The sequence below is a fragment of the Mustela erminea genome, chromosome 4 (assembly GCF_009829155.1).
Source record: "Mustela erminea isolate mMusErm1 chromosome 4, mMusErm1.Pri, whole genome shotgun sequence".
NCBI classification, from domain to species: Eukaryota; Metazoa; Chordata; class Mammalia; order Carnivora; family Mustelidae; genus Mustela; species Mustela erminea.
This window is the reverse complement of record NC_045617.1, coordinates 82,198,682-82,325,814: the sequence shown is the minus strand read 5'-3', so window position 1 is coordinate 82,325,814 and position 127,133 is coordinate 82,198,682. Positions and strand designations below refer to the sequence as shown.

The 127,133-nt window shown below is 40.2% G+C and overlaps 2 protein-coding genes across 3 annotated transcripts; one reads left to right on the top strand and one right to left on the bottom strand.

The window, feature by feature from the left end:
• The first annotated feature begins 6,449 nt into the window (after positions 1 to 6,449).
• DCBLD1 (discoidin, CUB and LCCL domain containing 1) lies at positions 6,450 to 73,464 on the top strand. The gene is given in 17 exon segments (XM_032339705.1): positions 6,450 to 6,758; positions 6,760 to 6,848; positions 6,850 to 7,127; positions 29,612 to 29,824; positions 45,647 to 45,781; positions 47,417 to 47,468; positions 50,825 to 50,897; positions 57,117 to 57,250; positions 62,308 to 62,348; positions 63,757 to 63,966; positions 64,518 to 64,642; positions 64,899 to 65,046; positions 65,135 to 65,242; positions 67,162 to 67,243; positions 67,541 to 67,590; positions 68,478 to 68,597; positions 71,460 to 73,464. Coding segments are annotated over 17 exon segments (2,670 nt in total). The 3' UTR covers positions 71,963 to 73,464.
• Positions 73,465 to 85,781: 12,317 nt separating this feature from the next.
• On the bottom strand, positions 85,782 to 125,375 carry GOPC (golgi associated PDZ and coiled-coil motif containing). Of its 2 annotated transcripts, XM_032339703.1 has the most exons (9): positions 124,868 to 125,375; positions 105,434 to 105,598; positions 103,874 to 103,897; positions 100,565 to 100,740; positions 99,376 to 99,541; positions 96,747 to 96,842; positions 95,131 to 95,295; positions 92,334 to 92,514; positions 85,782 to 88,814 (listed from the first exon to the last, which is right to left on the bottom strand). In XM_032339703.1, exons 1-9 carry the CDS (start codon positions 125,153 to 125,155, stop codon positions 88,684 to 88,686), a joined length of 1,392 nt encoding a protein of 463 aa, XP_032195594.1. In that variant the 5' UTR covers positions 125,156 to 125,375; the 3' UTR covers positions 85,782 to 88,683. The 2 variants fall into 2 exon arrangements, with proteins under 2 accessions (XP_032195594.1, XP_032195595.1); XM_032339704.1 differs by lacking the exon at positions 103,874 to 103,897.
• Between the last annotated feature and the right edge of the window lie 1,758 nt (positions 125,376 to 127,133).

Below are 127,133 nucleotides of genomic sequence, written 5' to 3'. Positions count from 1 at the left end.
AGGACCTAATCTCTTAGCAGAAGTTGAGATAAATGGCTCTGACTCTTGAATGGAGAGCCCTCATTTGTCCCAAGCTTCCTGATTTCCCTCCCGGTCCTCACTGTGAGGTGTTCGTGGATGCTCTACTCTCCCCCCATCCACAGCAGATGCCTGTTCTTTGTAACCCTCAGCCCTCGGGGCTGAGTACATGAGAGTCATGTGGGCATGCCGAAGCATGGGGCCAATTCTCCTTAAAAGTTGTTTTATGTTTTCAGCTTCCAAGAATACTTTCCAGAGATCCCAAGGGATCACCTCCACTTCCCCAAGAGCTCACATTAGCATCAAGACAGCATCCTGGATGTCCAAGCAGGAAATATCACAGACTGTCTAGTCTAGCCTGCTCCTTGTAGACAGGAGTAAACTAAAACCAAGGCGCGTGGGTGGGGGGTGACTTTTACCAGGTCACTAGACCCAGTTCTCCTTGATCCCTGGGCAGGGTCTCCCCCCCATCCCAATATCACAAGGGCATAAAACTTGAGGGCAGGGTTGGGCTGTGCTAAGGACTGGTCAGTTCTCCTTTCTCTTCCTCTCAGCTTTCCCAGCTCTGACCAATTGGTTTGAAGCTCTCAGTGGTCAAAGCCTAAAGGTCTAAAGGTTAGTTTCAGCCTCAGTATTGGGAGATCCTGCAGCCCGGTACTCTGGGCTCCCTCCACCTATAATGGCACCCTCTGATGCCTGTTGTCCTCTCCTTGTTAATTCTTTGCTCTCCAAGCAATCTCTCCAGCTCTTTCCCCTGGGTTCTAGGCTCAGATGGAGGATCCAGGGGGGGAAGGGAAGGCACTGGAGCATGTTAGCTGAGCCTGAAACTCAGCTGCCAGGTCGGATTTCAACACTCAAGTCAATAATTGTGTCTGTTACAAGTGAGTGGAGGGCCCTCCGCCCTTACCTTGGGGGCTCTGGATGATAGCTATTACAGACATGCATATCTCCAGGAGGATGTTCCCAGAGTACAGGGACTCTGGCTGGGCAGAAAGGAGCCTCCAAGTTTCCCTCCCTCCCCTCCTCACTCAGGCAAATGGCCCAAGGTTCTGGGCTGCAGGTGGGACTGTGATGACAGCAAAGCTTGGAACTCTCCTCTAGTGCCTGCATTTGACTGTTGCCTCCATCTCCGATGCACACCAAGTTAGAGAGCGTGGAAATGAGCAACTGGTCAGCAATGGGCTCTTTTTTTTTTTTAAGATACTATTTATTTGAGAGAGAGCACGCTAGAGAGACAGAGCATGCACGAGGGCAAGCATGCACAAGCATGGGGTGGGGTGGGGGGTGAGGGGGGAAGCAGAGGGAAAGGGAGAAGCAGACTCCGGAAGGGCAGAGAGCCCAGAGCAGGACTCTGGCTCCATTCCAGGACTCTTCGATTCTGACCTGAGCTGAAGGCAGACAATTAACTGACTTAGTCACTCAGGCTCCCCTCAATGATGGGTTGATGGGTTCTTTAAAGCCTGGGGATGAAGGAGACCCACCATACCTCTTCTCTCTACACTGAATGTGTTTGGTAAAAACAAAATAAAAACTATGCAGTTACCTACCTTGTGCCCTACACCACACACAACATAGGAAACAAAAATGGGATTTCAAGTGTGTTGGGAACCAAGGCTCAAATAAATACATTTCTTTGCTTCACAGCTTAGTGGGCTCTGTAAATCTCCCAGTGGAGTAAGCATGTTTCCTGGGGACACGATTAGGAAACAGCTGTCCTAAAGCTGTCTTAAGAACTGATTCGAGGAAGTATGCAAACGTTCTTCAAGGACTACTTTTTTAAAACTATGCATGTGTATTGCAGGCAACTAGAACTTGAAAATAAGGTTGCCCCTTGAATCTTACACTATATCAAGAAATAGGGAATTGGAAGCAGAATTAGGGAACGTGGAGAAGGTCTGATTAAAACATTGGCATATCTAAAGAAGAAATGGAAATTAGAGCAAGGCCAATTTAGCAGGCAAGTGTGACCATAATCACACTTTATGTGGGATTATCAACTAATAATCTCTGCCAGTGGAGGAGGGTGTTGCCTGCATAGTCCAGTTGTTTGGTGCTGGTGGCAGAAATACCCACATGAGGTGACAAAGTCTCTCTCCTTGACCCAACCGAAGTCAGGTCCTCCTTTTCCAAGGAGGTCTCATCCTCGGGCTCTCTACTGCCTGCTAAGTCAGTTTAGAGAGAACCCTGTACCATACTGGAACACCATTTGATATGTGATCAAGTTTCTCATGCTCCACCTTTGATGTGCCAGTCTTGACCTGTATTTAGCAGGAATCCTGTGGAGTGAACTTAGCAAGAATCCCCCTATCCTTGATGTCTCCTCTTAACAATTTTCCATCTGTTTGTTGACTGGAAATCCCCAGGTATCTTCGCTGTATTCAGTGAAGCCCGATCTCTCTCCCCAGTTGCCGTAGTCTTAACCCCTGTCGCAATATTCCCAAATAAAGTCTTCCTTACTGTTCAAATAAGTGTCAGAATATTTTTTTTGTTTTGTTTTGTTTTTACTTTAACAGGGGTGAAGGATGGGAAGGATCCAGTACTCCTACTTGCTGCCTTCAAACATTAGAACCAGTAAAAGGATCAATCAGCCTTGTTTTTCTTTCATGCTTGTCTAACTACCTCGGGTGGTCCCTACCTTCCAAAGTTGCTCTCAGGATGAAGAAAATTCCCATCACCATTTTATAGTTCTTGGTATTAATAAATGGGCATTGATGCTGGTTTATATATTTCTGTGATTAATTTAAGTGCAGAGCGGTATTTCCAAGTTCAAGCATATTGACAAAAGTCAAGTTTCTAGGGCTGCAAAAGAGACAACCAGAAAGAGAGATCTGGCCACAGTGAGCTACAGCAGGAATCCATGCTAGAGCTGAGATGGCACAGCTACCTAATGAACACCATCCACCAGAAGTCAATAGGGAGTTAGACAGGAAATAATGTGTGTGATACCAACTATTTGGGCTGCTGCACTCAGAATTGAATCCTCCTTCTCACTCACCGCCTACATGCCAAGACTCCATTATATCTTGTGTTTCTAACCTCTATCTCTCAGATCTACCAATGGTTTTATCCTGACTTGGAAATCTTACTAAAATGCAGATTCTGTTCAGAGGTCCAAGCAGGGTTGGGGACAGGAGTCTCCATTTCTAGCAAGTTCGCAGGTGTTTTGATGCTGCTGGTCCACTGATTCCCCCGCCCCTTTGAGCACAAGAGACAGGTGCCATCATCTTTAGTCTTGGAGTATTGCCACAAAATGCTAATTGGTTTTTCTGCCTCTTTCTAATCCATTCCCCACCCCACAGCCAGTGTGGTCTTCCAAAAATCAAATCTGAACAAGTTCCTCCACTTTTCCTTGTTTCCCATTGCCCTGGGCGCCCTCAGATCCTGCTTTCGCCTCCCACTGTACCTTCAGGCTCCCACTCCTATCTCACGCTCACTGTTCCAACCCTGGTGAATTAGGCTCAGTTCCTGAGAGCACCGTGTGATCTGTGTTTCTGAACTTTCTCAGAAGTTCTTCTCATTTTACAAACATTATTTTCCTTCTAACTCCCATCTTCATCCCTCCCAACTCCTCCAGGCTTTTGCAATCCAGTTATATACCCTTCTGTTGTGATTCTATAATACCCTGGACTTTCATCATTGTACTTATGAACCTATATAATTAAAGTTTCTATCATTAGATTATGAATGGAGGAAAGAAGTACCTGTATTTTTCCATTGTGTCTCCATCCCATTGTTTTGCAGTATAGACATGTTTAAAATATATTTATTAATTTGAGTTTATTGAATTGAACTGGGAAAAGGAGAGCATTCAGAAAATAGAAGCCTCCCTGGGTTTCACATTTATATCCCATTTGGTCTTCTTCATAGTCAGATCAAAGTTACTGCATGCTAAGGATCAAATTGATTAGGTTATCAAACTGAACCACAGTCTAAAGCTTTCTAACTACTTTAGAATAAAACCAGTCTTGCTGTTCTGTTTTAAGTTCTGTCTTACCTAAGCAATACAGAGTACATATTTTATATATAAAACAAGGCAGCTCTGGCCAGCTGTTCTTTACTTTTACAGAAGAGATAGCAAATGTAAACAAAAATGCAGTAAGATAGGCAAAGTAAGGAAAGACTGGATGGCAAGTGGGGAGACAGGTTAAATGTGAGGTTTCTCTGTGAGGGGCCCTTCCAGAGAGGTTTCACATGATAGCTAAGCAGTTCTTTATTCTTAGTATGTGAGATGCTGTAAATGAGTCTTACCTCATTTAATTATAATTCTTAACAAAATCTCCAAACTTTACATTATGTTCTGAAATCTCATCACGTATCATTTTAAAAATCATAATGGGGGGTGCCTGGGGACTCAGTCTTTAAGTGTCTGCCTTCGGCTCAAGTCATGATCCTAGGGTCCTGGGATCGAGCCCTGCATCGGGCCCCCTGCTCCACAGGAAGCCTGCTTCTCCCTCTCCCACTCCCCCTGCTTGTGTTCCCTCTCTCACTGTGTTTCTCTCTTTCAAATAAATAAATAAAATCTTTTTTAAAAAAATTTTAAATAAAAATTCATAATGGAATCTTCTCAGGAGTAAAACAGTAGCTCAGTTGGTTAAGCATCTGCCTTCTGCTCGGGTCATGATCCCAGGGTCATGGGATCTAACCCCCTGTCGGGCTCCCTGCTCATCGGGAGTCTGCTTCTCCCTCTTCTCCCTGCTCCTGCTCTCTCTCTCTCACTATCTCTGCCTCTCTCTCCAATAAATAAATAAAATTATTTTTAAAAAGAGTAAAACAGATACACATGCTTACCATAAAAGTCTATGTTGTTGGAGTATAGCAAGGCAATGAGGTTGATTTATATCATTATATACAAAAATGTAATTAGCAATCTGTTGTATTTTCATATTTTTTTCACTATGCTTTCCTTTTATTTTTTAAAGGAAGGAATAGCATAATGAAAGCACTAGGATATAGCTTGCCTTCTTGTTTTCCCATTGTTACCAGATCCTAAATCTCGTCTCTGATGTGGCTCGGGACTTTGGTGTAGAATATATTCATTCCCACGAAGGTATTACCTGACATGGAAAAGGTCACCTCTGGGAGCCCACCTGGCTCACTGGGTGAATTCCTCACTAGTAAACAATATGCTCATTGTCTTTCCTTGGTCCTTGTTCCAGAGCCATGCCTACTGGAGGCCAGCAGCAGCTGCCCAAACTCACCTTCTTGAAAGGAATGAAAAGAAAGAAGAAACAGAGAAAGCCAGAGTTAGGGACTAATTCAATGTATCAAAGTATCTTTCATGTTTTCTGTGTGAGAATATTGAACACTTTCACGGGTGTGAATTTCCTTTAACACAAATATGATAAACCTATTTATTGAGTACCTCGGACATGCCAAAATTTTAAATATGTATTTTATTTTGTCTCTGTGACAGTCAAGACGATTAGGTATTAAGACGGCCCAACAAAACTGAGGCCCAGAGAGAATCAGTCGTAGTCAGTGGCTGATCTGGGATTCAGCCTTGGATCAGCCTCATTTCTAAAGCCCTAGCTCTTTCCTCTAAGCTCTGCTGCTTTTGAGAAAGCAAATCACCAAAGACAAACGCATAGTTAAAAAATAAAGACAGAGCTAAAAACGAATACGCAGGCATAAACAGAGTCTATCTGAGTATCCAAAGAGCACGTGAACCCGGGCACTGGACCCCTGCAGGATTGCTGTCCTCGCCCCGGAGAGCTCCTCTCCGCACCTGCTGCTGTAACTGTGGCTGCGTGTTACTTACGAAAACTGCAGAGCGCCGAGCGGAGGGAGCGCGAGAGAACTGCAACCGGATTTAAGATGTCAAGAGTCTCTAAAATATGTATTTAGTTTGTCCAGTTCATTTCCACTGCCACTTCCCCCCCCCCCCTTGTAACTCTCCACTCTTCCAGCTTGCCCTCCCCGCAGCCCTTCTCTACACCCCCAGGAAATCAGATCCTTCGTCCCAATCTTCTGTGGCTGCTCGCTGGTTCAAGGATCAAGTTAAGCATCCTTTAACGCGGCGTCTCAGGCCCTCCACGTTCAGGCCCCTGCTCTGAGCACAGGCTTCCACTTCTTGCCATGTAACCACCTGTGCTGCGCGCTCTGGACGCCCCGGCCTCTTCCTCCCTCGGCGTCTTCGCACACCGAGGTTGTTCTCCTGTCCCCCGCCTTTAGCTTTCCCAAGTCCCACTCACTCTCCCAGTCTCGGCTTAGAAACCACTTCTTAAGGAAAGCCTTTCCTGGCTGATTCCTCCCCTGTGGTCTCCTCCCCCGCCATCTAATTAGATCTTCCAGACTGCTCCACCGGTACTTTTCATTGTCACCAACCGCAGTACGCATTATACACTTGCCTGATTATTTTTAACGTCTGCAAGTGTCACAAGGGCTTAGCACTGTGCTTGGCTGCCACATTGCTGGACCTTAGTAACTTTTGAATGAATGAATGGAGAGACTTGAACTGGATTTTTATTGTCACCATCATCAACCTATCAGGCAATATTTCGCGTCCCCCGCTGCTGCTATCACTGGCATGCCCGCCCCTGTGGGGTTGGCAAAGCCCTGGTGGAGAGCAGCCCCCCCTCCCCCACCTCGCGCTCAGGAGCTCGGGGGAGGACCTGGACACAGCGAGGCTCGGGGTAGGTCTCAAGGCCAGGTGTCCTCCTGGCTCCCAGGTTCACATGCATTGGGGGAGGAGCGGCGGAAGAAAAAAAAGAGACCGAAACAGGGAACGCCCAGTACCTAGAGGGGGACCGCGGGCGGCTCCTAGTGCGCCTCGGGCCTCAAGGCCAGCAGCCGCCGGGGACCTCGACTTCCTCCTTTGGGGGCCGGCGCGCGGGGCTGGGCTGGGCGGGGCGGGCGACGCCTCCGTCGGGCTGGGCTCCCGGCCGCCCCAATGGGATTCGGTGCGGGGCCGCGGCTGCGCCCAGACCCGGCGGCGCGCTCGGCCGCGGAGGAGGCTGCCCGGCCGGGGCAGCGGAGGCGCTGCGCTCCGCGAGGGGAGGCCGAGTGTGCCAAGCTGGCGCCCGGCGGGGCCATGGTGGCCGGCTCCCGAGGCCTCCTGGCGCTCCTGTTTGTGGTCTCCGCCCCGCGCCGGCTGCAGGCGGGCGAGCTGGGTGAGTGGAGGGCGGGCGGCGGGGCCGGGCGGGCTGGGCCTGGAGGGACCCGGCGCGGGAGGAAATGGGTCACCGCCTGCTCCCCGCGGGGTCCTGCTCTTTCAGGCGGACGGCGGCTCGAGTATAAAATAAGTTACGAAATTCCGATCGTTCCCCCACCCAACTCCTCCTTCCCCGCTCGACCAGAGAAGCAACTTGACACCTCCCGCGTCCCCTCTGCTTTCCCCGCAGCCGGGCTCACTCTGCTTCCAGACTTCCTGACTCCGCCGGCCCCGTGAGAAGTGACATGGCTCCGGGGGTCGCGCGCTGACGACCCCGGCCGCCTTAGGGGAGAATCGTGAGCGGGGACGGTGATCGCAAGCCTCCTTTGACGGGGCTGCTCAGCAGCTGGGCGTCTGGGCCCTCCCGGTCCCCTGTCCTCCCTGCGCGGCTGCGACCCGGGGGTGTGCGTTTGCCGCTCGTAGGAATGGGGGGCGGGGGGAGGGAAGAGGTTCCCCTGAAGTTGGGGAGGAGGGCCGCCTCACCTGTGTGCTGCTTGCGCCCCAAGTTGTCATGTGGCTCGGCTCTTTCCTGGGTGTTTGAGCGAGTCGATTCCCGACCAGGCTGGTCTTTCTGTGGACCTGGTCCTTGGTTTCAGGTGGGACGTGAATAGCCCACGACCGACTTTACTTCTGCATAGCCACTTGATTAAAGCAATAAACCGTTTTACCACCCCAGCAAATCCTTCTTAATTAGTTCTTACTGATAGGGCAGCTTTCTGCAATTTTTCAGTTCTTGTTTTTTTCCTTCCCTGCTTGTGCCCCTATACAACGGAGGGTATTGAATGGCACTATCCAGAGTATTTTGACAGGTCCCCCCACCCCTACCTTGTGTTTTCTAATGAATCCAAATGCTGGCATTTTCTTCACTGAACCAAGTACCCATTCCCAGTCCGAAACATGAATACTCAAGATGACAGTAGTGGTTCTAAGTTTGCTTACATACCAATTTGTTTGTTTGGTTGGTTGGGCTTTTTTTGTTTGTTTGTTTGTTTGTTTTTAAGCTCAAGTTTAGGCAAAATACGTCTTGGCACTAACAGAACGCTATGCATATCGTAAAATTTTAATAAATAATGTATGTTTTTATTAAATGTAGGATTTTGATTATAGGTGTTTTAAACATTTAAAAAATGTTTCTCACCTCACTTTTAGAAGATGGGACCTCTAAGAATGTGTCCAACAATGTGCCCCTTTCGTCGTCTTGCCACAACTGTCTTCTATTTTTCCAAACGAAGTTTCAGATGTTGGACCTTCATCTTGGCTGTTGAGTGGGTGCTTTGTGGAGAGAGCAGTTCTCTGGGAGCAAGTGTGATTGCTTAGATCTTACTGAGTTTCAAATTTGAGACTTGGTAGCAGCTGACTGGCAGAAGAAGATGTTGTCATTTGAGTTTCTACAAAACATCCTATGTGTTTAGGATGTTAAAAGAGCCAATGAAGTCATAAGTATTCAATCACACAAAAAGGCAAATCTTAGATTTGGGACATTTTACTGAAAAAAAAATTCTAGGAACTCTGGTCTGAAACCTCTGGAGTGATAGTCAGTGATTTTTTTTTTTTTTTAACTATTTCTCACATCTGTGGTTTTCTCAATCAGCCCTTGGTCACTTGTTTTGCAAGTTTCCATAAATTTAAACAGGCACTCCCATTTTAGGTCTTGAGATAGGCTACTGGCTACATAGTCGAAGGGTGGTCAGAAGTGATATCAGCAATCTTGATGCTTAGAAGAAGACAGCTCTAGAATAACTTTGGTGAGAAGTTGACCCCATTTATTACATTTTACCTTCATCATTCTCAGACTCAGCTTAGTCTGTTCTTGCGTCCCAACCTGCCTCATCACCACTATCTCCGGAAGCTTTGTAAAGCCCCAACCCCATGCTATGAATCAGAATTACAAGTGGGTTGGGCCTGGGAATAGGCACTTAAAAAAAAAATTCTCCCAGGTAATTCTGATTCTAATCAGCCTTGAAATGGCGGAAACATTTTATAATTTTAGGATTATAAAATGCTACCATCAAAGTCATAGACAATTTAATATTACACTTTTATTCACTGGACTGTGTTTCAGGAAACAAATGTGATAATTTAATCTAAGTATTTATAAGCCTAGTCAATGAAATTATTCCAGTTTTTTATGTCAGGGTCTGGGGAAGCTATACTGGTTCCTTTGTAAGGCTTCTGTTTACCTGAAGGTGCTTTTGCTCAGTTTATTTTTTAAAAAGGGGCCATCTCTTCTAGTATTTATAGCATGCCAGGCCCCAGGCCCCAGGACTAGATGAGCAGAATTTGGTCTGATTTCTTCTCCTTCTTATGCCCTTCCTCTGGACCGACTTAACTAAATTTAGATATGGTTTCACATGGTTTTTGATCTTATGTAACATTATGTATAAATTGATCTTTAGTGTTAATGCAATTAGTATAAATTCATAGGCTTGGACTTAGATCTTCATACCTTGTTTCTAAGTTTTGAGAACAAAATATCCTAATTTGTGTGATGAATTTGTGCTAACTAAAAATCCCTGATTCTCTCCTCAGGAAAATATTCGTAGATGTATATTAAAGATTTCCTCCATGTGATTTAAGTTTTAGTGAAGAATAAAAATAAGCATTCAGTCTCTAAGGAAACTTTAAGCATAGAATTGGATACTTTAAAATTGCCTTAAAAATTCTGCCCAACTCTCATTTGTTACTATCAGAAGGTCTTATATATAAGATATATATATTTGGTTAGACATGGGACAGTGGATGTCTGATGTTCTGGGTGAGTGACTTCTTAAAAAGTAAGCCCAAGCTTATTCTGGTACCTTCTGTATCAGTGTGTATACTTGCCCCAGCCTTTCCATCATCACCAGGGTCTGGGATTCTGTCTACCCCGTTGGACTGCCAGTTCCTGAGGGAGTGACTGGGATTGTCCTTATCCTAGCGCCTGACAAATGTGCTTAATAAATGTTTGTTGGGTTAAACTGAACAATCTTTTCATGTTTAGATGATATCTTCAAGTTATTTTCTAATTAGTAGAAACTAAGTAATAGAGGTGCCTGGGTGGCTCAGTCACTTAAGTGTCTGCCTTCAGTTCAGGTCATGATCCTGGGGTCCTGGCATCGAGTCCTGCATCAGGCTCCCTGCTCAGCAGAGTCTGCTTCTACCTCTTCCTCTGCCTCTCAATCACTTGTGCTCTCTCTGTCTCTCTCTCAAATGAATAAATAAAATCTTAAATAAAAAAAAAAACAGAAACTAAGTAACAAAGAGTCTATTGAAGGTCTTTATGAAGTTTCCTCTGGTGCTTCCCTTAATTAATTGTGTTTAGCAAGCCTGCTCTCTTGGCATACTTATTTCTACATGTCTATATATATTTCAAATAAAAGAACAGCAAAAAGAAGGTAACGTGCCAGCAGACCAGAATATACCATATCTTTTGGCTGTAGTAGATGTAACACTCAGAAACACTAAGTTGTATCATACAGTTCAGGAAAAAAAAAGATGTTAAAATGCTAAAGGCTTCATTAAACAAACCAAAGGATGCATTAGGATTCGAACTCTGAATAGTGTCTGAACTGAAGTTATTAACTTTTTACTTTATAAGTTGAACTCTTTAACCTTGTGGCATTAAAATAGACCTGAACAATCACATAGAGAACATAAATTGGAAATAACTTAGACATCTGACATTTACAAGGAATTATGGCTTTATTTTTAAGATGCATGGAGAGGTAAAATTAATTGCAGCATTTAACAAAGGTTTTAGTCATGTTAAGGCAGAAAAACAAAACAAAACAAAACTTGTTCAGGGAAATATTTCGTGTTGAGTTCTGGGTTACTGCTATGTGTCCTGAAGCACAGAGTCAGCACTATACATGTTAGAGTAACCAGTTGTTTTGCATTTTTTAAGGAGATAATACACATAACCTATCTGGAATTGCACCTAACCTGTAGGAAAACCTCAATAAATGCCAGTCATCTTCCTGTTCATTACTGTTTATTACGATTTATTTGACAAGTATGGGGGCCCCTTGTTTCTGCCTTCCCCACTTCCTCTAGGACCTTGTTTTCTACCATGCTTCCCCATACTCCCAGCCATTCTGGCTTTCTTACTCTTTTTCAAAGATATCAGACACTCTTTTTACCTCAGAGCCTTTGCATGTGTTGTTCCCTCTGCCTGGAATATGCTTGTCTCAAATATCTACATGACTCCCTCCCCCTTCAATCTTCTTGGGGAAAATGGCCCTAACCACCTATAACCCTCCTGCTACCCCCCAGGACTCCTTAATCCCCTTCCCTGCCTTCGGTTTTCTCTGGAGCACTACCATCTTCCACCAGAGTGTATCAGTTACACTTTTATTTCATATGTCTGTCTTCCCCCTACAAGAATGTAAGGTCCAGGAGGAGCTTTGTGCTTTGAACAGTGGCCAGCCCATGGTGGGTGCTCAGTTGGGAATGTGTGCTCAGTGAGGATGGGGGAGAAGGCAGTGGAGACCTAGTTCCTGCCCTGTTGAAGACTCAGAGCTGACTCGAGCTGAGACTCAAAACCAGAACAAGACAAAGTAATAAAATAGTATGTCTAGTCTGACTGTAATTTATAGACAAAAAGTCTGAAAAGATGGATTTAAACTAGAGCGATTCATTCTGATATATTTAAAGCTTGGTTTTGAAGATAAATGCAAAAATATTGCCAGACTCTCAAGTTTTTATTTTTCATTAGATTATGGTGTAATTTTGCCTTTTTGCAACTGGAGAGTCATGTTGGTGTCGTTTTCCAGATGTTTATTCTCTGCTTTGTATATAGTTGTTTGCCTAGAAGGTGGGGGAGTGGGAGAGACTTAACTGATGGAAAAAAAAAAAAAAACCCACATGGTGATTTCCAGCCCAGTGTAGAAATAAGTTCTCTCTGTGAGCCCTTGCATGCTGAATGCAGACCAGCTGTCAAACTTGACTTCCGGTGACAGCGAAGAAGAGAGGGTTTTTTTTGTTTTCATTCTTTTTTGTTGTTGTTGTTTTTTTTGCGGGGGAAAGGGAAGAAAATGAGGGAAAGTAGAGATGAAATGAAGCCTTTTAGAGTCTCCACCAGCACCTGGTATAGTGTCTGGTAGAGAAAGAGCTCCAGATAACTCTTTTCCTGCGTCCGCACATGAGTGGTGTGGCTGAGGTTTGAGAGAATGAGGTGAAGGGTAATGCTCACTAAGTTATTTTAAACAGAATTGTGTGCATGACTACCATGATGCCTTAGGAAACATTCTCTGTGTGTTTAAGAAAATAGCTAAATCCAGCTGTGAGAAGTTTGGGAATCTCTGAGACTCCTTTGCAGGCAACACCAGGAAAGCTGCCAGGAGTCAGGAGCTGGCATTCTGGGGAGTAATAGAGCAAGTGGTATCCTGATTTGGATCAGGTGAGTCAGTGTCCCCCAAGATCTCCAGCTGCTTGTACATTGAGTGTGTCAGGGACCCCAAAATCACTGGGGATAGTGCTCATCCATTTGTGACATTAGCATTGTATTAAGCCATATTGTCATCTATGCCTTGACTGTTCACTGACATTTCAATTTGATCTATTAGTCTGGTTTTTATGAACTGTCTTTCTGGGAGTTTTATGTTATATGAAATTATACCCAATACTTACAGAAATGTCTTATGTCTTCTCTGTGGTAATTTTAGCTTAGGTGGATTTTTTTTTTGGGTAGGAAAAGCTGCAAAGAAGAACATTGAAACAAGGTAATAGCTAAGTCATTTTGTTTTATCCATTTTCCCCTAATTTTTTATAAAGTTATACTGGAGTTTTTTGTTTTTTGTTTTTGTTTGTTTGTTTGTTTGTTTTTTTAAAGCTAAATTTCACTTAGGGCTTTCTTTTCTGACTGCTTTCACAAACATATTTCCTAATGCTTACAAGGCAGAACAGTTGTGGAACAAAGCAGAATATTGATAAACAATGTTGTACTGACATAGCATAATCCTGAAAGGAAGATGTTACATGGAGAACCACTAAGGACAAACTTATGACACTCACACACACACACACACACACACACAAATACAAGTATATATCCCTACAGCTAATGTACGTATACACATACACTAACATACTGTCTACTATTCGCTTTTACTAAATATCAAGTAGACAAAATTCCATATGTAAAATATATATAAAGGAGTAAAGAAAAATAAAACTGATACCTGGATACTCCCTCTATGACCTAATCTCTATATGCTTTGATATTCTGCTTTTTTTTCAACTTAACATTTTATTAAAAGCTTTCACCATACTAATTGGGGAAAAAATTCTAAGTTTATATTTATTTTTAGAATTAGCCTTCAGGTTTTAAACTGAAAACTCATTTTTTAGTCATTTATTGGTACTGAAGAATATCTACTAGGAAAATGGAATTTTGTCTTGGCCAGTCAGCTCTGGGTCTTGTCGAGATTTTTGTCTTCTGTGTGATTCAGATAACCCTTGGAGTCAGAAGTAAGTTGCTTGTCCATACCGTATTTAGAAACAGTATTACTTTAAATGTACTAAGTGTCAGATCGTAAGGTAATTCCATCTTAACAAGGATGGTAAGTACATCTTATAAAGATAAAATGTATTTCTTGGTCCTTCTTGGATGAGATTCTTTTTTTTTTTTTTTAAGGTTTTTTTTGTTTTGTTTTGTTTTTTAATTTCTTTGACAGACAGAGATCACAAGAAGGCAGAGAGGCAGGCAGAGAGGGGCAGGGTAGTGGGGCAGCAGGCTTGCCGCCAAGCAGAGAGCCCGATGGAGGGCTCGATCCCAGGACCCTGGGATCATGATCTGAGTGGAAGGCGGAGGCTTTAACTCAATGAGCCACTCAGGTGCCCCTTTGGATGAGATTCTTAATTTATACATACGAGTGTCTACCTTGTCCATGATTAGACTACTTGGAGTTTATGTTTATTGATAACTGCATTTGTTTTATATGCTTTTATAGTCATCATTTTCCAACTCAAATCATTGTAGCCTTTTAATGCAATGTCCAAAATATTTACATTTTACCAGAAGGGAAAGGAACCGTCTTTCTTTTGTTACAAAATTAAAATCCTTGGAAATTAGAACTAATCTGGCTCCATTTCATGATTGAGTGTGTTTAGTGGATGCGCCCAAAAGTTGTATATAAATGATTTTTCTCTCCTTTTCTTCTTCTTCTTCTTCTTCTTCTTCTTCTTCTTCTTCTTCTTCTTCTTCTTCTTTTTAGAGAGGGAGGGAGGAGGGGGAGTGGCAGAAGGAGAGGGAGAGAGACTCTAGCAGGATTCCCCGCCCCCCCCCACCCCTCCCTCCTCGCCCAAGCACAGAGTCCAACTCAGGACTCGATCTCACAACCTTGAGATCATGACCAAAGCTGAAATCAGGAATTGGACACTCAACTGAATGAGCCACTCAGGTGCTCCCAAATGATTGTTTATAGAACACTGTATTCTTGAAAAAAGGGAAAAAAACTAAAACTTTATTTCACTATTATATCTGACAAAGAACAAGGCCAATGGGTATTAAAAGTTAAGAAGTCCAGTAAGTTTGAATTACCAGTGCATAAAACTTCCCACAGGGAATATAGGTAAACATCTCTATGGGTCTCACTTAATTTTTTAAATGGCTAAGTGGATTTAATTCAGTCTTTTTATGGCTTTTCACAAAAGCAAGCTTACCTCATATTGAAATGTAGTTGATTAAAGTCTAAAGGAGGAAAACTTTGAGACTTGCTAGTCCATAGGACCACTGAAACATGAAATCTGCTTATTGAATTGCTCCCACCCTGAAGAGTTTAGAACAGAAGCTCCTTATTCTGAGAATTACATGTACCGTGACTTGCCTTTTTTCCCCCCTCAAAAAGCCCCTGCTTTACCAACAGATTAAAATTGAATAGAGTCCACAGATAGAGAAATGGGCCTGTACTGGCTGTTTCTGTGAGCTCCAAAGGGCCTAAAAATTTTGAAATCATCTTGCCTTGTAGGTAGGAAATTCTTTTTTCTTTCTGTTTTTCATCTTCTTTTTTCTTTTCCCTTTTTATCTTTTTCCTACAGTTGCTGTGCTATGTGACCAAGATATTTTTATTTATTTATGTATTTATTTTATTATGTTATGTTAGTCATCATACAGTACATCATTAGTTTTTGATGTCGTGTTCCATGATTCATTGTTTGCGTGTAACACCCAGTGCTCCGTGCAGTACATACCCTCCTTAATGCCCATCACCGAGCTAACCCATCCTCCCACCCCTCCCTTCTAAAACCCTCAGATTGTTTCCCAGAGTCCATAGTCTCTCATGGTTTGTATCCCCCTGCGATTTCCTCCCCTTCATTTTTCCCTTCCTTCACCTAATGTCCTCCATGCTATTCCTTACGTTCCACAAATAAGTGAAACCATATGATAATTGACTTTCTCTGCTTGACTTATTTCTCTAAGTGTAATCTCCTGCAGTCCTGTCCATGTTGATACAAACTGGGTATTCATCCTTTCTGTTGGCTGAGTAATATATATGGACCACATCTTCTTCATCCATTCGACTAAGATCTTCACAGAAACACTGTTTTCCCCCTGAGGTATTTAAAAATCTATTAAAGACTTAATGGCATTTCTCTCCTAAATATTTCATTTGTGTCTCTAAATATTCTCTTGCATTACCATGCCATGAGCACACCTGAAAATATTACTAGAACCATCTTAATATCATCTAATACTCAATTCAAAATTCAAATTTCCCCAGTTGACCTAAACATATCTTTTTACTGCTGCTTTGTACAAAGAAAGATCCAAACAAGGTCCACATATTACAATTTGTTATTCTGTCTCTTAAGTCACCTGCAATGTACCATTAAGCCCTGCCCACATGGTTTTTATTTTTCCTGGAGGACATTAGTTATAGTGTGACACAGCTCACCCTTAAATTCGACTAACTGGCCTCTCCATTTCTTATCTTTTCCTTGGGGCACTATCCACTGTATTTCTCTATAAACTTGAACTTAGACCTAAAGACTTGATTAGATTCAAGCTGAATTTTTTTTTTTTAAAGTACCACAAAGGAGTCATATGCTGCTAACCGGATCTCAAGATGCATATATTATTGTTGCTATTTTTGGCCCACTTTTCACCACACTGAAAATGCTCAGTGAATTCAAGAAGTAACAACTCTACCTCTTCATTTTGAAGTTGCCTTTTTCCCTTATGACTTGAAAATAACCTATTAAATAGTAGCCGCTTACTCAGTAAAGCTACTCTTCCCAGTTAAGTTTTCATTCAGTGGTTTAAGCATCCATGGAGTGTTGCTTGTCCACCCAGGTTTTTTTTTTTTTTTTTATGTAAATAAAAATGGAAAACCCTACCCCTCATATGTATTTTGATTTAGCAAGTGTTTTTGCATCTAATTCAATCCCAAGGGTTCTGAGTGCTCTGAAGAGAACTGAGATTCAGAAAGAGCGGATCATTTACCCCAGGCGCACTCACCTTGAGTGTCCAGAGTCGAATACAGGCGCATGCATGTCTTAGAATCCTAGATGCCTTCTAGGATGGTCTCCTGCCCTTCATCTTAGACGGGTACTTGTGTCCAGGGGAGATCAAGTTAAAGAAAAAGAAGCCTTGGAGAAACATAATTTCAGGAGGTTATTTATGCAGTAAATTTTTAAATTAATAGCCTTTGATTTCTCTTAGAGGTTTTTCTCTTTTTCTCTCAGAGGTTTCTTTTTCAAATCCCGATTAGTAGATAACCATGTGCTTTTGTCGCACTGTGATAAACTCAGTGATACCCGATGTCCCATGTGCAAAGGCAGTGTAATTTTGGGGACTATACAGTGTGATAGGAGTTTTATAAGGTTTATTTCTTCCTCCATCAGCTCTTCTGTTTCATCCTTCAGTAGAAGCATGTTAAGATGCCATCTCTTTCCTAACTGAGATTTGCTTTTTTTCTGGTCAGTAAACATTGATTGCTTTTTCCTTGTATATGGGACATACATGTCTGCTCCCAGAAACTTTCTCCTCCTATTTCTTCATGTATTTTCCACCATATGCTCAAATAATTCCTAAATTGATACTTTTTTCCAAAGGTCAGAAATGTCACTCTGGCTTAAATGTAGGTCCTAAAATTTATTATTGCCTGTCCTAGACTTATAAATGAACTGTAGATGAAAATCAGTGTCAAAGATTTGAGAATATAGACTTGTTCTAGTTTTAGGATTAGATATTAAAATAAAACCATATAAAAGTGGTATCTCAAAGGTTTGTCTTTTTTTAATTTTTAAAAATTATTTATTTAAGTTCAATTTAGTTAACATGTGATGTATTGTTAGTTACCAGGGTAGAACTTAGTGATTCATCAGTTGTATGTAACACCCAGTGCTCATTACATCAAGTGCCCTCCTTAATGCCCATCACCCATCTAGCTCATTGCCCTCTCCTCTCTTCTCTCTCGCAACCCTCAGTTTGTTGCTTAGAGTTCAGCATCTCTTATGGTTTTTCTCCCTCTGTATTTTCATCTTATTTTATTTTCCTTTCCTTCCCCTCTGTTCATCTGTTTTGTTTCTTAAATTCCACATATGAGTGAAATCATATGGTATTTGTCTTTCTCTGACTGACTTTGTTCAGCATAATGCCCTCTAGTTCCATCCACATCATTGCAAATGGCAAGATTTCATTCTTTTTGATGGCTGAGTAATATTCCATATATAGCTGTCTGTGTGTGTGTGCACGCACACCACATCTTCCTTACCCATTCATCTGTCAGTGGATATCTGGGCTCTTTCTATATTTTGGCTATTGTGGATGTGCTGTTATAAACATTGGGGTGCATGTACCCCCTCAAATCACTATGTTTATATCCTTTTTGATAAATACCTAGAGTGTAATTCCTGGGTCCTAGGGGAGCTCTATTTTTAACTTTTTGAAGAACCTCCATACTGTTTCCCAGAGTGGCTGCAGCAGCTTGCATTCCCACCAACAATGTAAGAGAGTTCCCCTTTCTCTACATCTTCAACATCTGTTGTTTCCTGGGTTGTTAATTTTAGCTGTTCTGACTGGTGTAAGGTGGTATCTCCTTGCAGTTTGATTTGAATTTCCCTGATGGCAAGTGACGTTGAGCATTCTTCAGAATTTTAAAAAAGGATCTAATATTATCTGCCGAATATGATCATCTTAAGAAGATTAAATAAGATAACATAAAATCCCTTAGAATACACCTTTTACAATAAATGTTTAGTAAATGCTATGTGTTAGCATTTTCACATTTTCATTTTTTTTTAACATTTTGGTTCTTACTGAGTTTTTGAAAAATGTATCTGGGAAAGTGAAAAGGTATGTATGTGTCAATGAGAGGGAGAGAGAGAGAGAGAGAGTGAGGAGAGAGAAATGTTTTAATTTCTGAAACTCAGGTTAACTTTGTGTAAACTTGGTGATACTGGATTTTTTTTTTTTAATCCAGAGGGAAAAGTCAACATCCAGTTACACTTTATCTGAATATTGGCAATATGTTTATTTACTATGGAGCCGAGATTAGATAGTATAGCACATTGTAGAGACAGGAAAGATTTCTTGCGTTTGTCTTCACCTCTAGCAATGGCAGCCTGGACATTACATCAACATCCTGACATTATTAGTAAAGGTCAATGGCTGCTTTTCTCTGACTTCCTTATCCTGAGCATCTATTTGACAGAGATAAAATAGTCATCTTAGAGGAGTTTTGCTGCACAAACACGTTTTCCCCCCTTTCATCTGTGAAATTAAGAAACTTCTCTGAAACAATGCATCTGATTTGTTGCCAGTTCCCCCAAAGCACTTGTAACCAAACAACAGTGGGAAGAGTCTTCCTTCTGAATATCAGATTCACATAGTATAATTTTAGTATTGTTCTTAGAACTCTCAAGGCCAATATCCACTTCTCTGCATCTGAGCCTTAGTCCCAGAAGCCCCATCATGGGATCTCCCTAGCCTGGGAGTTGGCTGGCCCAGAACCCTATACCCAGGAAACACCCACTGAGGAAGGGGTTCCCTAGGAATATGTGTCTCCTGTGAGAGCTTCACTGTGCACTGCAAGGGCTTTGAGATGTCCAACAGTAAAGAAGAAGGTGAGATTCTGCGAGCTTATTTGGAGATGAGAGCTTGACTTCCTTTTAAGTCTCCCCAACACTCAAAAACACACAGTGCCCACTTTGGGAGATGCTGACTCAGCTGTTAGTGGGCCCTAGATACATACTGGGGGCCAGGGACGTGCTAGTTAGAGTTTTTGGCAGTTTAGACTTTCCAGCGCTTAATACAGCCTCATTCGTCTTTACCACATCCAGTTGTAGTTGAGATTTTTAAAGATGAGGAAAACTGATACACATAAAATAGGTAATTTCTTATGATCATAGAGCCAGTGAGTGGGAGAATTTGGACAAGGTCAGCAAATCCAAAACAATATTCTTGGTGCTTTAATATATATAATAGTTTTAAGTAAAAAAATGGCAGTTAAAATATTTTTAAATTTATTTTTATTTTTATTTATTTATTTGACAGAGAGAGAGAGATCACAAGTAGGCAGAGAGGCAGGCAGAGAGAGGGGGAAGCAGGCTCACTGCTGAGGAGAGAGCCCATGCGGGGCTCCATCCCAGGACCCTGAGACCATGACCTGAGCCAAAGGCAGAGGCCTAACCCACTGAACCACCCAGGCGCCCCAGTTAAAATATTTTTAATTCTTACTAGTCTCTATGCTTAATACTTTCCTAGCATTATCTCACTTAGTGCTCATGATAACACGTGAGTTGGGCACTACCGTTGTCTCTACATTATAGATGATGAATCGTAGCTTGGAGAGGTAAAGGGACTCACTCAAGGCTACACAGCCAGTTCTGGGCAGGAACTCAGTGTCATACCAGTGTGCTTTGTCACCTCCCAAGTATGTGGAAATAATTTATGAAATTAGAAAAGCAGTAAGTGTGCAAAGCCTCCTGTCAGTGATCCTAACCCAGCCTCATAGCCCTGTCAGTGATCTTTAACTTTACCTTAGGAGTCACAGGACTGGAGAGTGACCAAGAACCAAGAACCATGGTTTTACCTACAGCAGATTAAAGGGTAGCATTAAATTAGGCTTCAAGATTCTTTTTTTCTATTAGGTGTAAATGATGCTTCTTATGTGGACATTATAATTTTTTATGTCTTTTTAAAGATTTATGTTTATTTGAGAGAGAGGGAAAGAGAGAGAGTGAGAGAGCACAAGCAAGGGAGGAGGGGCAGAAGGAGAGGGAGAAGCAGACTCCCCATTGAGCAGGGAGCCAACACAGGGCTCGATCCCAGGGTCTGAGCCAAAGGTAGATGCCTAACCGACCAAGCTATTCAGGCGGCTGATTTTTGACATCTTTAAACCCTTATGGATACAGTCTCACATTACCTAAAGAGTCTTGGATAGGACCTCTTGAAATGACTTGTTTCGTTTTCATGCATTCAAATGGATTTATTTTAAGTGAATCTTTTAGTTGATAGGAAACACTATGTTGAGAGTTTACATGGAGAAACTTTTGACAATAAGTACCTTGTGTTTCCTTTTATTTTACTGCCAAATATCTTTCATCAGCTGTGCCAAAGGTATCATCTTCATTAGATTGTTAGTAATGTCATTAGCATCTATTTTATGCGTGGTGACAGGGTTTAAAGAGATTCTACGACAGTTTTGCCGAAAAATTGGTCCATGTGTTTTGAGTTTATCACTGTAATTTCTCTCAGCATAATATTATCCATTTTCCTTTTGAGAATACTAAAGATTTTGAATAATTGGAGTTTCATCATCATAACTTCCGTTTTACTGGTTTTCTTCTCACGTAACCACATAGACCCTACTGTCCTGGTTCTTCCATTCCTTTTCAGGCAACATACAGCATAAAAAAAATTAAGCACAATGGGAGAAAAGCAAAGTTTATGGGAGAGTATGACAGACAGTGAAATTAGTAATACCTTGAGAAATCTGTTCACATGAAACAGATTCATCAGACAAAGAAGTCTGTAATAATTGCAGGCTCTTCTTTGTGGCTGAAAAGATTGTAGTCATCAAGAGCTCACTTGATCTTAGACATGGGAATAAATTTTCTCACACCCACACGTGGATGATTGTATATGCGTTGAGACCTGTTGTAACTTGAATATTAGAAGAGCAAGGATCCAACTGTAATGAAATCATTCTTCAAGAAATGGTTTCACTCATGGGACATTTCAGAACACTGTTTCTCAAATTGCAGGTTGTGACCCATCAGTAGGCAGTAAAATCAATTCAGGTGACAAAACCAGCACGCTTTCAATTAAAAAGAAAAATGCAGTGGAATAGAAAATATCACAGCACATTACATACGATAGAAAGAATTTTAACATTAGACTTTTTTTTTTCTGTTCTGCATGTGTATGCACATGTGCTTACTTAGACTGCAATGAAAAACCCATGTTCTAACTATGGGTCATAATTTTTAAAAAAGTTTCCCATCTGTTGTTTTATTGTATGGATTAGTTAATAACTGAAGGAATTTTTGCATTATTTATTTCATGTCATCCAAACAGTTTTCCACAAGTGCAATTCAGTTGGAAGTGTTCTTTGGAAGCCTCAGTCATGCTTTGTAGTGTTACAGAACCTAGTTCCTCCCAGGTGTATCTTGATTTCACTTTTCTATTAGTGGAACATGATTTCTTATCAAAAGGGAAATAGTCTTTTAAGGAAGTTATTGTTTTCCTTTCGAAGTGGGTGGAATTAGAGTAGACTAAATAAACGGTTGATGTGTGTAAAAAGCATCTAGGATTTGTTTTAAGTTTATTTAGAAAATACTGTGGATATCCATACTTCCGGAACAGCTGACATTAAAAGCATCAAGACATATGCTTTCAGGCATTTGGAGAACAGAGACTGAGCCCATAGTCTGTTTTGGACCTGTCACTTTAGTCTCAAGAATTCCTTGTTAACATACCCCTCTCCTCTTCCCTGTGAGCTTCTTTAAGTGGGAACTACACTGTACTTAGTTTCCAGCTGTTTGTTGAGTATTTAATGACAGTTTGTGTTTACTGGCCCAAAGGGACTTTTTCCAGTCTATACCTTAAGGTTAATACTGAAAGTAAACTATGTTACCAAAACTATTAGGTAAATATGGTATTTTTAATTATATTGTTTTTCTGATTTATACATAATATTTTCATATTATAGAGAATTTAGAAAATAAATGTATAAATAAAATGAAAATCCCTTGTAATCCTGCATCATAGCACTTCAGACACTTTCCCTTTATATCTGTATGTGTACATCATTTCTGTTTTTAAATTAAATAGAACTCTAAAACATGACTTTAACTTTTCCTTAATAGCACATTGCTTAGAGATACTGTAGTTGGACCAGGCTTTTCTAATGTGGAGTGCTGGCAAATGTTCAGAGTTAAAATACTTAAATTTTGAGTAGAGATCACTTAAGGTGTAGTACCAAGTACCAAGTACTAAGTACCTATAGCTTTTTCCAAATTGTAACCTTCATCCAGTTTTGTTTGTGCAAGTTCTCTTGAGAAGGGGTTTGGTCAGTCTCACAAACCAGTTGGGGTTCCAAGAAGAGACCAGGATTTACGCCCATCATGGAGTGACCACCCTTCACATACTCTGCAGAGGAGAGGAGCTTTCAGCCCAAGGAGAGAGGAAATGACGCATAGTTTAGTCATCATGTGCTTTGATGCTTTGGCTATTAAATTACTGTTCAAAGGAAGAAAAAGATAAACATTGCAACTGTAGCCACTTTTGAGGAGTAGACAGGTTCCTTGTGGCAAAGCTTCCTCCTTCCCCCTTATATCCATGACCTCCGTAGGTAGGTGGCCGTTGAAACTCACTGTCTCACGCCACACCACTGTATCACTGTGGCTCACTGCCCATCAGGGCTCCCAACACCATGTGGAGCTTAATCCTCCAAACCAAGGTTGTATTGTTTGCCCTAAAGACTGACCTTCGTTTCTTTTCATTTTGGTTTAAAAAATAAAAACAAAAACAAAAACAAAAACAAAAAAACAAAACCTGTATGCCCTCGGGTAGCTCAATGGGTTAAGCGTCTCCCTTTGGCTCAGGTCCCCATCCCAGAGTCCTGGAATGGAGCCCCTCCTAGGGCTTCCTTCTCAGCTGGGAGTCTGCTTCTTCCTCTCCCTCTACTGCTCCCTCTGCTTGTGCTCTCTCTCTCCCTCTCTTCCTCTGTCAGTAAATAAATAAAATCTCTTAAAAATATATAAATAAAATAAAAATTTAAAAATGTGTACAGCCTCTTCAATCATAGTTTCAGTAACCATCAACCTCTCCCTGTCTCTTTTTTCTTATCTTGCTTCCTTCCTTTTCTTGCTCTCATATCTTAAGGCAAATCCCACACCTCATGTCATGTCATTTCAGCCCAAATATGTCATTAGGCCTCCCTAAAAAAAGACATTTCTTACATAACCTCAATACCATTATCATACCTAATAAAATGAATTAATACTTTCCTGATAGCAATAGCTCACTCACCTTCTTTAAGTGGTTTTGTAAGGTTGGTTTTTCAAATCAGGATCCAAACAAAATTTACTCGGTTGCTGTTTATTTAACTTTCCTTTAATTTGACATAAATACTTTCTTTTATGCCTCTATACAGTTCATTGTTGAAGAAACTCGGTAAGTTGCACCTAGAATGTCCCAGCCTAGATGCGGCTAATGGCTTCCTTGGTGTCAGTAAACTTGCGCATTTCCTATAGTGTCAGTAAACTTGTGCATTTCCTATAGTTGGGAAGTTAAACCTAAAGGCTTGATGAGATTTGGAGTTAATTATTGATTCACAATTTGCTCTTTGGCAAGAGCGTTCATGGGTGTTGGTGCCTAGAGAACATTTTATCCTACCTGGAGACACAGAGTATCTGACTACCTTACTCTTTGTCATGCTAGGATCCATTCATGTGTTGAGCTGGTAATACACCTGGTTCTTCAACTTTGAAGTTCTCCCTCAACCTTCTACCCAGTGGTTTTCCATCTGTGTATGACCATTTCAGGGGTCACTTACCTTTCATCAGGGAACTGTTCATTTTAATAGGAGAATGTCGTGAAGATATCCAAAGGAATGTCTGATAGGGCAGCAGTTCAGATGTTTTTTGTTTGTTTTTAAGATTAAATACAAATATTTGTCATGAAATCGAATAAAGAGAGACAAAAATGTTTTTAAAATCCTAGAGCCATTTCTAAATCCCCACCATCAGTAAAGTAACCTAAAAGAAAGCCGATATAAATTGTATTTTCTCATCTGTAAACTGGACCATGTATAAGAGCCCCCCTCAGACATGCTACTCCATGCTCCTCAGACACATATGAGAAATTTGGGTAATGATTTTGGTACAGAGAGATTTTTAGAATAAAAGTGGCCTCCTTTATTGATTGTCATTCAATATATACCTTTTCAATGCAAATGTGGATAATGTTTTATTTAAGCATAGTTTAAATAGTTTATACAGAATAACAAAATCCAGATAGTATAGAAAAGTATAAAACAGAAAATGAAAGCTTCTTCATTTTCACCCCCTGTCAGCCAAACTTAACCAGACGAACACTTTTTTTTAATTAGTCTTTTTCTGAGACAACTGTAGAATATATACAGTTGCAAGAAATAATAGAGAGGAAAGTTGTGTACCCTTTACTTGGTTATCCTCAATGATAACATCTTGCTAGTCATAACCAGGAAATTGACGTTGATATTCAAGAAATTGTACAGGAAGTGATAGATTTTTAAGCAACTTCTGTTGCCTTCCTTGTCAGTGATTCTTCACTAGAGCTAGGTGATGAGAGTAAGCTATCTAAGTGTTAGGGTAAGGTCCTGGGAATATTGCTTCCCTACTGTTGATCATTTGCATGCATCTGCCTTATACAGTCCATGGTATGGTGGGCATTATCTCTCCTTCCCAGTTCTCCATTTTCCCCTCTGGCATATTTCTAGTCCTTTTTTTCCTCCAGCTTTATTGAGGTATAACTGACATATGATGTGTTAATTTGTCTACAGTGTATTGATCTGATACACTTACATATTGTGAAATTATTACCTCCGTGATGTTAGCTAACCTCCCCATCACCTCCCGTAATCCCTGTTTCTTTTTTGTGGTGAGAACATTTGAGATCTACTGTCTTAGCAACTTTCAAGTATCTATTACAGTATTATTAGTATATCTAGTTTTTTTAATTCATCAAGACCATGGAAGGACAATAGGATGAAAATTCCTAATGTAGTTAATACCATGGAATAAATGTATTATATTAGTGCTTGCCACAGAAAACTCCCTAAATAGTCTCCTTGCACAGACAGGGGTGAAATTACAAACTTCTGATGACCGCTTGCTTTTTAATAAATTAGGACTCAGCAGTTCCTTTCAGGTTTTTTTGAAGAACAAAGACTCCTGGAGTATCATTCTGATAGTTAATGGAAAAGAGAAATTTTTCCAAGGAGGCACTGATCACCCAGGCAAAGTAATGATGGGAGAGTTGAAGCCAGACCTGCTTCCCTTCTGCTGATATCACTGGGTGAAATTAGTGTCCTCTAGGGCTTTAGGGTAAAAGTGATTGGAGAGAAGTATAATTACAGGATTGAATAAATGTGATATCCAGGGATTTTCCTTTGTCATGACATGTCACTTAAGAATATAGTGATCAAATGAAAGTTGATTCACATATAATTACGCCTCATTTAATATTTAGCTTTGCTTTCCAGAAAGAGTTCACTTTTATTAAAGGAGAGAATTTCCCCATAAGAAGAAAGGTGTTTAAATGTTTAAATGTTTGACCAGGTGATATCTTGGTGGGTTAGAGAGGGTAATGTGTATTAACACTCACGATTGTTTGTACGCTAGTTACCCTAGTGTTGCCCTGTAGGATGTTCAAAATCATGGCCTCCCAAGTTGGGGCACGTCCTAGAACAGCTAGGATGGGGTGGGGACCTAAGACACTTTTCTCCTTTAAGGGGCAGTGTCACTAGCAGGGTGAGATCACGTGCTGCCATTGTTTCCACGTCTTCCAGTTTTCAAGAGAAACTATAAATTGGACTTTTTAATGAAAGACTTTATAAGCAGGCAAATGATTCAAATTTTAAATCAAAGCCTTGTGCACTATGTACTTCTGCACCATATGCTTCCCTCTGCTATAATTTTCATTTAACTTTCAACAATTTTGTACTTACTGCCAAAGATGTCAGGAAAGATAGCTGTCACCTCAGCCTTAACCAGACTTACAACCTTTGCCCCAAACCTGCTCTCTCCCTGGGCTTCCAATTCTGTCTATATTAGCCTTAGTGTTGCAGTCATTTCTGGACTCAGAATTTCAGTGGGGTTTTGGTTTTTTTTTCTTCTCTCATCTTCCCCATTAAGCCAAAACCTAAGTCTGTTGATTTTTTTTTTTTTAGATTTTCTTTAAATTTGAGTTAGTTAACATACAGTATATTATTAGTTTCAGGGGGTAGAATTTAGTGATTCTTCAGTTGCATACATCATTCAGTGTTCATTATATCAAGTACCCTCCTTAATGCCCATCACCCAGTTACCCCATCCCCCCACCTGCCTCCCCTCCAGCAACCCTCAGTTTTGTTTCCTAGAGCTGAGTCTCTTATGGTTTGCCCACCTTTCTGTTTTTACCTTACTTTATTTTTCCTTCCCTTCCCCTATGTTCATCTGTTTTGTTTCTTAAACTCCACATATGAATGAAATGATATGGTATTTGCCTTTGACTGACTTATTTTGCTTAGCATAATACCCTCTAGTTCCATCCATGTCTTTGAAAATGGCAAGGTTTCGTTCTTTTTGATGGCTGAGTAATATTCCATTGTATATACATCTTTATCCATTTGTCAATCGATGGACATCTGGGCTCTTTCCCTATTTTGGCTGTGGTAGTCACTTCTGCTATAAACATTGGGGTTCGTGTACCCCTTCGAATCACTGTTTGTATCCTTCAGATAAATACCTATTAGTGCAATTGTTAGTTCATAGGATAGTTTCTGGGTTTTTTGTTTGTTTTTTGTTTAAGGGTTATTTATTTATTCAAGAGAGAAGGAAGTAGAGAGTGAGAGTGCAAGCTGGGAGATGGGCAGAGGGAGAGAGAGAATCCCAAGCAAGTGCCACGCCCATTGTGGAGCCCACCTTGGGGCTCAGTCCCAGGGCACCATGATTATGACCCCTGCTGAAATGAAGAGTCAGATGCTACCCAAGCACCCTAGGGTAGTTCTATTTTTAACTTTTTGAGAAACTTTAACTTTTTGAGAAACTTTCATACCATTTTCCAGAGTGGCTGCACCAGCTTGCATTCCCACCAACAGTGTAAGAGGGTTCCCTTTCTCCGCTTCCTCACCAACACCTGTTGTTTCCTGAGCCTTTGATTTTTTTTTTCTTGTGAATTTCCATGTTTGTTTTTTTTCCTTCCCCTTTCTAGCTGCTCCATTCCTAGCCCTTGTATGGCTCTTCTGATCCAGATTCTCCCCACATTCTAGGTCCTGTAGCATTGCCCTACCAGGTTGATCATCCTTTTTAAAACATTTCTTTCATTATCTCCCTTCTCAAAAACGTCTGTGGGTCTCTGTAGTCTTCCATGTAAATTCCAAAGCTTCTCCCAGATGTGCAGGTGTCCAGTGGTATCTTAATATCATCTACATTTCTGCTTGTGTTCTTGGTAAGTTAACTCTTATCCCCCATCCATCCATCTGGCCGGAAGGGTTGGGAATCTTGTGGCAGTTTCTGGATTATGGGTAGATTCTTCGTCTTAGACTTGTCTGCTGAGATGGGGTATTTCTGGAGTTCTATGCCCTGCCCATCTCCCCCCCCCCCTCCCGCACACCAGGTTTGTTTTTGTTTGTTTGTTTGTTTGTTTGTTTGTTTGTTTTAAGCCTCCATTATCATTTGGGCTATAAGCCTCAGGGCCAGAGAAGAGTGGGATAAAGGAAAGCCCCAGGCCAATCCTTCTCCAGCTCAGGAAGAGGTTGGAGGAGGAAGAAGGCTGCCTTGGGCTTTAGATTCCCACTATGCCCAAATTGGGGCTTCTTTGTGGGGGGCTTTGGGATGCAGAGGCCTTGTTTTATTACTGAGAGAATTCCTTCTCCAACCAATTTCTGCTTTGTCTCCCTCCAGTTAAGGACAGAAATTCTTGCTTTTATGTGAAGCCATACTGGCCACAAGAATTTTGTCATTTGAACGCAGTGCATGCTCATTTACCTTGCAACCCACCCAGCTGTGCATGCCATTAGATATTTGAGTGAGTGACTCAGTCACTTTAATCTACTGGGACAATGTGTCGGTCAATTGATGAACTTCTCTATTCAGAAAAGTCTTAAGGAAATGTCATTTTAGTGAAGTAGTGATAATTCACTGATATAGTTCTTTTCCTGCCTTCCTCTGTGCTTTAAGCTCCCGGGATGACACACAGCACCCAGTATTAGTTAGCTGAGCATATGACTGTATCCCAATTCACTCTGAGTTCTGCGAAGCTGCCATTGCTGCTTTTTTGTGTATCCATCTGTACCAGTTCTGGTATGCACCAAGCACTCCGTGCAGTAGACCCTTGACATTCCCTAATGACACGTCCTGGGGCTCTCAGGATCCTTCCAGTCTGTGACTGTCATTAACTGCGACATGAATGTCGAACAGTTGGAAACCTCCAGCTGTAACAGGCTCTACCCTCCTCTCAGCCTACATCTCAAATTCTGCCAGCAGCACGAGGCCCACGCTGACTTGTTTAACTTAATAGTGACCCTCTGGGAGTTAGACGATTCTTTTCTCCACCACAGATTATGGCACGGCATTGCCTTGCTAATAGATGAAACCACAAACGGCAAATCTGTGAATGCCAAGGGCCTACTGTGCAAGTTTCCATGGTAGATAGATAGATGATTAGAAAAAGTGGTATGATCCAATGATGTGTTTGCTGAGGGCTTTCCATTCTAATATGTGAAACACTTTGGTCCAAAATAGTCAGAAGATTAAACTGGGAGACAAGATGAAATAACCTGAAATAATACAAAATTTAACCTCCTCGTTCTGCTGCTTCTTTTCCTCCTCTTCCTCCTTCTTCTTCCTCTTCTTCCTTCCCCCTCTTCCTTCTTTCCTTTCCTCCTTCCTCTTCCTCCCTCCGCTCCTCCTCCCCCTCCTGCTCCTTCCCCTCCTCCTCCTCCTTCTTCACTTTTCCCTCTATGAAGAAGGAATAACATACATGACTTGCAGATTGTACTAGACTCTCTCAATCCTCAGTAAGAATTTTTTTTAAAGATTTTTATTTATTTATTTGATAGACAGAGAGAGATCACAAGTAGGCAGAGAGGCAGGCAGAGAAAGAGGGGGAAGCAGGCTCCCCGCTGAGCAGAGAGCCCGATGTGGGGCTCGATCCCAGGACCCCGAGATCATGACCTGAGCCGAAGGCAGAGGCTTAAACCACTGAGCCACCCAGGTGCCCCAATCCTCAGTAAGAATTAAAGTCACTCCTCTCATTCTCTTTTTCTTTACCAGGTGATGGCTGTGGGCACATAGTGACCTATCAGGACAGTGGCACCATGACGTCCAAGAATTACCCAGGGACTTACCCCAATCACACAGTGTGTGAAAAGACCATCAGAGTACCAAAAGGGAAGAAACTGATCCTGAGGCTAGGAGATTTGGATATTGAATCCCAGACCTGTGCTTCTGACTACCTTCTCTTCACCACCAATTCTGATCAGTATGGTAAGAAAAGAGGTCTAGGTTTCTGTGAGCATGAAGTAACTTGAAGCTTGGGAGGGGAGGGCAAGTCGTGTGTTGATGAGTGTTATAGCCTGGGAAGATTCGAAGAGAAGCTTGCCTTTTGTCAACTCTTAGGGTAGCTCCCATGGATACACTTGCTTCCTAAGCTGTGGTGAAGACATCTGAGAGGATTCAGCATTGGCCTCGTGTGTGCCCCAGAAGCACTGTTTGAGTGTGTATCTCGCTGGGAAGAGAATTGGAGATGTATGGCACTTGACTAAAACATCTACAAGTCATTCATTCGTGTGACAGATATTTATTGAACGGCAAGCGTGTATTCAGGAACTCTGTGGGATACAGCAGTGAAAAGAACTAAGTTCCTCCTTCATGGAGCTTGCATTGGTAGGGAGGGGAAATGGAAAATCAAATGTATCTATCATAGGAGAAGCAGTGAGAAAGAAGAATAAGAATAAGAAAAATAGGGCATCTGAAGGTTGTGTAGAGCCTGTTTTTGAGTGGGTTTCTACTGCTTCAACTTGGATGGTCAGGAAGACTTCTCCAGTATGGGAGCATTTGAGCAAGAGACCCGAATGACTCAAGGGAATGGACTGTGTACATATGTCTGACATCGGAATTTTCTGGATAAGGGAACAGCAGATGCAGAGGACAGTTTCCAAAATAATCTTTTGAAATCAAGCTTTTTTGTGCTTTGGGGTGTGCAGTTAGCACACTGCAGTCTGAAATCACTGCAACAGTGATCCCGTGATCCTGGGTCCAGGGAAAGCGCTTAGGTTTAGACAATCCAAAAATAAAGACAAAATCTTATATACAGTTTCTTTTGAGGTTAGAGGTTTATGGAAATACTCTATACGTACAGCTCCAAAAATGATACAGATTTTATCTGCCTACTAGCTCTGCAGGCAGTTTCTCAAACACAAATACTTTTCAATGTTGTCTTTAGCTTTGCATGCAGACATGTTTCCTCTCTCCTGGTGCCTCCCAGCATGGAACCCCAGACTAGCCCGCAGACCATTCAGAGGTCTGTGCTTATCCAGCCCCCATGGGAAAAAAAAATCTAGAATTTTTTATCCCTGGGATTTTATGTCATTTTAATGATGGCTGAATTACTCTGACAGACTAAAGACAGTTTATTTCATATAATTGGTTGCAACTTTTAAACTTGATTCAGATGGGAAAAATGAGCGGTGCCTGGGTGGCTCAGTTGATCAAGCATCTCACTTTGGTTCAGGTCGTGATCTTGGGGTCCTGGGATCAGCCCCGAGTGGGGCTCTGTGCTCACTGCTTCCCCCGCCCCACTCCCTCTGCCCCTCCTCCCACTCATGCTCTCTCTTTCTCAAATAAATAAAATCGTTATAAAAAAAAAAATGAGAAACATGAGAATTCGAGGGATGCTGGAAGCCCTGGGAACACTTACTGGTGATCACATGTGTATTAATTTGTGGAAGCACTCTTCAGGGAATCCCTCATCAGCCAGAAAATGTCATTCACATTCAGAGGGGAGGACGGTGGATCAGAGAGAGCCCTCCTGTAAGATGTGAGGCAAAACACTGAGGGGCCAGAAACAGCTTTCCCACACTGGTGTCTCCCAGGGACCGTCACCTTTCCTGGAAGGGGAGCAGTTAATTCCGTCTGCTGACAGAGAAGCTGAATAGTCGGCTCTGTTGCCGTCAGCCTCTCTCAAATCAGGTGAGGTGAGAAGAAAGGGGAGCAAATCATCCCAAAGCAGGACTGGACAATGGATGTTGCTTTCCCACACTGTGAATTTACTTCCTCGTCTCCCATGTATATTCACAAATGTACAGAAAAGAGGAAACACAGAGGATTAGTGACATGGTAGGAGCTAGGTTCTGAGGTGATTGTGTTTGGCTTCAGGGCACTGACCCCTCTATGTCTAGATTTCTTGAATTTTCAAGGCTTAGAACCTTCACTGGGAAATGGGTAATGAATTACAATTCACCTGTAGAAGTAAAGCCAAGTAAATTAATTTTTCTCTTTATAATTTTTTCTATATACCAGTTAGCTTTATCTTTTAAAAACAGAGTTTGTGCTCATTGTAGAAATAAACATGTTCAGTGTCTGTTTTTATGCCAGGCACATGGTTGACCCTTACATAGATTTTCTGGATCCTTATATCCACCTTGAAGGTAAATGTTATTAATTCCTTTCTACAAGCAGGGAAACTAAAGCACAATAAGTTGGTTTTTTTTTGTTTTTGACTAATATGCCAAAGATCACACAACTAGTTAAGATATGAAAGGAGAATTTGTATCCGTATCTTTTTGGCTCAGATACCTGTTTCCAGATGTCTGCTCCTCGGTCCCAGTCCCACAACTCAAAGAAAACCACAACACATTCTTAGCCCAGTATTATATTATACAGCAATTTTGTCTAAAATGTAGGCAGAACTAATAATACTTTTGGCTAGGGGTGTTCTTAAGATAAAATATTTAATGATGCTCAGAATTTTTCTTTTGTGGCTACTTTAAAGATTTCTATGCCTAGACAAACCCAGCAGACAAGTGTAAAAGAAATAGCAATAAAAGAAATATCTGGAAGGAAAATTAGGGTATTTTAGTCCCATAAGAATATTTTTAAAAAATTAAATGCTTATTTTAAAAAAATTAATTAAATAGTTCTTAAAATTAAAAATTAATTAAAAATTAAAAAGATTAAATTAAATTAATTTTTTTAAAGTTAAATGCTTAAATATTTTTTAAAAAATTAAATGTTTTTTAAAAATTAAATACAAGGTATAGAAAGTGTATACTGTGTATGTTGTGTGTGTTGCATATATATGTTTGTGTCTTTTGTTATTTTGAAGAGCATTCTGAAAGGACCTCCTTACTCATATACATGTACTTATAATATTTAATCCAGTGGAGTTTTTTGTTTTTTTTGTTTTTTTAAAGATTTTATTTATTGATCTGACAGAGAGAGAGAGAGATCACAAGTAGGCAGAGAGGCAGGGGGAAGCAGGCTCCCTGCTGAGCAGAGAGCCAGACGCGGGGCTCAATTCCAGGACCCCAAGATCACAACCTGAGCCGAAGGCAGTGGCCCAACCCACCGAGCCATTCAGGTGCCCCTGGTCCAGTGTTTTGAATGTCGTAGATCTACTCAATGAATAAATGATTTTTTAATAAAGTGAATCAACAAGTTCAGTGACAAACCAGTTAACTAAAACATGTTACAATTACTTGGCATATGAAACATGTATTAGTTTAAAAGATTATTAAGATGGGAAGCTGCTTATGATACAGTGTTAGGTAAAATATGAATATATGCTAATGTTCTGACAATAGGAAAAAACCTTCCAATAAAATAAGACAATGTAACTTCAGCAGAATCTTATAGTGAGGCTTTAGAAGTTTTAACTATTGGTATTGTTTTGTCTTCTCTCTATTTTCTATTTTTTCCCTCACAAACATAAGTTGATATGTTGTTAATACAGGATGCCTGGGTAGCTCAGTCATTTAAGCATCTGCCTAGGGCTGGGGTCATGATCCCCAGGGTCCTGGGATCCAGTCCCACATCAGGCTCCCTGCTCAGCGGGGAGTCTGATTCTCCCGCTGCTCCTAGGCCCTGCGCATGCTCGCTCTCTTGCTCTTTCGCTCTCTCTCCCTCTCTTGCAAAATCAAAGAAATAATAACTTTTTTAGAAACTAGAAAAAAGAAATGTTAATGCAGAATAGATTTCCTTTGTTAACTTAGTTAAAATAGTCCCCTGGTCAGTTTGAACTTCCCTAAGGAGCACGGGGGAGGTAGGAGTGTTTTGCCATCCTGTGCCCCAGCTCAGGGTGGGCGTTGCTATGGGGCAACGGGACAGTGGGAGGCCATTCTGCAGCCAGTGTAGCCACAGGACCTGGCTTGCCTGCGGAGGGGGAGCCCTAGTGTTCATCTGAGGTCCCAGGGATCCACAACACTAGTCTGAGCTGGCGGGGCTGGTGGAAAGTGCCCACAGCGGTGGGGAAAGAATGTTGTGGAATACCTCTCTGAAATTCCCATCTGTGATGGTTCTAATGATTACATGTGTGGCTGAAATAGCCGAATAGTTTTAGTTTATCCAACTCAATTTTTTTTATTAACCACTTAATTATTAAAACCCATGCCAAGAGATTTTAAGGCTCAATGCTATCACAATTTTGAATATGGAGTTAATGTTTTGAAAAAGAGTAATGTTTTTTGGCATTAGTGTTTGTAAGCTCTGCCAAGAATGGAAGTACTTGGAATGTGATTGCATTAACAATTGTGAATATGCTGGAGTTGTATGCTTTTAATCATCGTGCAGTTCGTGTGTAATGGTTCATCCTGCCTGCCAGTTTTCTTTTAAATGTTTGGTTCGTATACTTTTGGGCACTATTCTAATCCACACTCAGGGTAGTAAAATGCACTGTAAACAAGTGTAAGCCATACCAGCTTTCCCAGTAATCAGGCAAAATATACACTTGATCTCATTGCTTTTAAAAGGCCTGATATAGACAAGGTAGGATTATTATTCTGTTTGTTAGGTATTATAATAATAGTTGATATTTCAGATTCAACATCAGGTAGAAGGATTACATATATATTTATTACTGAGTGAAGACATAGACTCTTCCTTTCAAAATACCCTTGAAACAGCCAGGAAGCACCAAAGTTGACAAAGTAAACAATATCAACCTTACTTTGGAAAATGTGGGTTTTCTTTTTTTTTTTTTTTAGAACAAAATGAGTTTTGGGGGCATCTGGGTGGTTCAGTCAGTTAAGCGTCTGCCTTCGGCTGGGATCTTGATCTCAGGGTCTTAGGATCGAGCCCAGCATTGGGCTCCCTGCTTAACAGGGAGGCTGCTTCTCTCTCTCCCCCTGTCCCCTGCCACCCCTGCTTATGTTCTCTCTCACTCATTCTCTCTCAAATAAATAAATAAATAATATCTTGAAAAAAAAAAAAGAACAAAATAAATTTTTAAAGATATTCTTAAACACAAATTTTACTTTTAACAAAACATTTTGAATCTAAAACACAGGTACCAACATGTGTGCTTATATCCTGGCTAAAAAAAAACGTCTGTAAGAAATATCATAGTTTGCTTAGTAGAGGTTGTTTTTACTATAACTGAGGGAATTCTGGGCTTTTGTTTGTTTAGGAGACCAAAGAAGCTGAGACTACCTTCCAAAGAAACATTCATGTCTCTTTTATGTTCTAGGATTCAAGCTAGGGTCACAAGCATTTTGCTGTCATGACTCCTCATTCTGCTTTAACCTGGGAGAGTTCCTCCTCTTACTTTGTCTCTTTACATAGTTTTGAAGAGTTTCAACTGTTTATTTTGTAGGATGCCTGTTGCTTTGGGTTAGTTCAGTGTTTCCTCATGATTAAATTCAGATTATGCATTTTTGGAAAATAGAACATGATCCCTTTTTAAAGTGATCTTTGAAAGGCTTGTTTGCAAAAATGTCCGGCATTAAAAATTGTGAGGTCCCTTGTCTCCTGAGGAATGCGAAGTAAGTCTGCATTGTTTTCTTTGGGTCCCTTTTCACGGCTTTCCTCAGGTGGACTTTTTTTGGCTTTCGAAACTACATTCATTTAAGTTACGTCGGTGTCTTCCCCAAACAGTTCTGCCTTGTTCAAAGAGGTCAGTGTAATATGAGACTGTGCAAAAATGTAAATTTAAGGTGCTACCTTCTTTACAGAGTTCATCTTATATTTGGACGCATGAGGCCAAAGAGACTTGACTGAGGATAGCCAATGCTATCCTAGGATTGAACAGATTCATTTTAAGCCTGAATCTGAAGATTAAAACAAAGAATCTATTTACATGATATATCTTAAGATTTAAAATTGTTGTATAATACAGTTCAGATTGCTGCTTTGGTACTGATTGTCGATTTCTAGCCTTTTATAGTCATGATGTAAAATAATAATGGGTTAATTATATAAACATTAAAATAACATTAAAATACCTTAAACTTGGGGGAAAAGCAGATGCTAATTTAGACACTGTGTGGTACCAAAATACTTACATTTCAAGTATAAAATATCTAACTTTTATTTATGACACTGAAGAGGGAGGGCTGTGAATTCATACTGAAGGTCATTATTCTCAACTCTAAAACTCTTTATGACTCATCCTACGATTAAGTTTCATTTCCAGTCATGCTAAATGAAAGGGCCTGCTCTCAGGGACCCCAGAGAAAGGGCCTGCTCTCAGGGACCTGCTCTCAGGGACCCCAGAGGAATTGTCATTTCTGTTTTCCTGATATTTCAAGAAGATTGACTGGATTCCAGTTTCCCCTGAAAGTTGGCCTTCCCTTGATGTGTGGAGTTCAGGGTCATCCCTGGATCCCCTGAAGGACTTGCTGGAAGAATGTGGGTGGAACTAAATACTGGCTTCTCAGACTTCCCTACCTGGGTCACTGAGGATCTGTGAAAACAGGCTGGCCTTCAGCATGCATTGAGATTGGCACTGTCATTTCTGCCGGGATTCTTCACTTGTGCTGAAGAGTGCAGCCTCTGGAATTAGACTGCTTGCCTTCAGGTTGCTGCTGTATGCTCAGTTATTAATTGCTTAACTGTGAGCAAATCATGTTATCTTTCCATATCTCCATTCCCCTATCTTTAAAATGGGCAAAATGGGGTGCTTGGGTGGCTCAGTCGGCTAAGCGTGTGCCTTCAGCTTGGCTCATGGTCCCAGAGTCCTGGGATCAAGTCCTGCATTGGGCTCCCTTCTCAGCAGGCAGCCTGCTGCTCCCTCTCCCCTTGTTCCTCCCTGCTGCTCATGCTCTCTCTCTCTCTCTGTGTCAAATAAATAAATAAATAATCTTTAAAAAATAATAAAATGGGCAAACTAGGACTATCTACCATCTTTGGGTGATTGGAGGCACATATGTGTAACTTAAAAGAATGATGCCGATGCCTGGCACAAACTAAGCACTCAGCAAATGTTGGCCATCATCACCCTCCCTCCTCTCCCCCTCTCCTTCCTCCCCCTTTCCTTCTCCCTTTCCACCCTCCCCCTGCCCACCCCCCTCAGTGGCCTTGCACTCAGCTTATTCTTTGTCTAAGAGGTCTAAGAGTGTAGAAACACATTGGTCCCCTCAGTACCCTGAACACTTCCCTGCCACCGAGTAGAGGCTGAGCTGCAGCAGCACACCCTGCCCTCCCCGTGCATTCCTGGTCACCTGAGTTTGCCTGAATCATTCCAAGTACGTGGCAGGGGTTCCCTGAGCTGGAAATAGCTCCCTGTACAGATCTTCTCCGTCCAGCCTCGTGAGATGAGCAGAAAACACGTACTCTCCAAGCCCACAGGTCGTTTTGCTCAGTTTGGCTTTTTTATTTCACTGCCAGCCCATGTCTTTGTATCTGTTTCTTATGGAAAGAGCCTCCTGATGTTTCCCTCTCTTTTTTTGCCAGTCTCTGGTCCTGCCAGGCTGGCCAAGGTTATCTCATTGAATATAATTATAATTTCTTTCTTTCCTTATTTCAAAAATTATTAATTGTACCCTCCTATCTGCAGAAACTTGTCAGCGTGGCATTCAAGGCTCCCTGACTCTTCTCCCCATCCCCATTTCCAGCCTCATTGCTGAGTCTCCCTGTATCTGTGCTTTTCCTGGACATATTATACATACAGCTTCCTGCAATGGTATTTTTATTGACCGTGTTCCTCCCATAGGTCTCTTTTCCTTCCCCTGCATTTCCTGCCCCTTCTAACACAGACACACATACATACACACAAACCAGATCCATTGCTACTTACCCCGGAGCCCCAGAGCCTTCTTGGACGTCCAGCAGCATCAGTTACTCCCTCTCTGGCACTTGTGTTGATTCTCTAAGCCTTTGCTACTGGAGACCAATCTCATTTTAAGATCATTATGTTAGCTTCTCTACCAGATATAGGGTTACCTGAGCAAGGAATTGCATTTTAGTCATTTTTTCACTATCTGGAGTATGCTTAGCACACTCTTGCATTTGTACATGCTCACTGAATTAATTAATTCATTAATTCATACAAGTCATTAATGAGTCTGATTGCATGTAACTTGATTTTGGCAAACATATATTTTTAAAAATCTGCCTTTTGGGGGCATGTGGGTGGCTCAGTTAAGTGACTCTTGATTTTGCTCAGGTCATGATCTCAGGGTCATGAGATGGAGCCTCATTTGGGGCTCCCTGCTGGGCATGGAGCCTGCTTAAGATTCTCTCTCCCCCTCTCCCTCTGCCTACCCTACCCCCACACCCGCATACACATTCTCTCTCTCTCTTAAAAAAAAATCTGGATTTTCACAAAAGATAAAGTATCTTGATTCACACTGTATTCCTTGATCTGTAAGTATCTCCTCTGATTTAAAAAAAGACTTGATTTACATAAAATTTTAGGATTCTACTTGTTCTATAGAAAAGACCATGAAGAGCTGTAGAAGGCTCTTACACTTGAGCATTCAGTATATGCTCTACACTGGGCTTAGTTCTTGAGACTAACTAACCCATTCAACTGTCCTAATAGCCCTGAGGTTGGGCCTGTAATAAACATCCACAGCTAAGAACACCGAAGCTCAAATAGGTCAAATAACTTGCTTATCACTTTCCTAGACCTGGGATGTGAGTGTGGGCATTTGATTCCAGCGACTCCACTCTTGAACCCAGTAATGTCCTTGAAACCATCTGACCCAGCAGCTTGTGTATAAGAAGACCTCAGCTGTAGTTTTGTCTGTCATTTGCTGGAAGAGTTGGAAACTTCTCCAGGCCTCCCCACCAGGGTATCCTGAGAATAAGATGGAGTTCTAAGAAATCACTTACATGACAAGTACTAGTATAAATATAAGCTTTCAAAGAAATGCTTTGTAGCCAAAATGCTTCAAGAGGCATTGTGGTCAGGGATAGGAAGAAACCAGCTTGCCACGGGAACCAAATGGTGAATTGGTTGAATTGGTTGAATTGATCTGCCTCATGATTTGAGATATAGAAAAACCAGGAAGTTCAAGAATTGTTCTCTTCCACTTCCTGTACTTCCACTTCCACTCCCAGTATTTTTTTAACCATTCTAGATCACTTCTAGATCAGTGATCTACAAGTAGAGCAGTGTGAAGCCAGCCATTATATTACATTATGCTGGGAACAAGAGAAATGGGGAAACGAGGCTAAGTGTTTTGATTACAACAAGTTTTCTGTGATAATTTTTGGAATGATACATATCGGGCACACTGCATTAAGATCTAATCATTATGCCTTGTCTGTTGATTTTTAGAAAAATCCTAAATAGGGAAAAAACACAAGATTGGTAGCGTCTATTTTCTAAGTGGTTTATGTCTCCCAGACATATTATGAAGCATGCAAAATTTTCACAACTTTAAAAAATAATACTAAAAAACAGCCTTCAAAGAAATTCCTAGCTTGTGCAAAGTTGTTTTGGGCCTCTGAAGTACATTCATTCTCCTCCAATTGGGTCTACTTGAGAAGGACTGCTTTTTGTTTATTTGTTTTTGTTTTATTCTGTTTTGTCTTTTATGCCATGATAAAAGTCAGAAAGCATCCTAAACTTCTATCGGCCAGACTCTTCCACACAAGATGTCTCATTGACATAACCATAAGCCTCAAGGAGAAAAAGCTATGGGCCTCCTCCCCCTCCTCCTTTCTGCCAAACCCTTCCCCGGAGACACTGTCATTTAGTGTCAGTTGCCATCTTTTGTTGGGAGAGGAGTAACGGCCTAGGTGGGTTCTGAGCTCTAGACATTTTTTTTTTAAATATTAATTTATTTATTTGACAGACAGAGATCACAAGTAGGCAGAGAGGCAGGCGGAGAGAGAGGAAGGGAAGCAGCCTCCCCGCAGAGCAGAGAGCCCGATGTGGGACTCGATCCCAGGACCCTGGGATCATGACCTGAGCCGAAGGCAGAGGCTTTAACCCACTGAGCCACCCAGGAGCCCCTCTGAGCTCTAGCTTTAAGGCGTTTCTTGACCTGAGCCCCAGAGCCTCAAGGAAAGCCACACCTTTGTCTTGGAATCTGCCTGATTCATTTATCATCTGTCACTGATTTTTGTCTGGGAACCAGAGACCAGAACTCTCCAGGGATGCCACTTACATTCTTACGTGACTATGGTTTTAATAGCACCATCCAGGAATATCCTTTTTTTATGCTAATTCCCCTCCTTTTCGAAGAAAATGGCCCTGAAAATTCTGTAGTTTTGTACGATGACCCTATTTCAGTCTGCGAGCCAGGACAAACCATGTCGTTTGACTACAATGAAAAAGCAAGTGGGAAACAGATGCCAGTGTAAAGGCACTTGCAGCTTCAGCATTTCTAGAGATTGCCTCATCAGCACGCCTCCCAGTACAAACGTGGGCCGCGCCCGTGGCCACTTTCCTGGCCGCCGGTTATGTGCCGTGTGGCTGGGACACTCGTGGGACGGGTCACTTAGGCTTATCAGGTTCTTCTCTCTCATGAGAAATTACATGTGTGCTGTAGAGGGTGTTCATAAGGTTGATGAAAGTTTTTAGGACGTTGTCTTCTTGCTGTTTAATTTATGACAGATCTCTCAAGAGTCAGGTCTCTTGTTTCTCACCACTGAGAGTATGCATCAGGATGGGGAGGCGGTCCCTGGGTTTGTGTTTATTTTTGCTTCTAAATGGCATGTACCCCAGTTTTTAAGCACATCCTTCTCGCAGGCGAAACAATAACTTAGTGTCATCTGTTTCAAGATGAAAAGCACACAGCCGCCTGACATGGCTTGGAGCAGTCATTAACCAAACTGTTATTGCCTTGTAATGTGGCGTCTGCGACAGTCCACAGAGAATGTTGTCGTGGCATAAATCGCGGTACAGAATGGACTGTCAAGACTGCCAGAAGAACAAGAGGATTTGGGCTTGGCTCGGGCAGACAGTTCATTCTTCCTTGTAGGACAGTTTTCTTTTATTCACACTTGGAAAGATGAAAGGTTTCCCCCACAGCTGCTCATGGAACAGTAGCTCCAAACAAGGGATGTGTTGAGAGGAACTGGCCTACTGTGCTCAGTGAAGGCAGCTCCTACACTTCCTGGCCCTTTCTTCCTTTGTGCATGGAATCAGTGCATTGTCTGCTAGGTCTTGGTCTCACGTGTGGTGCCAAATGCCACAACACTATTCCATTCGGCATCACTGAGGGCTCTTCCCACAATCCAGGGCTACCAATTTTATTTCACAAAAGGTAGAGGTATTTATTTTTCCTGATTTGTCTGCCTGCTTGATGAACTGCCTTTCCCCGGTGCCCCAGTCAGATGGGAACTGGGGACAGCAGAGTGAGATGGAACCCACCTCCCTGACTGCGACCAAGGGGAGGGAAGATGGAAGTTAGCAAGTCCAAGTGCTGCAGAACACACAGCATGGCCAGGCCAGGTGTGAAGCACACATGCATCCAGAACTGGGAGTCTTCTGTTCAGGTCTGCTACTGTTCTTTTTTTTTTTTTTTTTAAGAATTTATTTATTTATTTATTTGACAGAGAGAAATCACAAGTAGACAGAGAGGCAGGCAGAGAGAGAGAGAGGGAAGCAGGCTCCCTGCTGAGCAGAGAGCCCAATGTGGGACTCGATCCCAGGACCCTGAGATCATGACCTGAGCCGAAGGCAGCGGCTTAACCCACTGAGCCACCCAGGCGCCCTCTGCTACTGTTCTTAAGACCCCTTCCAGAAGGACAGGGGCTCAGGACGGAGACCACAACCATGATCATTTTAGAAGTCACCAAGCCAATATTGGGTTTCCTTTGGAGTTGTCTTTGGGAATGTAGAAATACAAGCTAGCCCCTTTTTAAAAGCCTCGATGGAGAATACTAACAGAGAAATACATTGTATGGCCAGGCATGGGCGGAGGATGGCTTTGTCATAAGAAGAGCTATAATCCTCCATAGAGTTTAGCTGAAAAACTGAAAACGCTGATTGGGACAGACTGGTCGGTTCCTTCAGTGCCTACCCATTCATTATTTTTCCCTCTTACCACCAGTCAGTCTCTTTTCCCTTGTAACTCGAAGAATGCAGTTATTAACTTTCATTCTGTGAGAAGGAATCTGTCTATCTGTCAGGCCTTCAGACAGGAAATAATGGATGTTTTGCCACAGGCAATACAACAGGCAGGGTTGGACTTGGACTTCGAGTCTCCCTGCTTGCGTAATGCTGCCTCTGCCCCTGGTGATGGTTGAGCGGTGAGGACCCTAACAGAGTAGTTTATAATCTTGCGTTGATACGGAGAGGGTATATCCCATCCTATCTAGGGTTTACTTATAGTGGGAGAGAGATTGGTGCCTGAGGGGGTAAAAGTGATTGAAGGAGTGTGTGTGTTTACATTTTATCTTTGAACTTCTTCCAGGAATATTTACATTCCTATCATGACTGTGGGAGGTTACAACCAAATTAGAGTTTTACTATAGTTTTGTGTTTTGGGTGGGTAGGAAGTTATATGTATTGTGTAACAACCTAGCATGATGACATGCACTCTTGTCTCTTTGTGGAAGATATATGCAGTGTTGCAAGCTTTCCTTTCAAATGTTCCATAAAAATCTAAAAAAAAAAAAAAAAAAAAAAATTCCAGTTATTTAGCCATGAGAAAGAAGGACATCCTGCCATTTACAACAATAGAAATGGACCTTGAGGGCACTATGCTAAGTGAGATAAGTCAGACAGAGAAAGATAAGTACTGCATGATATCAGTTATATGTGGAATCTTAAACAGCCAAGCTCAGAAAAACAGAATAAAAGGGCGTGGTTACCAGGGGACCATGGTGCGCTGGGGTGGGCAGATTGATGTTATTTAAGGGTATGGGCTTGCAATGAGGAGTAAATATGCCTCAATCTAATTCACAGTATAGTGAAAATAGACCGCAGTATTGAAATTGACTGTTGAACAATGCAGGTTTGAATTATGCAGGTCGCTTACACATGAATTTTTCTAATACAGTACTGTAAGTGTGTTTTCTCTACCTTATGATTTTCTTAATGCTTTCTTTTCTCTAGCTTACTTTATTATAAGAATACAGTATATAATTTATATAATATACAAAATATGTGTTAATTGACTGCGTCTCTTACTGGTAAGGCTTCTGGTCAACAGTAGGTTGTTAGTGGTTAAGTTTTTGGAGAATCAAGAGGGACACCTGGGTGGCTCAGTCAGTGGGGTGAACAACTCTTGATTTTCTGTCAGGTCATGACTTTGGGGTCCTGGGATTGAAACCCCCCATCCTCCACCCACCATTGAGCCCCATCCTTGGGAGTCTGCCTGAGAGTTTTTCTTTCCTCTGCCCCTCCCCCACTTTCCTAATCCCTGCCCACACCCCCCCCAAGTGGGCCTGTGCTCTCTCTAAAATGAATAAATTTCTTTAAAAAAAAAAAAAAGTTTTGGAAAGTCAAATATTATCCATGGGTTTTCAGCTACACGGTCAGCTACGCGGGGGTTGGCATCCCTAACCACCCCATTGTTTGAGGGTCAATTGTATGAATGCCAAACTTACTAAGAGACTAGACCTAATTATTCCAACTACAAAAAGAAATAATTATGTAACATGATGGACCTGCTAATTATCCTTATAATGACAATCATATTAAAGTATACCAGTGTATCAAGTGAATATACAGTACACCTTAAAATTACATATATAATTTAGTACAAAATGTATTTGAACTAGAAAAATCCAAACCAGTTCTCACTGATCATCAGTTTAGATTTGCTTCCCTCACTGTTTATTAGGACTCACTGGAATGCTACAGAAACTGGGGGAGGGATTTGTATCATTATCACGGTTTGGAGAGGAGTATATACACTATTATTTCCTCCTGGGAAAGATAAGTGTGGTTAGAAAAATATTCTGATTTACCAATAGCAACACGTTACTTGTTATTTCATTTTTATTCTTAGATTTGCCCTGATGTGTGCAGAGAACAAAGGAATTTCTAACATATGTAAAACAAAGTTGCAAAAGTCAAGTATAGTAACCTGACTCACTTTAATTGTGAAAAAATGTTTATTCTTTTTTTTCTTTCTTTCTTTCTTTTTTTTTTTAATTTTTTATTTCCAGCATAACAGTATTCATTATTTTTGCACCATACCCCGTGCTCCATGCAATCCGTGCCCTCTATAATACCCACCACCTGGTACCCCAACCTCCCACCCCCCGTCCCTTCAAAACCCTCAGATTGTTTTTCAGAGTCCATAGTCTCTCATGGTTCACTATTCTACATAACTCTACCAAAAAATGGATTTAATATAAATTGCTTCGTTACCATGCTGCAAGCACTGTTAAAGTTTACAAACGGCCATATATTTATTACACTAATGATTTTCTTTCCTTTCTTGCTTTTCCACATTTCTCTTCCTGACTTCTTCATGATTTTTTATAATGCCAGGATTAAATCTTTCATGCATCTTTATAATCAGGTTTGGCTTTTCAAAACTGTTACAAACAGAAAAACATTTAACTTTATTCCAGTTCTAACAATGTTTGAAGGCCACCACATACCAGGTCTCGTATAAGCTGCCGGTGATAAAGTGATGGATAGAAAAGTTTCTCACCCCACGGAACATAGTCTAAAAGGAAAATAGAAATTATTTATTTGTTTCTCTTAATGTATTCGTTCATTCATTTATTTATTTAACTACTTATACTAATTACTAAGTATGTCTGCAGCTCTCATTATATGCTAGGTGCTGTTCTAAGCAGTTTGCTACTATTTCATATAAAACAATTGTATATGATGAGTAATCTGTAAAGAGGTAAGTCATCATTTTTAATTTGGATTTCACTATAACTTAATAATAGGGAACAACAGAGAGTTGAGGCATGAAGATAAACACACAACATTTCTCTTTTATTCAATTACATCTTCCAAATGTGAGACCTGGACAGGACAAAAGAGAAGTCCATATAGCAGGAGAGAGATGCTTAGTGGGGGGTTCCTCATCCTCTTCCAAACCTTTTTCTTTCCCTCCTCCTCCCTTAACCTGTTGTCGACACGGCTGTCACTGTGGACTGTTAACCCGGTGTTGCTGTTGACTCCTTCCATACTGTTTTATTTGGGGAGAAGTTAATGAAGAACCCCTGTCTTCAAACTTCGCTTGTTAATCCCTATTTTCTTAGAATTACTATGTCTTACATACATGATTTTCAAGAGGACAGTTTACAAACGAAACTTAAACTTGAGTAGTTTGAGGAAGGTCTTTTTTTCTTTTTTAGTTCCAAATCTAATTTTGACTTTTAAAAGTTCATGGAGCTTCCTATTGCTTTTCAACTAACTTATTCTAGAAATGATGTACTGTACTCTTAATTGCATAATTTATACTACAGTATTTCAAAAGCGTTTAGAAATTTCTTCTGGTTTTTTATAAACTTCATTTTGCAAATCAAAATAAATTATATGGGTTAACCAAAAGGTACTGTAAGAGGGAAATAAATGTGTAAACTGCATGAGAATAAGATTGTTACCTTGCGTTGAGTGAGTTTCTCCTAGCAAATTCAGGAGACCCCTAGAATATCACCTCTGTGAAAACATTTTCTTGACTATCTAATGTATTTGACCTTTGTTAGTCTTTTACAAAAACTGAAACCTATCTCTTGGGTCGTTCACAATTAGCTAGTTCAGCCTATTGCTTATCTAGATTTAGCCACACCCCCACCCCTTGGCTTGTCAGTATCATCAAGTCCACATTTAGGCACTAATTATAAGTTCTAATAATAAGCAAAATTTCAGTTGGGTAACAACTGCAATCTTAAATATGCATTGTCTTCTAAAATTCACCTTTAAGGAAAAAAAAATACCATATACCAATTCTTTGTGCTGGTCTAAATTTTGAATGTGCCAAAAGTGTGCTTTGTTTTTAGGACCATATTGTGGAAGTTTGCCTGTCCCCAAAGAACTCCTATTGAACACGAACGAAGTCACTGTTCGCTTTGAGAGTGGATCCCACATTTCGGGGCGGGGATTTTTGCTGACCTATGCCAGCAGTGACCATCCAGGTATAGCAGAAGATCTGGTGGTACAGATCTAGGTGGCCAGATCTGTCAACTTGTGTCTGTCTAAGAATTCCTCTTGCTCCTTTTATCACCATCATGGGACAGAATTGTGACCTAGTATAGAATATGTGAAGAAAGAGAAGGATGCAGTGTCTTTGTAAGCAGTTAGGTCTGATCTTGGAATGCTTTTATCAAGCATGTTAGATTGATCAATTGACCTATGTGAGAGAGGTTGATCTCGTTTTCTTAGAAATCTTGGATGATGCATCTTTGGGACTTTAAGGTCTAGTTATTCTCTGGAGCTCTCCCCAACATTTCTTAGCCTAGGGAACAAGCCTTTTAACCAGTGGCACCTCTACCCTCCATGCCCTGCGTCCACTCACATACACAGTGCACCAGCATGGAGGAAGCATGGGAGTGTGAGTCACATGAGAAGTCACTGTCACAGTGTGCCTTAACCTTGGAGCTGACACTTGAGCAGGAGAGAAGGGGAGCATAAAAACTGATGAGGAAGGAAAGCATGACCTCTTGTCCAGACCTCTTGTGCTCCAGGGTGATTTCTGTATCCACACTCCATGGCTGCCCAGGGTCACAGACGTACCCAGAGTTTCTACTCTCGGTCCCTGCTGGCAGAAATGTTCTAGAAAGGGGGTGCACCTTCATTTCCCTCTCAGCCAATCAAATCTGGCCAATCCCAACAGACCCCAGCAGGTTGAGCATTCACCATATGTGGCTCCCTAAAAACTACTGAATATGTTAAGGAAAGAAAGAATTTTTGCAGCAAGTGTGGAATATTTTGGAAACTATCCTAGGTTGATCTAAATGCATTAAAATCCATTGCATTTTAGCATGCCCATTGCTGGTGTTTATTTAGTTCTGTTTTCCAAAGAGCATTCTCTTTTTTTAAGTCCTTGGTCCTGACTGATCAGAGTGGAAAGGTTATATTCTCAATAAGCATGTGGCTCCATGGTCATTCAGATGCCTCTAGCTAAACTGCTAAGTTAAAATGTTCCCAAACCTTCTCTATGAACTACATCAGGCTTTTGAAATTGTTTTCCTCTTACCAAGGGAGGTTATTATACACATGATCTTTGTAGGCATGTGGTAGACAGTAATGAACCAGTGTTGGTTTTTCTGTTTGAAATAGTTCCTGTTACCATTCACTGGGCAATTGCTGAAAAACCATGGTTGGTGGTAGAAATGAGAAATGGAGGAAATCGGTTAAATCCTGAAGACAGTATTCTCAGTTTTAATTTATTTTTAAATGGACAAATTCAGATAATAACTAGATAGTGAATAAATGCTTTTTAAAAATCCATTTTAAGGGTGCCTGGGTGGCTCAGTCAGTTAAGCTTCTGCCTTCTGCTCAGGTCATGATCTCTGGGTGCTGGGATCAAGTCCCACATTGGGTTCCCTGTTCAACAGGGAGTCTGCGTCTCCCTCTCCCTCCACTTCTCCCCCACCACCCCCCACCTTGTGCTCTCTTACACCTCACTCTCTCTCAAATAACTAAAATCTTTAAAAAAATTTTTTAAATCCTTTTTTATTTAAAATTACTTAAAATTCTTTTTTTTTTTTTTTGAGCATGAGTATCCTTCCATTCAGTTTCCTTATTGCAATTATCTTTTTTTGTGACAGATTTGATAACGTGTTTGGAACGCGCTAACCATTACTTGAACACAGAATACAGGTAAATACAGTGTCCAGGCTGTGCTGCAGCCGTATGTTGCTGGACATTATGTTTTCCTTCACATTAAACCAGATAAAGTACCTTATTTGTATTTAATGTTTTTAAAGTCATTTATTTTGTAAGTAATGAATACTTGAAATGCTTTCCTGTACAGCAGAGATCAGCAAACTTTATGTCCAGGGCCAGATAGTAAATATTTTCAATTTTGCAGGCAATGTAATCTCTTTTGTATCTATTCATAGTTTCTGTTGCTGCTGTGATGTGAAAGCAGTCATGGACAGTATGTAAACAAATGTGTGTGGCAGTGTTCCAATAAAACTTTATTTACAAAAACAAACAGCATTGTGGATTTGGCCATGAGCTACAATTTGCTGACCCCTGAGTTCTACTATGAGTACCAATGAGCCATAGTGGAGTCTAGAAAGTGTTTTTTTTTTTTTTTTAATTGGCCAGCATTTGGAAGTGACTTTTGGTAATTCCTTCATGTTCAGAAGGAGTTCATTTTGTCTTTCTTGCAAAAGCAAAACTTACTGAGAAAAGGAGATGAAATTTTTGATTCCAGCTTTACTTTAAGTGGAAAAATTACTGAATCTTTTTGATGTACCTTTCCTGGTCTATAAAGTAAAAGCAGTTTGGAGCAGAATTTCTCAGCCTTGCCACCATTGTTATTTTGGGTCAGATGATTCTTTGTTATGAAGAGCTGTGCTGTGCCTTATTGGATATTCACTATCACCAGTATCCCTGGCCTCCACCCTCTGTGTGCTGGTCGTGATAACCAAAAATGTCTCCAGATGTTGCCAGATGTCTTCCAGGACAGGCAAAATTCACACCCTGTTGAGAATCACTGGTGTAGAGGGGACTGTCAGTAACACCACTAACAACAGCTAGAGCTCCTTAGAGTGCTTTCTTCATGCCAGTCACAGCTCCCTAGGCTTTGCATATAAATAACTCAAGTGAATGTTCCAGTGGGCCTGAAGGTAGGTTCTGTCAGACCCTGAAAACAGAAGCACAAAGCAGTTACGTAGCTCTCCCAGGGCTACACACTTCATGAGTATGCCCAGACAGTCAGGCATGAGAGTCCATGGTCCTGACCATCTTGGATATGCTAGTAAATGAGATTATTTTATATGCAGAATCAAGTCTAGTGTTAACTAATATTAAGTCTAGCAGATAAAAAAGAAAGTGGCCAATAATATAAATAACTAGACAATAATTAAAATGACCAATAATTACATTTACCCTATAAACTTGCTGTTCATTCATCATGGACAAATGCCAGCCTTCTCTGAGATCTTTCCAGCCGTACCTATAGAGTCCCAATGGCAATACGGCCTCTGGACATCAGTGGCCCTTTCCTGTCCTACAGAAGAGAATATACTCAGGTCTGCGGGCTTATGATGCCAGACCGTATAGGCTACAGCCCAGCCGTTTTGTAATGTTTAGGTAAGATGAGGTGTGTGACTAGTACAGGTCCACATTCCCTCATCTGTGATTGTGAAATGTAGAAAGGTTTAAAAGTCAAAAGATTTTGGGGCGCCTGGATGGTGCAGTCGGTTAAGCACCCAACTCTTGGTTTTTGTTCAGGTCATCATCGCCGGGTCATGAGATCAAGCTCTGCCCGGGTTCTGTGCTCAGCGTGAAGTCTGCTTGAGAGTCTCCCTCTCCTCTGCCTCTCCCACTCATGTTCTCTCGTTCTCTCAAGTAAATAAATAAATCTTAAAATAAATAAATAAATAAATAAGTCCAGAGGTTTTTGTAACTCATTTGATGGCAATACCTGATTAGTGCAAACCTAAATTCATTTGACAGCAAAATTGAACTTAATTGAGTCTATATAGTCTTTATGCATTGGCCCTGATATGACTGGTCAAGTATCTGATACAGAGATATAAATATATGCAGCCATCAAGTGAATAAGGTCTGAAAATCTAATGTGTACCATGACTGTAGCAGATAACAGTGATTTCTATGTCTGAAATTTGCTGAGAGTAGAATTTAAATGTTCTTGCCAAAAATATATATGTTATGTGTGTGTGTGTATATTTAAATATATACATTTATATATTAATATATGTGAGGTGATGGATATATTAATTTACTAGTTGGGTAACATATACCAAATCATCATGATATACATTTAAAATATCTTATGTTTTGCAATTATATCACAGTAAACCTGAAAAAATATGTGTACCTTTTATTCTGATTACACAAGTAATTTATACCTAATGTAGATCATCACTACCCATGTGTGGCTATAAAAGACTTATAAACTGTGACTAGTCCAAATTCAGATATGTTATGGGTATAAAATAAACTACAGATTTTGAAGACTTAATACAGAATGAAAAGGCTGGAAATATCTTGTTGAAAAACTTTTGTTCATTACATGTAGAAATGGTAAACTTTGAATATATTGGGTTAGCTAGGATATTTTATTAGTTCTGCCTTTTTTCTTTACCTGATTAATGTGGCTACTAGAATATTTAAATTTTCATATGTGGTTTCCATTAAGTTATTATTGGGGAGTGAGTGCTAGTAGACTGAATCAAGATATTACAGAGTCAAATGGCACAGAAAGTGAAAGTTTCTCAAAATACTGTTCTTGGAGAGAATCCAGAGATAATCTTCCTTGTCTTCTTTATATTCATGAAAAACACAAGTTGTTATTTTATATATTTTAAGCATATCTTTTTATAAAGACAAGATCATGCTATGTATAGTGTTTAGAATTTTCTTTTTAAAAATTATATCTTGGAGGGGTGCTTGGCTGGCTGAGTCCAAAGGGCATGCAACTCTGGATCTCTAGGTCATGAGTTCAAGCCCTATGTTGGGTGTGGAGATTACTTAAATAAACTTTTAAAAAGTAAATAAATAAAAATAAAAAATATATCTTAGACACCTTTGAATCAGTTAAGATACATTAGGGAAGCTCGTTGTTTAATAGAATTAATAACGCATCCTTGTATAAAACAAATAATTATTGTGTAAAACTTGCCTTCAGGTTTACATTTTAGATTAATCTGTGTTTTCACAAGTCAGTTTCTGATTTTTTATTAAAACAAAATATGCCTGGGGTGTCTGGGTGGCTCAGTTGGTTAAGGGGCTGACTCTTGATTTTGGCTCAGGTCATGATCTCAGGGTCCTGGAATCAAGCCCATGTCAGGCTCTGCCCCCAGTGCGGAGTCTGCTTGAGGATTCTCTCTCTCAAATGAATGAATCTTTAAAAAAAATTAAAAAAAAATATTTCCTCCTGCATATTCTATGGAGGAGAGAAAATACATTTAAGTATAATTTATACTTTTTAGTTTAAGTGTAATTTAAGAAAATATCAATTCTTTATTTCCTTTTTCCAGCAAATTCTGCCCAGCTGGTTGTCGAGACATTGCAGGAGACATTTCTGGGAATCTGGTGGATGGATACAGAGATGTAAGTAATTGAGGGTAATTTTAGGGCAGGAAGGAAATTTTTAAAAAGTGTTTATTGCTCTGCCTAAATTCATCATAAAGTCATGTCAAATAAGATCTAAAACTCTGTAGGTAAATGCACAATTCTCTTTTTTCTGAGAATAAATGAAATAATAAGTATAAAAAACAAGATTTATTAATGCATGCCTTCCTGTTTTTAGCATTTCCACTTAAGCATGGTAAGTGAAATGGTAAATAAAACCCTTTTCAAAACCTATGAGTATAATTCCATCTATTTTTTTTTATAAGAGGTCATCTGGTATTTTTTTGTAATTTATTTCTTTATTTTAATGCTTCCGTTGGTTCATGTAATAGCCAAGGACATGCCCGTTCACATCACAGAGTAACAACATCACGTCTGGGACCAGGAAAGCCAGCAGCCCTGCACTTCTGTATTAGTCCGTCCTTCCTCGCACCCCCAGTTTCTTCTACAGAACAAGACTCTCCATTGTATATGTTGTTCCCAGAGAAAAATACATTCTTAAGAAGTCGTTTGTCTAAAGTATATATCCTGTCTCCACATCATTTCTTACTATTTACAGATCTTAATCCTGGAAATTTGGTATCCGGTTTTTGAATATTAACATTGCTACTTAAACTAGTTGAGTTTCTAGTATAAGAAAATTGGCTTGAGTTATTAGAAATGTGAAAATCTGTGTAGTGATGGAACTTTTCTAAGAATTATTGACGTGTCTTCATGCTTCAAAGAAAACATACATATTCCAGAAGATGGATAATTTCATCTCCAGTAGGCGGGAAACAGACCTGGCTTTAATTTTTGCTTTTAATAGATCCTGATTCTGGAAGTAGTGTACTTTGCTATTTTGCTCTGTTTTCTTTTTCATGTATTGTCTTTATTTGCAAGACTGACATAGGATATGCATTTGGCCTATAAATTGTTTGAATCTTAAAATGATTTCTCATACCTCAATTTGAGATATACTAAAGGCTATTTCTAAATGACTTCAGAAAATTAAGGGAAATAAACAGTTGAAGTGTAGTATTCTCCTCAGCAACAGAAAGTCTCTTTGTTATTTTTGCATCCACACAAGAAACTTCAAAATTATGTGCAATATTCTTGCTTTAGTTGTTTATCTCGCTTGCTCTTGACAGAGCTCTGTGTTTGAGTACAGCAGGTAAATAAATGGCCTCCTGCATGGTAGACCTGAGTACATGATCCGTAAGTGCTAGCAAACAGGTTTCCTAATCGACTCTAGTTGGTTTTTCATATCATTTGCTTTCGGAATGACTTTACCTGGAGGGAAAATTTGTGTTTTGAAAACTAATCTTTTCTAAGAAGCCTTATTGGTGCCTTTTCATATATGTTGATATCGTGGCTATATGAGTTACCTGTTGCTACATGACAGTATGACTCCAGACTTCAATTAAAACAACCCATGTGTTATCTCTTGTGTTCCATGGGTCAGGAATTTGGGTACAGCTTAGCTGTGCTCTCTGTTTCAGGATCTCAAAAGGGTGCATCCAAGTTGTCAGCTGGGGCTGCATTTTATCTGAAGCTCCGCTTTGCCTCTCAGCTTACGTGGTGTGGGCAGCACTCAGTTACTAATGGATTGTCGAACAGAAGACCCCGGTTTCTTCCTGGATTTTGACTGGAGGCTATCCTTAGCTTCTTGCCATTTGGGCCTTCCTGACGTCCCTTCTTGCTTCTTGTTCTCACCCAGGGAGAATCTCCTAACAAGGGAGTCTTCTAGTAAGACAGGTTATAGCCTTAGGTAATGTGATCCTGGGAGTGGCATCCCATCACATTTGCTATTAGTAGAAGAAGGCAGCAGGACATGGATAGGGATTTCAACATGGACAGGGATTTCACGGTGGGAGAATACCAGGAGGCGGGCATCCTGGAGGGTTTCTTAGAGTCTGTCCTCCATGGTGCCTTCATCTTCGGAAATGTGTTCAGTGGTGGCATGTCCTTCCTGGAATCATCTTTGCAAAACCAAAGCATATTCTGTAGGTCAGGATGACAGAATCTGTAAAACAAGTTACTAGAGAAGCTGTTAATGAAACAGGTGCTCCGTCTCAGGAAAGAAATACGTTGTCTTAAAGAACAATGACAGAAAAGGGATTGGTTCATTCTATGTTGTTCTAAAAGGTAGGACTAGGATCAGAGGATGAGAGTTATAGAGAAGCCAGATTCAGTTGCATACGAGGAAGAACTGAGCAGTGTAAGGTGGGATGAGATGTCTTGAGAAATGGTGAGCTCTAGTCCCTTGAAGTGTCAAGTGTGGGTGTTACAACCATTTGTCCGATATGGCCCGTATATGTCTGGGAAGGTGCTATGGGGTGGAGAAAGTAACTGTCAGGAATATCAGTAGAGAACTTTAACTGTCTTTTTGAATTCTTGAGGTTGTGTGACTCTGCCTCCCTGACTTCTGTGTTAGTATGTGCTTCCAATGCCAATTACATAAAATGGGCTTCTCTTTGAGACCTGCCTCACCTGGAGACCAGAAATAACAACCCCCCAGGACAGTTTCTCTCTTGGCACCTTCTCCCAAGCCTGCTGACTGTACCTGGTTTTAAGTGGAAGACATCCCTTAATAAGTGTTTTAGTAAATTCTCCGTTCACCCCAAATATTCAAGAAGTACTTTAAAATAAAGGAAGACAGTGCACGGTGTGCTCCTGGCTTAGGAGGAGAAGAGGAGAAGCCAGGCCTGTTGTACACCCACAGAAAGCCAGAGGGAAATACGTTATAATAGCGCACGACTGTCTCCAGGTGAAGGCAGTATGAGTGACATTTTTAAAAAACATTTTCCAACATTTCTACGGTAAATGCATGTTACTTTTGTAAGAAAATGTTGCCAATATGGTAATTACAAAGACTATAGCAACATAGGAACAATTCATATGATAGAATGTGGAATTACGTTTTTATAATTTAACTTTTTTTTTTAAGATTTTATTTATTTATCTGTCAGAGAGAAAAAGAGAGAAAGCGCAAGCAGGGGGAGCAGCAGGCAAGGGAGAAGCAGACTCCCTGCTGAGCAAGGAGCCCAGTGCAGAACTTGATCTCAGGACCCTAGGATCATGACCTGAGCAGAAAGCAGATGCTTAAACGACAGAGCCATCTAGGTGTCCTATAAGTTAACATTTTACCATCATTTTAAGATATGTGCCTTATTCATGTTTTATTAAATGCAAGCTAAATTATTTAGTCTTACATTAAACTTTATTTTAATACTGTGTTAATACTTTTTAGTATAAGCTGAGTTTTCCTAAAGGAAGATAAGAAAATGCTCCAGTTTTGGGATGATTTGATAACTTTTTTGAAAGTTGATGCAGTCTTATTTCATGCTGATCTATTTGGCCATCTTTTATGGCTTAGTGAACTTCAGAAGTCATTCCTACCATCAACCTGCAATTTCACGAGCCAGACAGGTATTCTTCTCAGTGTCTGTTGAGTTTCTTTTCCTACAGAATTATATTTAAATTATTTCATTTGAACCCAATGCAGTTCACTAATTAAAACAGGCCAGTGATGTGGCTTTCCTATATTTACATATCAGCAAGGCTTGGACCTCAAAAATAGCCAGAAAATCAAAGTATAGATTCTGCCGCTCTTCAAAAGGGAATTTTTAAGGGTCAAGTTCAGTGAAAGTAAATTTTTAAGATTAATAACAAAAATCTCCAATTTAAGTGAACATCTATTTTATTTAAGTTGGTTGACTAAGAGAGGGATTTTTTTTTTTAAAGGAAACAATCCCGGAAAGGCCTAATAATTTTATCATAATACTGTAAAAGCCAGATCTGGTGGTTAGTCTCTTGGAGTTGTATCCTATGGCCCACGTTTGATATTATGGAAAACATGAGCTGCAATTGAATAAATTTCATTAAAAGGGTATATACATATCATTGAGGTCTCTCAATGGTGGTCACTATGGAGAATGGGAATGTATGTTGGCCCATGATGCTTGTATTAGGTCCTATTGCTTAATGACCTGTAAACCTGACCTTTTGTAACCAAGGAGACCGTGGACATGCCAAGTCCAGTGAGAGCTACCCACTAGGCAGGGCTCCTGGGATAAAGACCATCCCATCCCCAGAACAAATTCCAAGGAAGATAGATGGTCCCAGGGACAGTGGGATTATCTGCCCAGTAGACCACTGGACCAATTTGTTTTTCATTTTGAGGCTGAGAGAGCTGGGCAAGTGTGTGTGGACCCTATAGTCGGTATATAGGGGGCCCATTAGAATCACAAGATGACACCCACTAGAAAAGATACCAGACATCATGCAGTCCAGGCTTTTTATTATACAGAGGAATTGGGAAGCCAGGTCCAGAGTAGTGACACGACTTAGTCACACTTGGTAGAGTTAAAGGCAAAGCCAGGATGATGAGCTAAATTACCAAATTTAAATTCAGAGCTTTTCCATTACAATTGGCAGCTGCATTTTGTATCCCAAGAATCTAAAACAATGATAACAAACCTATTTAAGAAAAGAACATTCCAGAAAAAAACAAAAAACACCCACAAGCTGCCTCTTTAGTTTAAAGATCATTATCTTTTTTGCATCTTCTAATTCTTTTTTTCTCCAAAATCAAGGAGGGTAGTGTCTGCATCTGTTTTTTAGCATTTTCATATTTCTTTTCTGTCAGGAACTTTCCCCTCTTTTGGCTGTGATAGTCATTATTTCAAACCTGACTCATTTTCCAGATTTAATCTAGTTTGGGAAATATATGCTCTCTCAATCGAAGATCACAGAAATTTTCGATTTCATTGCAACCACGTTATTACAAAAAACGGTTGGTCTCCTTCGTGCCCCAGATATTATAACCTTAATCCAAGAGAATTGTTCTATGGAAAATTAAGGCAACAGTGTTATCGTTAACACAAAGAGAAATTCCCAAGTCCACTTACTGAGACACAATTTCATGAGCTGCTTTTCTCAATTTGGCATTAGCCATCATGGAGAAGTGAGGCATTGCTAAAATTTATTTAGAAAATTCTGTGCCTCAGCTCCTCAGTCCTGGGCTGACTGCCTAATCACTTCCCCACACAGGTCTGTGCCCACAGGGACCTCGGGGCCTGGGCACCTCATGAACGAGTTTTAGTCCTACCCCAGCCCCACTGCCAGTGGGCCAGTTCCAGTCCCAGGGGCACCTGCTAACCGGCCGGTCAGGTGCTCCCACTTGCTTGGTCACTCCAGGCAGCAGTGTTGGAGGACTGAGCAGATGCCAGCTGTTTGACCCTTCCAGAAGAGACTCAGGAAATGAGATGGAGGCTGTGGGCTCTGGGTTGCTCATTCTTATAGCTGTAAGACCTTTGTGAAGTTTTTGGTTCCATTTAATATTCTGTGGTTGACATCACTGTTTTGTTTTTTGGTGCCTTGTTCAATCTCTGAATTAATTATAAAAGGAAACTGTGATATGGAAGGTTCACATTCTCAAATAATCTTGGTGTATCTGGGAAAGCAGATACAAGAAACTGATGAGTTATCTGTTCGTGCTTAACCAGCCACCCCAAAATTTCGTGGCTTAAAATTGTAGCCATGGGGGTGCCTAGATGGCTCAGTTGGTTGGATGCCTGCCCTCGGCTCAGGTCATGATCCCAGGGTCCTGGGATGGAGCCCAGCATGGGGCTTCCTGCTCCATGGGGAGCTGCTTCTCCCTCTCCCTCTCCCTCTGCTATTCTTTCCTTAGCCATGTTATTTGCTGATGAGTTTGTGGGTCAACAATTTGGACTGGTCAGTTCTTAATCTCCCCTTGTCTACAAGAGCTCCTGCAGTCATGTGGCACGTCAGGTGGGACCAGAGGGTCAAAGGTGGCCACGATGACGTGTGTGGCATTTGATTGGGCTGTGTCATTTGCAGCAGAACCAAGCAAGTTATGAGGTCCATGCCATCAATTGGAGTACCTACACGGGAGCGTGATAGTTGGGAGGCGTTATTCCCTGGGGGGCCACCACGACTGTAAATTACCTACTTCCCTCTCTAGTGGATGTGTGCCCAAGCTGGTGTAAATGTGGGAACTCTGAAGTCACTTTGAGATGGCTGTACAATAATTTTTCCCCTCCTCTTTTACTTTTTATTTAAATGAATTATAATGTAGCAATGTCGTGGGTCAAATAAGGATCCTGACCACATGTTATAAGAAGATGAAAACTTCCCACCATATTTTAAATGTGTTCTTGAGTAGCTGTGAGTGATGACATTGCTGTATTTCAGACCTCATTATTGTGCAAAGCAGCCATCCATGCAGGAATCATTGCAGATGAGTTGGGCGGTCAGATCAGCGTGCTTCAGCGCAAAGGGCTAAGTCGATATGAAGGAATCCTGGCCAACGGTGTGCTCTCAAAAGAGTAAGTACTTTGTCTTTTGTTCTGAGTAGAAGGTGACCCCAAAGGCGTAATTTATCAGCTCACAAGTTGGAAGGGACAGTGGGCTTATGATACCAAGGGTTCGTCAGCTGCAAAGAATGTGTGTGAGTGCTTCAAGCAGCATTTATGGTGTCTTTGTGGAAGATCAGCCCAACAGTAAAGACACTCACTGGTTATGCAGACAAGTGAGTTGAAATGACACATCTCTGAAGGTCTGGGGCAAAGGAGTGTTTCTACTCTCAGGTTCTTTGGGAGGAGAAAATAAAGGCAATCCATTTTCAGTTTTCCCAGTTTTAATAAATTACTGGTTATCTGAAATATTGCCAAAGGTACTGAAGGAGACGGGGAACTAAAATAAGCCTCCATAGAACTGCCAAGCTCCTCCAGAAGATACCCTGGAGACAAGCTCCTAGTGATGAGTAATAGTTGGGAAGTGAAAAAAAAAAAGAGGGCTTTTGTTAACATACACCTCTGCTTGCTGGTATTCTCTGCTCTTTCAGCTTCATGAGAAAAAAATATGTCAGTTGTTCAATTGTTCAGTTTTTCAACCTGAGCTTTTAATGCTTTTAGGTTTCCTCAGCTTCTGGAGTAGAAAACAAGAGCTGTTAGAACTAAATACAAGCCTGCCTTGTAGTCCAGGTTGTCTGCCCATAGAAACAGGCAGCTTGGAATGGGCTAGAGGGAGGCTGACCCTGGGAGCCTGGGAGGGAGGCTTGATCAGCCATGGTGTTTATCTCTCGCCCCCTCCCTATCGGCCCCAGAAATGTCTTCCTGCTACCATGACCCTGTGTTTTTTGGACAGGTTGTCACATAGTCTTGGTCCCCAAAATACGGCACAAGAGAGACTACAGGCATTTCAGGATCCAGAAGTAAGGAAAGAGAGGTCAGGGCCTGTATTCTCTACCACTCCCTAGACCATGTGCAGATCACCAACCATCCCCACTCTAACTCCCCACCCCGCCATTTTGCTGTGGTCCCTGCTTGTGGGCAGAAAGAACACAATCGTGTTTCTCTGCTCTGTTCTCCAAGTGGGTGTGGACCATCTCAACTGGTGAAAAGAAATTACATAAGGGGGTTGATAACTTCCCTGGTTCGCATAAATACAGTGACTCTGATGTCATTTTGAGAAAGTTATATAGTAGGTTTTTTTTCCCTTCCCCTTCTGCCTTTTATTTAAATATATTACAGCTTAGTTTAGCAATATTGTAGTTCAAATGGGGATTCTGACTCTGAGTTATAATACTGTTTTTTGGGAAAATGTGTCTTAAGTTCCAAATAACCAGTTGATGAACTCATAAATGAACTTAGGGGCCAACACCCACTTCTGGATTGAGGTGTTGTCTTAAGTTCACAAGAGAGAGGATTTGGAAGCCATGGCTGAAGTTGGGGGAGAAACTGGTTAGGTCACCTTCATGAAAGAGGCAAGTCTTGGATTTGGTGGGAGGCAGGAACCAGGCATATGGGGACACGAGAGCAGCGTCAAAGCCCAGAGAGGGACATAGAGGAGTTGTGGCAGTGAGCGTGCCATGTGTGCATCCAGGGCCCTGGCTGGCAGGTGACTGAAGGAAAAGGCAGAGCTCCCATGGGCATTCCTGAGTCGGGGCTGCAGGTGGGGTAACTGGACAGGGTTTTCCAGTCCATGTCTTTCACAAGCCACGCAAGTGATGCTATATATAATCCATAGAAGGCAGCCATCCACTAAGGACTGGGTGCGTGCGGTCTGCCCTCTGATGGGGAGGCTCACCGCTCTGTCTTTGTGTTCCTTGCTTACAATGGATAGGACTCCCCTCTCCTTTCCCCCTGGATAAGACTTTTAGCTTTGAGAGGTCCCAAAGTGTTCTTTTCCTATTGTGTGATCATTCAAAGACAAATCAGTCCCAAATTTAAGATCTAAAAGCTTAGTAACAGAGTACCTTTAGAAAGCAAAATTCTTACTCAAATAAATAAAATGTATATATGTGTATTATATTTAATTTTATGTATGCACACATGTATTTATACATACATGTATGCATGTACACGTATGTACTATATATAAATATATACATATGCGCCACATATGTGCATACATATATTTTTCACTTATGTATTTGCCTCAAGGTTTTTGGAACATAAATATTATATTCCGATTTATAATAAAAGTGATGACTTATACACACTAAGCTGTGTCAGCTTCATCTTGACTTTTGAGGATCTGTTTCTGTTTACATTTTTTATGGTCTGATATATTGACACCAGGACACTATTTCAGGAAGATGCCGTGCTGTGGCCTGGATTTGTTGGGAACCGCATCTCCGGATAGGAGCAAAGAATTGCTCTGGTTTTAAATCTGTTTTTTTTTTTTTTTTTTAATCTCTTGCCTATGTTTGTATACATTTCGATGCTTCTTTTGTAGAAAAATAGGATCATAAAATGTTGAGCTTGTACTACTAGGATTTTATTATACTTTTGAAAAAGCAATTATTTAAATCGTCAAAGAGAAGTAGACATGTTCTTAATTACTTCTGGGCTTGATACAGATGAAGTCACTTTATGTAATTGGAAATTAAATGTTGGTGCAAAGAGAAGAGTCCAGAAGTGTCCACCTGGAATGAATGAGGAAGAGTATTACTTCACACTGCCTGTGGTTTTTTTGAACAAATTGTTGGATTTTTGTTTTGGTGAGAAGAGAAAGTCCAGAATTATTTCAAGGTCCCTTCTTCCTTCTAGCTCTGATTTTGCTCTGGCTCTTTGTCCTGAGCAGAGAAGAGTAAATGACACGTGAGCACATCTCTTGCTCTCATCCCAACTCCCAGGCTTTTGGGGGGCAGCTGTTTTGATCTGTGCTGGTTCACTGCTGGGGAAGCAGTGCGCCTGCGGTCATTGAACTTCTGTTCCCACACATGATTGTTTGGTGTTCAGGAAAAAACACAGAAGGAAGCGCTGCCGCTGAGGAAGAAGGAGTCCCTAAAGTAAATATCTAGGGTTCTTCTGGGATTCATCTGGGTCGGGTCACTTCCTTGATTTGAAGAGACCAGAATGGAATCAGGAAGAGAGTCTGACCTCAGCCCGAGGGTGAAGGCTCACACCACCAGCAGGGAAGGCCTTTCTTTTGGTTTACATCAGCCTCCTCCTGATTGCTTCTGGAGAGCCCTCCGGGAAGGCTGGCAACTCCAATCATCAGACTGAATTCATTCACCCTGATTTGTGACCATCTCAGAACCCCTTCGTTTCTAAAAGAGGAGGCTCGTTTACCGATAGAATTCTCTGAGGGGTTGTATTTAGCTTACTAGAGGGCAATGGAAAAAACATATTCCAGCTGATCACAGAGAAGAGCCAGGCAGAGAGCTGTTCTGAGCAGAGCCATCCTTGGCAGTGTCTTCCCAGGGCTAACTCCACAGTTATCCTTCTTTCCCTAACTTCTCTTTTTCAACAACAGCCAAATAAATATTTTAGTGTCCTGTGGCAGTGGGAGCAAGGTGAGGCCCTCCGAGTTACCCCGATATCAGGTGGCTTTATTTGGGCAAAATTTTAAGTGTAATACTTCGTGCAGAAACATGAGAAAAAAATGGAAAAAGCAGTCACATAGAGGCTCTAAATAAATTAATGAAACTTCGAATGTGAACAAGGTGCGCCTTTCTTTAAAACTTAGGAGAGCTGGATCTTCTCCCCGGCTTTGGTGCTATCGTGAATGGCGGCAAGTGCCGGGCCTCCCGTGGGTCCGCCTTTTCCTGGGAGAAGTGATGGGTGGCTGCGCTGTAGTCAGTGCAGAGGTTAAAAAGAACCTTATTCGGAATGGCAGGGCTGTGGAGTCTCCACTGGAAAGTGGACAAGGAAGATGGACGAAAACGTCCATTCCAGGGAGGTAGGTTGCCTGGTACTTTGAAATGACAACAGACACAAGAGCTTTGATGGGAAGGTTCTTAGACTCTTGTCCAGATGCTTTCTCGGTTCTCCGAGGATTTTAACGTTCAGGACTCTTTCTGTCCATGGTTGCCGGATATAATTCAGAGTTAAACATTTAAAGAACAAGGAGTACTCTCAGATTGTAAAGTAATTGAGCACAGCAGTGACATCTACCTCTTGGGCTTTCTCTAGTATCAATATAGTGAATACTATGCACGCAAGATTCATCTTGAGAACTCCGGATTTTCTACGTATTTTTATGCTGTTGAGTTGGTAAGGGATTTACAAAAAGGTAGATATGGTCTTGGGCCTTAGAATCTCTTCCCCACGGAAGGAGACAGCGGCAGAACAAGGCCAATAGGATGTTTGCCTGTGAGAGTACCACACACTGTAGAAATCTTAGAGTCCACAGGCCCAGGGATTAATGCCAGCTCAGCCATGGGACTGCCCCCCAGCGGCGAGGCCCAGCTCAGGCCAGGTCTGTGAGATGCTGTGAGTTTTCTCCCGCCGCACCGGTCATCCAGTATCGGGATGGCTCAAGGCTGTATGTCGCTTGCCACAGTAGGGAGCAGCATGACTGGAGGGAGACTGGGCTGAGGCTGCCCCAGAGTGGCACCACTGGGGAAGGAGCAAAGTTTGTGGAGAAGGCAGCTAGCAAATGACATGGTCATTCTTCTAAAAATGGCCGGTCTTCTTCATTTCTCTCCGTGGTCCTTGACGATAGACCGCAGCTGGGGTGCGCCAGGGCGGCTACTGAAGCAAACGGGAGCATTCAGGGCTGTCATTCTTTCTGCCTCCATTGCCAGGGATTAATTAACTGGGTCTTAAGGTTGTTCCCGAGACTGTATGTGTGCACTTCCCTTCCCCACACAATGTGGCAATGATGGAAACCACGCAAGATGTTGACCCTACAGCTGTAACTCACAGTCCTGGTCACTTGCCACCTGGGTGGCTTGAGGAACATTGCTTCCCTTCAATGGTGCTGAGTTTCTCTCTAGAAGGCCAGGGACGAAGAAGCTAAGAGCCTTGCCAGGGTGCGGCGAGGATCCCATGAGGTGCGGGAAGGTTCTGTGGTGCCTGGGCTGTGGTGCTGTGTCCTTCATTGCGACCCAGGTGAGCAACTCACCTCCTCCTGTTTGTGTTTATTGTTGCAGTGGTTCCCTGTCCGACAAGCGATTTCTCTTCACCTCCAATGGTAAGGATCTTCTCTTAAGAATTTGATATTTTAAAGTCTTCAGTGGTAGCGTTTCCTCCAAGGCCCCTCCGATGATAAAGTTTAAAGGATTTTATTTCTTTCCCCCCCGCCACAGGTCACACAGCAACAAGTATGCTGTAACTTAAAAACACTGAGACAGGGGCACCTGGGTGGCTCAGTGGGTTAAAGCCTCTGCCTTTGGCTCGGGTCATGATCCCAGGGTCCTGGGATCGAGCCCCGCATTGGGCTTTCTGCTCAGTGGGGAGCCTGCTTCTCCCTCTCTCTCTGCCTGCCTCTCTGCCTCCTTGTGATCTCTGTCAAATAAATAAATAAAATCTTAAAAAAAAAAAAAAAACACCGAGACAGTAACTCAATTAGCATGAAGTAGAACATATTTTTCTTTATAATCTAAGCTGTCAAACTTTATGCCAAAAAAGTAAAAATTCAAAATGCCATTTATGTTAAGATAAATGCCTCTCTGTTAGATTTTAACAGGAAAAGCTTTTATATTTTTTTTAAAGATTTTATTTATTTATTTGACAAACGGAGATTACAAGCAGGCAGAGAGGCAGGCAGAGAGGAGGAAGCAGGCTCCCCACTGAGCAGAAAGCCCAATGCGGGGCTCAATCCCAGGACCCTGAGATCATGACCCAAGCCGAAGGCAGAGGCTTTAACCCACTGAGCCACCCAGGCGCCCCAGGAAAAGTTTTTAAATATTACAGTTTGATTTATGTTTATCTTGAATAAAGTGATTGAACATGAGTGTGCAAAATAAAGGCTTTTTAGCCCCTCTGTCACAAAATACATTCTGTGGAAATATTCTTTCAACATAAAGTAAAATGTTTCCAGGAGAACAATATGAATATGTCTTCTTTGTCCAGGAGAGGAGTGTAGCCTTTATTTGCTAACCTCTGCATTGTCTTGGACATGGTAAAAGTTAAGTCCTAAGGACAATGCTGAGTACGACTTACTGATCTTCAGAACACCCGATGTCCTTTCTCTTCAAGAACACAGACAATAATGTCCCCTCTAATCAAATGAGAAGAAACGTGGTATTTTAAACCTTTAAGGCACATTGTACTTTGCTGAAATGAGGGTGAATGTAGAGATCTCAAAAGGAAAATCTATAGTGGGAACAAAGAGATGTCATTTATAGGAGATGTGACTTCAGTGAGATCCATTAAAAAGAAAAGCAGCAAGTGGAAGGGACCACAGTACAAATGAGTCAGATGAAAAGTAGAGGTTATTAAAAACTCGTAATTAAACAGTTGATTTGATACCAGAATGGAAATAAATCAACTAAATTATTCTACATGAGTTGGAGTACTTTTTTTTTTTTTTTTGCTTTAATTTTGTGTTTATATCTGAAATACTTTCTTGGCTTTTTTTTTTTTTTTTTTTTTTTTAGGCTGCAGCAGATCATTGAGTTTGGAACCTGAAACACAGATCAGAGCTTCTTGGCAGTGGGTCAGTGATATGGGAGAAGAGGTTCACTGGTCTCCTGGCCATGCCCAAGTTCAGGGCCAAGACCTGTCATGGGCTTCGAGGGACAGTGGCAAGAACCGCAAACAGCGCGAGTGGCTGGAGACTGATTTGGGAGAGAAAAAGAAAATAACAGGTACAGTTTCACAAATGCAAATGACGGGCAGTTGAAATTATATTTCTGAGCGGCATCAAAGTATTCTGTGTCTTTTCTAAAAGTAACAGGCCTTCACATTGTCTTGATGGGAAGAGCCTGTGTGCAGATTATTAAGTGTGGATATAGGGATTAGATTAAACTTTTTTTTTTTTAAGATTTTATTTATTCATTTGACACAGAGAGAGAGAGCACAAGCAGGGGGAGCAGCAGAGGGAGAGGGAGAAGCAAGCTCCCTAATGCAGGGCTTGATCCCAGGATCCAGGGGTCATGACCTGAGCCAAAGGCAGATGCTTAACCGACTGAGCCACCCAGGTGCCCCTAGATGAAACCTTTTTATGGCATGTTGTCAGTGTGGAAACACTCAGCTGTGGTCAGGTTTTAAAATGCAAATAAGAATAATTGGTCTGTAAAATGATTTAAGATTTCAAGGAGGAAACAAAAAAAAAAAAGAAAGAGAAAAGAAACCTGGAATTGTACTACATGCTATATATATTGTAAAATCTAACCTATCAGTAATATTTTCTTACAAGGAATTATGACCACAGGATCCACACAGTCAAATTTCAACTTTTACGTTAAGAGTTTCGTGATGAAGTTCAAAAACAACAACTCCAAGTGGAGAACCTATAAAGGAATTGCGAGTAATAAAGAAAAGGTAAGAGAAACTTTGGAGGAAAGAACTGAGTGGGAGAGCAGGTCGCCAAATGTTTTATCAGTGTGTTTCCAGAAAACAGATCTGCAGCACTGCCTTTGTTGGCAAAGCCTTGTAGCTTCACTACCAAGCGTGTCTGCGGAACTACAGCAGACCTGGGTTCCTGGCTTTGGTGTCCTACAACCAGCTAGGGGTCGGGTGGGAAAGACAGAGGAGCTAACTACCAGCCTCTTCAGGTTAAAGTTATTTGATTCTACAGGTGTTTCAGGGCAACTCTAATTTTCGGGATCCAGTGAGGAATAATTTCATCCCTCCCATCGTGGCTAGATACGTGCGGGTTGTCCCCCAGACGTGGCACCAGAGGATAGCCTTGAAAGTGGAACTCTTTGGCTGCCAGATCACACAAGGCAAGTCAGCGAGTTACTTGGCTCTGCTTGTGCCCTCTCACAGATGGTTGTTACTCATGGGGTTCTTCCAACATCTCCTCTACCTTAGGTAATGATTCATTGGTGTTGCACAAAGCAAGTCCAAACACTGTCAGCGCCACTGAAAGAGAAGATGAGATGATCACAAAATCCGTCCCCTCTCCAGAAGTACCCACAGGTAGAGCACTGTTTTGTGGTTTCCTCAGGAGGATAACCGGACTCTATGTGATGATTACAGTAGCTTCAACAAAAACTTTTTTCTCTGTCGTATGAATGTCTGGAGTCAGAGGGTCCACAGGTAGCTGGGTATGTGTAAAGTGATGTATAATCACAACTCTTCCGTGCAAAACTGTAAGTAGAAAAAGTAGTATTTGCCCTCCAAACACCGGGTAAAGATTTTATGGAAAAATCATATCACCTCCATACAATGGAATACTCTGCTGTCATGAAAAATAAATATGTTTAGTAATAGGGGAAGCTCTGGGGTAGAGACAAACTTAAGGAAATTTGCAAAGGAAAGGATAATCCATGTAGCACTCTACCAAGTATGCAAAAAAGGAAATGAAGAGGGGTGCCTGGGTGGCTCCATCTGTTAAATGTCTGCCTTCGGCTCAGGTCATGATCCCAGGATCCTGGGATAGAGCCCCACCCAAATTGAGCTCTCTGCTCCACAGTGAGTCTGTTTCTCCCTCTTCCTCTGACCCTCTGCCTGCTTGTGCTCACTCTCTCTATCTCAAATAAATAATTTTTTTAAAAAAAGGGAATAAAGAACGAATATATATATATATATATATATATATATATATAGATAGATAGATAATCATTCCAATATCTCTAGAAGAATGTCAAGAAACATAATCTGGCTTCCTGTAGAGGAGAAACAGAAGTAGGAGGGAGACTTTCGTAAACTTTTTGAAGTTTAAATATGTACACATATAACCTATTCAAGTAGTAAACATTAAAAGTACATTTATTTTTTTCAGAATATAAAATGATTTGTGTAATTTTATAAAATTTAGAAAGATTAGAGATCTAAATATGAGAGTAAAAATAAGCCATAAATTAGCATCCACAGATAATCACCATATTCCACTGTATCCACTTTACCATATTTGTCTATATCTTTGAGAAAAAATGGTAGCATACCACATATTTTGTCTGTAGCATAGATTTTTTTGCTTAACCTTGTATAATGAGCATCTGCCAGTGTTATTAAGTAGTTAAAAAACACAGTTGCTAATACATTTATAGTGTTTTTCCTATGGACATAGCATCACTTAGTTAACCATTCCCCTATTGTTGGAAGCTTAAGTTCTTAGATTTCTCCCAAATTTCCACTCTGGTAAATAATAACCCAGTTATTTACGACTTTTGTTCCTTTTGAAGGTCCTTCACCCCCCCCCCCCCCATTTCATGAACTACACATTTCCACTCCTGATCATCCCTTTGTTGATGATCCCTTCTCAAGGATCACAGATAAAGGGTGAAGAACAAATATTCCTCCTTTAGTTTGCATAGTGTGTACAAGGTTGGAGCCTGCTTTAGTAGCTGTTAAAGTGACTTCCTTTTTTAAAGTAGGAAGACATGGTGTTCTGTGAGCAGAGTGGAAATGCTCTCTGAGGTCATTGGGCTGCATTTCCTCTTAGCCCACTGCTCCAGAGTCCTGGTAACAGGAAGCCCAGGGCTCTTCTTCCCTTTCCCCCAGCTACTGTTAGTGCACACGTGCAAAGCCTCCCACCATCTGGGGGAACTGGTTTCTTGAGCTGATTACCTCCCAACCAGCTGGGTGGGCCAGTGTAAAACCTTCCCCTCAATTCTGATTGTGAAGCCTAATGTCGTCCCAACAAGTTCAGAGTAAATGTTAATCCCCGAAGACCACCAAAAATTGCCGTTTGGGAAAAAAAAAAAATTATTTCCCTAAACTTGAGCCAGAATTTTATATCCCCTCTGTTTGCTTTCTAATATGGAAATGCCTAGCACATATTCATTTAACCTGTATTAAACCGTTGAAGACCTTTCAAATCAATGTTGAGTTTTAGACTGAACTTGGGCTGCAGCTCATTTCTGTTTTAATATGGCGGCTTTCCCTCTTCCTAGGAATAAACATCACAGCTGTTACAATTCTGCCGGTGCTCCTTGCCCTGCTGCTTGGAATAGGAATCTTTGCAGCCTTTAGAAAGTATGTGCCTTGGCATTTTTAAGTTTCTTCTCTAATTATGCAAATAATCACAAAACCAAACTGTTTGCTTTTCTGATGTTCATGTGTAGAGAAGCAGCCTTACTTTGGCCAAGATAAAATGTTAATACATGTTTTAAAAACAAGTTGGGTAGGGGTAGAAAGTATTCTTCTACTAAAAATTCTTCTAAAATTCTAAAAGAATTCTTCTGCTAAATTATTCTTCTGAAAAATTCACGTATTCTTCTATAATAATACAACTTAGGAAGCTTTTCAAGTAAGATTCTTTTGTCTCTATAGGAAGAAGAAGAAAGGAAATCCATATGGATCAGCTAAGGCCCAGAAAACAGGTTGGTTTACAGAAAACTCTCTACGATTTTATTTTGTCTTAGAGAAGGGACAGGGTCTGCAAATTAAAAGCATGATTAGGTCTGTGGCCCACACTTAACGTGGTTAAAAAAATAAGCTCTATAGCCTTTAAGTTAGCAAGCCTAAAAGGGATGGAATATTGTATCATATCTCTTTATTTCAACTGGAAGTTTTCATGGCCAGTTACTTTTACTTTTGTTCAGCATTATCCCATCATTTATCAACATTCATTTTTTTTGGAGGAAGGGTATTGGAGTTTAGGCCACCCCATTGCCTGTCACCCAGGAGAAGTTATAAAAGCCCTATTTTCTCAAAGTATGTTGTTGGCCCGCATCTCCAGTCTTCCATGGTATTTCCCATCCTGGGAAAGCAAAGGAAGAACCAGGCAGGGTTCAGGTTCCATTGCAGAAAATCCTTAGGACTACAGGATGCCCATGCAATGAGTCATCTACAGTCCAGAGAGACAGCAGCAGGGAAGGACACCTCTGAATCTTAGGAGGTCTTTGGGACACCACCTCTGCAGAGTCTCAAGAGCCAAAAGTGTTGGTTCCTGAGACATGAGTGTCGCATCTGTGCAGATGATGGGAAGCCATGCCACCAAGTGTAACATAGGGATAATCTGGGACACAAGGGGTACACAAATACATCGTGAAGGCAGGTGGAAAGCATGGTTGGAATGGTGTTCGCTGTTGTAACGACCGCAGTATGCTGTCTCTACTACATATATCTGAGGAGCCGTGGCCACTCTCTACATGTAAGGTCAGCCGGCCGGAGGTGGCCTGACCCCAACTCATCGAGAAACACATCATGGACAATGTGCGTTATGCTTCTGAGATATTAGTGGTGTTTCATGTTATCTTTATTCCAGACTGTTGGAAGCAGATCAAATATCCCTTTGCCAGACATCAGTCCACTGAGTTCACCATCAGCTATGATAATGAAAAGGAAATGACGCAAAAGTTAGATCTCATCACAAGTGATATGGCAGGTAAGCGGCAACCCCTTGGGATGGTGCTCTCGGGTGGAAAGTGCTGCTTCTGGGAGAAGGGAGACCAGGAGGGAAATAAGCCCATTCAGACGAGGCCAGTACACTGACAGGTGCTAGAACAGACCCCAAGGTACCACGAAAATCCGGAAGCCCTGAATTAATCTGTTGCTAAGATTTTGGTGAAGACACTAAGAAAGAGGGACTGGAAAGATGAATTAAGAACAGCTCCTGTCCTTATAGAAGATGAGCTGGGAGATGAAAGAAGCTGTCCAGTGTTAGAATGGCCTCTGTGTTGTGATAAGTCATCCCTGAAAGTCAAGCTTCTCAGACTTTCTTGGGGGAAGGATCCTTTTTTTTCTTCTTTTGCCTTTTAAAAAATTATTTCTAATTCATTGAGAACTAATACTTTTGTAAAATACAATACAGTTGGCCCTTGAACAACAAGGGGGTTAGGGATGCTGGCCTCCCTGCACTGTCAAAAATCCATGTATAACTTCTGACTTCCCCAAAACTTAACTACTCATAGCTTATTGCAGACAAGAACAACCTACTGTTGAATCCATCCTTAGAAATAAAATAAACAGTCAGTTAACATGTTTTATGCATTAGATAATATATATATATATATTTAAAGATTTTATTTATTTATTTATTTGAAAGAGAGAGAGAGCATAAGCAGGGGGAGGGGCAGAAGGAGAGGGAGAAGCAGACTCCCCACTGAGCAGGAAGCCCAATGCAGGGCTCAACCCTAGGACCCTGGGATCATGACCCGAGCCAAAGGCAGCTGCTTAACTGACAGAGCCATTCAGGTGCCCGTGTATATTATATTCTTAGAAGAAAGTAAATTAGAGAAAATAAAATGTTATTAAGAAAATCATAAAAAAGAGGAAAACGCATTTCCAGTACTATGCTGTATTGAAAAAAATATCTGCCTATAACTGCACATACATAGTTTAAACCCCTGTTGTTTGGGGTCAACTGTATAAATTAGGAGAAAACATTTTTTAAAAGACATACAAAATACAAAGCTCTAATTCTTTTATTAGAGCAATGGAAGTTAGTCTTGAATTGCTGTGAGTTTCTAAACACTTGCTCTCAATTTGTGTACTCTTTCTGCAGACCTGTCTTGGTTCTCAGATACGTAGGCATCACCAACTGCACTCTAGGAGCACTGCTTAGCTTCTTGCTCCTCAAAGTGCATTCTGAGGGCCAGCAGTATCAGGGAGCTTGCTAGAAATGTGGGCCTTCAGGCCATGCCCTGGCCCACTGGCCCAGAAGTTCCCAGGTGGTGCATGTCTGTATCAGGCAGAAGACTACCAGTGGAAAGTTTGCTTGAGCTGCTTCAGGGCAAAGAGCATCTCTCCACCCAAAATCCATCTTCTTATTTCTTACCCCTTGACCCCCACCAATTCTAGTACTACCTTGTAGATAAAACAAGAGAGGGAAGACCCCCTTGGCTGTCTTCTTATTCCTTTCATTGTTCTTTAGCTTCTGGTGCAGCCTGTCCTCCTCCCCCACTCTGTGGTCCTTCTTGGGTACCTTGACTGTGAGACCCCCCAGGTCTTGCTCTTCTCCCCCACCCCACTTAGCCACAGTCTCTCTCCTCAGAGAGAGGAGAGACCCCCCTGCTCCAGAGCTCCCAATAGAGAGCACTTCCTTGCGTTTTTATCTGCTCAGCTGCTAAGCCCCGACTTCCCTCCCTGTCCCCCAAAGGTCAGTAATCTCACCTGCTGGACTACCTGCGAATGTCACCAGTTCCTCAGTGGGTCCAAAATTGAACCCATTGTTCCTAACTCTCCCCATGACTGCTCCATACATTCTCTTCTGAGTGGCTTCCCGACTGTCTACCTCAGGCATCTGGGCTTAACATCTGGGAAGGGGTCTTAGCTCCCCTCTTTCCTCACTCCCCACATTGTTGGTAATACATATTGCCTGAGTCATGTCTCCAAGGGATAGCCTTCCCAAGGCTGCTGCCAGACCTCTTGCGTGTGACTTACACTTTTTCTTTTTTTCTCATTTTTTTGATCTTTCCCTCTTTAGTCAGCTTCCTGGTTACCTTTAACTCTGCCAATCTCTTCTTTAGAATCCTCAGCAGGTTTCTTTTATGGAACTAAACCAAACTTGCTAGTATGGCACTCAGTGTTCTCTATGTGGGAGTCTATGTTAACGGTGTGCACTTGGGATCTGAGCTCCATTGGGTGCTTACCTTGTGATCTTGGAGAAGTTACTTCATCTCAGTCTGCTTCTGTTTTCCGTTTGTCAGATGGAGTAACAGTCAGTACTTCATTGTAATTTTTTTTGAAGACTTCATTAATTGATACCTTAGTATCTTAGAATAGTGCCTGGCACAGAGTAAGGACTCAATAAATGGGAGCTTCATTGGTATCATCGCCATTGTCATTAGACCCCAACCTATTCTTTTGGTCTTGGTTTTCCATTAAAGTACCCCATGTCCCTCATACTCTGACCACATCAAACTCTCTTTCCATGGTTTTTAATAGGTTGTTTAATCACTGGTCCCGTTCCTCATAGTATTTACTGCCTCCACTCCAAAATCTGGCATCTCGAGAGCCATTTTGAGAGCTCCATGAGGTATTTCCCTCCCCTCTCCCAGGTGTGGGGAAGCGTCCTCTCCGCCTTTTCCAGGTTCCCGCGACCCGCTGAGGCTTCCTAAAGTTCTGTTCTGTAAGCCCGTGTGTGTGGCACCTCCGCCTTTTACACCTCAGGCTTTCTCATCCTGCCGGCTATGTGGTAGGCACTCAGAAGAGCTGGTTCCCCAGGGCGCCGCCTTCGCAAACAACCGGCTCGTCCGGGCGTCCGGGCGGCGCACATACGGTGTGTCTCCTGCGCTTCTAATTGCAGATTACCAGCCGCCGCTCCTGATCGGCACGGGGACCGTGACCAGGAAGGGCTCCACCTTCCGCCCGATGGACACCGAGGCAGACGAGGCCGCGCCGGGCACCGGGGCCGGCGGCCACTACCACTGCCCCCTGTCGGCCGGCCGCCACGAGTACGCCCTGCCCTTGACCCACCCCGAGCCCGAGTACGCCACGCCCATCGTGGAGCGGCCCGCCGCGCGGGGGCTTACCTTCTCGGCGCTGGGCGGCTACCACGTGCCGGGCCCGGGACCGGCGCTCACGCCCTCGCCCTCAGCCGGCGGCGCGCCCTACCAGACGCCGCCCCACCCCGCACCCTCCGCTGAGCGCCGGGGCTACGATCAGCCCACCACCGGCGGCCCGACGGCGGAGCGCGCCCACCCGGACTACCAGGAGCCGCGGGCGAAGCCGGCAGCCAGCGCCGCCTATGCGGCCCCCAGAGACTGCCTCCAACCCCAGAGCCCCACGGCCATGACCGCTCTCCTGTGAGCACACTGTGACAGCCCCCTGCTGCGGTACAGAGCCGCGGGCGGTGTCCGGCAGACGGGAGAGGGGGGGTCAAGTGTGCGTGTGTGCGCGCGCGCGTGTGCGTGGGTGTGCGCGCGGGTGTGCCTGAGATTTCATTGGATCCTGCGGTGGAGTCCTAGGGCCCACCTCCTACTGTTTACAAAGTAGTGCATCTGGTTTTGTTCTGACCCTTCGGGCAAGAGCCTGTTGGGTTCTGTTGGGCTAGGAAAATGACAATTTTCAGATGGCATTTTCGTTTCTCTGTGACACTGAGCTGCTTTCGTATAAAATGTGCAATCTGTACAGAGTTGTATTTAACATGAATGAAAGTAACTTAAGTTCGCTCGATCAGCTTTTCTGCACAGAGGCTAAGTGGGAGATTGAAGCTGTTGCAGAAACGCGTGTAATAGTATGTTCGCCCGAAGTCTCTTTTATCTGATAGTGTGTTCGCAGCAGGTCTGTTTAAACTTAATCTTGTTGTTATTGTGGCTCATTTCCTTTCCTTTGATAACCAGAACTAAAAGCATTGCTAACATTCTTTTGGAAGGAATGAAATTACTTGAAGCAGGAGAAACACACCAGGGTGGTTGTTAGCAATTATGATTGTAGATTAAAACACACTAGCACACAACCACCTCAGCAGCTGCCTGTTCCTTGGACGCCACTTGGGATAGGTTCCTGCGGGCCGCCGGCGGCTTCCCTGCCTGACAGACCTGGGTCTCCGAGGTACGGGCCTTCATCCCACTTGGTTTTCCTCCTCACCTCTGCCCGCAGAGGCCGCGGTCTGGCTTTCACATGCAAATCCACCTTTCCAAACTGTCTGCAAAGCCAAGTGTGGAGACGCAGGGGCCACCAAAACTGCTCTCCCAACAAACTGAATGAAGGTGGCGCAGTGATGACAGCCGACTTACTGTGACAGATGCTTTTGTACCTCAGATTAAAAATATTGCTGAGGTCAGACGCCCACACTTTGCGTGACTTTCTTCAGAAATAACACATTGTCACTATGAAACAAAGTTATTTGAGGTGTGTTCTTGCAAAAGGGACAGCGGCCAAATCCACATCTAGCTTTTCTACTGAGATGGTGGGGAACTGAACTGATTTTGTTTCTTACAAAATCAGCGTTCTCTCTGATTCCAGATTAGCCCGGACCTCAGCCATACCTCGTGTTCAGTGCTTTTTATCTGTTTGCGTTGAATTTACTGTGCAGAATTTGCCCTCTTTTGCCAAAGAGGAAAATATGTGTTTGTTTAACAAAATGTGGACCAAAAAAAAAAAAAAAAAAAAAAAATCCTTTACCTAAAAAATATATTGTGATTCTATTTGTATAACTATGACTTTGTGTGAAACTATAAATCTTAAAATAGGGTGCTGGAAGTTCACAGCAGACTTTTGGTTATTTTAGGGTATAAACTGTTTACTTTGTGGAGTTTACATGGTTTTATATGCATACTAATTGTAATAATAAACTATGCCAAATCGCAGTGCCTCTGCCTCTCACTGGTGTCTGCTAGCTGAGCTGTTGAAGGCGTCTGAGGCTGTCTTCCTCAAAGGGCAGGCGGTTACAGTGGAAAGAGCTGGGTTTGGAGTCAGGCAGGTCTTGGTTCCAGACCCTGATCAGCTGCATGATAGCTGAGGGATCTTGAGCCAGTTAGTCTGGAAATAAGACCCGCCAAGCAAGTGAAATCTACTCGAGCTTACTATAACATGGGAGTCTGCCACCATCGCTTGCATTTTGGCAGAGAAGCCGAAGGGCAGCAGAGGGATGGAAAGCTTCATGTTGGAAAAAGAAGGGAGGGCTGCAGGTGTGCCTTGCTTGGAGGCTGTTGGCATGGGGAAACTATGGGATGGATTGACCAGATAATGGGTTAGGGATGTGTATTTGTCCTTCTCTGCTTGGCCCTACGTTGGAAATGCGTACAGAAAATGTGAGAGGCTATCAGTTAGTAATCATAGCAAACATTCTTGCTTTGCTTCCTGGTCTGACTGGCAAGCCTGACTTCTAGTGGGCTCTCCTTCTGGGCTGGCTCCTGTGGATAATGGGTTGCTTTCCTGTGCTTATCGCTGTAGGGTGTAAATCAGAGTTCTGTTTTTATGCATGGCCTGTGCGTTATCCATTTGTATATTCGGTCTGTCATATCTAACCCTTTGCCTCCGTTTCTTCTTGTATAAAAATGACGTTAATGCACCTTCCTTCTAGCCTTACAAGTAAGAATTAGTTGGAATAACATTTATCAAAGTTTTTGTTCTGGAATTAGCTGTTTTTCTAATCCAGGCCCTCAGTGGGCTGCATGTAGCCTTCTAACATTAAAATATTAGTCCACAGGAATAGACTTGTTTACAGTGAATTAAAGTTATTTTCATCCACATTTCTTGCCCATACTCATGATCTAATCATGACAGAGAGAGAATAGGACTTGGTTTTGTAACAGTACTTCCCCAGGTGGACTTGCTGTGCAGATGGGGTGGTTGAGTGGAAAGGTCTGGTAAAAACCTACACTGCCTAGCCTAAAGTAGAAGATAAGAGTGGAAAATGCTATGTCCTTTTCAGTGTTTTGCAACATCAGCAACTGTGATAAGGTGAGAATGAGATCATTCTAACTGTCTGGTGTCTTCTGTTATCAAATCCCATTGGGAGGCCAAGATGGCATTCTGTCACTTCTTACAGTTGTGACTGCAACATATCTTTCCTGACAAACAAAACTACACTGACCACAGAAGCTGCTGAAATGGCACTGGGTTTTGTTCCTATTTAAAGTTTCCTTAATATTTCTAATCAGCCTAGAAAACATCTAGGAAGGATGCGATCTGTTTATTATGCTGTTTTTTGAATCTTAGCAGAAAATGAAATCAGTTATGGACACAACTAGAGTCACCATGAATAGCCTTCCAAAAATATTTCCTGCATGGCCTTTTAGAAATACATCAGCTCAGTGGTCCCAGTGCAAGTACCAGGTTGGTCTCACTTTTCTCAAAAGGCCTCTCTCTCTCTCTTTTTTTTAGCATTTCTTCTTCGTTTTTTAAAAATTTTTTATTTTTTATTAACATATAATGTATTATTAGCCCCAGGGGTACAGGTCTGTGAATCGCCAGGTTTGCACACTTCACAACACTCACCATAGCACATACCCTCCCCAATGTCCATAACCCCACCACCTTCTCCCTACCCGCCCCCCTCCAACCCTCAGTTTGTTTTGTGAGATTAAGAGTCTCTTATGGTTTGTCTCCCTCCGACCCCATCTTCTTTCATTTTTCAAAATGCCTCTCTTTCATTCGCACACCAAATAGTTGCTCAAGTTCTGAGAGCAACATGCACGCTGTACTTACTTAAGAGAGCATGCCTAAGCCCTTTGGGATCTTGGAACAGCTGAGTCTTTGAAGGGAAGCTAGGGCTGAGGTACAGTCATGCTAGTCATCCTCCCCCGAAACAGTGCAGCCCAGCCCTGCCCAGCCTCTCCCCTGTGCTCTCCCTGCAGCTAGCCCCACCACTGTGTGCACCGCCCAGATCTCTCCTCTCCCACCACGGGTCTTTCTCCCAGCTCTCCCTCTTCTAGGAATAAATTCACCTAGAGGTTTTGAAAGATGTCTGCTCTGCCTTTGGTGCGCTGCTGTTTCACTACTGTGTTGGACTATGAATTCTGTGAATTTATTTGTATTCATGTTACTTGGGACTCCTGCATCTTGAATCCTAGGATTCCCCTCTCTCCACCGTCACAGATTCTCAGCCATCCGGTTTTGCACTAACTACTTGCCTCTGCTGTTCTTGTTACTTCCTCCTGGAATTTCTATTGGATGTTCTTTGGACCTCATTCCATTTCCATCCCCGTCCCTTGGTTTCTCTTACTTATCATCTCTTTATCTTCCTGCGCTGAGTTCTCTCCTGAGTGTCTCTCCCGAGAGACAATATGGCACAGTGGTTGGGTACACAGACTTGAGATGGCCTGGGGGAGAAGGCGTCATCTCTCTGCACCTATTTCCTTGCTTGTTCTGTGGGGAGAAACAATACCATCCATCTGCCTACGCCTGGTGTGAAGATGAGTGAAGCTTCTTGAGCATTGCCTGGCCCACATGAAATACCCCAGTTTACTAATTCCGTCTTCTATCTCATCTGCTTAATCGAGCCACTGAGGTTCTAATTTGTTTTTAAAAAATGTCTACGTCTGTGGTTTCTTTTTCAGATCTGCCCTTTTTTACACTGTCTTGGTATCTTCTAGGGCTTTGATGCCTTCTTTTTTAATCATTTGAAACATACTTATTTTTTTAATTTTCTTAAAGATTTTATTTATTTATTTGACAGAGAGCACAAGCAGGGGAAGCAGCAGACAGAGGGAGAAGAAGCAGGTTCCCCACTGAGCAGGGAGCCCAATGCAGGGCTTAATCCCAGGACTCCAGCGTCATAACCTGAGCCGAGGGCAGATGCTTAATGACTGAGCCACGCAAGCGCCCAAAACATATTCATTTTATATTCTCTTTCTGATTGTTCTGTTCATCTCACTTAGAGTAGGAGCCGCGATGCAGTGATTTATAAGGCTTTGGCCGCACTGTTCAGTCAAACTCTTGCAACAAGAGAGACATTCTTGGAGTTGCACAGCATGGTACTCATTAATTACACGTGGGTGTCGAGCAGTGGAATATGGCTGGACTGACTGAGGAATTCTTTTTTATTTTACTGAAGGTCACTTATTTAAAAGTAACCAGCCACCTGTGGCTGCCGGCTCCTGAACCGGACTGGGCAAATCTGTGATTTGTGCCCTCCAATCACTATGTCACCCCTCAGACCTTTGTTTACCCGAATCCAGCCCCATGAGCCTCTGCGCTGTCCCTTGAACCTGCTGGGGATACACCCCTCCTGAACCTGCTGGGGATACACCCCTCCTGAAACCTTTGGGCTCGCTGATCTCTCTTCCTGGAAAGTTCTTGCCCCAGATATCTGTACAGCTCGTGCTCTCACTTCCTTCGAGCCTATACTCAGAATCTCCAGGAGGGCTTCCTTCCTTTCCCTGTCTGAAAACCAGCATTCTTCTTGACACATTTTCTCTCTCCTTTCCTGCTCTGCTTTTCTTCATAACGCTGATCACCATCTGACAAGGCGCCTGTACTGATGTTTCTGGCTCTCCTGCTAGACCCCATCCCGTGAGGGAAAAGAGCCTTGTGTGTTTTGTTCCCTGCAGATCCCCAGCACCTTAAACACTGCTCATAAATATTTGCTCAGTGAATGAATGGGCAGAGTTCTTGAGGCTCCGTCCTGTGTGTTGTTTCTCCTGACTCTTGTTTAAGATGGTTTGTGTCTTTAGATGGTTTCCTATGTTTAATCGTGAGCCCTTCTACTTAGCAGGGCTTTTCCCTCCTTGTGAAAAACCTCATGATAATGGCCTTCCTGAGTGGTTTTAGCGTTTGTATCTGTCACGTACACCAGGTGGGGTTGCCAGACAAAATACCGGATATCCAGTTAAATTTGAATTACAGAGAAACAACAAATAATCTTTTTAGTTTAAGTGTGTTCTATACAATATTTGGGACATATGCATTCATGTCCTGTATTTTTATTTGCTGGATCTGGCAACACTAACACTAGGAATCGGTCAGCCCTGTACAAGTTTTTGGTGTAACTTTTGAGTCAGTGGTTCTTAGACCCAGAGCTGTGTGAGGCAGAGCCCCTGGTTTTCATTTTTCAGGGGAGCCTTGGCTGATCATTCAGGGCCATTCATCCTTTGTTGTCTGTTTTATTGGGCAGATCTTTTTCTAGGGTCACCCTTTCACTGTTCTAACTCCCCCTCATGCTAAACCCCAAATCTCGTCTCCTGTCCTTTCCAGGAGGTCACATACCCAGTGTCTGAGTAGCCCAGCCCCCACCCCCCAGGATGCTCAAGCTCCTGCTCCAGTGCTCCTCACTCTGCTTTAAAGTGTCGTCTTTAATTCCGATACCTGGGTATTTCCCTGTATTTGAGATTAGTGAGGCCTTTTAAATAATTCTGATTTTATTTTACCTAACATCCCTAGGAACTTACAGACAGGTCTGCATCTCATCTTGCTGGAATGATGCCATCCCAGCAGGCAGGAGACAGCATATTTCTTACAAATAGCATAGGATTTAGAACCGTATAGAACTCGCATTTAACCTGGAATTTAATCTAACTACATGATTTCAAACGTATTATTGGCCTTCAGTCAATTATTATTTTTTTAAGACTCTATTTATTTATTTGATAGACAGAGATCACAAGTAGGCAGAGAGGCAGGCAGAGAGAGAGAGAGAGAGAAGCAGGCCCCCCTGCAAAGCAGTGAGCCAGATGCGGGGCTTGATCACAGGATCCTAGGATCATGACCTGAGTTGAAGGCAGAGGCTTTAACCCACTGAGCCACCCAGGCGCCCTGGTTTCAGTCAATTAAATAAGAACCACTAGCCTGAGGGGGTTCTAATGCCCAGACAGCCTGTGTAAGCAAACTAGAGTCTACCCCTCAAAGTGCCTCAAGATTTCAAAACTGAATGCCAAGGACAGCCAGTGACCAACAGCCAACTAGGATTTAAGCTATAGCCAGTCAGATAATTTCCTTTCTTTGTTCCCACATGTTCTCGAAGTCTTTCCTCTGGCTTCCTTTGGTGGAGTGCTCCTAACCACTCCTGGTTTGGCACCCGCGGATTAGAATCTATAGACACTCAAATAAATTTAACATTTTTTATTTTATTTTATTTTTTTAAAGACTTTATTTATTTGACAGGCAGAGATCACAAGTAGAGGCAGGCAGAGAGAGAGGAAGGGAAGCAGGCTCCCTGCTGAGCAGGGAGCCCGATGCGGGGCTCGACCCCAGGACCCCGCGATCATGACCTGAGCTGAAGGCAGAGGCTTTAACCCACTGAGCCACTCAGGCGCCCCAAATTTTAACATTTTTTAAATGCCTCAGTTTATCTTTCAACATTGGTGATTTCTAAACCCATTTCTTAATTTCTAACATTAAGGATTATATAAGAGCTGCTTATAATAATTTCTGTCTTTTGCATACAGCAGGTGGGCAATAAATATTAACTCTTCCCTTTCAGGCCAATCTGAAGTCTAAAGCTGTCGTCCAGCACCACTTGCCTTCCTTTTCAAGAGGAGGTGGCCTTTTCTTTAACAGTTGCACTGGCTGTGGCCAGGGGGCAAGGCACACCTTCCTCCCGACACCCACTTCCCACCCATTCTCTCTCTCCCTCTTGCAAAATCCTCTCCCTCTGTGATACTCCTGCCCTCCAGCTCTGCCCCCTTTTCTTCTCGCTGTGCACCTGATGTCCCCCAAGCCATGTTCCCCATTCACTGAGGACTTCTGCCTGGCTCAAGGTCTTCTCCATTCTTTCCCTGTGATCACACTGGTGAATTTGGTGTCCAGAATGGTTTTTTGACGCCTCCTCCAGGAACCTCCACTCTGCTGAAGCTACCTCCACAGATGTCCACAAGAACTCTGTCCACAAGAACTTCAGCTCAGAGATCTTACTATTCTGTCTGCTCCAAACCTCCCGTTCTTCGGATTCCTCACCTTTCATCCTCCTTATACATTGACCTCATGAAGATATTTGATGCCCAGATAGCCATTTTCCTCTGGTTGGTGAACTTCTTAAAGTTGCATTTCCTTTGCACCCAGCACGTGAAGTGTTTTGCCTCAGCATTTCATGCCGCTGTCTTTCCAGGACGGCCAAACCTGGAGGGAAGGCCCCCCTCGGCATACTACCTGCACCCGTCCACCATGGCAGCAGAACATGGTGTAACTATGTTCTCGCACTGGGGCTCTTACCAACTCCCAGTTTCCCCACTGACCAGGGGCCCATTATTCCTACTTTATCAAGCTGATCTTTACCAACTGCCCCTCAGCAATGTTCCAAAGCACCCTTCCTGTACTCGGGAGGCCTTGCCTGTACCTGCCTGTCCATCCCTCTTCCCAGAGAAAACCGCACCCACGCCAGTCCTTTCCTTCTCCCCTCCTGTGTCAACGGGAAAGGGGCTCAAAGCCTTCACTGGGGACCTAATCCCCACGGGCTTCTCCTTCATCTCAGATTCTGCTCCAGAGATTCCCTTTTCCCTTGTCTCCACCTTCTCTCCCTCTCAAGGGGTATCTACCTCCCTCTTGGCTTATAACCTTGCTTAAATCTCTCTCAAGTGCAAAGAATTCTCCTTTAATACCACAAGTCCATCTGCTTATGTGTCCCCTTTCTTCCCAGAGTGATCTAACCTGGCATGTTCATTTGCCTTGGCTCCCACTCGTCTGATGTAATCTTTGGTTACACGTGGTTATACACTGGCTATACACACAATGTAGTAACCTTTCCATTTGTTGGAGCCTTCTTTTGCATCCCGTTACAGCATTGTATACAGTTGTCGTGCAAGTACTGCACATTTTTTGTTTAATTTATGCTTAGGTGTTTTCTTGTTGTTGTTGCCATTGGAAATGGTACCGCCCCTCTCCTCTTAATAGATCAAGAACTGGTATGGCCTTCATGGAAAAAAGTATACATCCTGCAACTGTACTGTCTCTGTTCAAATTCTATCCCTGTGTAAACAAGAAAGTATTAGTTTACCTCTCACTGACTCCATTTCCTTATTTCTAAGTGGAATTGAGGTAGACTATACTTCATGGGGTTGCAGTGAAGATTACAAGGGTTAATACATGTAAAACCCTTACAGCAGAGCCTGACCCATGGTGGGCATCATGTTGGTATTAGCTATTATAGACCTTTTTAATTTAAAAAAGTTTTAAATACTAAAACATATTCTTTCTTCCTCTTTGACTTCTGTTTATATTTTATTCCTTTACTAAGTTTCCCTGTTTCTAGTAGTTTCTAGTTGATTCTTCTAGTTTTTCTGGGAATGTGATCATGTCTGCCAATAGTGCTGTTGCAACCTCCTTTACAATATTTGTACGTACATTTAATTCCATTGGCAATACCTCCCCTACCAGATTAAATGCTTCTAGTATCTCCCTACCCAACATGATGCTGGCTTAGAGGTAGCAACAGATTATGTTCAGGTGTATATTATTAAGAAAACATCCATTCATTCCTTTTTTTCCTCACCAAGAATTAGTGTTGGATTTTCACCAATGACTTTTTAGCATCTATGGAACTAGAAGGAAATGATTTTTGGGGTCCCTGGGTGGCACAGTCAGTTAAGTGTCCAACTCTTGGTTTCAGCTCAGATTGTAATCTCAGGGTCACAGGATCGAGCCCTGAACTGGGCTCCAGGCTCAGTATAGAGTCTCTTAAGTTTCTCTCTCCCACTGTCCCCCTTTCTGCCATCCATGTGTTCCTGCATGTGCTCATGCACTCTCTCTAATAAGTAAGTCTTTAAAAAAAAGAAAAGCAAATGGTTTTCTTGCCTAGGACCCACCCCTTTCTAGACCCAGTCATACGATTAATTTTATCACTGGATGTCCTAATATTAAACATTTAGTTATGGGATGTGAGTCCATTAAACTGCTGAGTTCAGATCGGTAACATTTTATTTAGGGTTTTTGCAATAATGTTTTTTCATGAGACAGGTCTTTTCATTTTTTTCTGTGTCAGTCTTCATCAGGTTTATTAGCTTGACAAAAACAATTTCATATTCTCCTTCGGTTTTTTCCATGGAAATATGTTTAGATTTTAAAACTTCATTGAGTTTTTTTTTTTTTTTTTAATTTTATTTGAGAGTGAGCACACAAGCAGGAGTGGCAGAGGGAGAGGGAGAAGCAGACTACTCGCTGAGCAGGGAACCCAATGCTGGACTTGATCCCAGGACCATGGGACCATGACCTGAGCCAAAGGTGGACACTTAACCGACTGAGCCACCTAGGCACCCCAGCTTCATCCGGTTTGGGTAAATTACATTATCATAGAAAAGTTTTCAAATTTATTCATATAGAATTGAACAATAGTTTTTTTTTTAAATCACCCATTGATTTCCCTGTTTTTATGGTTATTTCTCCCTTCTTTTGTACATTTGTCCTTGCTTTTTTTTTTTTATTAGTTTAGCCAGTAGTTCATCTATTGTCTTTTTTCCCTGTAGCCCTCAGCAGAGGTAAAAATGCCCTTACCAATAGTGAGACTGATACCTTCCCAAATGTCACAAATACCCTGCTGCAAGCTGGCTCCCTGAAGACTGTGGGGAACTCTGTGCATGCGAAGAGCAAGGGAGGGAATGCTCCCATCTCAAGGGTCTGCATCTCTGCCATAGAATGTGAGGAGTTCCCACAATGCAACAGTCACCCAACTGCAGGAAATTTCTAGTGAAATTCAAATCCAGCTCAACTATCGTTTTTAAGAATAAAAACTGAATCTATCCTAGGTTTCACAAAACCTTACACCATTAAAAAAATAGAAATAATTATTGGGGGAGAAAGACTGAAAAGCTGGCTTTCATCTGTATTTCCTTTTCCCCTCCTTGTGGCCCATTAAAGTAGAATCAAGAGAGGGTTTGAGTCCTGTCTGACACCTACTAGCTGTGTGACCCTGGACAAGGAATATAACTTTCTAGTTCTCAGTTTACTCAACATCCCAATAAGAAGTATTTTATTCGACAATCTTCATAAAACCGAGCTCTAGTAAGCATTAGTAGAATACCATAGTTGGGATCTGCTGCCCCCTGCTGGCATTTTGACAAATTGCAAATTTTACCATTCCCAAGCATAGACTCTTCGTTAAGTCTGTATACTTTACATTTTGTGGATCTAGTTTTCTTGCAAATAGTTCCATTCATCTATCTTCCTATTTATAATCCAAAAGTCTTTTACAATCAAATACCACCTTGACTTGAACTTTAAAACAATCTTATTACTTTTGCTTTCAAATCCTCCTTCCTTCTCAAATTCTTTGAAAGTTTTGTTGCAACCTCCCAAACCTATGATGGTTTTTTATACTTTTCTTGTGGTTCTGTTAATTTTTGCTTTATATAATTTGAGACTATTTCAAATTAGTAAATAAAAGGTTAGAATTATTTTAATTTTCGGCAGCACACCTATGATGGTTTTTTATACTTTTCTTGTGGTTCTGTTAATTTTTGCTTTATATAATTTGAGACTATTTCAAATTAGTAAATAAAAGGTTAGAATTATTTTAATTTTGTAGTGAGCTGACTCTTAAAGGACTGAAGTAGCTTTCTCTATCCCTGGTAATGCTTTTTTTTTTTTTGAAGCTTAGTTTCTCTGATACAAATAATTATCTCAGCTGGCCTTTAATATATGCCCAGTGTATCTTCTTTATCATGTCACTTTCCAATTTTCTTTGTCCTTATGTTTTAGGTATGGATCATTTTTTCCAATCTGAATATTGTTTTAAGGAGAGAGTTTAGTTCTTGATCAAGCCCTCTCAAAATCCAATCCTAGTAGCACATTCTTGGCACCTGCCAGTATATGCTAGCTAATTCTTACACTTTTAGGTCTCATCTCTTTTCTCCCTTGCCAGGCCTAACACATCCATACCCAGGCTGTGCTAGGATTTGAGCCTAGTTATTGGCCTGGCAACCAAAAGAGGACCAAGGGGACAGTTATTGTCTGAGGCGGCAGGGGTGCTAGCGGGACCCACAGAACTAAGCACAGAGCTGCACTCACAACTATGATATTACAGAGAAAGAACACCAAGCAAAATCAGCAAAGGGAAAAGGCATGTGAACGAAGTCCAGAGGAAACCATGCACAAGCTCCAAGAGTCTTCTTCTAATTAAGTCACAGAAGATGAGCTGCATTCCTTCAGCAATGATGTGTAACATAAAAATACTGTCCACCAGGAAAGCCTGCCCGACCCTGAGCAAGCCTGGTGTCCAGGGTTTTTACTGGGTACAGTCATGGAGGCACTCTCTGCCTAGCATGTATCAAAATTCCAGATTCCCAGAAGGAAGGCAGGTGTTCCAACATAAATCTTACTGTTTGTACAAAGGCTTCAGGAGGTACAATAAACCACTCTTATCAGTAAGGGAATGGGAGGGGCGGCATACTCCTAAACTCCAAACTGCTACATTACTAGCCACAGGTGAACTTTGCAGGTAGGCCTTTCTAAGGGCCACAGTTCAGGCACACCATCTATGAAATATTTAGTAAACTGAGCCATGACTTCATGCCACTCACTTAACCGATCAGATCATCCTCTTCAGCCTCTGGGTGGGAGATAAGCCAGTTCCTCATCTATTAACCTATCTCCTCACATCTCTTGGTCCACTTGTGTTAGCCTGGGTCTTCCAAGAAGCAGACACCAAGACCAAGAAGGGATCTGCTGCATAACAGATTTATTGAGAGCAATGCTGGTGAGGAAATAGAGAGGAAGCGGGGTTTAGTGGGAAGCCAGAAGCACCTAGACCCTGATGCAGGTATGAGCTCAGCTAAAGGAGGGAAGGTGGGGAGGAAGCCACTCAGATCAGAACAAAATCCTGTGGGAGTCTGGCCAGACCGTCAGGAAGTCCTCAAGCCCAAGGCAAGGGGTCACAGTACTCCCGTCATGATCAGTCCCTGCGGGCAGCGGCTGGAGAAGCTGGGATAGATTTCAGAGTGCAGCAGCTGGGCGAGCCCGGAGTCAGTGTGCTCCTCCTGCTGGAGATCTGGGAGAGCATTCTCCTGGCCACCACCACAGGGGCTCCAGTGCTCAATATACATCTGAAAAAGATTCAGTATCAAACAAATATTTAGCACCAACAGTACAATGTAACTTGCAATATTTTTAGTTAAAAAAGATACAAAACCACCTAAACTAGAACACTGATTAAAAACGAAAATGTAAAACACACATACACACACAAAAAAAAAAACCCCAAAATGTAAATAATCTTTTACATTTCATAGACTGAACAACATCCATGCAAATGAATTCTGGGGAAAAGGCTTTTCCAAACTGCTTGGTGGGCTGGGAGCTTAAGCTGCCATACAGACAGCATATTGTATGAGGTCTAAATCAAGGTTAATCAATGACAAAAAGTATTTCTGAATGTTGGTAACTCAATTAATTTTCTGAAATGTGATTTGTATTCATCAATACTAAGAGTAAAATATCATTTGAAACTTTATCTTGATTGACCTCAAATACCCTAACAAAGCAAAGGCATTCCTACGCATGTTACACCTAGTCCTTTGACGTAAGTGACCATATGTAAAACTTCTGAAGCAATGAAACAGAATAATGTTTACATATGTTTCTAAAAATTATTTTACACCTATTTTGGAAACTTCTCAACTGTATGGGCTCAGATGATAAAATGGAAGAATGTCTTCTTACATGGTATCCAACAGGATGTTTTTTAATTTGCTTCAGTTATCCTCTTAGAGAACACGGATATCAAAATCTGTAACACAAAACTAACCCAAGGAGACTAGTCTGCTAAGTTCTAACAAAACACTGGCCCCACAGTTGCTCTGACAGCTCCTTCCAACCACCATGTTGTTAACTGACCCAGAGTAAACAGTTCCTATGATCACACAGTTAATTCCTACCAAAAAAAAAAAAAAAAATTGTTCAACTATAGTAATTAGGTTTCAGCCTTTTCATGGACGTGATGGCCTGTTAGTACAAATGATAGGGGCTACCAGAAATAAACCAAAATATTTAATGGGAAACTTAAAATGTTTATTTTTTTTAAAAATGAGATCAATACAGGGGCGCCTGGGTGGCTCAGTTGTTAAGTATCTGCCTTTGGCTCGGGTCATGATCCCAGGGTCCTGGGATTGAGTTCCGCATTGGGTTCCCTGCTCAGTGGGAGTCTGCTTCTCCCTCTCCCACTCCCCCCGCTTTTGTTCCCTCTCTCTCACTATCTCTTTCAAATAAGTATAATCTTAAAAAAAAAAAAAAAGAAAGAAAGAAAATGAGCTCAATACCATTTTAATGTAGAAGATGCCATCTTTATTTACAGGCTAATAAAAAAATATTAAACTCAACTTAACTAGATATAATACATTTGTCGTAAATCCTATAGATTTGAGGCCAACCCTATGTGGAAGACTGAGTAAGTAGAACGGTGGAATACATAATAAAGATATCAGATAATGTGTGACTTACACATGAATCAATGCATTTTGTTTCTTAACATGAAAACAAAGTAAGTCCACTGTGTGGGGAGTAAAACCAGCACCAAGCACAAGCCGTGTTACCTTTTGACAGCTGTTGAGTTATAATTACCAAGACTCACAACCTTTCATTTCTCTTAAACCTGTTTTAACAAGCCTCATAAACCCAAATATTGTTGCTCCATCAGACTCCTAACAGATACTGCAGAAGAGAATTTTAGAGGCTAAAATGTAAATATACACACATACACATAACCCTCACATTGTTGAACATTTTCCCTCAGCTCTTCTGTTGTGTACTTGCAGATTTTTTTTTACCCTTTTAACTGTGATGGCTTTGCAACAGTTCTCTTCTTTGCTGTTTGTTTGACTTTGTCTGAGAGACTTGAGTGTTAGGACTTTCTTCCCTATAAATGTGAAAATATAAAAACTGCTTCTCATTCCATCTGTAATCCTTAGCTCATCCCCTAGAGACCATTCTAAAATGAACTTCTAACTGGGTACTTTCTCAACACCTGCCAGGAAGCTCACAGTAGCATCTGAGCAACGGGGTTCTCATACAGACTTTGCAAACCAGGGTGAAGCAGGAATGAAAACGGAACTGACTTCGGCAATCTTAAACTACCTGGGAAATTCTTCCTTCTGCTCTTCAGCCCTTGAAAGGAGTTTATGTCATAACCATCCCATGTGATCCATGTTACACAGCGTCGCCACAGAAATGCTAATTCAAGGCTCTTAAAATACTCTTAATGGGCTTTTAGATTGTTCTCGAAAATCAAAAAGGTCTGGCTAGTATCTCCTAAGGATTCTGTCTAGCAGATTCAGGATATTCTCTGAAAAAACAAAAGCGAAAACTGCCACGGTCTTCCCGTCCCAGGCTGCGCTTTAAAAAAACAAGAACATGGTTTCAAGTCACAACAGAAGTGTTTTCAGAGACACTGCAATGGAAATTTTTTTGGCTAAATGAATAAACGGGCTCAACTCCAGCTTGCAGTTCTCATGTCATGCCTGGGGTATGTGTTTGGTGTAGGGGGAATGCATAAAAAATTCTTTTTTCTTTAAGAGGCCTAGCCTGTCAGGAGCAAACAATAACATGGAGCTTGCTTATTTGGTTGTACAATTAAATACTAGCTTTTGCTGGGAGGCAACGTTACTCTAACAATGTATTTAATATCAGTAACAATATACACTATGAAGTGCATTTCTATTAAAAACTAACATGGTGATATACAGATGAACAGAACCACCCAAAACAAACCATAAATGAGCAACAGTTAAAACACAAAATTTATAAATAGCAAAACCACCAAAGAAAGTATATACATTGTACAGATTTACCTATGAACAAATATATAGTGCATCTAGGATAAACAACAAAAAAGTGTTATATATCACATAACATCTGAATATTAGACATGAAGATACCGGTAATACTCTAAAAGCCTTTGTAGGCTTGTCCCCCACTTAATATCCCCTTAAATGTATATCCTTTAAAAAAATCAGTGATATTGGCAAAACTATCACCTCTTTAAATGCAATGTTTTCACTTTACCCAGCAGGGTACAGTAGCCTGCAAAGCAGTAAAAGCAGGCTCCCTCCGGGACTTAATCCCAGGATAAGATAATTAACAGATCTGTAGTTTGTGAATGACAGCACTTTCATCAAGCAAACACTGAGATGAAAAGCCAACCCGAACAATTACTGTATCAAAACGTCCTCGGCTTTTTAAATGATTGGCAAATAAGTTACTTTGAGAGAAAACTGCTGTGTAGACGCAATGTAATTTCACTGACAAATCTAAGTTTTTACTGCCAGGAGAATGTATCGTTAAGTACCAAGACTATCACAAGACAAACTTTATGAACAACTCAAAATGTATAAAACTGTCTTTTGTGGATCCCAGAAAAAAAAAAAAAAAAAAACCATTGGAGTCCAAACATTAATAATGTAATGCTCCAATACCATGCACACAGATAACATAATTGAGGACAGATATTTTACACCCATCTGCATTTCTTTCAAAAACCAGTAAAGTACAACGTATAATAACTTTTGAGAAAGTATTTCTAGTGCAGCATTGATTGATAAAGGATTGCTTAAAGAAAACTATTTTGTACTGCATTGAATAAAGCTGAAAGGCAAACTCATTACAATAAATGATCATTAAGAACTGATTTAGGTATCAGGATGCACAATAAATTAAATTAAAAAACTAAAACCATTCTTTTAATTAAAAAAAATTAAGTCAAGCTTACATTTCTGCAATTCATTGAGTTAAGTTCTGTCTCTGAAATACCACACTTAACATTCTGGAATATATAATATGAATTCATTTATTCTCTTGTATTTAAAGGCTATTTCTTATAAAATTCTGGTTAGCACGGTCCTTCTACTAAATGGAAAAGGTGCCAAATAAAACAGTAGTGCTTCATTTGGTACTTAAGAGCCTAGTAATATCCCTTTGGGAAACACATGCTTTGGTGCTTTACAATTTTAAGAAAATCGAAGTCGCTTTGCATGCAATAGCTAATTATGGTATACCACAGAAAACCGGGAGTTTTACGCATTTAGAATTGTTCACATGAAGCCCTGAGGTACCCGCCTGTCATTTAGGCTACAAGCCTCCCTTGATCTTGTATAGTCTTTGTCACCGTTTCCCTAGTGCCCAAACTCAGATGAGTCTGATCAACAATCTTGTCCGGAGATACAGTCAATTTAGTATGATTTTTTGTGATACAGACTGTGCAGATCGTCTAGTTTAGAAGCACTGTCTTCTACGGGAGTTTCACTTGAAGTTCCTAGGTCTCCATTTTCATGTCCATCAGCTACTGCCTTCTTATTAAACCCTGAAGGAAGGAGAAAAAAAAGCAGATACTTTCTAGTCCAAAAAAAATCTTGTAGCTTTACTGAGCAAAGACAAAGGAATGCCCACTATAATTATTAATAGTAATGAGGCAAATAATGGGGACCTAAATTAATCAAGTTAGTAATTTCTGACAAAGGGATTCTTCCTTCTTCTGGCAGACAGCAAACTCTGTACATATTTTTTCATATTCTCTGTTGGACCTATCAAAAAATTTTATGTAATTTCCTATCAGACTTTCCATGAAACTTCGAATATACACAATTATAAAATTCAGTTAAGTTCTACTTACACAAATATATAATAACCAACTACATGTTTCTTTTACATTTTGCTTTCAGATTATTTAACTGCAGTGCACTGAGGCAAAGACTAGCTTATTGCTAAAAATCAGAGTTGCTGGCAAGACAATGTCCAGATACAATCTAAAACAAATTTTGGTTAATCTAAAAAATAGACACTGGGCTTACAAATAGATTAGAGTTATGTCATCTATTTAGTGAGCTATGAAGTATGGACACGTACTCAACAGTAACCAATGGAAACATTTTTTGTGATTTGAGTCCATTAATAGTAACAAATCATAAAAGCATACATTGTGGTTATATGAGTCATATTTTAAGTGATCTGTAGTTTATACAGGTGACAGAAGTCTTTTAGCCTCAGCTGCAAAAAAAAAAAAAAAAAAAAAAAAGAAAGAAAGAAAGAAAGAAAGGAAGAAGCCTTCTGATCCAGACAGAAAATAGCAGAAAGGCTGAAGGACAATGAAATCGTAAGGAAAGCAGCGTTTATTGCCAGTGACTGAATTTCTGCTTTAAGTTACATTGAGAGTACAGTTTTGACATACTGCCACAATAGTTGTGTTCAAGATGTATTTAAGTTACATTGAGAGTACAGTTTTGACATACTGCCACAATAGCTGTGTTCAAGATGTATGGGGAGAACACAACTGCTATTGCTGTCTACGTGTAGATAATTAATAAAATCCAGGTTTACCACAAAAACATTAGTTCATCAGTTCACTATATAACTCTATGCCAGAAATTCTCATTTTTGGTTTTCAAGATGGCCTCACATTCTTAGTTAGAACTGTGGATTCCAAAGAGTTTTGTTCATGTGGTTTATTAATGTTGTGTGAGTTACTGATGTTTACCATATTAGTAATTAGAATTTCTGAGAGAGCTAAAAAAAATTATGACTTATTTTCAATTTTGCAAATATCCTTAAAGTCTGGCTTTAGGGCCACCTGGGTAGCTCAGCTGGTTAGGCATCTGCCTTGGGCTCGGGTCATGGTCCCAGGGTCCTGGGATTGAGCCCTGCATCGGGCACCCTGCTCGGCGGGGAGCCTGCTTCTTCCTTTCCTGCTCCCCCTGCTTATGCTCTCCCTCCCTCTGTGTCAAGAAAATAAACAAAATCTTTTAAAAAAATAAAGTCTGGTTTTATCGAAGATAGCTGTTTTTTTTTTTTTTTTGCCTCTGCTCAATCTATTACAAGTATACAAAAAGCTCACCCTCATAAAGACACACAGTTGGAAGAGGGAAGAGTAGTTTTAATAGGCTTTTCAGCTGTCAATTTTCTTCTTTGATATTATACCAAAATTGCTCGCCACAGAATTGAGCGGTTCACACTGTTATATTAAAATCCACCTGTCTATATTGCTATTTGAATGACTCTTTTAGCCATGCAGGATTTTGTAACATATTACACTGGTCTTTTAAAATCACTGAGTTATATAGCAATTCCAAAAGTTGAGATGTTTCATTTTTACTATATCAAAAAAAAATCACATTTATTAATATCACCACCAATCTTATTATATAAGTGTAGTGTTGGAAAGCTGTCAAGCTCATGGTGACTGATAAATGTCTTACAAAATTCTCAATGTAACTTAAAGCAGAAATTCAGTCACTGGCAATAAACACTATCAGTTGTTTCCCTGAAATGATGGACTCATCTTATTCCTTTCATTTTTATTTTTTATTTATTTTTAAAAAGATTTTATTTATTTATTTGACAGAGATCACAAGTAGGCAGAGAGGCAGGCAGAGAGAGAGAGAGGGGAAAGCAGGCTGCTGCTGTGCACAGAGCCCAATGTAGAGCTCGATCCCAGGACCTGAGATCATGACCTGAGCCGAAGGCAGAGGCCCAACCCACTGAACCACCCAGGTGCCCCATCTTGTTCCTTTTGAAGAGAATGGCTGCCAAAGAGTCTGAACAACATAATTTGTCAGTCATTCTTCAAATCAGAATTGTCTTCCATGAAAAAAATGGCCAGTTTAGCTAGCTACTTAACCACTTGAACGCTTTTCTTTGAGACCAGCATCTTGGTTCAGCATGCAGACTCAGTGCTTTACGTATACTTCTCATCTCATAACACACAATACAAAAAAGACATGCATTCAAGGGTCAAGATTTAATAAAATGAACCGTTTTACTATTTCATGAAACTGGCATTTTATTCTTCTTCTTTCTTTTTGATTTTTACTCTGAGAAGATGGCAAGAAAGAAACAATGATTACTTTAAGAGTAGCACCACTGCCTTCATTCATACTAAGGAAACGGGAATTTACCCCACAGCTTTTGCACCATCAGTGCAAATATCAACTCAGGAAAAAAAAAAAAAAAAACAGAAATAAGATTTTAACATTATTATGAACAGTTTTGCAGAGGGAGTTATTTTATCCATTTGAGAGAGAGCATGCGCACATGACTCAGGGGGCGGGGGGAAGGGCAGAGGGAGAAGCAGAATCATTGCTGAGCAGGGAGCTCAGAGAAGAAAGAAGGTCTCAGTCCCAGGATACCGAGATCATGACCTGAGCTGAAGGCAGAGGCTTATCGGAATGAGCCACCCAGATGCCCCTATTATGAAGTTTTTATCTCAGGAATTCCCTTGAAGAGTCTTCAGGGACCTCCAGAGATTCACAGATCACAATTTAAGAACCACTGCTCTATGTACAAGAAAGGGCTAGAATTTCTCTGAACAATATGTGTAAATAATAGCAAAGGAACTAAACAAAAATCCTCAAGATCACATATCCTGATTCTCATAATAATCATAAGACTAAAGGTCTTATCATAAGACTAAGGTCTAATAACATATTCATATTAGTCTACAAATCATTGTATTATGAAAGAAGAATCTGCATTAACACAGCAAGATGACAGTAAGATGTGTATCTACTCTAAAAGGCATATATATCAGTCTTTATTTCAGAATCCAGAACACTTGAATTTTTATTTTTTTATTTTTCAAGGATCATTTGGAGTTCAGTAACTGGTAATACACTTCTCTTAAAGTCCAAGATGAACCTAAGAAACTTCTATGTAAGTAACATTTTGGCACAGTGACCAGTATGCAATAAAACTATAAGCAAAGGAGAGCTTCAATTTGTTAATGATGATTTCCCATCATTAAAAGATTATTACTGAAGAAATCTAAAATTTTGTATTTTAAAAGTTTGCTAATGATAAATACATTAATAACTTTTAGAGTAATTTTTACCTTGCAACACTTTGATTTCCCCGCTTGTGTCTTTGCAGCTAGCACCAGGATTACTCCCTCCCTCTAACTCATCAAGGTATAAACGGTAGCGATGTCCACTCTCATCTTCATACTCCACATTTTCATCATCAGAATCCACTTCGGGAGCCACATAAACTACTTCAAATTCAATCTCTCCTCTCTAAAGTTAAGAAAGAAAATGAGGAAATCAAGTTACTATAATTATACTCAGAAAATGGTTTCCAAATTCTTTGGGATGTGTAATAGGCATGAGAAGTAGTAAGTAAGACTTCAAATGTAGCTCCTTTCAAGATAACAAATAATGAAATTCTAGACTCTCAAAAGGCAGAAAAACACACAAAGGCCATCACGTCCAGACCAACCCCATGAATCCTAACTTCCTTTTAATAATACAGTAGCTCTTTGTACCAGTCACAGTATTTTTGCTAACAGACCACTAAAAATGAATGCTTAACTACTCAACTTATAAAATTTTAGAACAAATGTTCAGTTTAGAAGTTATTCTGCCATTTCGTACTTGACAGAGTGAATCCACCTAAGTGGTCATATTAAAGTTGCACTTAAGGGCATCACACAAACTTTTCCTTGACTAATTCAAGAAACCTCTACAAAATGATTTCTTGTTTCTTACTGAATAGGTCTTGAGCCTTTACTTAACTTTTACTGAGTAACATAATGTTAACAGCAATTATTATAATAGTTATTTTATTTATTGTGCGAAACTATATCCTTAAATCCTCAGAATAACCCTACTATAGTACAGTCTCTTTTACATGAATGAGAAACCTGAATGAGCTTTGGAAAGAGCAGATAATTTTTCCAACATAATGAGCAAGTAAGTCAGAAAAACAAAAATTTGACTCCAAAGTCCTTGCTCTTTCTACTGGACTACGTATCATATTTGGGGGCGCCTGGTTGGCTCAGTCAGAAGAGGCACATGAAGCTTGATCTCAGGGTTGCAAGTACATGATGAGGATAGAGATTACTTAAATAAATAAATGTAGTATCTGTACTGCTATTCTTTTTTTTTTTTTTTTTAAGATTTATTTATTTTAGAGACAGAGAAAGTGCAGGCAAGGGGAAGTACAGAGGGAGAGGGAGAAAGAGAATCTCAAGCAGACTCCCCGCTGAGTGCAGAGCCTGATGTGGGGCGGGGTCTCAGGACCCTGAGGATCATGACCTGAGCCGAAGCCAAGAGTCAGACTTTTAACTGACTGAGCCACCCAGGCGCCCCTGAACTGCTCTTCTTTAAAAAAAACTTATATTCAAGTAAAAAGTTACAGATTATTTTATGTTTAAAAAACATTCCAGGGGAGCCTGGGTGCCTCAGTGGGTTAAGCCTCTGCCTTCAGCTCAAGTCATGATCTCAGGGTCCTGGGATCCAGTCCCGCCTCAGGCTCTCTGCTCGGCGGGGAGCCTGCTTCCTCCTCTCTCTCTCTCTGCTTACCTCTCTGCCAACTTGTCATCTCTCTCTGTCAAATAAATAAATAAAAAACATTCCAAGTCATTTAATAAGAGACTACAGTCACTACACACAAGTCTGGTATTTGCAACTCTGAAAATTATGGCCTGCCTTTGCTCCAAAGAAAGCATGCCATTTTTCACTGTCACTTGCTAAGTCAGTAACTTTGGTGAGCTGCTTTCCCGGATGTTTATCTTTCAAAATTTTAATATACGCTTAGCATTTCCTTAAAAGTTTGTGACTGCCTGTTTCTATTTCCTTTACCACAGCTGCCATTCATCTCACTCTTAATGCCACCGGATATGGCCAAGTTGGGTTGAGAAAACACCAACTAAAAGAGGTTACGGTTGCATTTTGAGATCTCTCTTAGCAGATAATGCTTACAAATACCACTTGGGGGAGAGATGGACTAATGCGGTAGTCTTCCATAAAGTGAATTAGGTCCGTGGGTGGCAGTCATGCAGATAGATTTTAGGCTTAACATGAGGAAGAACTTCCTAAAAATCAGCAATGTACAGTAACAGAATGAACTACTTTATCAACAAGTCCCCCCTTTAATATAAATATTTAATTAGTGTTATTGTAGAGATTTATACAATGTGTAGTTGAACCACATGAGCTATAAATTCACTTTTCAACTTTGAGATTCAATTCTACATTGATGATCCAACAAACATCTCAATGTACTATCAAAATCTAATTTCTTCAACCTTCTTTTTGAAGGAAAAAAGGAAAACAAAACCAAAAAACTTGGTAGCAAATAAGACTTGTGGGTATGAATCCCAACTCTAATTTATTTTCTCTGCAACCTTGACCAAATCATTTAATCCCTAAGAACTTCAGTTTACTCATTTTAAATAAGAGGTTTGGGCTAAATGATTTCTAAGGACCCTTTCAGTTCTAACATTTACGTCTTTAAAACCAGCTGGCTTCTAGCATTACGTTTTCTATACCTTCTATTTGTAGTGTTTTAGTCATTAATGATGTTTTGCTTTCCAAGTACCAGGTCCTGTCCTGAGCACTATGAATCAACATACTTAACCCTTACAGTTCTCTGATAAGGACACCGTAGCAGAGTAGAGGAATTAAGTAACTTGCTTAAAGTTATACAGCTGTGGAAAAGGGCAAACAAAATCTTCTTCAGTAAATCTGGCTGAATGTCTTCTATAAAAGGCCCAAATCAAAGGGAACTACGGTCTATATAAAAACACTTTACTACTTGAAAAGCCTTAAGTACAGGAAGTATAAAATATTCAGTAAATTCGAGAAGAAACAATTGATAGATCCAATTTTAACTGCAAAACAGAAACTTACCTGCTGGGAAAGAATGGTTACAGCTTCTTTATGCTTTGTGTCCCTTAGGTTAACTCCATTAACAGCCAGAATAGCATCTCCCACGTGCAGTCCTCCACATCTATCAGCAGGTTGCCCTGGGTGGATCTCAGAAATGAGAATTGGAACACCATGTTCTTTCCCACCCTAACAAAAAAAAAAAAAAAGGTAATCAATTAGTTTACTCTTTGTATAGTCACAGACTATTCTACTATTTTAACAATGAAACATCTTAAAAATACATTTCAGTAAGCATCTATCCTGTATAAATACTGACTAAAATATTATTTGCCACTTAGGTAATGGTAAATATATTATTACTAGTATCAAAGTTATCTCTGAATAAAACAATAACATACATGTTTTCTAAACACATTCCAAATCTGCTTTCTAAAACACATTCCAAAGTCAAAAAAAAAAAAAACAAACCAAACAAACACCAAATGAAAAAACTAGTCGGCTAAACTCTTTTAAACATAAAGAAAAATACTTTACATATTAATAGTCCTTAGCACTACTAGATTTTATCAAATCTAAATCACCATATGACTTAGCATTATTTTACGTACTACAAAAATCACTGAAAGAGTGTAAGACTCTGAATTTCAGAGATATTAAAATATGAAAAATATGCAACAAGAATTGATGAAATGCAGTTATTTGGTACCTTTCACTTTTTAGCTTGTGTTATAATTATTTGTGTATATGTATACAAATATTGTATATGTACATATATATACATATTGCTTGTGCGTGTGTGTATATATATAACATATATATATATGTTATTATTTCTTCTAAAATTTATGATCTTTAATGTCAGTGCATTCAAAAAGACAGGTAGGTATTCAATAAATACCTATTGACTGGTATAAACTTGACAGGTTTCTACCTGTCAAGGTATAAACTTGTACATAACTTGTAAATAAACTTGACAGGTAAACTTCTTATGATAAAAAATATTTCTGTATTAAGCAGTACCAAAAAGCAAAAAAACTTAGGCAGTATCTAATTATTACCAAATGAAAAACAGGGTAACCCATCTTATTCATTCTTACTCTAAGCACTCTAAGGACAGCAAAATGACTCCAAATATATGTACTTTATAATAGCTGATCTCAGAAATGCTGCCCAAGACAACTGTTTATAAAGGCACCAAATTTAGAAAGGAAGAATATTTGGACTCAACAGCCACTGAAATCTGACAACAAAGAAAGGAGTCAAGACAAAGGTAACACATACTCTAGAGAAAAGAACAATATAATCTGGAGTCATTTAACATAGAAGAAAACAATCATACCTATTCTCAAAGGTCCTAGAGGCAATCAGAGTATACTGTATAAAACTATAACCCCAGTCATAGTGAAAATGCTAAATTATGCTTAATAAAGTAATAATTTTACTGAGGTAATACTTAATAGTCATTAGGAAGATTTACATACAAAAAAAGTTTACACAAAAGTGGTATTGCCCAGGGGAACAAATTTAGTTATTTAGAGAATATATCCAGAATACTTTGCTTCCCAAGGATGTCCAACACAGGAGCACAATTATCCTAGTTAACTACAGAAAAGGAGACTGGAAGCACTACTTCTTACTGTAATTGAAATGCCAAGGCCTTCATGATCTTCCTTAAGGAGAAGAACTTTTCTAATTGGACCAACACCCTGGCTTTTCTTTAAAGAGTCTTGATCCTTAATGGGGGAAAAAAAGAAGAAAAATTAGTACTACTTAAATGATATATCAAATAGAGTAAACCCAAGCTATATAACTCGCTTTTAGAAATCTTCATTAATTTCCTGGAATGGATACACAGTAAAGTGTTAAGAAAAAAATTAACAGATAAAATGGTAAAATGAAAATAGTAATTCCGTTAATTTAGTGAAACAGATGGATGATTTTCTCATGTTTCTGTTAGTTTCTTTAATATTGATTCATCTCCTTTTAAATTGTAGGACATTACAAAGGAAACTATTGCCAGGAATTAGCTGATAAGCAAGTATCTTCAAAAAAGAAAAGTAGTAAATGTTTATTTTTACTAGAAAATATCATAAAGATCATTTTAACTAATTTGCAGAATTAAAAAAACAAATTGCCAATTGAATCATTAATTACTTTTCATTCTGTTGAGCTCTGGAGTCTATCTCTTAAATAAAAGACTTTGCTCCATAATTAACCTTTCTCTGGTACCTTTACTTTTTCCTTCTCTGCTAAGTTCCTCCCCGTCCAGCACATAAACAAATTCTAAGCCTCTTCCAGCTTTGAATACCAACCATGTGAAAACATAAAACAAAATAAAAACCTTTAATTATCTACTATCTTCTTTAGCTACCACCCTCCATCTTCCCTTAACCTTCACACAAAGTTAATCCCTATGATATCTACTTCCTTGCCTCCCACATTCATTATTTCAGTCACTGTAATTAGGGTTTTGTGCCGACCTGTTCTATTAAAACTGCCTTCTCTACAGTCACTGGCAACCAACATGACTATATCCAATGTATAAATTTTAGTCACTGTCCTACTTAAACATTGTGGAAAGTTGATACTGTTCACTAACCCCTTCGTGAAACCTTCTTTTCCTTGGTTTCTATTACATTACTTTACTAGATGGATTATATCTGACAGCTCCATTTCAGACTCCCTTCTTTGGTGATCCATGTCTTTCCCTCACTCCCTAGAAGTTTCTTTCCATCCCTGGCCTCCTATTTTTTTTATTTTCTATATACGTCCCTGGGTTATTTAATCAATTCCATAGTTTGGTTATAACAGATAGGTGATTTACCTAATATTTCTTCAACTCAGACTTCTCCTAAATTCCAGAGTCATACAGTCAACTGGATATATTTTGTTTGTCCCAATGGCACCTCAATTTTACATGTCGAAAATAAATCTCATATTTCTCCCTCAAATCTTCCTTTTCCTCTATTTGCTTTATCAGTGAATGCCATCATCTCACTCAACTGCCTGCACCAAAAACCTATACTCTTCCTTCTCATTTACCCACATAATCAAAAGCAGTTAATCACCAAGTCTTCTTGATTCTTCTTTTTTTTTTTTTTTTAAATAGGCTCCACACCCAGTGTGGGGCTTGAATTCATGACCCTGAGTTTGAGAGTCACATGCTCTACTGACGGAGCCAACCAGGTGCCCCCAACTCTTCTTGATTCTAATTCTCTCAAAGCCACCCTTCCTCTCAAATATACTCCCCCTACATTCATCACTTTCTCCTCAGGTTACCACTGTGTCTTTCTCACGTAGGCCCTCTCCCAATATATTCTCTTTACTATGCCAAAGTAATCTGTCAAAATAATGTTAAATCTTGAGTCTACCATTTTATTAAAAATCCCATGATTATCAGGAAAAGTTCATAATCCTTTAGGTAGCATGAAATACCTTTTGCTGTCTAGCCACTGCTTGGAATTTAATGGTCCCCCATGTGCCAGAGAAGACAATGGCATAAGTGCTTACTGTAATCCCCACTCTTCTCTCACCAACTTCATGTACATGTCAATTCTTCTCACAATAATCTTTACAGAGGCAACAAATACTTGAACTTGTTTGAGGCCATGGTTTATCTGGTACTAAGACATGTAAGCCACTGGGAAGGAGTCAGACATACTTTTATTACAGAAGGGCTTATATTTTCAGACAGGTGTAGTAAAGAAATTTAATCAAGATTTATTCAGATAGAAAAGCCCTGTACACTGGTGGCTACAGATGCAGACAGTTGGACACAGATCTCAAATTCCATCTTAATTCAAGACCAAACAGGTAGAAAAAACTACAGTAGAATCTAGTTACCAAAAATTTCCTTTAAGAACTACCTCCCAAATACTTGCCAATCTATTAATTTACTTTAAAATATTTATTAAAATTAATAATTTTAAATTAATTATTAGTGACAAATTAGTAATGTTCTCTGCTAAGCTTTAAAAAACAATTTAAATATGCATAATCATGATCCAGGAAAATTCTGAAATTTGAGCCAAAGCATGAGCAATAGGTCTTTGCTAGCAACAGTTCAGTTTTCAGAAAGATCACTTTCAGGGCATTTCAGGGTAAGTCAACCAAGAACTTTATGTATCTATTCTAAATACATTTAATTCTACTTTCCCTTTTTAAATAATGGCTTTAAATACCACTAGAATAAAATACATGGTAAGGACTTCTGACTAAAGGAAAAAGGAAGAGACTGAGTAAGAAAGAGTAATGAAGCAAACATACATGGCCTGGAGGGGCTTGCATTGGTCGCTTCAGGTCATTACGTCCTCTACAGGCTCTGATCACAGTTTTGTGACGATGCAAATGTATTTCAGCTTCCAGCTGATTCCACAGCTTATCATGAGCTGGTCCCTTCATATCTCGTCCTAGTAACTGTATTTGTTGGACCCTTTATATTGAGAATAGAGTTAATTCAGTTAGTTTTTCATTATTATAATTTTTATTACAGAGAGAATTCAGAAAAACTACTGAACACAAGTAGCTTTTGCATAAACCTGTTAGTAATAAAACTAATCCCTTTAGGAACCTCCTGAGTTCTCTCAGATTTGTAAAATACCAAAAGTCTGAAAAGAACAGATGTCTTTGAGAAAGAACTAATTTCTTTAAAAAAGAATGAATGAGACCTTTTCTAATCATATACTTAATTCAAATACATCTCAAAACAAAATTTTTGAGACTAATGTCAATGACCACATTTCACGTCTTGCACACCATCAGGGTAGGTCAATAAACTCAGATACTATTGAATATTAGGTCTTTATAAGAGTCTAACTGTACAAAAACATTTCTTTTAATGAGTTCTTTTTTTTTTTTTTTACAAAATCATTATTTTAAATATGGCAAAAGTCAGAAAATGGTCACTTTAACGTGATATAAATTACTTTTATTTGCTCCACATCAGTTCTTAATGTGGTATCAAAACAATGAGTAAAAATGTATTTACCAAAAATAATAAATCACCAAAGTCTGAATAATTAACTTTAAAAAATTAATGCAAGCAGATCTCTGTATTATTATGATGAAGTCACTGCCATTCCAATGTGTTTGGAGGTTCAAAAAAGATAATATTTCAATAATCATAGAAAGAATTCCTTACGGAAGTCATGCTGTACATGTGAACATCATCTTTTATGGTTTCAAGGCAGGAAATGGCTGAAAAGTGCAGATCTAGAGTTTTTAGCGTTTCAAAATAAGTTCGTATCAATGTGTGTGTGTGTAAACCAGAAACACTTATGTAGTATGGCTAAATAAATCTGCAATATATAATGCTATCAGTAATAACAATAAGCTATACCCAACTGTAAAATAACTCTTTAAAGATTAATGTTTCATTTACTACAAGAGGTAAGAATCAACATCATTAAATATCCAATTTGTTACCTCAGAGTACAAGGTACTCATTTTTACACACCTTCCTGCCAGTTCCTTATCCAAGTACTTAGCAGCCAGTCTTGCCCCATAAACTTCAGCCTGGAGAACAGCTATGTGTCTTCGAAGAGCTTCATTCTCTCTTCTCAACAACTTCACCTCAGCTTCAAGTTGAGCTTCTTTCATTTTTTCTTTTTTGTTTGCTTCAAGCTCTCTCTCCTATTTTCATTAAAACAAAAACAAATACAAAAAAGTGCAATGCAATGAAAATACTCTTAAGGCTTTTCGGTAACAGACCATGTTCCTCAAAATACGTAAAAGCACACACAATCTATAATACCAACAATGAAAGCATGTAATAAAAGTTACTTCATTTCTATAAAATGGAACATAAAAACAAAGATGTGGATCCAATTCTTTTTAACTAGTACCAGAAGGTGTCGGGACCACTTCCACATAAGATAATTCCATGCTTTAGGGTACTTTGACACTGAGGATACTAAGAGAATTAGTCTTCTCTAAGCTCACGTCATAATATACTAATAGGAGTGGCTTCAATGAATAATTACATCTGCTCTCTATTTCCTTTCTAAAAATGTCTCAAAAAACTAAACTAAAATAAAAATAATCATTCTGGTGGTTGCATCCAAACATTTAATTAACTTTAACGCAACAATTCTTTTTTGTTGCTGTTTTTGTTGATGTTGTTTTTAAACTTTTTTTATTTTTTAAAGATTTTATTTATTTATTAGGGAGCTAGCACAAGCAGGGAGAGTGGTAGGCAGAGGGAGAAGCACGCTTCCTGCTGAGCAAGGAGACTGATGGGAACATGATCCCAGGATCCTGGGATCATGACATGAATCAAAGGCAGATACTTAACAGACTGAGCCACCCAGGCATTCCTAATGCAATAATTCTATAAACAAGTCAAAATCCTTCAATTATACAGATAGATTCTATAGCTGATTTACCGTAGAGGACTATAAGAAACTTACACTGCTTAAATTAGAACACTCTAATTTTTTAAAGAATGTTTGATGGTCATGGAAAAATGCTGGTAACAAATGCACTGAAACATTTACACATTAAAATTTTTTTTCTACTTAAGCATATCTATGGTATAGATTATCACTGCATTTAGGGATCTGATTCATCTATCTGTCCATATACCAAAGTGAATGAAGTTAAAATATGAAAATGTTTGCAGAGGAAAACAGGGCCTCACCTGCCTTCTATGAGGTAGGTTGGACATTCAATTTTAGCTCTCATAAAAGGATGCAGTCCCATATTCCACTTGGTGGATAGTCCATATATGTGAATTAAAGGTGTTAGCCAGAGTATAAAACCTCAAAATCTTTGCCATCCAATTTTTATCACAAGCTTACACATGAGAAATAATGCTTTCTACGTCTATTCCTATAAACCAGGGGTGACTAACATAAATGACTTCAGGGCCCAAGCACAAAACAGAGAGGCCAATACAAGACAAAGTAGAGTGGAAAATGGAAGGTACAAAATCCTGCCTAAAGGCAGTCAAATTCAAACACACACACACAAAATGTGGCTAAATAAAACTCTTCTGAAAGTTGAGTAAGGGCCCTGCGAGATATTTTAAGTGTTATTTTTGGATCAAGAAAACTATCCAAACATTGTAAACTTCCATTTATCCTTTCTCTGCCTTACAGAACTGCTTTTACCAACTCGCTGATACAGAGAATCTATAAATCTTGTGAAAATGTGGCTGTATATGTTGACGAGATGTGGAAGACACTGTTCACTATGTCTCTTTTGTGAGACAAATAAAGATCTAGCTCAGCACCAGAAAAAATGTTTCTCTTGAGCAAATGGCAAGTGATACTGTTTCTACTATATGGGTACTGATGATTATAATGATTCCCCTTTTTATTATGAATATTAAGAAGCTGAGAAACAAATTTAAACAAACTTCTAACAGTTCTGGAATATATTTTGGCACTAATTTAACTGTCTGCTTTGGTCTACTGTTTTGACAACGGTATATCAATAAATGATACAGCTAAGCCTCAATATATGATATACTCAAATACAAGGCAGTGAGTATCAGTCTTAAACACACATAAAAAATATACAAGCTAAAATGAATAATTACCAAATGGCAGATATATTTATCACCTCTTTGATTAAAAATAATTTGTTGTTATTATAAATAGAGGAAAACTAATTATCAGGCTTTTTCAACTTCTGTAAAAAAAAAAATAACTATTAGACCATAATTTCTAGATACTGTTTTTCAAGATTTTGAATAATTTAGAATCCTCCTTTTACAACAATCTTGGAATTATTAAAATCACAATTTATTTCAGAACCTATTTCCTAAAAGGCAAGTATCAGTTCCAAAAAAATAAACCCCACAGTTTAGATGACATGAACAAAAATCTTTTTTATGAAATTTACTTATGTTAATCCTATTTGTTTCAGAAAAAGAATTCCAGAAGAGCAAGTATTCTTTGGTTTATGGAGTAAATAAACTTTATGTTGAGAAGTATCTACTTAAAATTACTTCGATGAGCTATTTATACAATATTAATGAAATTTAAGAAACGCCTAAGTCACCATTTTGCTTTCATGATTCAAACCCCTAATGAATCTGACAAACTCTCAGGCCTGAAAATAATATTTGCAAGCACAAACAGGTCTAAGAAAACTGAAGTTAATCACTTTTTGTTTTAAAGAAAAAATATGTATCTTTCGTTAACCTGTTTAATAGGTAATAAGCAAGAAGCTCATTTTCTACTCAGAGAACCACAAGAAATAAAGCCATAAGACAAACTGGAACTTGATTAGGTTAGGATAGTGAGAAAATATTAAGAATTTATATATTGATATTTTCTAAAAAAAGTTCTGGTAAAGAGTTTCAAAAATCAGTTGTTTCAAAAGTCATACCATTATTCCAAGACTGCTAAAAAGTTACAATACATGCAGTGGGTGAATAAGAAACCAACATGCACATTCTTTCTCTGGGGATAAACTCAAATAGAAAAAGAGGAAAAACCTAGATCTGCTTAATGTAACTTCCAAACACTCAAGTGGGAAAACCAACTGCTCTTTTGAAGCAGAGGTCTGAGCAAGTTACAAGGCTCAGAAGTTGTCAATTATTAATGGGTTCTGCAAATAATGGTTACAAATCCCAAACAAAATAAAAATCTTTAACAACGTGCAGTGAGAAAAGAGCAAACTTTTCAGGTACTGGCAGATTAAGAAACTATCATGAATATCATTTCCAAATACAAAGTGACAACATGTAATATGCAAGTAAGACACTAAGAACACTTCAGCATGACATACTAACACAAAACAGAAACAACATACTTACCAGCTCCTCCACAGAGGGGACAGACTTAAGATATAAGAAAAAAGTTTGATAATTAGAAAAATATCAAACAAATGAATGTATCTAGTGGTATAATCATTATAATGAAAATTTCTGTATGCTGAACATCATTGGGGTAAAAGTTCATTAGAACAAATATACCTGCAAATCCATAAGCAATAGTAACTCTATAGTGTTAGATTAAAACTGCTTGTTTCATCAAAATTCGTCAACTTAACTGCTTCAGTGCCTTTCCACTATAGCACCCTGTTTCAGATCTAATGTTAAAACTGAAAGTAAATGCTTTTCTAGTGAAAAAGTACACTGTTTCTCAACGTTACCATCAAACATCCCAAAGAAGCAGCGAGAAATCTGACTCATTTCAGTTAAACAGAACAAGGTTACTAACTTAAGATTCATAGAATTTCTAAATTTAAAACGTTTAAATAAATACTCAGTTAAATAAATTCTAACATCGATATTAGAAACCCAATCAAATGAAATTAATGGAAATCAAGTAAAACAAAAATGTATGACTATCATCATCATCATTTCATCTCCTGGCTCTCCCAAACTGTACCTGTCTTATTGCTGTGTCCTACAAACAAGTGTCTGGCACACAGTACACACTCAATACATAGGAGATTAAGCTGAAATGAAACTTTCAAATTTTCTACTGAAACAACCTGTTTTAAGAGGGCAAAGGTTAATTATGGAAAATGTCTATAATGAGTATTATACAAACATTAAAGAATGTTCAGTGGCAAGAAAAATGCTTATAAGAGCAACAGAAAAAAATATGCCATCGGTTCGCACCTAATTCCATTTTCCCCTTCTTCCTTATTAACAGGGCTCCAGATTGACTGGAGATGGCCATGTGACCAGCTAAGAGGCTGAAATGCAAGCTGGGGTTGCCAACGAGATGGCTAACTGGACGGGCAAAAATCGCTGAGGAGGATTTCATGAAAAGTTCTTTAAAGAAGGTTAATGCAGCCTGGAAGCATCCTTTTGCCCTTAGATTCTTCCTTCTTCCTGCCTGGAATGAAGAAATCCTAAGGATGGAAACCATGAGCTAAAAATGGCAGACTACAAAACTACAAACTACAAAAAGCACCTGGATATACCTAGTTATCTATAAAGCTATTATACCAGCTCTAGACTACTTATATCAGACTCGGGAGGAAATAATTTGTACTACTCGAGAATAATCCCAGTGTTATTTGGCTTTCTGTTACATGCAGCAGAACTTAATCCTAACCGATCCAACAGGGCAAAAATTATGTTTACAGGTTATAATCACAAATACCTTTAAAATATATTTACACAGATACTTTCAAATAGGAAAACAATCCTATTCTAAATATCAACTGCTTATTGGTATTATCCCTTTTCACCCTAGCTAATAAGACTGTGGATGATCGTAAAGATCTTTACATCTACTGCGTTTTCTGAATTTCCCACAATGAGCATATATTACCCTCTATATTCAAAAGCCTCATTAAAAACTGTCTTCTTCACCTTCTAAAATACATGTTAGCATATGTCACCTACTAAACTACTTACCAGTTTTGCCTTAATGGTACCAGAGTCAACACTCTGACCAGTCTTAGCATGGAGCTGAAGCTGGATAGAGTGCAGCTGTAAAAGCTGATCATGGACTTCTTTCTCCAACACAACTTTCTCTGCCTGGGTCTCTGTCAGCTCAGATTTCAGATCCACCAACTGTGCCTTATAAAAGAACAACAATAAAAACCATCAATTAAGTTAATTTTATTTTGACTCTAATAATTATTTAAAGATGACACAGAGAAACTACCTTTAAAATGAACAGATGAACTGACATCCAACTGAACAGTAATAAATTCAATAGCACAGGTAAGATATCTGAGTGGCAAGAGAACCAACTCTACCATAAACAGTACCTTCTTTTTTTAAAATAAAGTCTGTTTGCTTGTTTATAATCTCTATACCCAATGTGGGGCTCACATTCAAAACCCCAAGATCAAGAGTCCCATGTTCTTCCAACTGAGCCAGTCAGGGACCCCCACCTCCTAATACCTCCTAATAGCACAGAATGCTACTTCCATTTTACGTTGCTTATTTGAAGAGGGCTTTTCACTGTCTCACCTTTACCTATGAAGCTTACAAAAATATAGAGATATGGGATGGTTCATCATCTTCAGGGATAACGTGTGCCACAGTGGTCCATTAACATTAATGGTATAGTAAAGGAGAGGCAAGTGGCCACCCCAGAGAATATGAGCCCACATCAACCAACCCACTATCTAGTAATTACTTCAGGTGCTAAGGAGGGAGCCACTGAGGTCACAATGGGCTTAAATATCAGAGTTAAGGGTAAGCTACAGTTCTGCTATAGCAGAACAACTCCTCAGAACCACTTATACATTCAAGCTGAAGTTTTTACTTTTCACAACTGGTGTGTTTTACAATTGCACACAGATATGTTTCTTGTGGGTCTGGTCTTCCCAACTGGCCAACAGATTAAAGCTCAAGGAAAGGTCTGAGTTCTCTATTTAAATGCAACATAATTGGCCTAAGCATCAAGGGGCTCAACGAGAAAAGAATTGTGGAAAATATCTTTAAAATTATAGATAATTATTTATGTCTTGGAGAAGCTTTCTTATCAACTTAGGTGATCTAAATGCAAGCCCACTAAAGAAAAATGTGGCAAGTTACAAATATATTTAGAATTGGTCATCCCAAGAAATTCAAAGCAAAGAAAGGTTTAAAGAGGAAAGAGAGTTCAGAAGTGCTTGGAAGTTAAATGACCAGGACAAAACAGAAGTAGTAAAGCAGTCTAGAGATGGAAAGAAGACTAGCAGAGGCAGAGAGAAACCAGAAGCAACTTAGGTAAATTCTCTGGGTTCAGCGACCAAAGGACTAAAATACATCTCTGCATCCCAACTGCACCAATCAGTACCTAGTACACAAAAGATGTTGGAAGTATCTTTAAGTTGAAATGAATGCTAAGACTAGCCCTGTGCTTCTAGATAAATCACTCTGTCCCTCACTGGTTTCCCTAATTTCAAAACAGGGATAATATCCATCACTTTGACTATTCTATGAGATTATTAATCTTATACATGAAAGCACTTACTACAATACGAAGATGTTATTATCAAGGAGATTAGATTACTCAGAGAAGTTTTCTTCTCTGAGTAATGCTCAGATTGCCCAAGACTGGTTAGGAACATGAAGCTGGATAAATGACTAGTTCTGGATGAAAGACCAAAACTAAGATTTATTCTCAATGGAAATCATTACATGCTCTCAGTGACATTTTTGGTTTTGTTCCAATCACAGCTTTCTTTGAGATATAATTGCTGTACCATAAAATGCACTTTAAAGGTATACGATTGAGGGGCACCTGGTGGCTCAGTGGGTTAAAGCCTCTGCCTTCCGCTCAGGTCATGATCCCAGGGTCCTGGGATCGAGCCCCACATCGGGCTCTCTGCTAGGCAGGGAGCCTGCTTCCCTTCCTCTCTCTCTGCCTCTCTCTGCTTACTTGTGATCTCTCTCTCTGTCAAATAAATAAATAAATTCCTAAAAAAAAAAAAAAGCGTATACAATTGAGCAGTTTTTAGTATACTGCATAGAGTTATACAACCATCATCACTGTATAACTTTGAAACATTTTTTTCCAATGCCATTTTAGCAACATGCTATTTGCAGGAAAAGTGAAGACAGGGACTTCACCCTTTATCAACACCCTATTGTAGCTTTTCAAATGATGTTATCATGGGAACACTGGAAATGGAAATAAAGCATTTCAGGATGCTGAAAGGAAATTGTTGGCAACACAGACTGGATGTCCAGTGGAGAATTAGATCAACAATGACAAATACTTCAAGCTTAGAGAATACTGAAGCCATTGAAAGAAATAGCAAAATCAGGATGGTAGCTTATTTAGACTTGAGGGAGTCAGATCTAAGTTTTAGACATGTTTGTGTGTTAGCCATGATATAATCAATAGGAACTATCCCACAGAATGTTGGAAATTTAAAAAAAAAAAAAAAAAGTGATAAATTGGGACTAGGAAGCACTAAGAAGCACAGAGATAGGAATTTATATCCTAAGACTGAATTAGAGGGAAAACAGATGGCCAAGGACTGGGGCTTGGGTAACAACCAGAGGTAGAAGAAAAGAGGTGGCATGCTATAAATAGAAACCATGGCTCAGTGGGGTAAAGCCTCTGCTTTCGGCTCAGGTCATGATCCCAGGGTCCTGGGATCAAGCCCCACATCGGGCTCTCTGCTCAGCAGGAAGCCTGCTTCCTCCTCTCTCTCTACTTGTGATCTCTGTCTGTCAAATAAATAAATAAATCTTAAAAAAAAAAAAAAAAGAAACCATAATGTTTTATAATGTAAACACTGCTGCATCTTGCCTGTGTTACTTCTTGGAGATCGCTCCCTATCAGAAGAACTTCCTCATTGCTTCTTATAATATTTTTATTCATGTATAACTTAACATCAGAGAAGTACACACACAATGAATTCCAGGGAAAAAAAAAACATGTCTATTGAACTACCATCCAGATGAAGAAACAGGGCAGTATTAGCACTCGAGGACTCTCCTTGTGGCTCCTTCCTAATAACTACCTCCACTTTCATCCACAGACAGAATTCTTAGAGTAATACCCTGAATTCTAACACCACAACTAATTTTGCCTGTTTTTGAACGTTATATAAAGAGAAGCATATAGTATGCATTCATTCATGCCTGGCTTTTGCCTTAAGCTTATGTTTATGAGATTCATGTTTTGTATAGCTGCAGCTCATTCATTTTCACTACTATATAGTATTCACTAAATGAAAAGACCAAAACTTACCATTCTTTTTGATTATTTATGCTGGTTTCCAGTTTTTGACTATTAAATTGATATTTGTATAAACCTGTCTTTTGGTACATATGGAATACAGTTCTGTGCAGTATATATCTAGGAGACAAAATGCTGGTTTACAATATATGAGGACATTAAACCTTGGCAAATAAGGCCAGTTTTCCAAGTCATCACGCAACTGACATGCCCATCATGTATGAGAACTCTGATGATTTTACATCCTTGTCTTCACTTGGTACTGTCAATCTTTTTACTTTTAGCCATTCTGGTAGGAAAGCAGTAGAATTCCATCATGATTTTAACTAAACCTTCTTGATTACTAATAAGGTTAATCACCTTTTTCATATGTTTACTGGCCATCTGAATAGTCTGTTTTGTGAAGTGCCTATCAAGTCTCTTGCCTATTTTTCTACAGGATGATCTATTTTTTTCTTCTTCTTGCAAGCACACACTCTCTTTCCTCCTCCCTCCAAACACACACACACCATTATGAGTAGGGGAATGGGCAAAAAAGGGGGATGAAGGAGAGAAAGGTACAGGCCTTCAGTTATAGAATGAGCAAGTCACAGGATGAAAGGTACAGCATAGGAAATATAGTCAATGGTATAATAGCGCTGCATGACAGATGGTAGCTACATCTATGCTGAGCAGAGCAGAGCATATAGTTGTACATCTGAAACTAATGTCACATTGTGTATCAACTACCCTTCAGTTTTTTAAAAAAGATTTAAATGCTAAAAGAAATAATTATGCTAGTAGTTGACTCTGTTCTTTGAATATAATAAACATACACAAGAGATTAAAGTAGGACATCATTTCCATTGTCTTCTAAAAGGGTATGTAACAGTTTTCACACAGTATCTTTCACAGATACTCCTAACTGAAAAACTTAGAAAAGAAAAAAAAAAAAACAACTTACATGTATGATCAATGTCTTATAGATCTTCTTCCATTTAACAAAAATATGCCTACCAAAATAATTATAAACCTTTAAATTCACCTGTTACCAGACAATGTTCAGTGTATCTTGAAGATTGCTCCTTTAAAATACAAGTAAGTCTTGTGGCGCCTGGGTAGCTCAGTCAGTTAAGCATCTGCCTTCGGCTCAGGTCATGAGCTCAGGCTCCCTGCTCAGCAGGGAGTCTGCTCCTCCTTCTCCCTCTGCCCCTAATCTTGTGCTCTCTCTCATACACTCTATCTCAAATAAATAAATAAAATCTTTAAAAATGTCTATCTAAAAAGTCCTTCTTAGTTAAAAAAAAAAAAACCTATAGGTTTTTATAGTCTTTGAAACAAAGTGATCACAAAAGGAAAATAAATATTTGAAAAATATACACTCTTTTTGAGCAATATGAAGATTATAATAAAGTGAACCTACACTTAGAAATAGTTTAAAATAAGGATTTAATCTATCACAACCCTTACCTCTTTTTTCATTACAGTGACTTTCATTCTGAATGTCTTATTTCTTTATACTATTGTCTAATATATTCCTCTATGTAGATTGGGAATATATTCCTGTATGTAGATCTGTTAACTGGAAGTTAGATCTAAAGGTTTAATTAGGGTGCCTGGCTTGCTCAGTCAGTAGAGCATATGACTCCTGATCTTGTGGTTGTGTGAGTTTGAGCCCCATGCTAGGTGTAGCAATAACTTACAAATTAAAAAACAACAAAGACAAAAAAAAACTACTTCAAAGGTTTAATTAGATTTACTTAATTAAATCTTTGTGATAGGGGGTATATTTTGTATTTCAAAAGGCATATACTGCTGGTAGTCCCAATATGATTTATCTTTCAAACCAAAAACCTCATGAGTTATTAATAACGGAGCAAAACTCCTAGAGTTAAGAAAGAAGTTAAAGGAGCGCCTGAGTGGCTCAGCCGTTAAGCATCTGCCTTTGGCTCAGGTCAAGATCTCGGGGTACTGGGATCAAGCTCCACATCGGGCTCCCTGCTCAGCAGGAAGCCTGTTTCTCCCTCCCCCACTCCCCCTGCTTGTGTTCCCTCTCTCACTGTCTGTCAAATAAATAAATTAAATATTTTAAAAAGAAAGAAAGGAAGGAAAGAAGAAAGGAAGGAATAAGTTAAAGAGGCATAAGTGTTATTCATTAATTAATTTGGCAGACTAATATTTAAGTCAGAAATTATTATAAAAGGGCAAGGAAAACAGAGTAGTACATGGGCCTTTTGAGTGTGGCATATTACAAACATGAACCTAAGTCAAATAATTTCTCAAGAGCTGCCCTACTTAAAAAATAAATAAAAATTATTTACAGAGAGAAGATGAAGATATTAAAATTTGAAGCCCAGGCTCTCTATCTGTCCTTGTTCAACAAATAGATGCATCTTCTCGTGCAGTGCCGGCTGGGATTTGGATTTGGCCATCCTGGGCACCTGGGCACCAAGACTGCTCTTAACTCTGGCAAAGTTGAAATTGTTACCATCAATGACCCTTTTACTAACCTCAACTACATGGTCTGTGTGTTCCAGTATGACTTCATCCATGGCAAATTCAATGGCACAGTCAAGGCTGAGAACAGAAAACCTGTCATCAATGGAAAATCCATCTCCATCTTCCCAGAGGGAAATCCCTCCAGCATCAAATACGGTGATGCTGACACGGAGTATGTTGTAGAATCCACTGGTGTCTTTACTACCACTTTACTATGACCACTGGTGTCTTTACTATCAAGGCTCAGGCTCATTTGAGGGGTATGGCCAAGATGGTCATCACTTCTGCCCCTTCCGATGATGGCCCATGTTTGTGATGGACATGAACCATGAGAAGTATTACAACTCCCTCGAAACTGTCAGCAATGCCTCCTGTACCAAAAACTGCCTGGGCCCTCTGTCCAAGATCATTCATGACAACTTGGGCAACATGAAAAGACTAATGACACAGTCCACACCATCAATGCCACAAGAAGACCATGGATGGCGCCACTGAGAAGCTGTGGCGTGATGGCTGAGGGGATGCCCAGAACATCATCCTTGCTTCTACAGCCAAGGAGGGAGGCAAGGTTATCCGGAAGCTGAATGGGAAGCTCCCCGGTTAGGCTTTCCATGTCCTCACCCCCAACGCACCAGTCATGGATCTCACCTGCTGCCTAAAGCAAGCTGCCAATTATGATAATATCAAGAAGATGGTGAAGCAGGCATTGGAGGACCCCCTCAAGGCATCCTGGGTTCCAGTGAGGACCAGGCTGTCCACTGCAACTACAATAATAGCACCCACTCTTCCACCTTCAGTGCTGGGAGTGACACTGCCCTCAATGACCACTGTGTCAAGCCCATTTCCTGGTATGATAATGAATTTGGCTACAGCAACCAGGTGGTAGATCTGGTCCACATGGCCTCTAAGGAGTAAGAGCTCCCTGGACCACCACTCCCAGTGAGAGCACAAGAGGAAGACAGAAGCCCTCAGCTGCTGGAGAATCCTTGTCCCAAATCATCCCCCAATACAATGAGAATCTCTTGATCTTTAACAAGTTTCCATCCTAGACCCTTTGAAGAAAGAGAGAGCTTAGGGGAGCCCTACTTTGTCATGTACACCAATGAACTACACTGTAGATACAGTAAGAAATAAAATAAAATAAATTAAATTAAATTAAAATAAAAGTCAAAACCCAATTTTATTTTTCAAACTTTCAAAAGTATTTCAAATTTACTCTAAATTTAGTAATATTTAAGTAACTTATTTCTTATCCATGATAAAAGCATTTTAGCTGCAAAGAAAACAGTCACTGATATATTTTATGTCAAGATTAGAAATTTCCATATTTTATTTAATGGTTAACTTCCTAATATCACCAAATTTTAGAATTTAAAGAGATCTCAGAGAATATAAAGACTATGATTAAGACAGTTACTATTTACATAATAAAACCAAGGCCAATCAAAATTGATTTTATATCCAGGGCTACCCAACTGGTCAGCAGCAGAACAGCACTTTGAACCCAATTACTCACAGGGCAAGGCAGTGGAAGTGTTATCAAGCAGCTGGCCACAGGGGGGAAAAAAAAATGTGTTTCTATAGCTATAATACATATGTTTAACTTACTAACAATATTCACAGTTACCACAAAGCAAGCATCTATACACCATATGGCAGGCATATACATACCATACATTATCTGTAATTCTTACTCTCCAACTTTTTTCTTAGTAGTTAAGGAAACTGGAAGTCAGGGTTTAATTGATTTGCCCAAAATCACATAGCTAATAAGTAACAGACTCAAAATCAGTCTGACCATAAAAAAGCCTGAGTATTTTTCACCTGTCCTACTTTGGCAACATTAGAACAAGAATGAAAGTTTAAAGGAAACAGCTGATTTCAACCTTCAACTCTTACTTAAATTTTCAAGCAAGAGCCCAAAAATGCTTTAATAAGCAAAGCCAAAAACAGTAAAAACTATGTTAAATACAGTCTTAATCTGGGAAACAAACTTTTCACTTTTCCTACATTTGATCTTGAAGATTAATGTACAGAAAAATAAAATAAAACTGACCATTAAGACATTCTTTCCATAGACAGTAAGGATAAAATGATCTTCTTCTAGGAGAGTCCCGGGGCCTTACTTAGGACCATGACCTTCACTATACCCAAGCAATTAAATCAATCACTGGTGGGATTTCCTAAAGCAGCGATTCTCAGCATGTGGTCCAGGTGGAATGGAGTGTGGAAACAGATGAAAATCAAGTAATTCACAAGGTAGGAATAAAATATTCCCCAAAAAGAAAAAGAGAAGCAGTCTATCTAAACAACATCAGCGCATTATCATCACCACTTATTTGTATTTAATGGAGCTGTTACTTTTCTATTTCTCATCTCACACTCTTTCAAACACCCAAACTTTTCCAAAGAGATAATTCCTTTCTAAAATAATCCATCACTACTGGATTCCACCGTGCGGCACCAAAATCAAAGGAATTTTTTATTTTGAGTTTCCTATTTCTCCACTTTGTCTAGATCCTAACTCTCTGTCCATGTTATCTTCTGAAACTACAAAACAGTTGTACTTTTTTCTTTCTAAACATAACCTAGTTTTTATTTTACAGGCTTATGGATAAAACTGCCAATTAGTTTCCCTTAAGCACCCCTCAAAAACCTCTAGTCCAGGAGAGGATCAAACTAAGAAAAGAAACTAGCAAACATCATCAGTCATTAGTTTCCACATGTCATTCAGCTCTCTCAGTAACACATTTTAGAGGGCCCAACCTAAGAACCGAAACAAATCAGGTAAAGCATCTTTATTTTGCATATGAAGAAACTAAGACCCAAAGAGATTAGGTGAGTTGTCCCAAATTACAAATGGCATTAAAACACAGACTTCCTGACATCCTGTGTAATCCTGGCAGTAACAGAGAATTGGTGGTGAAGTGGCCCATGAGCTCCAAATGAGATCACATCCCCAAATCTCAGACAGACAGGGCTTTAAGCAAGAGACTCAGAACATTCCTCATCTGGCCCACCACTGCCCCCACCGCCCCCCACACAGGGACTCATATGTATGCACAGAAAGACACATAAGCAAGCACAGACATGCATGCACGCAAAAGCATACATTCCCCAAGTTGTTTAAGAATTACAAAGAGCTGACTCCCAATAGCAGTTTAATTATAATGAACAATAGCATAGAAAGCTGCTGATAAAGAAGTAAATACATTTATTTCACATTTACCTATGAATGTTTCTACACCTTCTGTTTTAAAGTATGTATACAAAAGGTAATCATTAAAAGGAAACAAGTATGCTTTTAAATATATATTTTTTAAATGTTTGAAAATGCAGTTTACAATGGAAGTGGATTAAAATTTACATCTCTAGCAATTATACCATTTAATACCAATATCTAAAATTGATCATCTTCTCCCACCTACTTCCCAAAAGGCTTTAAAGCTCGTAAGATAAATCAATGTAAAAAATAAACATACAGAGATGGCAAGATATCACCATAAAAATATCCTAATAGTGTTTATTGTGTATCAAATTTAATACAAGTTTCCTATAAATAACTCTTTGTCTCATTAAAAGAAGCAATGTCGTTTTATCTGGTGAGACTCTCTTTCTTTCCTGGAACTAAACTTTTAAAAAGAAGTATCACAGAAATTACTGTATAAAGGATCCTGACCGACAGCAGAAACAGAACGAACCATATTCTTCACGTGGCCTTTTCTCCTGTGACAAAAGTCAATGAGATGATGTAACTAACAAAGTATTTCGATCCATTCCCTGGCTTTTCTTCTACTTCTTCCACATAGCAGAACAAAGTCTTACAGTTAATTTGAGTTAACACACACCTTTTATAAAGAATCTCCCTCTATTTTCTCTTTTCCCATATGCCCCAAGTGGTCAGCTTTTCTCCTACTACCCAAGATTACAGAAAGCCAAAAAGTCCTATTCTAAAACAAAGACTGACCAAACAGAAAGTATATTCATGGGTCAAATATAAAAAACTGCTGTACCTTGAGATAGAAAATAACAGTCCTCTTTATTTTAAGTCGGCTGCTGAGCAGTCTGCTCATTTGGCTTACCGAAGTTCTGTGAGAAAACTCCACCTGTAAACTCCAATTTCCTCTTGATCCAAGCATAAGGACTACTATTGTCATCTGTCATCATTTCTCCCCAAACTGCTCTGCAGCTTAAGAAAAGCAAACTTTTTTTTATTTTTAAAATACATTCATTCAAAAAGTATTTGTCAACCCCCAACCATAGGCCAAGCACTTGGCTGGGTTTTGGGTATACACTGGTAGATGAAATATACGTGGGTCTTGCCCTGCAAAGTTTACGGTGGCCTTCTGCAGGAGGTGGCACATAAAGAAAATGAATGGCATATGTAACAACAGCGTTAACTAGATGCCAGGCGCTACTGTGAATATATGCATATTTTAATTGCCTTAGTCCTCATGCTATGCCTCGAGAGATACAATTTTCTTTACAGAGAAGGAAACTGGAACGCAGAGAGGTTAGGTGATTCGTCCAAGGTCATTACAAGCAAGTATTATAATATATAATTACAAAGCATAAGCTGTCCAAAAGAAACAAAAAGAAGGGAATTAGTGGAATGGGAGAGTATGGTTCTTCTGGGAAGTGTTCCTGTTACTATCAAAGCAGCAGTTCTCATAGGTCTGTGGGAACTTTTCAGAGCATCCACAAGGTCAAAACTCTTTTAATAATAATAAAATATTATTTGGCTTTTTCACCATGCTGATATTTGTACTACAGGTGCAAAAGCAATGATGAGTAAATGACAGCATTTTAGTACACATCAGTGCAGTGTACTCTTCACCACTATGTGCTCATGGTTAAAAAAAAAGTTCATTTAAGAATGCCCATGACGCAGCAGTAAAAATTACTAATTTTTAAAATCTCAACCCTTGAGTACGTATTTTTAATATTCTGTGTGATGAAATGGGAAGTGTGCATAAAGTGTATATGCTGCATATCAAGCCATGTTGTCCAAAGAAAAAGCACAACATTTTTTTCATGGAACATCACTGTTACTTGGAAAAAGAGCAAATACAGTTATTAAGGTTAATGTATCTGGTAGACTTATTCTTGAGAATAATTAAGCAAATCTGTTACTTCAAGGCAAACAACTGGCAGCATTTATTGCCAATGATAAAAATTTGTGTTTTCAAATGAAAATTAGAATTTTGGAAAAACTGAATGCATCATGATGATCTTAACAGCTTCCAAACAGTTCAAGATTTTTCTGAGACTGGTAATAGTACAAATGTGATTTTTTTTTTTTTAAAGATTTTATTTATTTGACAGAGAGAGACAGAATACAAGCAGGGGGAGCAGCTGGGAGAGGGAGAAGCAGGCTCCCCATTAAGCAGAAAGCCCAACATGGGGTTCAATCCTAGGATTGTGGGATCGTGACTGGAGCCCAAGGCAGATGCCTAACTGACTGAGCCACCCAAGCGCCCCCACATGTGACTTTAAAAAGACTGTATAATGAGATGTGCCCAGATTTAGAAAATCTGCATAACTCAGCAAACCAGTATTTTCAAAATGACCAATCCATAAGGTCAATATCATGACTCAGTAAAAGATTCACTCAATGACTACACATTATTGTATTCTAACAGTGGATGAAAACTTCACTGATAAGAATTTTAGATTCTACACTGTAACTAACCTTTAAAAGATTTTATTTATTTATTGTGAGAGAGCATGCGTGAGCAGGGGTGCAGAGGGAGAGAATCTTAAGCAGACTCCCCACGAAGCACAGAGCCTAACTCCGGGCCAGATCTCATGACCCTGAGCCAAAAGCAAGAGCTGGACGCTTAACCAACTGAGCCACCCAGACACCCCACGAAATTACCTTTTTATATTATAGAAAAATATCCACGACTATCTGAAAAGGTTATTAAATACTTCTCCCTTATCCAACTATTTATTTCTGTGAGATCAAACTTTCTTCCTAGGCTATAACCCAAACCTTAAATCACAACTATTTGAATGCAGAAGCAGATGAAAGAATCCAGCTATCTTCTAGTAAGCCAGATATTTAACTATCATTTTTAAATGTAAAACAATGCACTTTATTTTGAAAATAGTTATTTTCTCATTCAAAATGATATTTATATTAACATCTAATAGGCTTACTGTTGCAATAAATATTTAAAGTTTTCTCAGTGTTAATTTCTAATACTGTAAACACCAACAGATATAACTCACATTAGAAAAAAAACTCTTTAGGGACCTCATAGTTTGTACAGCATAAGTGGGTCCTGAGACCAAAATGTTTGAGAACTCTTGTCTTAGAGTCTGAAGAAAGGCCCATGTGGCTGGAACATACAGAATAAGAGAAAAGAATAATAAGATAGGTCATTGAAGACATATGCACAGGTCAAATCATACATAATAAGAAGTTTGAATTTTATTCATAGTATAAATGAGGACTTTTAAGCAGAAAGATATGATCAAATTTATGCTTTAAAAAAGGCAGCTGTGTGTAATACAGGAGACAAACTGAATGAACTAGGATGGGGGGGTGGGATTTGAAATAGAAGCAAGAAGATAAATCCGTGATGTACTTTTGACAGTTAAATTACTTTGATGTTAACCCACAAAATGAAGTCCCAAAAAACATAAAATGTTTGTTTCCATTTTAATGTTAAACAACTCAGTTGCTTTATGATCCAACTGGATGTAGAGTGAGGAGAACCAACTCACCCAATATTTTAGAAATGTCACAAGCACACAATCCATACATAATACACTCATTTAACGAGGTTTAATGTTATTTTAGTCATAGTTCCAAATTTTTCTTAAAGTGGAATACCATGAAATATTAACTCACAAATCAAATCCTTGTGAATTACATACCAGGGAAATAAATGAACCTGCAGATTCAGTCATTCAACAGTGTAGTTGACACTGTGTTAGACACTATGGATGTTATCAGAAAGACACCAGCCCAGCTCTCATGAAACCTGTATTACAGAATGATTATTGGTAATCTTGGAAGGATTCATGGCAGAACACTAAAAGTGTTTCAAATAATTTATTCATTCAAATAAACATGTATTGAGTACATGCTGTGTGTCAGGATCTGGAGACAAAAAGATGAGTAAGACATGGATTCTGTCCTTCAGAATTTCACTGTCTGGTAAAGAGATAGAATGACATTTCCAATTATGATGGAGAGTATCAAAAACTATTATAATAGAGGCATGTGTGATGTACTAATTCAGAAAAAAAAAAAAAGGAAGTGAAAGTCTGGGTGAGGTATACAAGTGTTGAATCACTACATTGTATTGAATATTAAATGAATATTATATTATATTGTATGTCAGCTAACTGGAATTTCAATAAAAACTTTAAAAAAAGAAGATAAAAGAAGAAGTGAAAGGGTCAGAGAGGAGAAATTTACCCAAGTACTGAACGGAAATCAGCTAATACATGGATGGTGCAGGGAAAGGTCTGAGAAATGAAAACCCCTCACAAGTGAGAGACGGATGTAAATAGGTCAGAAAGGTTGGTATTTAATGTGTGAATTTTAAATTGCCAATTTTAAAAAGGGGCCAGCAAAACACCAATTCTGTAATCCACATATAAGTCAACCAGATACCACACTCAGAGGAATTACTACTCAATAAGACTTGAAAGCACTATAGGGGAAAAAAAACCAACCAACTCTTAGAAACCAAAAGGGGTTCACAAAGAGAAAATGTTCACACCTAAAGTCAGCTTTCACAAAGCATATGATACTGAGATTATTTCACCTAAGCCATCGTCCTGACCCTCAAAGAGCTTACCTTCTAGAGGTAAAGAGCTGTGGCAATCACTAATGACAGGACAAGGTAACCAACTTAACAGTCCAAGTGAATTAAAGGTGTTGATAGCCTCTGCCTGCAGAGAGCAGAGATAAATGGAGTGAGGACAGCCTTCAGAAATGGTGATGTAAGTGGTACCTTGAAAGATGAGTGGGTGTGCGATACTGTAGACAAAGGGGACAGTGAAGGCATTATACACTAAAGCCTATGTCAAAGTGGCAAAGCCATGCAAGAGCAAGGCCTACTCACAGAACTGCCCACAGACCAGTTTTATTGAGAGGCAACAGCAGCCACGAAGGGGTGACAAGCAATAAGGACAGACACATTGGGTGGGCACTGATCACCAAGCTAGAGTATGAATTTTATCCAATGAATAAAAGGGAAGTATAAAAAGAAGAGCGACCACAATCAGAGTTGCCTTTTTTTCATATGAACCATTAAAATGAAACATTTTAGAATTATGTTGACAATGAAAGGATGGTTTGGAGTGAGTAAGAAGCAACTAGGAGACTATGTTAGGAATATACAAGAAAGGGTAAGAACCTTAACTATGCACAATCTCCTAAACTCAACTCATTATTTTTCCTGCCAGACCTATTCCTTCCCCTGGATTCCTTACATGGTCTAAGTCTCACAGAGCTCTCACAACAAATCACCACAAAGTTGGTGGCTTAAAAGAACAAAAATTTATTCTTTCACAGTTCAGGATGCCAGGAGCTCAAAATCAAGAACTGGTTCCTTCTGGATATCCTAAAGAAGAAACTGTTCCATGCCTGTCTCGCAGTGTTTGGTGGTTGACAGTAATCCTTGGCATTTCTCGGTTTGTAGAAAGGTCATCCCAACCTCTGATTCTTTCTTCAGATAGCCTTCTTCTCAGTGTCTTTCTGTGTCTTGAGTGTCTCTTATCAGGACAATCTCACTGTATTTAGGGTCCAGTCTAATCGGCTATGATCTTATCGCTTACCTTTACACTAATTACGTCTGCAAAGACTCTATTTCCAAATAAGGTCACGCTCTGAGGTTCTGGGTAGACATGAATTTTGGGGGAGACTATGAAACAGCTATCAACTAATCCATCTGTCAGACAGAACTGTGGTGGCATCCTCCTCCTCACCCTCCACATATACACAATTATCAAATCCTGTTTCTACTTCAGTTGATTATCTCCTTTTCTTCATCCCCATTACCATTTTCATTTCAGTAACACTCTTGTCTACATAGCAAACTCTGTGCTATGGCACTGGATTATTACTATCATCACTGAGCCTGTTAGTAACCATGTAAGCACTGCTGGAGAAAGTCACGCAACAGGGCACACTGGTTGTACCATGAATTTATGAAAACTAGCTCCAAGTAAGTCTCCAACGTTGCCTGACAGTCCTTCTATTGCTCTGGCTAGTTGGCTCTCCCACTCTTCCCTATTTCAAAGCTCTTATTACTCTCACCCACTTTCAGCAGTTGTCCCAGGCTCCAAGTTTACAAAAAAGAAACCATCAGACAGAATCCTCTCAACCTCCCACCTTCTGCTCTCACCGCTTCCCTCTCCCTCAAAACTGTCTCCCTCTGCCTCAAAGTACAACAGCTGTCCTTTCAATGTAAGGCCATTCTCTCTACATGTATCTTTGATCTCCTCTTCATTCAGAAACCTTATCAATCCTAATTATCCCTCCCTTTTGCTAGAATATTGAGCTTTCCTCTCAAGTAGATGCATCTCATTGGCTTATAAACGTGTCTAATTTTTATAACAATACCTCCCGGGAACCCCACACTCCTTCTTACAATCTAACCAGCCACATTCACTCTTTCTACCTGCTTTTCTCTCCACCTCCTCTTTCCCCACACCAGGCATAAATGCATGTGTTTTTGGAAAAACTGGCTTCTCTAATTTTAGAGCCTTGGGCCACTTACTTAATCCTGAGGAAAATGGGAATAATAAGAATACTAAACCTACACACAGGACTGTCATGAGAATTAGATGAACCAATATATGCAAAACGAAGTGAGTCTGCCCATTAGTAATTGATCAGTAAGGTTAGCAATACAGTTATTGTTAATAATAACGCATATCCATCTATCTATGCAACCAACTGACATCTTGGAGTCATCCTGAATTCCCTCATCCCTCCATTCCAATCCATTTCTAAACTGTTTACTTTTACCTCTCCAGTCTCTCCTGTTCTGAACACTTACCTCCATCTCACTATCCTACCCTGCACTATCCTACCCTCACTATCCTATCATATGGATCAGAATAAGAACCTCCTAAATGATTTCCTGCATTCATTCTGTGCACTGTCCCAAAGTCTCTCCTTACCCTAGCTTGAGTGAACTATTCTAATCTCATGCCTAAGGTTACCATCTAGTTTAAAACATTTCCCACTGCTATGATACCGGCCCCTAAATCTACCCCATGGCCAATAAAATCAAGTAGATATGTCCCTACCCACCTGTTCAAACTTATCTTACATCTCATTTCTTTGGCCCTTACTCTTACAACATATACCAGCTTTCTTTCAAGTGCATTACACACTTTCCTGTCATAGTTGCGTTCCACTTTCTATTCTCTCTACTGTAAGACTGACTGATATTCCTATTTATTGTGGCCTAATTAATTCCTACTTATCCTTTATGTCATAACTCAATAGTCACTTCCAAAAGGAAGCCTTCCTAATCCCCCAGAACAGGCTCTCACTATTCTACATAACTATCATAACATGCAACAAAGTTGGAATTTCACACTTATGTGATAATTACCCCAATTAACTATCCAACAGAATCCTAGCTTTGAAAAAGAAACAACTGTGTCCATTTTTGCTCTCCATTATATCCCAAATACCCAATAGAGCAAATGGCACATAATTAGTGCTCAGTAAATACATACCGAACCAATAGTAACCTTCAAGTTCAACGCTACAACATTGCTTCACTGCTTGTTTAAAAACAGGACAGCTTTAAAGCAGTAAAGAATAGTACCTCATTAGTTCATTATAAACATGTCTCTAGACCAATGTTTCTCCACTGATGGTTGCAAGTAAATTACTTGAAAGATATACTGATTCAGGAACTGTTGACAGAAAGGAGGATGTGACAGATGGAGTGTTCTGCTGTTATTTTAAAGAAGGGGTAAAGAGGCAGAAAACTGCATCTCCAGGTAGAGAGATGGGTTTTTCTAAAGTACCAGTTCTTCAATCTTTGTTCTACTCTAACACACTAATATTACTAATACTACTACTACTCTTACTACTGTCCCAATCAGTACTACGACTCCAGCACCAACGGTCACCAAGTAGCTTACCATAGCAGGAATTCTCAAGTAGGTGGGTAGGGTAAATAAGAGAGATGTGAGTAATTTGAAATGGCACTATCTCAATATATTCTGATACTCTTTGCTCTCCCCTTCCCCTTATAAAAGCCCTATCCCCAAATATAACTTATAGTAAGCAACAGTCACGTAGACATCATTTACATCTTATTTTAAAATGTAACCTATGATTTTTTTGCAGCTAAAGTTATTTTCCTAAACTGCTATGTTAATGTTAAACATGGTGTTACCTAAAGACACAACAAATGGGCAGAAGGAACAATTTCCAAAGATACTCAAGGCCAATTTAAATATAAGTTACCCATAATGGAGGTATCTGTGTTTTGATTATAAAAATATTCAATTCTGCTAATATGGTTTAATGTATCAACCTCTAAAACCTGAAATTCAGTACCCACCTTCTATATCAAGCCACAAATGGCCTCAAAGGTTGTATTTTAATGTCCATAACCTTAAAACAATGGAACTAATTCAGCCCACTTACTAAGAAAATAAAACAGGGCTAGGACATATGGAAATCTTTTCTAAGATTTCAAGATCTCAGGTGATTGATAACAGTATATGAAGTAACCTCTGAAAATCTGCAGATAATCCAACAGCAGATCTACCTTGAAAAACACTACTGACAATGAGGCTCTCTCCTCACCAGTACATACCGATTCCACAAAAAATGTAAAACCTGCTAAATGGAGAAAGATTAATCCCATAAACAAATAAAATTTAAGTGAAAAAACACAAAAACAAAATGTCCCCTCCCCTTTTTCTAAGATCTTTTAAGTCAAAGGTTTCAAGCATGTTGAAAAAACATGCTCACATCATGACAGACTAGCATTTCTTATTTTGAGAAAAAAGGCCACCTCCTAAGCCAGGATGTGGAGTCAGAATATGTAATTACAATTTCTGAGAAAAAGAATATACATAATTTATTATAGCTCTGAATACTCATTTAAAATATTTAAAGATGGGGGAAAAAAAAAAAAACGAGCACCATCTCCTACTCACAGAATAAACCTTTCTCCAAAATTAGATTTTATATCTGATATCAAAATACCACTGTTGAAAGTGTCCTTCGTCATTTAAAAAAAATCAGATAGATATTGTTTCATTTTTAAAAAGCTATTTATCCTCAGTAGACACCTGCAGTTGTAAATGATAGGAAAGTTCTCACGTAGCATTTAAGTAATTCCTGCTCTGTTATTTAAAGCTTTTACTATTTCCAAAAAGAACCATTACATGCATTTTCGCCACCTGAAAAATAAACTATCTTCTAGAAATAATCACTAATCAAGAAATCAAGAAACATTTTCATATAGCTAGAACATGAAGTGATTAGCTTCCTATGAGCACTTCCATTCCAACCTTTTCAAAAAGTATGGAAGAAAAGAACAGTTCTTTCAACAAAATCTCTGTTTTGCATCTATGCTAATCACAGATGAATTATACCACCTTTTTCATGGGTAACTGACAGGGAAGTGAAAGAACGCTAACCATTAATTATAGACAGGATCTATCTGATAATCACACTGATTTGAATCCAATGGGTATTCTTAATCATTGTAACTGATAGAAATGATGATTTCTTAGATAACCTAATGTTCAAAGAGCTTTGCACATTACTAATTGTCCAATTTTTATCTACTTTAAAATGATTCATTCTCTTAAATTATCTACTAGAAAATGGTCTTTATGTAATAACGTTAATCTCCCATGTTCCTAAATACTGTAATAATGCATTAATTTAACTTTCTGCACAATGTGGTAGGTTGTTTTTTTGGTTTTTGCTTTTTTTGTTTTTTTTTTTTTGTTTTTTTTTGGAACTACCACCACTCCACCCACACAACCAAGATTAGAGACTTAAGCAAATGACAATTCTTCACACACTCTCCCAAATGAATCCAGACTTTGGAAAAACCTCAATGTTATAAGTCATTTGAAAAATTGGAGAGTACTCTGGTGGTTATCTGCCTGTAATTTAAAGACCAACTGTAAACTGAGAAGAACACTGATACTATGCTGTTTATCCTACTAAATTTTCCTAAGAGCTCTGATAGAATTCCCCTAAATTGTTCATGCATGCAAGGAATAGTACGTCTGTGTGCAACAACAGACGTTGATCTGAAATGGTTAAAAACAATCAACACTATCAGTCTGATGATACATACACCTAATTTATCAATGTGAAAATCCATATAAGAACTCAAATGTTGCAAGGTGGGCTAAGATATTCTTCGGACAGAGAATTTCTGGTTTGCTAATGTTGTATGTACAGGAGGCTGGTGTAATCAGTTCCTGCTTCCTCCTGATAGAGATCCTAGGAAGGTGGATGACAGGACGCCGGGACACCCACAGGTCCATCCACATCCCTTTTTCTACCTCATCTCACTCTTTTCCTTTACACACACTCCCCTGTCACACTAAAGCTGAGGTGCCCCAGTGGGCAATTTCCTAGGGTGGTTTCACCGGTGCGTTAAATGGGATCTGACAACTGGGGTTGAATGCCACCTCCTCCAGGGCCCACAGCTCACCTCTAGCTTGTGGTTGATCTGGGACACGGTCTGGGCTTTATGGCAAAGCTGCGCAAAGCAGGAACTCAGGCTGGTCATCTTCTGTCTCCCCTCGTAAGTGATGTCCGCCTGGTCCGGATCGATTTCACCCAGGAGCAGATCCACATCCACGAAGGCCTTGTCGAACTCCTTCTCTAGCACCTCCAGCCATCGGAACATGGATACCCCGCCGGGGGAGACCCCCACGGCGCAGGAGGCGCCCCCTGGGCCCCCTCCGGCTCCTGCCGGGCACGGGCCGCCCGCCGACATGGCGCCGTCTAGGGCCTCCCCGGACTGCTACTGACCCCCGCCGCCCACCCCGCACGAGAGGAACTGCTGAGACTACGGGGACCCCCGCGCACGCACGCTCCGTCGGTCCCCTCCCTTCCCCTCGCGCGGCTAACGCCGGCAATGCAGCCCCAGAGTGGCAAGAGCAGCGAAGCTAAGGCGGCGGCGGTGGCACACGGAAGAATCGAGCCGTCCCACCTCCCGGCCCGCCCCCGCTGCGCATGCGTAGCGAAAATTTAGGCGGACGCAGCCTGGTGGGCTGAAATGGGCGGGGCTAGGATGCGACCTTGGCCTATGAAAAGCCTCTGCTTGGGACCAGCCTGTCAGCGGCCATATTGACAACTGGCAAACTCCCGCTTGAATCCCCGAGGAACGGGAACGCATCGTGTTTGCTTCCAAGCTGTAAAGGCCCGAGGAAGAGGAGGGTGTCCACGTCGCAGACATGAACGGCTTCCGGCCATTTGACTTCACAGTGGGCGGGAGCCATTCTAAAGTCCTCCAGGAGAGTTGCTGCGGGGACTTACAGGGGCAGGGAAAAGAATGCGGGGGAAAGGCGATGTGAGCATGCGCAATAGCCACGTTTTACCTTTCCATTACCGTGCCTGTGGAGGGTGAGGTGGGTGGACGTACGGGCTCTTCTTGCTAAACCAGGCCCTAAATTCCGGGTGGAAACTGCCTGGGGCTGCGCGTTGAAGGACAGCAGCCGACCAGGTTTTGCAGAATTCATGCGAGATCTTTTGTCGTGTGATTAAGAGTCAGGCTGACCTGGGTTCAAGTTTTACACCCTGTCACATATTACCATTCCCATTTAGTTGTATTCTTCAACCTCAAAGCTTCCGTTTCTAAAATTTACTTCCCTCAGTAGTAAGGTAAAATACTTAACTTCAGTACTTGGTACTCCTTAATATTACACCACAGGTCATGGGTTTCCCCAAGGAACTGTTTTTTAAAAGTGTACTTATTTCAACAACGGAAGTGTTCCCACAGTGACTTTTCATAAAAACAAAACTGAAGATTCATATATTGATAAATATATTGCATGCAGAGCCCCGTTGAGGCACTGGAGACACACAGTGAGATATGAACCTCGCTCAAGCAGAGCTCTTAGGCCAGTGGGTCTAACACTCAGCTATAACCTTACTTGAATTTTGCAGTACTTTGGAATGTTTACGAACTGCTCATTAGCCCTGTTCACTGTCAAACCCCTTCCACTTCTAGAGCAGTCCATTCCTAGGGAAGGAGAAATCAGACTTCAAAGTAGGCTGGCGAGAACTGTCCCTCTTGCATTGTCTAATAGGCTCCTGTGATCTGGAACAGACTCTTCCAGTTGCTCACCACCAAAGCCTGCATTGTGTATCTCTCGCCAACGGAATGACATTGAGGAATAAGAAATCATAGCTCTAGTTTGCTCTGTGGGTATTGCAGGGCACACTAGTTAGCACTGGTCAATAAAGTCCTTTGGCTTCAGCAAACTTAGCAAAGCGAAACTAACTGTGAGGTCTTTGCCTCGAGCTTAAACAGGTGCCTTCACGTAGGTTTTAAAGTTTTTTCTCCAAAGTCTTAGCCACTAACCATGGAATATAGAGGGATGAGGGAATCCAATTCTTTTTGTATAAGTTACCAGCATAATAAATTGGCAAATCAGTCCAAAAGTTTTTCTTTTCTTTCTTTCTCTCTCTCTCTCTCTCTCTCTCTTTTTTTTTTTTTTTTTTTTTTGAGAAGGGGAGGAGAAAGGGAGAGAATCTTAAGCAGACTCCACTCCAGCACAGAGCCCTAGTGGGGCTTGATCCCAGGACCCCGAGATCATGACCTGAGCCAAAATCAAGAGTCGGTGCTTAACTGAGTCACCCAGGTACCCCTGTCCAAAAGTTTTCCTTAAAAAAATAAAAAATAAAAATAAATAAAAATTATTCCCACTTATAAACCATGTACAAATCTATTAATATGTAAGAAATATTAC

Excerpts from the sequence above, each read along its gene's own strand:
- GOPC (XM_032339703.1), bottom strand. The coding sequence starts at position 125,155 with ATGTCGGCGGGCGGCCCGTGCCCGGCAGGAGCCGGAGGGGGCCCAGGG. Across the intron at positions 103,898-105,433 it reads GTACCATTAAGGCAAAACTG|TCTGTCCCCTCTGTGGAGGA; the intron begins GTAAGTAGTTTA and ends TTATATCTTAAG. Across the intron at positions 99,542-100,564 it reads GATAAGGAACTGGCAGGAAG|GGTCCAACAAATACAGTTAC; the intron begins GTGTGTAAAAAT and ends CTCAATATAAAG.